The sequence below is a fragment of the Urtica dioica genome, chromosome 8 (assembly GCF_054948205.1).
Source record: "Urtica dioica subsp. dioica isolate 48M chromosome 8, U.dioica_male_clone48M_v1_H2, whole genome shotgun sequence".
NCBI classification, from domain to species: Eukaryota; Viridiplantae; Streptophyta; class Magnoliopsida; order Rosales; family Urticaceae; genus Urtica; species Urtica dioica.
Window position 1 is genome coordinate 4,492,889 of NC_142763.1, and position 143,769 is coordinate 4,636,657.

The 143,769-nt window shown below is 38.9% G+C and overlaps 10 protein-coding genes, 4 long non-coding RNA genes, 1 other non-coding gene and 5 pseudogenes across 20 annotated transcripts in view; 11 read left to right on the plus strand and 9 right to left on the minus strand.

The window, feature by feature from the left end:
* The window catches only part of LOC149387434 (uncharacterized), a 549-nt gene extending 2 nt beyond the window's left edge, over positions 1-547 (plus strand). The window contains exon 1 of the mRNA XM_089622146.1: positions 1-547. This exon is cut by the window's left edge and continues 2 nt beyond it. Coding sequence (XP_089478272.1) covers positions 1-547 — 547 coding nt within the window.
* Positions 548-7,340: 6,793 nt separating this feature from the next.
* On the minus strand, positions 7,341-9,876 carry LOC149387435 (uncharacterized). Its single transcript, XM_089622147.1, has 6 exons — positions 9,633-9,876; positions 9,322-9,532; positions 9,007-9,160; positions 8,262-8,913; positions 7,991-8,194; positions 7,341-7,924 (listed from the first exon to the last, which is right to left on the minus strand). The coding sequence occupies exons 1-6, from the start codon at positions 9,874-9,876 to the stop codon at positions 7,341-7,343; spliced, it is 2,049 nt and encodes a 682-aa protein (XP_089478273.1).
* Positions 9,877-10,940: 1,064 nt separating this feature from the next.
* On the minus strand, positions 10,941-19,077 carry LOC149387436 (uncharacterized). 2 transcript variants are annotated; one of them, XM_089623225.1, is made up of 2 exons: positions 18,872-19,077; positions 10,941-11,542 (listed from the first exon to the last, which is right to left on the minus strand). In XM_089623225.1, the coding sequence occupies exon 2, from the start codon at positions 11,471-11,473 to the stop codon at positions 11,129-11,131; it is 345 nt and encodes a 114-aa protein (XP_089479351.1). In that variant the 5' UTR covers positions 11,474-11,542; positions 18,872-19,077; the 3' UTR covers positions 10,941-11,128. The 2 variants fall into 2 exon arrangements, with proteins under 2 accessions (XP_089479351.1, XP_089479350.1); XM_089623224.1 differs by lacking the exon at positions 18,872-19,077 and adding an exon at positions 11,665-11,805.
* Positions 19,078-25,094: 6,017 nt separating this feature from the next.
* Positions 25,095-26,599, plus strand: LOC149387437 (uncharacterized). Of its 2 annotated transcripts, none has more exons than XR_016301054.1 (3): positions 25,095-25,261; positions 25,753-25,889; positions 26,495-26,599. It is a non-coding gene; the product is annotated as an uncharacterized LOC149387437 (long non-coding RNA). The 2 variants fall into 2 exon arrangements; XR_016301055.1 differs by having other exon boundaries at positions 25,095-25,210.
* Positions 26,600-27,079: 480 nt separating this feature from the next.
* On the plus strand, positions 27,080-27,847 carry LOC149387438 (uncharacterized). Its single transcript, XR_016300900.1, has 3 exons — positions 27,080-27,365; positions 27,524-27,626; positions 27,721-27,847. It is a non-coding gene; the product is annotated as an uncharacterized LOC149387438 (long non-coding RNA).
* Positions 27,848-27,937: 90 nt separating this feature from the next.
* LOC149387439 (uncharacterized) lies at positions 27,938-29,343 on the plus strand. Its single transcript, XR_016300855.1, has 5 exons — positions 27,938-27,986; positions 28,099-28,169; positions 28,503-28,556; positions 28,645-28,683; positions 29,050-29,343. It is a non-coding gene; the product is annotated as an uncharacterized LOC149387439 (long non-coding RNA).
* Positions 29,344-31,359: 2,016 nt separating this feature from the next.
* Positions 31,360-35,625, minus strand: LOC149387440 (uncharacterized). 2 transcript variants are annotated; one of them, XR_016301018.1, is made up of 3 exons: positions 35,566-35,625; positions 35,360-35,477; positions 31,360-31,550 (listed from the first exon to the last, which is right to left on the minus strand). It is a non-coding gene; the product is annotated as an uncharacterized LOC149387440 (long non-coding RNA). The 2 variants fall into 2 exon arrangements; XR_016301019.1 differs by lacking the exon at positions 31,360-31,550 and adding an exon at positions 34,440-34,552.
* Positions 35,626-38,784: 3,159 nt separating this feature from the next.
* On the minus strand, positions 38,785-41,126 carry LOC149387441 (pentatricopeptide repeat-containing protein At5g50390, chloroplastic pseudogene; annotated as a pseudogene).
* An 11,782-nt stretch (positions 41,127-52,908) lies between these two features.
* On the plus strand, positions 52,909-53,951 carry LOC149387442 (transcription termination factor MTEF1, chloroplastic-like). Its single transcript, XM_089623759.1, has one exon. The coding sequence runs from the start codon at positions 53,054-53,056 to the stop codon at positions 53,888-53,890; it is 837 nt and encodes a 278-aa protein (XP_089479885.1). The 5' UTR covers positions 52,909-53,053; the 3' UTR covers positions 53,891-53,951.
* A 27-nt stretch (positions 53,952-53,978) lies between these two features.
* On the minus strand, positions 53,979-63,596 carry LOC149387443 (ubiquitin homeostasis protein lub1-like; annotated as a pseudogene). The gene is made up of 24 exons (XR_016300628.1): positions 63,302-63,596; positions 62,917-63,087; positions 61,113-61,479; positions 60,508-60,611; positions 60,306-60,374; positions 59,914-59,974; positions 59,653-59,792; positions 58,968-59,157; positions 58,658-58,719; positions 58,299-58,387; positions 57,933-58,005; positions 57,780-57,839; positions 57,239-57,386; positions 57,102-57,140; positions 56,966-57,003; positions 56,640-56,726; positions 56,003-56,168; positions 55,709-55,786; positions 55,410-55,546; positions 55,220-55,296; positions 54,894-54,963; positions 54,676-54,741; positions 54,420-54,562; positions 53,979-54,159 (listed from the first exon to the last, which is right to left on the minus strand). The product of XR_016300628.1 is annotated as a ubiquitin homeostasis protein lub1-like (transcript).
* A 6,607-nt stretch (positions 63,597-70,203) lies between these two features.
* On the minus strand, positions 70,204-74,196 carry LOC149387444 (uncharacterized). The gene is made up of 5 exons (XM_089622148.1): positions 73,628-74,196; positions 72,296-72,544; positions 71,824-72,100; positions 71,313-71,427; positions 70,204-70,811 (listed from the first exon to the last, which is right to left on the minus strand). Exons 1-5 carry the CDS (start codon positions 74,194-74,196, stop codon positions 70,204-70,206), a joined length of 1,818 nt encoding a protein of 605 aa, XP_089478274.1.
* Positions 74,197-74,890: 694 nt separating this feature from the next.
* LOC149387445 (small nucleolar RNA R71) lies at positions 74,891-74,994 on the plus strand. Its single transcript, XR_016301110.1, has one exon. It is a non-coding gene; the product is annotated as a small nucleolar RNA R71 (small nucleolar RNA).
* A 2,150-nt stretch (positions 74,995-77,144) lies between these two features.
* On the plus strand, positions 77,145-79,163 carry LOC149387446 (putative 1-acyl-sn-glycerol-3-phosphate acyltransferase 5; annotated as a pseudogene). The gene is made up of 3 exons (XR_016300717.1): positions 77,145-77,809; positions 77,902-78,032; positions 78,459-79,163. The product of XR_016300717.1 is annotated as a putative 1-acyl-sn-glycerol-3-phosphate acyltransferase 5 (transcript).
* Positions 79,164-79,897: 734 nt separating this feature from the next.
* LOC149387447 (UPF0496 protein At4g34320-like) lies at positions 79,898-81,369 on the minus strand. The gene has a single exon (XM_089623788.1). The coding sequence runs from the start codon at positions 81,361-81,363 to the stop codon at positions 80,173-80,175; it is 1,191 nt and encodes a 396-aa protein (XP_089479914.1). The 5' UTR covers positions 81,364-81,369; the 3' UTR covers positions 79,898-80,172.
* A 25,833-nt stretch (positions 81,370-107,202) lies between these two features.
* Positions 107,203-108,516, plus strand: LOC149387448 (uncharacterized). Its single transcript, XM_089622149.1, has one exon. The coding sequence runs from the start codon at positions 107,203-107,205 to the stop codon at positions 108,514-108,516; it is 1,314 nt and encodes a 437-aa protein (XP_089478275.1).
* Positions 108,517-115,438: 6,922 nt separating this feature from the next.
* On the plus strand, positions 115,439-116,186 carry LOC149387449 (uncharacterized). The gene is made up of 3 exons (XM_089622150.1): positions 115,439-115,684; positions 115,776-115,876; positions 115,952-116,186. Exons 1-3 carry the CDS (start codon positions 115,439-115,441, stop codon positions 116,184-116,186), a joined length of 582 nt encoding a protein of 193 aa, XP_089478276.1.
* A 4,826-nt stretch (positions 116,187-121,012) lies between these two features.
* On the minus strand, positions 121,013-128,207 carry LOC149387450 (cytochrome c biogenesis protein CCS1, chloroplastic-like). Its single transcript, XM_089622151.1, has 11 exons — positions 128,150-128,207; positions 125,889-126,089; positions 125,207-125,422; positions 125,008-125,123; positions 124,644-124,916; positions 122,477-122,742; positions 122,230-122,386; positions 122,040-122,123; positions 121,807-121,943; positions 121,568-121,669; positions 121,013-121,230 (listed from the first exon to the last, which is right to left on the minus strand). The coding sequence occupies exons 1-10, from the start codon at positions 128,205-128,207 to the stop codon at positions 121,651-121,653; spliced, it is 1,527 nt and encodes a 508-aa protein (XP_089478277.1). The 3' UTR covers positions 121,013-121,230; positions 121,568-121,650.
* A 4,698-nt stretch (positions 128,208-132,905) lies between these two features.
* Positions 132,906-135,278, plus strand: LOC149387451 (uncharacterized). Its single transcript, XM_089621593.1, has one exon. It carries the CDS (start codon positions 133,092-133,094, stop codon positions 135,276-135,278), a length of 2,187 nt encoding a protein of 728 aa, XP_089477719.1. The 5' UTR covers positions 132,906-133,091.
* Positions 135,279-140,998: 5,720 nt separating this feature from the next.
* On the plus strand, positions 140,999-142,983 carry LOC149387452 (protein RADIALIS-like 5 pseudogene; annotated as a pseudogene).
* LOC149387453 (pentatricopeptide repeat-containing protein At5g50390, chloroplastic pseudogene) overlaps positions 142,852-143,769 on the minus strand; it is a 2,341-nt pseudogene continuing 1,423 nt past the window's right edge.

Consider the following 143,769-nt stretch of genomic DNA (forward strand, 5'->3'; position numbering starts at 1 on the left):
GAATTCTGTGAACAAGGAAATCGCTTCGAGCATTCTTTTTGGAGGAACTGCCAGAGACATTTGGAACGATCTGAAGGATCGATTTCAACAAAGCAACGGACCAAGAATCTTCCAATTAAAGCGTGAATTCATCAACCTATCACAAGATCAACAATCCATCGGTGTTTACTTCACAAGACTCAAGGCTATTCATCAAGATCTTTGTGATTTCAAACCAGACTGTACGTGTCCGTGCACTTGTGGAGGAAAGGCCAAATTGAGTGAATTCGCTGAATCGGAATATGTTATGCAATTCCTCATGGGATTGAATGAGAACTACACTCATGCTCGGGGTCAAGTCCTTCTCATGAAGCCGATTCCACCAATAAGCAAAGTCTACGCCACCAATAAGCCGATTACTCTATCGCCGTCGCAGAACACGTCGGAGGGCTCAGCAGTGAACTCCCAGACTTATGCTCACCTTCCTGTTATTCTCCGGGATAAAGCGAGCCATCGTCTTCTTTGGAGAATCGGAATCCCTCACCTTTATTTTTCTTCCATTAAATAATTTATTAATTGATATATTCGCTTGTAGAATTAATAATATATTATAATCAACTACTTTATTAAATCACATATTTGTCATCAAAAGTGTATATACACAAGTGTAAAATTGCTTAGATCAATTATTTTACAACCCACAACTACAAAAACAAATTTTAAAATGTTTTAATATCACATTTAGTTTTTTTTATATATATATAAAAATATGAATTTCCAGATCCATCTAGATTAATGCATAAATATTTGGAATGAAAATTTTCATCCTATAATTTATGGTTCCACATTTTATAGAATATGGAAGTAAATTTTCATCCCAATGGCTTAGGATTTCATGATTTCTTCATTATTATCAGTACTTTTGTCCATTAATAAAAGATACATAAATTCAATTTTTGACACTTTCACGTGCGTTATTACATATTTAACTAAATTTCTCTTTTCAGGTTTTAAATTTGAACTAATATACAAAAAATAATAAAAGCCATGTTTTAAAAGATCAAGCAATGTTATATCAATAGAATAAAGCAATGCACCTACAAAGAATAGAATAGCTGAAGCAATGAGTCTGAGCATGTATATTCTCAAGAATCTCAACAAACCATAAACTTTATTCTCCATCCTACCCGGTCTTTAGATATAATGTGACCACAAGTGTGTCCCTTAAAAGATTTTTTTTTTATTTTTCTCTTTCTCTCTCTTCAAAAAAAATCTCTAGCCTTTATTCTCCATCCTACAAAGCCTTTAGCATATAATGTGACCATAAGTGTGTCCCTTAAAAGAATTTTATTTTATTTTTCTCTTTCTCTCTCTTTAAAAAAAATAAACAAAATAATAAAATAAATAAACAATAAAGAAAAGATAAGGTTGAATACCATTTTATCTTTTAATTGTTTAACACCGTCAAAAATATTTAACAGAAGGACTACATATTCCCCGATGTCGGATTTTGAGGGCACGGATGCTATTTTTCGAATTTGAGAGGACTATCGTTACATGAGTAAGAGTTGAGGGACAAAATATGTAAGTAGTCCATATATTAATGGAAGATTGGAGATCATTACAAAATATGAATTTACAAGAGAGATTTTGTAAAATGTATGTGTGATAAAGCACAAGATTAAATTTATAAGATGAAGGTCATAAAATTGAGTTTATATATTTTCTGCTATGTGATCACGTGCGTTCTTCGAAATATATTTCTCCAAAAATTAAAAATGCAAATATAAATTAAATTTTTTATATTTCACGTATTTTATTAACATAAAGAAGCATGATAATACTCATGATCTAAATTTTCATAGACGAAACAATGCCCCTAAAAAAATTGAGGAAGCAGGGGGTCTGAGTATATTTTGACTAGTCTACATATATCTGTAAAATGATTTTTATTTATTTCTACTCTTCTTTCTCATATTTTTTATTTTTATTTATTTATTATCTAAGAAAATATTCTCATCCCTACAAAGCTTATAGTATATGGTAGCTAGAAAATAGTCAATCAAATATGAAAAAAGATAGCAAATGGCCTTAAAAAAATATTATGACAAAAGATGCTTAAAGAACTTTATTTCCTATGATGTTCCGTACACAAATAGAAATTTTATGTTTTTAACTAGTTGCTAGTACTAGGTATATCATGTTACAACTTACAACAACAGCAAAAAATACAAAAACATAAATGAAAACAATTATTTTTCCGATAAATGAAATTATATAGACAATGCACAATATTGAATAAATCTCAAAATAGTATAAAAATAATTAAAAAAATTGTTTTAACATCAAGAATAATGATCATCTACAATTTGAAAAAAATTGTTTTTGTGAGAAAACATTTAGACACATTATTTCTATAGTTAGTTTTTTTATTGACTGGAACTACTCGAAACACGGAGAATACAATATCAAAAGTGGCTGCAACATAAGGGAGCCATATGGTGACCAGATGGGACGAATGCACTACTAAACTTTTGAAAATTGCGGGGGCCGTTTGGTTTAGTATTCTAATTTTTTTTTGTTTTTAAATTTTTTTTCTGATTTTAATTTTAAATTTAAAAAACAGATTTAGAATTACGTTTCAGAATATTTTAAAATATTATTTTGTTATGTTTTACATTCAATTGTTTTAGAGTTTAATTTAAAATATAAGAGAGATAAAATAAAAAACACATTTTCATTGTTTTATGTTTTCTAAACAAATTTCAAAGAAAAAGATACATGATTCTAAATTTGTTTTCTAAGTACTATAACCAAACATGTTTTCTAAAAGTGTTTTATAGAATTTAAAAAAAAAAAAAAAAATTGGAATCACAAACCAAACAGCCCCTAGTTTTTCCTTGATATTTTGTTAATTTTTATATTTTTAGCCCAAATTTATATTTTTTTTCTCAAATTTGTTATCCTGACTTCAATTTCTGGCTCCACCACTGACCACATCGCCTTTACCCATACCACATTACCGCCTCTTCTACCTCCGCCTCATCGAGAGATTGGTGGAAACAGTTTAGGAAACTCAAACTCACTTAAAAAATATAAACCATCCTTTGAAAACTTAGTCATGAATATATAGTTCCTTATAAACGGCGTCCTCGCAAAGAGAAAAAATATTTTCCATCTCTGCACCCAAAACGGCCGTCCATGCTCTATTAAGCAGAGACAAAGAGATTGGAGAATCGGAATCCCTCACCTTTATTTTTCTTCCATTAAATAATTTATTAATTGATATATTCGCTCGTAGAATTAATAATATATTAGAATCAACTAATTTATTTCTCTCTCTCTCTCAGCCAGCCCCCGCCGCCGTCCCTCCCCGCTCCGCTGCTGCCGGCCCCTCCCTGGAACGTCCCCCTCTCTCTCTCTCTCTCTCTGTGTCTCACCGGCTGTCTCTCACTCTCTCTCTCTCACCGTCTCACTCTGTCTCTCTCTCTCTCTCTCAGCCAGCCCCCGCCGCCGTTCCTCCCCGTTCCGCCACTGTCGGCCCTCCCTCTCTCTCTCTCTCTCTCTCTCTCTCTCTCTCTCTCTCTCTCTCTCTCTCTCTCTCTCTCTCTTTCTCACCGGCATGCATTTTCTCTTCCTCTCTCTTTAAGAAAAAATCTCTAGCCTTTATTATCCATCCTACAAAGCCTTTAGCATATAATGTGATAGAAAATGACAAATCCAACGTATTTTTTTTTTTTTGAGGTGGCACTATTGGCCAAGATTACATGATATATTAACAGTGCAAAGCGCATGTGACACTATTGGCCAAGATTACTTAATTTAGAATAAATCCTAAAGGAGCGTACATTTTCTCTTTCTCTCTCTTTTACAAAAATCTCTAGCCTTTATTCTCCATCCTACAAAGCCTTTAGCATATAATGTGATAGAAAATGACAAACCCAATGTGACAAAATTTATTTCAAGAACTCTTTTTTTTGGAGAAGTGCACTATTGACCAAGATTACATGATATATTAACAGTGCAAAGCGCAGGTAGCACTATTAGCCAAAATTACTTCATTTAGAATAAATCTTAAGGGGGCATGCATTTTCTGCAGCCCATGGGGCTTGAACACATAACCTCTCCATCGAGGTATGTGTAAGATTACCACTAGACCAAGCTAGCTACCACAAACCTTTTTTTTTAAATTGCTCGTAAAGATATACATTTTAACATTTAAAACTTGTTGCAACTAGTCTTTTTTTTTTAATTATAGGTAAATTTTCATTATATGAAAAAAAAAACTCATCATGACCACAATAAATTAATTAACTAAAAAGTAAATTTAATTTACTCTTTACGTAATTTATTTAGTGTGAGCGTGGTGAACTATTTTTTTTAATAAAATGAAAATTTGGCTATTTTTTAAAATGAGAGTAATCTATTAGACTACTGGCTTAATTGCCCATTTTAACGTAGCCTTTCCTAATATATTATGTAAAAAAAAAAAAAAAAAAAACCCTCTTAATCACTCGTTTTTTTTTACCATGGAAGAGTAATTCACTACATACTGGTAACGAATTAAATAACCGCCTAAACTCTATAAAAAAAAATCATAAAAGTCTAACCATACTTTATAAACTTAACATTGTTTTTTTTGTTTTTTTTTTTTTTTTTTCTGATTTCTAACATTTTTCGACTAATTTTATCTTCTTTTAATTTGAATTGAAAGAGAATCAGATTGGTGGTGATAGAAAAAAAATATTAAAAAAATCGAACTTGAAGTTGAAGATTTGTCACAGATACATTAGGGTTTGAAGTTGAAGATTTGCCACCAAAAAAAAAAGGAAACATTTATCATGTATAACGTTGTTGCACACGCTAATTTTACATGTAGTACCAATGAACTCCTTTTAGGTATATTATGGGTTATTCATATAAAAATTGAGTTATATTTAATAGTATGGAGCAGTGACGGATCTAGAAAAGCTTACCAGGGGGCTAATTTGAAAAAAAAAAAATTCACTTTTAATGTTATTTTTTTTATTTTTTTTTAAATGAGCTGAAAATGTATAAAAAAATAAATAAAAAATAAAAATTGAGGGGGGTCACTGGATTCCAAGTAGATCCGTCATTGGATGGGAGGGTTAGTTATATGGCTACTTTAAATTCCTAATGTTAAAATTTTAGCATAATTATATTATAACCCAAATTTATGTACATGCGCCACATCATAAAATCGACTTTTCATTTATTATCTTTGTTCATTACTTTCTTGAGAAGTATTTGGACAAACACACTATGGTTTAAAAAAAGGTTGAAGATATACTTAAATAACTTACCCTCGAGATTATAGTCTAGTTTCGGCGACACGATTTTGAAGACATGGGTGCGATCCCAACGAATGTAAAAAAAATGTATATTTCTTTATAATTTATGCTTACATTACATGTATATGATACAAAAGTACGTATATATCGTAAGAATAAATAGTAGAAAAAATTATATAACAAATTTCTCACGAGTATCGCGATGGTTAAACATAAGGGAACAAACCATTTTAAAAACATTGTGATTTGTTGTGAATTGCAAACACAAGTAAACACGTCGAAATAGTTGGGTTGGTCTTTTTCTTCGAGATGTTTGGGCTGAAGTCTTACCCGGCTAGCGAATAAAATTAACCAGGCTTAGGGACCTCAGATTAGCCTACAAATTTTGAGATCTTATCCAGGGCTAACAAGGATCTAATTTGGGTCACTAATTGCAAGCTAGATGTGCAATAAAATTACAAATTGAACATTCTATAGATGTAAAAAGAACATTTTTAACAAAAGAATATCATTTTTTTTATTTTAAAAACAGGATTAAATAGGATTCGTTGCTCATTGTTTATTCTTTATACAAGAAAGATGTAAGCGCTTTGATGAGGGTTGTTTTACGTATTTTGGTATAATTAGGTTATTGGTATAATTTATAATAAGGCAAAGGCAACCATTAGTCGTGTATCCACAAATATCTGGATTTCACTTAAGTGCTAGTTTTGTAATTTTGAAAGGGTCAAGGGACTATAACTTATATATCAAGTAACATTTTTGTCAGTCCACTCCAGATTAGAATGAACATCAATCTCTTTATATATATATGCTTTATTTGCATACATTTAAAAATGTTGGAATCTCGCCATTCCGAAATTGAACTTACGTTCTAGTGTTTTTTTTTTTTTTTTTAATTATGGTTTTCGCCTAAACATTTTAGGAAAAAAAAAAGGGCAAAATAGTACTGTCGGAATGGAATTTGTTTTCCGTTATTGTTTCCGATTGAAAATGGAATAAATATGGATTCTTGAATTCGCACAAGCTTAGCTATAAGCATGTCATGAATGATTTCAAAATTAGATTTATTTATTATTAATAGCGTCAATGATTAAAAATTGATAACTAAAACGTCATCAAATAATAGGACACATAAAAACATGTTTAAAATTTATATAAACAACAGGCATGTCACATGTGTCAGAGGAGTATTCGAGAAACATTCACTGTGATGATAACCAAGGTTCGCCGTACCGTTACTGTTACTGTATCGGGACCCCAATTTTGGGGGATACCGCTTACCAAAGAGGAACCCGAGGGGGATTCATGAAAAAAAAAGGAAACCGATACCGGTAGGAACCCGTTTACCGGAGAGGAACCCGACAAAAAATGTAGGAGCCCGAGGGGGATTCAGACAAATATTTTACAATAATAAAAATAGTTTTCATAGTCCATACTTCAAACAAAGGTTCATACCAAACATAAACTGAGTTCTTAAACAAAAAGTACCATAAATAGAGTATAAAATTATTACAACACGTACGATAAAACACACTAATTATAAGTGGAGTGTCTCGGGGGTTGAAATCTGCGTCGCCTAGATTTGCGACGTGGTTGATCATCCACCATCATGTTATACTGGTACCACGTCATGGAACTAAAATATGTGTTGAACCACGTACGAAAGTGATAATCGTAGGTCTCCTGACTAAGACTAATAGGACGTGAGTACGGAGGACAACCGTCCTCCCAACGTGTGTCTTCCACTGCGATCACGGGTATTACGGGGACGGGGACAGGGACGGGGACGGGGACATAAGTGTAGGATGAGTAAGATTGATTCTCGTAAGGGTCGTATGACGCCGGGAACTGTGGATAACCAATCTCGGAGCCGTCAGGTGTAATAGAGAACCCTCCAAATTCTGAAGTCAATATATCTATTTCATTACTACCCGACATTGAGATCGCATCGTTCATACCTCTTTGGTTTCCGCCTTGATTTCCTCCACTTTCCGGAGCAAAAAAGAACGGATTGAATGGCTCATCCCCGTGTTGAGACCCGCCGCCCTAGTATTGAGACCCGCCGCCCTGGTATTGAGATCCTCTGGCCCTGGATTGCTCCCCGCCCGTGTATTGAAACTCGTCGCCCCCGTGTGATGGTGACCCGCTACCCCCGTGTGACGAGCCGCCACCTGAATCATGACCACGGGTATCAACTCCGACATCATCACGCAAAACTTGTTCGACGTTTATTCCTTCTGTCCGAGCATGAGATTCCGCCAAAGGATCGGGCAAGTTGTCAGCACCATCCATGTGGACCGGATCGATCCAACTGTAAAGCTCATCGTCGTCACCATTATCCGCGCCTGACCTATCGAAAGCCCTTTCAATGATATCAAGAAGATCGAGAGGTTCCATTTCGTCCGCATACCTCGCTCTTTTGTCTCTCAAGCTCAACTTCATGTTGTAGCTTGCAAAGACAAGCTTGTCGAGCGTTGAGTGCGCCAAACTGTTCTTTTGCTTCGTGTGAATCAAAGCAAACGTACTCCAGTTCCTCTCACAAGCAGATGAGGACGCCGTTTGCGATAGGATTTGCCTTGCCAACTTCTGCAGCGTAGGTGTATGATTCCCATATAGTTCCCACCACGTAGCTGCACTCAATACGAATGTAGTTAAGAAGTGAACAAAACTTTAATAACATCTTCATGAGATTGTACCTGCATTCACGGTGCCCCTCGTAGTCATTGCACTTTTCTGGGCGAAGTCACCTCGCATGTCTCGAAATGACAACAACTCACTTGCCAACATCGATGAATATTCGTCGGGGTGTAGAGCGTCGAACACTTTGGTCACCGAGGCCATATGAGTACTCTCCTTATGGATTTCCCTGTTGTACTGCAAGTTTGGATTAAGGAAAAAAGCTGCACATAATTTAAAATAATGTTAGGGTCATAATAGACTTAATATAATTTTAAAAAAATAGAGTACCTGCTTCATGTAACGGGTGGCCTAATTGGTTGTTCCACCTATTGTCGATGATGTCTACGACCCAATGACGCCCATGAAGTGATTCCAATCGCTTTCGCATCTCAGTGAAAACATAGTACAACAACCCCATGGTGGGATGCACCTTTGATTCCACTAGTCGTAAACACATGTACATGGGCTCGAATATGGCGCACACGTCGTCGACACCTTGCCAAAAACGGGCTTGTAAAACGTTTTCGGCAACCCATTTCCCTTCTCGTGAGGACGACAACTTCAAATCATCCCACCATTGAGACGTGAAGAGGTTCTTGAGAGGTGATCTTTTGGCTCGGAGACTTCTGAGAGCCAAGTAGTTGGTCGCAAATCTTGTCGCCCCGGGTCTCACAATTTCACCCGTACTAGTCTCTCGTAGCTTGGACAAAACGGAGCCGTGGTTGTAGATGAATTTGGTCGTCTGTCGAGCAGCTTTCACCACGTTATCGATACTTGGCCTCTTCCCAATATCTTCGAACATAAGGTCTAGGCACTGTGCGGCACAAGGGGTCCAGTACAAGTTGTACTTCCTCATCAGCTTCTTCCCCGCAGACTTGTAGTTGGACCCGTTATCAGTGATGACCTGTACGACGTTCTGTGGTCCTACTTGATCAATCACCTAGGAGAGTATCCCGAATAGGTACTCCGCACTCTTGATCTTGTCGGACGCGTCAATTGACTTCAAGAAGACGGCGGACCCACCACAATAAACCATAATGTTTATTATGCTTAATCTCGTGGGTCCCGTCCATCCATCAGCCATGATAGTGCATCCGTACGTCTGCCACTTGACCTTTTGTTCTTCGACATACGCTCGCATGTCTCGTACCTCTTCGTCGAGTATCCACCCGTGAATGTCTTTCGGGCTGGGCACCGGGACATTCGGTCATACAGGTAAATAAGATCAATATATCAACATCAAATACAAAAGATTGCAATTTATATTTGTAAAATCGATATAAAAACTTTTTTACTTACCGACTTCACCGGAAACATGAATCATGTTCAGGAAGTGATGGTCACTCGCCTTGTGTGCGGCAACTTGCGAGTGAATGAAAAATTGGCCAATGGCTTTGGCCAATCTCTTCTTGATGCCGGGTTGCGCTTCATCAACCCTCCTTTGTCGCGCACTATCGCTCCGGTACAATGACGGTGCGGTCGTTGGAGGAGTTCCTGAGGATCCGCCGGGACCTTCACGTTCCTTCCGCCATTGTTCGGCAGCTTGTGCCTCTCGTGACCTATTCATTACACGACGAAGTTCCTGCTCTTCGTCTACGTCTTCGTCAGAGTCTCGACTCCCCCCTAGACTTTTTCGGAGGTCTGCTCGTATCGACTCACCCAGACTCTGACGTTGCTTTTTCTTTTGAAAGTTCGCGTGGAGTAAATTTTGCATTTCCAATTTTACTTCAAGAGGAACTTTGTCGCAAAACTTAACGCTTCTTGTCTTGTCCACGTTCGCCAAGTGGTTCTTCACACGTGTGATTCCACCACCTCCAATGATGTGCCCACAAAACTTGCATTTGTATGCACGTGCTCGTCCTTCGATGGGGTCGCAATACTTGTATGTCGGGTCGGACGCCATACCTCGTAATAATAATCAATTCAATTCAACATTTTAATCTTGGAATTAATTAAAATTCTATAATAATCATCAATTCATATGACAACTAACAACAATCAACGTAACCACCATCAAATTAACTCTACACTAATCATCAATTCATAATCATATAACAAAAATCAACAAAATAACAACCACAATAATCATCCACATAAACCATAACAATAATCATCAAATTAATTGTAATCACCCCTATTATTTCAACTTCATCATGACAATAATCACTAATTTCAACTTCATCATGACAATAATCAACAATTCATAACTAAATTTTGAAAAAAAAATCCCAAAAATTGAAGAACTCGGCTGGTACCTCTCGGGTTCCCCGGGATCTGGACAAAATCGGCGTCTCCAAGACGGGATCCGGCGGGACGAAGGACAGACTCAAAGGGTTTCGCGGGATTTGACCGGGATTTGAGCAAAACAGGAAGAGAGTCGAAGGGACCCGATCGGGACGGGACGCGCAAATTCGTTCCTCGGGACATAAGGGTTTCACGAATTTAGAGACAACTTATTTATACCCAAAACGGGACTCGGTCTGAGGGGATCCGGCCCGGTTCGACCGGGATTCGACCGGGTTTGGTTCACGGGACCGGTTTATGCAGGTTCCGTCCCGGTCCCCTCCGGTTCAGGGGATCCCGACCGGAACCCGCGGGATGTCAATCCTTGATGATAACTAATCATACATTTTTATTTCTCATGAGATTTTATTTTCTCATGAGATTTTATTTTCTCATATTTACGCTAGCTATTGATGCATATTGGCTACAAACTCTCAGGCGCATGCTAATCTACATTGGAAGTGTTCAGAAGACTGGCCAATCATTTTTCCCAAAATTCAGTGATTAAAAAACACTCGGAAGTTATGAACTTAAATTGTCGAATCATGTCAAAGAGTCCAACATGGACTCTAGACTCTCATCCGGTGAGAGTTATAGCGCAGTTATGTTGATCATCCGAAACGAAAAAGAAAGGTACACACAGAAACTTGTAATAACAAAACCTTGTTATTAATAATTTAGAAAAACTAAAAAAAGATAAATCTATTTTCATCGCCACTCGCCAGTAACACACAGGAGAACCATCGATCAAAAATAGAGACCACACAAATCACATCATCAGAACCACAGAAACAGTAACTTCAAAGGAACAAACTTCAGAAAACAGCATACGAAACCCGGGGTTATTTCACCAATACCGGGAAATTAAAACCCTAGTTTCTCCAGTTCCCTTCCGGAGCACCGCCGGAACGACTCGAGTAGCGACCGCCTTCGCCGTCGCCTCCACCGCCGTATCCTCCGCTGCGTTCCCGGCCACCGCCGTATCCACCGCCACCGCCGCTTCCGTATCCACCGCCACCGCCTCCACGGCCGTAACCTCCACCGCCTCCCTCACGGCGACCACCACCGCCGCCGTATCCTCCGCCTCCACCTCCGTTACCGCGGTATCCTCCGCCGCCACCGCCGCCGCCTCCGCTGCCGCGTGACTGAGCCTCGTTGACGGTGATGTTACGGCCGTCAAGGTTCTGTCCGTTCATCCCTTCGATCGCGTCCTTCATCGCCTACTCGTTGGCGAAAGTCACGAATCCGAATCCTCTGGATCTGCCGGTCTCGCGATCGTTGATGATCTGAAAAAATTCACAGCCATTTCTGGTCAGATCTGAGCAACAAACGAACGAAGGACGAGGAAATTAAATCAATTAAACCGATCGGATCTTCGTCTTTATGAAAAGATGAAAATAAGACGTACCGATTAGTAGAAGTAAAGCAAGTATCATTTATAGAGTAACAGAGAATCATAGTAACACAATAGTAACAGTAACAGATAGATCACAAGATTTCAGATGCATCGATCGGGGTTTTTGACCGGACCAGATCCGATCTCTTGCGTCATACGTGTTGGAATGTGGATAATAAATTTTATTTATTATCATGGGAATGGCTGATTTGTGGCAACAAGTTGAGTGGGTTCCACTCATCGGAATTGAATAATTCCAAATGATACGGATTCCTCGTAACGAGGGCTATAAAATCGAATATTTATTTGCCAAAATCGGACCTAAGATGAATGAGAAATTGATGCTCAAAGTAGGCTAAAGAAACACAATTGTTGTTGTGTTGTTGTGTTGTGGAAGTGAAAACCAAGAGTCCCACATTGGTTGGGGATGTGTGTTGTGGTAGTGTTTATATACTATCCTCTCTCTTTAGTGGTCAAGCAAGTGCAAGAGAGGAGAGTGTGGGTGGGTTATCTCTTAACCCCTCGCGCGCGCACACACACACACGTGCGCGGCCGCCGCCGAGCCGAGCCGGGCTCGGGCTCGGGCTCGGGTTTCGGGAATTGTCTCGGGCTTTCTTTTTACTACAAATTTCACTTCTTATTGATTTAATTCCTCATGATGCGCGTTATGGTTGGGAATTAAAACCGTGCATCAATGCTGTTGGAAGATTAACGTCGTGCGTTAATGGCCTCATTAGGAGCGAACGTTGGTGGATTAACGTTGGCTTGTAACCGAGCGTTAATGGCCTCATTAGGAGCATTAAACCTGGGCGTTTTGATGGGTGATTCAAATTCGCTGCCTTGGCCTATATAAGAGGTCCTAAGCTCTCATTCAGTCGCACTTGATTCCAGATTTTCCCCACTGTTCCCGATTCTCTCTTGCTCCCAGAAAATTTTCTTTGTCTCGGTGATAGTATTCTCGCAGGTTCTAGTTCACCGAGAGAGTCAAGTGGTTGGTGCTCACCTTGCCTCTGACGTCGTTGTATCCTGGGAGGCTTTCGCTCACGATTTCCAGCACCTGTGGGAGAGCGATAAAAAGCTTCAAGGAAACCGTCCAACGGGCCTCGACTTTTCCGACCTGTTTTTGGTTTTCCGGTTCTTAATATAAAGGTGTAACCGGGTTTTGTAATCTATTTACGTGTACTTTTTCATGCATGCAATTTGTCTTTTATTTACGTCAATATTACTATAATATTGCTAACAATCTTGAAGCTTTTTTATCCGAGAAGACAGGTTGCGTGGAGAAAGGGAAATTTTTTTTTTTTTAATATTCTGGGTTTTCTCCAGACTTGTTTCCGATTTGTTTTTCGGATTTGTTTTGAATTTACTGACTTGTGAATTTTCTTTTGTAGAAAATATGTCTAACGTGAACGACAACGACTCGATGAATGTTGGAGGGAATGTTGGAGACAACCCCTCCGTGGTGAACACCCCGCCAACCCTTATCAACATCGGCCAAATCCCTGTGACCTTGGGACAAAGCTCGATGGCGGCTACGGCCGGGAACGGACCCGCGGGTCTTGTTCAACCTATGGCGGGTTTGGGCCTTGATGGTTCAAACGTGGGCGTGGCTCGAGGGCCTCCCACGGTGATGCCGGCCGAGATGCCTGGGAAGTTTGACGGACTCAACTTCAAAAGGTGGCAACAAAAGATGGTTTTCTTTTTGACAACCATCAGACTTGCACGGTTTTTAACCGAAGATCCTCCGGCCACTCCTCGAGAGGGTGAAGCCGACCCACAAGTGCTTCGGGCCTATGTGGGGTGGAACGAATCCGACTATCTTTGTCGAAACCACGTGTTGAATTGTCTCGCCGACTCTTTATACAACGTGTATAGCTCTAAAGTATCTTCTAAAGAGCTATGGGATTCGTTGGATCGCAAGTACAAAACCGAGGATGCGGGCTCAAAGAAGTATATTGTGGGTCGTTTCCTTGAGTACAAGATGGTGGACACAAAGACCGTTGTGAGTCAAGTCCAAGAGCTTCAACTCATTTTCCATGAGATTCAAGCCGAGGGAATGACCATTAGCGAGTCTTTCCAAGTTGCCTCCGTGATAGAGAAGTTACCACCTGGGTGGAAGGAGTTCAAGAACTACCTTAAGCACAAGCGAAAGGAGATGAGTCTTGAGGACTTGGTTGTTCGCCTCCGAATCGAAGAAGACAACCGAGGATCCGATAGGAGACTTAGAACCGTGTCCGAGCGAGCTAACGTCGTCGAACATGGCGAGAACTCGAAGGGGAAGAAGCCCGCCCACAAGCTTGGAGTCAAGAGTGGGACGTTCAAGAAGAAGGGCTAACAAAAGATTGTTGGTAAATGCTACAATTGCAACAAGGTCGGTCACCGAGCTGTCGATTGTAGAAAGCCGAAGAAGAACAAGGAGGCCAATGTTGTGGAGGATGATAATGACCTCCTCGTTGCTGTGGTCTCCGAGGTCAACATGGTTGACTCTAACCCGAAGGAGTGGTGGCTGGACACTGGAGCAACCCGCCACATCTGCACTGATAAGAATTCCTTCTCCACCCTCGAGCTACCTGGAGATGGAGAGAGGTTGTTTATGGGCAACTCTGCCACCTCTGAAGTCAAGGGGGAAGGTGAAGTCTTCTTGAAGATGACCTCTGGGAAGGAACTGAAGCTCACTAAGGTGCTCTACGTGCCTGATATGAGGAAGAATCTGATTTCTGGGACTGTGCTAGATAACCATGGGTTTAGGATGGTTTTAGAGTCTCAAAAGCTTGTATTGTCTAAGAATGGTATGTATGTGGGCAAGGGCTATGTCAAGAATGGCATGGTCAAAATGAATGTAATGGCCATCAAGGCAAAAGATATTAATAAAGCTTCTTCTTCCTCTTATATGATTGTGTCGTCTAATTTATGGCATGGTAGACTAGGTCATGTGAATTATGACACACTGAGAAAATTGATTAATTTGGAGTGTATTCCAAAGTTTAATATTGACTCAAATCATAAATGTGAAATTTGTGTTGAAGCCAAATTAACAAGAACATCCTTTCATAGTATTGAAAGAAGTAATGAACCTCTCGATTTAATCCATACCGATTTATGTGATTTAAAGTTCATGCCCACGAGAGGTGGTAATAAATATTTTGTGACTTTTATTGACGATTGTACAAAATATTGTTACGTATATTTGCTTAAAAGCAAAGATGAAGCAATTGAGAAATTTGTTGTATACAAATTGGAAGTTGAAAATCAACTTAATAAGAAGATTAAGAAAGTGCGAAGTGACCGAGGAGGTGAATATGTTGAACCATTTGGTGCTTTTTGTGCACAACATGGAATTATTCACGAAGTCACTCCACCCTATTCTCCCCAATCAAACGGCGTGGCCGAACGTAAGAATCGCACTCTCAAGGAGATGATGAATGCGATGTTGTTAAGTTCTGGGTTACCCCAAGAAATGTGGGGGGAAGCGATCTTGTCTGCAAATTATCTTCTGAACAAGATACCCCGAAAGAAGGAGGATAAGTCTCCGTCTGAGCTATTTATAGGAAAGAAACCTTCCTATAAATATTTGCGAATGTGGGGGTGCTTGGCCAAAGTAATGGCTCCCACTCCTAAGAAAATGAAGATAGGACCAAAGACTGTAGATTGTATCTTCATTGGATATGCACAACATAGTAATGCATATAGATTTCTTGTGTATGACTCGAAAAACCCCGATATACACAATGATTCGATTATGGAATCTAAAAATGCTTCGTTCTTTGAACATGTATTTCCTTATAAGTCTAAGGAAAATGAACCAAGTTCATTAAACCATTCTCTTGAGGATATTGAGGAAATAACTCAAGATAATGATGAAGAGTCCGAAGAAGAGATAGAATCTGAGGGACTTAGACGAAGTAAGCGAGCAAGGGTCGAAAAATCATTTGGTTCTGATTATTTCACCTATATGTTGGAGGGTCCACCTCTAAATTATAAAGAGGCCGTGAATTCTGTTGAGGGTCACTTATGGAAAGAAGCCATAAGAAGTGAAATAGACTCGATCATGCAAAACCACACTTGGGAGTTGGTTGATCTTCCTCCTGGAAGTAAAACACTTGGATCTAGGTGGATCTTTACTAGGAAGATGAAAGTCGATGGCTCAATTGATAAATACAAAGCACGACTGGTAATCAAAGGGTATAAACAACAAGAGGGTGTTGATTACTTTGATACTTATTCTCCCGTGACGAGAATAACTTCGATTAGATTGATAATTGCCGTTGCTGCATTACGCAATCTTGAAATTCATCAAATGGATGTAAAAACAGCCTTTCTTAATGGGGATCTCGAAGAAGAGATCTATATGAATCAACCTGAGGGTTGTATTGTACCTGGACAAGAAAAGAAAGTCTGTAAACTTGTCAAGTCGCTTTATGGCCTTAAACAAGCCCCAAAGCAATGGCATGAGAAATTTGACAATGTCATGAGGTCAAATGGATTTAAGATCAACGAGTGTGACAAATGTGTGTACATTAAAACCACTGAACATGGGTATGTGATTCTGTGTTTATATGTAGATGACATGCTCATAGTGGGGAGTAATGATCGTATGGTACAATCCACAAAAGATATATTGAACTCAAGGTTCGATATGAAAGATCTGGGAATTGCTGATGTAATTCTGGGGATCAAAATTACCCGAACACCCAATGGGATTGTACTGGATCAAACACACTACGTTGATAAAATTCTAGACAAGTTTGGGAATAACGATTCTGGAGTCTCGAGAACTCCCATAGACATTAGTCAACACTTGTCTAAGAATAAAGGTGAAAGCATCTCTCAAATTGAATATGCTAGAGTGATAGGCAGTCTCATGTACTTGATGAGTTGCACGAGACCGGATTTAGCCTACACCGTGAGTAGACTAGCTCGTTATACGAGTAATCCAAGTGCTGAACACTGGAAAGCAATCGTAAGAGTATTGAGATATCTACGATTCACTCGTGATTATGGTCTACATTATACAAGATATCCCGAGGTAATTGAAGGTTACACTGATGCAAGTTGGATATCTGATATTCAAGATTCAAAGGCCACGAGTGGTTATGTATTCACTCTGGGAGGTGCAGCCATATCTTGGAAATCCTCCAAACAAACTGTGATAACGAGATCCACGATGGAATCTGAGTTTGTTGCATTGGATAAATGTGGGGAAGAAGCCGAATGGCTAAGGAACTTTGTGGAGGATATTCCTAATTGGACAAAACCGATGCCTGCAATATGTGTATATTGTGATAACCAATCTGCTATTGGTAGGGCACATAGTGTGATGTATAATGGTAAGTCTAGACATATCCGTCGACGACATAATACCATTAGACAACTTCTCTCATCTGGAATCATTAGTATTGACTATATTAGGTCCAAAGAGAACATTGCGGATCCGCTAACCAAAGGGTTAAATAGGGACCAAGTAGAGAAGACAACCAAAGGAATGGGGCTAAAGTCCATGGCAAATAAAGCCAAGGCAAAGGAAACCCAACCATGATGACTGGAGATCCCAAGATCTTGGTTCAAAGGGACAACCTAATTGTCAATGGCTTTGTGAGGTCACTGTGGGGGAAAACCCCTAATCCTATTCCTAAGTATTAAACAGTGACTCCCGTACGAGGTTAAGCTTAGAGCTTTTAATGATTCTGTGAAATCGGATCGTTGAGATTCCGAATGAGTAATGCGGGATTACTCTTAATAAAAGAATCACCTATGTGAGAGAGAAGTGGGGCCGCTTCAAAGGAGAATTAATTGGGCTTAATTCTTTAGAAACTCTTGCAGAACCAGGCTGATGTTCAGGGCCAAAATGAACATAACCATGAGAACAGGATCTGTGTCAGGGAGATATCAGTGGGGGATATGTTTATCGTTTATGCAAAACGGCTAACAGTTCAAGGACAACGTGTCTACTGAGTAGTCAGTAAAGATGGCATATCTTACCGAGGGAAGGTTCAAAGGCTTTGCCTACCTATCCTATACTGGTATTGACCGTAGAATCTATCACCACATCGAGTCGTGTCTTTATAATTGTCGTCTCAATTTCATTCATGTGGGGGATTGTTGGAATGTGGATAATAAATTTTATTTATTATCATGGGAATGGCTGATTTGTGGCAACAAGTTGAGTGGGTTCCACTCATCGGAATTGAATAATTCCAAATGATACGGATTCCTCGTAACGAGGGCTATAAAATCGAATATTTATTTGCCAAAATCGGACCTAAGATGAATGAGAAATTGATGCTCAAAGTAGGCTAAAGAAACACAATTGTTGTTGTGTTGTTGTTGTGTTGTGGAAGTGAAAACCAAGAGTCCCACATTGGTTGGGGATGTGTGTTGTGGTAGTGTTTATATACTATCATCTCTCTTTAGTGGTCAAGCAAGTGCAAGAGAGGAGAGTGTGGGTGGGTTATCTCTTAACCCCTCGCGCGCGCACACACACACACACACACGCGCGCCGCCGCCGAGCCGAGCCGGGCCGGGCTCGGGCTCGGGCTCGGGCTCGGGTTTCGGGTTTCGGGTTTCGGGAATTGTCTCGGGCTTTCTTTTTACTACAAATTTCACTTCTTATTGATTTAATTCCTCATGATGCGCGTTATGGTTGGGAATTAAAACCGTGCATCAATGCTGTTGGAAGATTAACGTCGTGCGTTAATGGCCTCATTAGGAGCGAACGTTGGTGGATTAACGTTGGCTTGTAACCGAGCGTTAATGGCCTCATTAGGAGCATTAAACCTGGGCGTTTTGATGGGTGATTCAAATTCGCTGCCTTGGCCTATATAAGAGGTCCTAAGCTCTCATTCAGTCGCACTTGATTCCAGATTTTCCCCACTGTTCCCGATTCTCTCTTGCTCCCAGAAAATTTTCTTTGTCTCGGTGATAGTATTCTCGCAGGTTCTAGTTCGCCGAGAGAGTCAAGTGGTTGGTGCTCACCTTGCCTCTGACGTCGTTGTATACTGGGAGGCTTTCGCTCACGATTTCCAGCACCTGTGGGAGAGCGATAAAAAGCTTCAAGGAAACCGTCCAACGGGCCTCGACTTTTCCGACCTGTTTTTGGTTTTCCGGTTCTTAATATAAAGGTGTAACCGGGTTTTGTAATCTATTTACGTGTACTTTTTCATGCATGCAATTTGTCTTTTATTTACGTCAATATTACTATAATATTGCTAACAAAACGGACCTTCGATTCTGTGATGTCTCCGAACGCAGCGAAGGCTCTCTCGAGAGACTGACTGTCGGTGGCCCAGGCGAGCCCTCCGACGAAGCATCTGTACTCAACATCTGCGGATCCCATTGGAGGTTTCCTTTTCTCTCTCGGTGGTTAGGGTTTCTGTTTGGAAGGAGAGCAAATCGGGAACGAGTGAAAGGAAATTAGGCTCCAAGGGAAATGAGATGTGATTTGGGAACGAGAGATTCAACTCGTATTTATACAGCTATCAAGCTAGGGCTGACGAGTGTGCGCATTGCGCACCCTTGCATCTAAACTATGGTTAATTCTAAAGCGGTCCTTTGGTGTCTTTTGTTTGGTTGCTCGTTTTCGTCTATCCTTGTCCGGGTTTATCTTATTAAATTAATATAATAATGTGTACGTATGAAATACGGATTTGATTCTTTTAAAATCAGTGCCTAGATTCAGATTGTGAGTTTTTTTTTCATACTACAATTAAATAAATGTCAGAGAAATAAATAGTTGTAAATAAACTTACTTTATATTTTTTTTTAATGTGTGGCAAGAGCATATTTTAATTTAGTATCTTAATCAAAATATTTTGAACTCCTCGCGTTAACAGATTAGCCAAAATCTTAAGTTGACTAGTTATTATGAGGAATATGATCCTTGATTAGCAAAATAATTGGAACTACGGTTAACGAATTGCAGTGTTGGAATCATGGCTGGGTTAGGTAGGGTCTTCTCTTCACGTGGCACCCAATATAGGACATCAAAGATATTTATAGCCTCAACGATATCTCCTTAAAAATATCTTCTATCGTTAAAGACGGATTTGCCACTGTTTTCCCGCTATATTACATTCGGCATAATTATTTTTTTTTATATATAAATGACGACATAAATACTTAATGCTCATTCTTTCTTCTTTGTTATCTGATTTTCTCATCGTTCTTTTTTATTTATCTGTTTCTCGTAAATGACTGATGAGCAGTGATCTTCATCGTTAGCACGGTGAGTAAGAGGATTTCGTCGTCTCAGAGTAATTGCTTACGTAGCGTTACACTGACAGAGAATACGTAATGGACAATTTTGAATCCGGAAAAACAAAAGTTCGGAAGTTGCTACAAGCAAAATGTGATTTTTTTTTATTTAAGGTTTAGAGGTTCACATATTTATTGTTTTTTTTTCTTTATTTCCAAGTTTTCGATAACAGAGCAATGATAGTTGTGCAAATTTTAGTTGGGTGGACTCGAAAATTTGCAAGTCATTTTCAGACTTTTGCAAAGATTGAACGCTTTGGAATTAGAGATTGACAATGTTCGAATTGCTACATAATTGTTATCTTTCCACAATTCGAAAAATGTCACGTAAGATTTCTGTTCATATAAACATCCGAACTAGTAATTGTGAAACTCAAAATAAACAGAGAGTATTTTTGCAGTAAAAAAAAGATGTGACACAAACTTCCAAGATTAAGTATTTATGTCGTCATTAACTCTATGTAAATTAAATTTGTTATTAATTTGCCTATACATATTTCATAGTTCATATAATTAGACTAATGTGATTTGCGTGATAATCTCATTGTGCTCTTGAGTTAGAAATGAAATAGGCCTTAAACTTAGTGGAGTGATATTAAAAACAAACAAAAATAAAACTAAGTGGAGTGACTTTTCCTACAAAGAACAAGTTAGAGTATGAGCTTTGTTAATCGATGGGTGTGACTCATCATGAAATGTTAAACTATACCCAAATTCTTAAAATGCTCATCAATGGATGCATGTCGATTAAATGTGGACAGTTAAATCAAAACATTTTCATGATTATGTTTGGAATTTTGCTCCGTCCGTCTCAAGATCGGTGTTATAATTTTACTTCGATATTGTTTAGAGCACAAAATTTATAATACCGTTTCGGTACTCATCATTAATTTTTATTTTCAAAAGATACTAAAGTATATTTAAGATTTTAATTTTATTTAAAATGTAAATGTTGTCGGAATAAACATGAACGATATATTCCGTTCCAATTTAGTTAGAATTTCGGTTCGGTTGGGGAATATGTTTTGCTCCGACCGAATCTCATGCTTAATGTCTCATTTTTCACATCTTTCACGATGACTTATAATATCATCATCACATATCTTTTCATCATGTGTGCACAAGGTTTGTCCTCTAAGATCACTGCACATAGTGGCAATGGCACACTACATGGCATTAGCAAGAACAAGTATGCCACATCTCATCTCTTTGTTGTCGATGATTATCTGATCTTTGGCAAAGCCACAATTTAATATTACTCTCACCTACTAAACTACGTACCTAAACCGATACTTGATGACATCAATCCATTAAATTGACTACGATAAATCCACTTTCATAGTCTCGACTAGCACTTCATAAAATAGGGCTTCATGCATCTCCTACATCACGAGCAACCTCGACGTTTACTTGGGCCTACCCAACATTTCGCTTTGTTTTATTTAGAAAAAATTGCTTAGCTTTTTGCGAACTATTTATAAGATTGGACAAATGAGAACATATATTTCTCTTTACGAGGAGGAATCTCATATGAAATATATAATTCAATTTATTCATACATACGCCATTTTTTGGTTAGCTATCTCGGTGATCAGACAGACACTCATTGAGAGGCACATTAAGTATGCATATGTTTCTAGCTGAAATCTTACAATAATGAGCGCATATGAATTAATTTGAATAAATTATGAAAATATTTCCCGCGCACATCTTCTACCTTCTTCTCATTGGACTATTTCATACATTTTTATAATAATATAATATAAAAAAATATTATTTTCATATAAACGTAAAGAGTAAACAATAAAAGAAAAGTATAAATAAAAATAGTTTTTGGGTTTTTTTTTAAAGCAATTTTTGGATTGTTTGGATGTCAAACTTACTAATTTAATATTATAATTAGTTACTCTGTTACGAGTTATAAGAAAATCCATATTCATCTCCTGATAGAATAGAGTCTGTCATGCGCATTTGGACCATATACTATGGACGGTCTAACGACAAAGTTATTTTTATTGGAATTTGGAATGTCCAAATTTCATATTATTTAATATTGAAAAATTGGATGGTATCCGTATAAATTTTTTTCCACACCATTTTCCACCACCTGACCACCATTTATCACATGAAAAGCCACATTCATCAAATGACACGCCAATTCAAAGATCCCCAAATTTTTCAAGATGAAGACGAAGACGATGATGACACAACTCAATCTCCATCCAACGAAGAAGAGGTGGCCGAAGAGGAGGAGGACTTGGATGAAGAAGAGCAACCTCCCATCAATTTTCAAATGTCAATATCAATTTCAATGAGTGAATTTGAAAAGCTTTTTGTAGTTTGTACTTTTCAAGTGTGTAATTTTCAATAGAACTTTGTAGTTTGTACTTTTCATAAGAAAATTTGTAATTGTCATTTAATTTTTTTATTTTATCTTTATTTAACGAAACTTAAGATGTTATTCATATTATTTCTAAGTTTTTGATCATTTTCATATATTTTTTATAGGGAAATTGACATCAATAATACTCAATTGCTTGTTACTTATCAAAAATCAATTAAAATTCAAATATTGACACATCTAGTACCAAATGTGTCACGAGATCAACCAATTCATGACCGATTTAGTACTAAATATGTCAATATTTGGGTTTTGGTTATTTTTTGTAAATTGTCAAGCAAATAATATTATTGCTGTCAATTTTTGTCATCTTTTTCAAAGTGGCCCATAATTACAAAAACTTTTCAAATAAATCCCTTAATATAACATTTAAAATAATTGTTTTAAAAAAATTATGGAATATGGGATATTCATATTCCAAACAAATATGGTAAATTGAACACTTGAAAAGTTTCCACGATAATTGGCAGTCCGACACCTTTTATGCTCTTTGTGGCCCATGAATTTTAGAAACATGGTAAGAGGCTTGGAAAGCCCAATAGCTTATGTAAGCGGAATTCGTTAGTTATTACTTTCTGTAAACAAATATCAGCAATCTTTACGCTGTTTAGGGAAATACTTCCTAAACTTTAAAAATAAGAAAATAATCATTATATATTTTTCTTTTACAAGTATAATATGATTTCATGTGTAAATACTTATAATTCATGGTATTCACATTTTGAAAACGGATATATATATATTTTAAACCTAAATTACAATTGGATTACACCCAATATTTCAGCAAACACTATAAGGTCAACTATTAAATGATACCTTCACATTTTTTTGGGTAAAAAAATACTTATAATTTTTTTAATTAAATTTAACCTTAATACTTTTTTTTTTGCAAAGAATACCCAACCCAACCTTTTATATAGAATTTACTACATGACAAATATGCAATTTTGCTCGTCTAAGCGCCTTATCCTTCGAATGGAACAAAATTCAAATGAGTCATAGTGAGAATTGAATGTGTGTAATAACAACGAGGCACCAATAGAGTCGCAACCGTTGGTGCGGCGGATTTCGTCATCTCAAGTAGTGTGACAGGCAACCTCAGAACCTATGGCATGACGATGAGAAGTGTCGAGAGCAGACGGTGTTATGGATGTTATCGTTTTTAGTTTTGTTGTGTGAGGCGTCGAGGTCTAGAGCTATGGTACGACAAAATGGTTGACACAACATGTATCATACGTCAACTATAGTGGCCAATGCGACAATCACAAGACGTCAAACCAGCTAATTTTATATTTTATATTTATTCTAAATGCAAATCGAGGGCAAAATTCATTATCATGAGATGTTTTCTAGATTTTTGTTTACACATATTACGATTATTATTGATTGATAGTTCGATCGATTGCTTCAATTTATCCACAAATTTGTATAGAGATTGTTCAAGAGTTAGGGAGCTCATCCGACTCGATATTGTATTGTTTCGAAGATATATACAAGATAATCAGAATTTGTGGATTAAAATGAACTAACTAATTGACTATAAGATAGATCAAGTCAATACAAGGAACTGCACATTATTATAACATCTTCAACATAAGTGTCATAATCTGTATAATTTTTCGTACCCTAATATATATATATATATATATATATATATATATATATATATATATAAATAAAAGTCAAGGCATGATTGCTATGTATCTACAAATGTCCGTCTAATTAATTTCAAGCAAAAGAATACCCTATGATTTAACTATATTAATGTATAGCCTCTCTCTATGTATAGCCTTATTTGTACATTATTGAAAGCATATGCCAACTATATTCTTCCTCTTTCAACTCGCGAGTCTCAAATTTAGTATGGTATTTGAGCACAGGTTTTTCTATTTATTCTCTAATAAAAAAATCGAGTTCATTAGTTTTTTGTATGTACTATGTGTACGTGTGTGGGTGACGTGTATCACGATATACGGTATACCTTGTGTATTAATTACCATACCATATATTAAAGTTATAGGATTCGAAAGATAAATATATATCAAAATAGTGTTCTATAAATAATATGAATTTTATTATTAAAATGAGCTTATACTAGTGAGAAGGTGTCTTCCGTTAAAAAAAATATATATCCATGTGTTTCTCTGTTAATAATAATAAAAAAAAAAAAAAAAAAAAACTCTAAATTTTGTGTCCCCGCATCAAAACCATGCTTTGTTCAAAAGGTAATGCTAACTTGGGATCAATTGCTCAATTGGAAGATGTGGGAGGTATAAGATCAAAGCCCAAACAATTACTGTGTAAAAAAAAAACTAGAAAAAGTTCTACTGTTGTCCAATGCAATCCCTGGAGTCCTGGACCATGCTTATACAGCATGAATAGCTTATGTTGTCATAATTATATATAGGATATATCTATTATCTATTAAAATATAATAAGTGTAAATCCGAAATCACTGTTCATAAGGTTTTACCCAATTAAAACATGCCACGTCAGCCAACTCTTTATACAAACCGGTTTTTTTTTTTAAAGTCGCAACCGCTGGTTTGTGAGTTTGTTGTTAACGCGTCTCTTCTCTTTCTTCCGGTGATGTTCATCGTCTCCGCTACTTTTCACGGTACGCTCTCTTTGTTTCATCATCTCGAGTCCCCGTTTATGTCTCGTCGTCGTCTTCTTCTATCTTGATTAGGGCTTTCATTCTGTACGGTTTTAAATTGGGGCTTTCATTCTTGCTCTTCAAATATGAAATTAATTATTGTGTTCGTTTCTCTTATTTATGTTTTATATAGGTTTTGCTCAAATTTGCTTTTAATTTGGGGTATCATTCGTTCTTCTTCCCTCGCCGCCAGCGAAACACTCTGCCTAGCGCGACATCACCCGTGTTCATCGTCTCCGCTACTCTTCACGGTACGCTCTCTTTGTTTCATCATCTCGAGTCCCCGTTTATGTCTCGTCGTCGTAATACAATTCCGAAATTACTGTTACACCTCACTTTGAATACAAACCGTTTTTTTTTCTTACTTTGTAACCGTTCGTTTGGGTTGTACGGCTTCGTTAAAATACCAGTTGAGAAGTGCGGGTTCAGTGTAATACTTATCCAGCGAATTTAATGTTGAGACATGGCTTTGTAATTTCACTTTTTTTCTTCTTATTTCGCTTTCGGTTTCTAATGATCCATAGAAAACAAAGTTGAGTTTTAGTGAGTTGAATGATCTTTTAAGCAATTTTCGAAGTCTATATTTCAAAATATTATTCTATTTTAATTTTTTTTTTCTGGGTATTGTATTGCCCCTTGCTTTTATGAATGATTGGAAGCTTATGCATGTAGGAAAAAAGGGACTTCGATCTAATATTCTTTTTGAGGATTTGTATGGTTTGAAATTTGAATTTCTAATTTTTTTTTAATTGAAATTCATACATCAGAAGGTGATTTGTTTATCGACATGTAGGTTTCTTGCTTTCGGAAAGGAATGTGCTGGTTGGAACTATGAAAAGACTGGAAACCCTGTTTACTTGCACATAAGACAATCAAAGAAGTTGGCTCCTGAGGACAGGCCTCTGAAAAAACCTACTTTGTTGGCTATAGGTATGTTATCGAGGGCACTTTATATGGCCATGTTTGAGTTCTTAAGCTTTTGTTATAAAAAAAAATGGTTCGAGTTCTCAGGCTTTTTAGACATCAGATCCGTTCTATTTTGGAGTGTGGTTTATGGAGTTACATCATTATTTTGAATTACTGGCACGATAGGCTGTTGGTGTTTTTTCTTCTAAAAAATTGTAAAATTGCCATTGCTTTATATTTGCTGATATCTAAAGACTCTGATTCTAACATTGATAAATTGAGAAAGGGTTCAAGGTTTATTCCTTAAAAGTGCAAGTGTGCAACTTAACTTATTAATTATGAATTTTTTGGTGAAAACTGGTAATGAATGGTCATATGAACATCTATTATGACTGTTTTAAGCTAATGTATCATGGATAATGAGTTTTTTCGAATCAGCAAACTTTGATGCCTATGGTTTATGTGCAGTTTGTCAGTAAGCCATAAATATATGATTTACGGGCCAAGTATTTAAAAGATATAGATGCAGATTTTTTATGCGGATTTAGGCTGAATATTGTCTTTTGTGTGCTGGTTAATATCTCTTATAATTGGATAGAATGCTACGATACTTACATTACGATCTGTAGGCTTGGACGGTGGGTTCGACAACAATGAAATTGAGTATGAAGATGCGTACAATATAGTCATATTGCCCGATTATGTTAGCCTTCCATTTCCTTCGGTGGAGTTACCAGAGAAGATACTTATTTTCTCTCAGTATCTGAGATTTTGAAATAATTTATGGAGGCCTTCAAATTAATAAATTCATAAACTCTCTTATCAGCATGACCTTTTTCTCGGTGCCTTTTGATTACTTGCGTGGTTGCTATTATAAACCATCGAAAAATCCATAGTTTGATTCATGTGATCTTCCCTTCTTAGAGACCGACCAAGGGGCTCGATAAGTAATATACCCCTTTTTATGAATCTTTAAAAATATCCAGACCTAGACTCATCTCCTCCTTTTAAATACCATCTAATATGATTCGGGTATCATTATGATAAGACCCTGAACTTTCCATTTCCCACAAAATAGAAAAATGCAAGGTATTACAAGCTTTCGAGAAGCTTGGTCTCTCTCAAGGGAAACATCCCAATTTTCACTCAATATTTGCCTCTCAAGGTATTACAAGCAATTGCTAAAGCACCTATTAATCTCTAATTACGATACTACCCCTAAGGTCCTAACACGATACTGTAGGTAAGGCTGGCAGTTGATGCGATCCTACTGGCCAAGGGTGCCGAAAGGTGTTATAGTTCCTCCATCAAGGTGGAAGTGCACCAAGTGCGAAAAAACAGAGAATCTCTGGCTAAATCTCACCGACGGAATGATACTTTGCGGACGGAAAAATTGGGACGGAACTGGTAGCAACAACCATGTTGTCGAACATTACAAAGAAACAAGATATTCTCTTGCTGTAAAGTTGGGAACGATCACTGCTGAATTAAAAGGAGCAGGTAATATATTGTAGTGATTAACTTATAATATCAATAATTTTTGTGGGAACTCGCCTTAGCAGCTTAATAGGCAAGTATATGGTTGAGTATTTTAAGTATTAGTCAATTTTTGAAGGTTTGTACTTGTAGATTTAATGATGGGTAACATACTCTGGCAGGTGAACTGTTAACTCGTACCCAGAGGATGATAGCGTCATAGATCCATTCCTGCTTTTACCCGATTTTATTTCAACATGCCTTGAGTTTGTAAATGTTATCTTGGTAAAAAAAAAAATAATGAGTCCTTTTGCTATTCTCAGCCTCTTATTACTCTTAATACTTAAAAAAGTTTTGCTATTCACATTCTTGTTTCCAGACAGAAATGACTACCGCTGAAAGAGAGCTCGACAAGAACACCAATTTTGATGGGGACCGAATTCAAGAAAGAGGGGAGATGTGGAACTAATCTGCGGACCGGGTTACACTGGACTTGTCAATCTTGGAAATAGGTAATGTTGCTTAATCAGACTTGTTTTGGTCTATTTTGTTTGTTCGCTATCATTATATGTATTCAAATTTTTTATTTTCTCTGCAGTTGCTATCTAGCAGCAACTATGCAAGTTGTGTTCTCAACTACACACGGTTAGTTTTCGACTTCTACCTTGGGTCCAACTTGACAAAAATCACGCATCACTTTGTGAACTCTGTAATGCTAGATGACTAAATATTTTTTGCTTCTTTTTCACATTGTCAGATACTACAAGATTTGAAAAGGGCTTTTGAGATTGCTCCGACTGATCCAACTGCAGACCTGAATATGCAGCTGTAAGCCGCTAGCATATTTTATTTTATTTTGAACTCTAAATTAATTTTAATAAGAATAACTCGAAAAAACCAGCAGAGATAGAAACAAGCCTTAAAATGTGCTAACACCAATCTGGAGTGAGACCTGACAAAGAAAAGGAATAAAATCTTAACATAAAGCTGAACGCCAAATGGTGATAGAACGATTAAGCCTCTCCCATAACGCCTCTTGAAAGAAAACAACCCCCTAGAAATTCTCTTAGTTGTTGGAGTAGTACCAGAACTGTCTAAGTAGTTAGACTTGTGCTTTCCTGATATGCAATGTACATAATGTGGCTTTATATTTTCTGACAGAACAAAGTTGGGTCATAGTTTGCTGTCTGGTAAATACTCTATCCCATCTCAAAGGTAAGAAAACTAACCACACAGCTTTATGTGTAGATATGCATGTCGGTATGCCTATTCAAGTTTTACATTATCTTTATTTTTTATCCAGGAAAACGATGTCAATGCTGCTACCCCAACCGCGCCTACTGTGAGTATTATATAGTTCTTTAAATTTATTTTGTGGTCTTCAAGTCACCTGTCCTAGCGTGGACTTGCTATCCAACCATTAGTCTAATGTGTTTTACGGTTCATTTTTTACTTACTCACTTATTTATTTATTTATTTATTTATTTTATTATACGAATATCATAAACATGTGCAAAGCTATTATTGCTGCCAATCATCCTGAATTTTCGACCATGAAACAAATTCTGGACACAAATTTTGTTTTAAGTATATTAGACATGTCACAATTACATTACAAGAGGCCCAATTTAATTTGTACGTGAAAATAATCATTTAATTATCTCGAAAATGGGCTATTTTTAACTAAATTTAAATCGTTGTTTTGCAGCTATGTTCATTTGAGAAATCAACAGACTCGAGTGTCATAAAGTTTGTAAGAGAAGCATAAGACTCGACTGTCTACAATCTCGGTTCGGCCTTTGTCCTAGATGAATTTGGATGCTTATAGATGTTAATTCGGTTCAATTAGTCTATGTTCGTTTTTGTTGAATTGTATGAGATTTGTTTGCTCGTTTGTGTTCATATTCGATATTTAGAACTCATATTTTTTTTATACCTTAAAATAAAATTCAAATGTTTTATGTGAACTTTTGAGTTGAGTAACTCATATGTGTGTTGAAGCATTGAAGTCTACTCTTTGTGTTATTAATTATTTTTTAGGTTTCTTTTTATTGTAAAGAAGTTAAACAACTTGTAATGACGTTGAGCATGTTCTAGCTTTGCATATCCAACAAGATTTGAACTCAACAGAGGCAAGTTTTTTTTTTCACAAAATATTTATTCATTTTGATGTTCACAAATCAATCACTCTACTATTTGTAAGTATACTATGTTTTCCGTATAATGACGAAGTGGTTAATCTCATCAAAATTCAAGTGTAAGGCAATGAAGCAAATAATTAAAAGTTCATAATTATTTAGAAGATCATGGTACTAATGCTTTTTCCACATTACAATGATGCTTGTAGATTGCGTTAAGAAACAAGTAGCTCTTGCACCATATTGGGCCGCCAAACTCATTGTGTATGGCTTTGCGGAAGTGGAGGTTGATCAAGATCGAAAATTCTAGAGACGAGGAATCAAAATCTATTATCTCTTATTAAATTTGATTTTACTTTACTCCCACGGTCTATTATGGAGTATTATCTATTACAATTTCATATTATTTTTCAATTGAATTTTACTTTGATAAATATTGGTAAAACTCTTTAACAACATGTATTAAAGCCATAACACTACTCAAAAATAAATTTACCAATTTATATCTATAATCACCACGTGCGAAGGCTACATGCATAATTTACTTGCTTGAAGTGTGAAGCTTTTCCAACCAACATCTTTAACTCTTAGGAAATGAAAATAAATAAATAATAAAACAGTGGTCCGTGGCTCTTCTTTCGACCGTGTCACTATGTCCTCGTCCAGCGGGTGAAACTCGAATAAATTGAGTTTCTTTGAGACGACATATAATCATCGACCGTGTCACTATTTGAGAGTGTTGACTGTATATTCAAGCCAGTGTTGATTGAATATTCAAGCCTGAATTTTTTTTTTTTTTTAAAGAAACATCGGGACTTTATTCATTCACCACGGCAGAGCCGAAATACAAAAAGGGATCGAGTAAAACCTGAATGTTCCAGTTGTTGTTCCACCAAAAAAAATAAAATAAAGGTTTTACAGCACAAGAATGTGGTCCGTTGCTAAAGAACTCGATTTTGTTCCAGTTTGGAATTTTAAAACATAAATAAGAGAATCGAACACAATAATTAATTTCAGATTTGAAACCGGAACCGTAACAACAATGAGTTTGGAATTATAAAACATAAATAAGAGAACCGAACACAATAATTAATTTCAGATTTGAAACCGGAACCGTAACAACAATGAGTTTGGAATTATAAAACCTAAATAAGAGAATCGAACACAATAATTAATTTCAGATTTGAAAACGGAACCGTAACAACAAAGAGCAAGAATGAAAGCCCCAATTTAAAAGCGTAACAAGAATGAGCCAGAATGAAAGCCCCAATTAAGATAGAAGAAGACGACGACGAGACATAAACGGGGACTCGAGATGAAGAAACAAAGAGAGCATACCGTGAAGAGTAGCGGAGACGATGAACACCGGTGATGTCGCGCTAGGCAGAGTGTTTCGCTAGCGGCGTGGGAAGAAAAACGAATGACAGAAGAAAGAAGAAGAAAGAGAAGAGAAAGAAAGAGACGCGTTTAACAACAAACCCACACAAACCAAACCAGCGGTTACGAATTAAAAAAAAAAAAAAAAAAGTTTGTATAAAGAGTTGGCTTACGTGGCATGTTTTGATTGGGTAACACCTTATGAACAGTGATTTCGGATTTACACTTATTATATTTTAATAGATATATATATATATATATATATATATATATATATATATATACTAGATAGTTTATAGTTTTATTTGAAAAGGAAGAACTTAAAATTAATCAGTTTTTCTAAACTAACATACATTAAAGACATAATAAGAATTATAAAGCAAGTATCGTATTCACAAACAAATAAATAAAACTAATATTTCCCATAGTTTTTCAATCAACACACGCAATCGTAAAACGCAAAGATGTGGAAGAAAAAAAAGAAAAGTAATGAAAATGCATGATGTTCTTTTAAAATAAAATAAAAAATAGTTCAATCAAATTCTAGGTTTTTTGTTGGAGCTAGAAGTTCCGGGGGAGAGATCATCATCTTTGTTCTCCAATTCTTGGTCGATACAATTAAGCTCGGAGAGCTTGTAAACTTGGCTAACGGTGAGTTGGTGTTGCATTCCTCTTGAATTTTCAAATCTCGTGTCTTTAACATAGAACGCTTTAGTGATAGCATCTTTGGCCTTGAATATTAGTTTCAAAGAATCTTTTTGCGTACCCTGTTTTAGCAAATGTGATTTAGTTTTGTAAATTATTCAAAAAAATTTAGATAAGCAACATACATATCCATTTATTGATTAACCTGCTCCAAAATTTTGGATATTTGTGAAGCCTTGCATGAAAAGATATTTTCAGCAGTGTAACCAAAGCACGTAGCTTCAAATTTCTCTGAGCCATCCGTCAAAATGAACTGAATACGTAACCTACAAAGTACTTACACGCATGTGAGAGAAATTGATTCATTTTTTGAGTTCAACGATTAAAAAATTCTATGTGTAGCACATACCACGGCACGACTTTGCTTTTTTTTTTTCAGTTTTACAATTCTGGCATGTGAAACGTTTATTGATCGGGAAGTTGGTTCCTTTCTTGCAATTCGAACATGCATTGTAGTAGAAACGCTGTTCATAATTTACGACCAACGCCGTCGCTTTGACCCAATAATTTCCAGATTTATTCTCCTACTCAAGTTTGAACTTTTAGACAATGAAAATTTTAATTTAAGAAATAGAACGTAATAATAGTTTTCTTTCATACCTTCATCTTGGTATTTATGAATTCAGCAAGCAGCAGTAAATCTTGTTCTTTGGGTGGTGGTATAGGTTGCGTCGTTGGGTTCTTCTTTTGTTCTTTTGCCAACTTTTTTAGAGTTGATGCATTTTCCATATTCCTAGATTTAGGGAAAAAAAAAAGGTTAGTGTTAGCAAAAAAATTAAAGATTCACAATTTGAAGTCACATGAAACAACATGCATGTATATACCACAGAGAAAGAGATTTGGCAATGGAGAATTTAGGGTCGATATAAATTGTGCTCGATCCTTTTGTCGACAATACGATGCCACCTAGGAAAAAAAATATATTGAGCGATAATTCGTCATATGATATTAGAAATAGTTCCAAACAATTATTGAGTAACCATTATTAACAATCTTCAACAAATAGTATAGATTTCTAGAAATTCAACCTAATCGTAATTATTACTTGTGTAAAATGTGTGTATACATACATATAGATCAGTTTTGTGTGGAAATAGCAATTAGCACTAAGAAGTATTTTTAGTAGCTAGCATATTTTTATTATAATTATTTTTTATAATTATAGCTGTTGAAACTTGTTTTGAATCTTTTTCATGCCTTAATCCAATCTGTTGTGGCACATATTCAACAATTATTTGTATTTCGTAAATCACTAATCTACGTAAGGTATATTATAATATTTTTATGTAATACACATATGGATCTGCGTGCTATTCAAAATAGAAGTAATGGAATTAATTTAAATTTTTTAAAACCAAGAAGTTATAATGGAGTAAAGTTTATCTTTCCAGTCAATCTCAAAATAGATACTACGGATTACAGCTTTGTGTACCATATACAAGTGCCTATTTTATGTGGCTATGTAAAATATATATATATATATATTATATATATATATATATTTATATGTATCATAAATTATATATCTTAAATAAAATAATTAATTATGAACATTTTTATCCAACAGTATAGTTAAAATAAAATTAAAAAGGGCCTGGTTATACTACTGAAAAGCAAGCTGGAGAAATATTATCTATCAAAATCCAGAATCTCGAGGTTAAGGGAAAATTACAAGATGGGTGTATACTTATATAGACAAAAAAAAAAAAAAAAAAACACTCACTTTTCCACTCATATATTGCTAAAATGACGTTCCCAAAAACAAAACATAAGGTTACCAAAAACGCAGGAAAAAAGCTAGTTTTCAAAACATAAATTTAGTTGTAAATCTACATATTTTTACGTACAAAACATAAGGTTACCAAATTCTATGTGTGTTGTTGGTGAAAATCTACATATTTTTTCGTACAACAAGGAAAGCCTGCGAAATTTAGTCTCATTATTCTGTAAGGTTTAATTAAAAAGCCAAAGAAATTTAAGTATTTTATAAATGATAAAATATAATTTTAGTATGGCTAAAAATTTGAGTAATTAAAGCATAAGGAAAAAAAAATATTTACCTTGATAGTTTTTGGCTTTCAAATTTATTCCTACAATAACCGGCCTTGTTTTCTTCATAGCCGAAATTAGGTTCGCTTCGTTTGTTGCAAAATTATCCCACAACGCTAATTTGATTACTTCAAAGCTGAGAGGAAAAATTAAAAGTGTTAAAAAAATTTAATGAGTAAGGAGTACCAATGAGAATTGCAAAGAAAGACGAACCTTTGATCGCGAAAAAACCAAACGGCCCATCAGAACCATCATGTTATATTTGCATTTTACAGATTTGCTTTTGGCTTTAAGGAAATAGGGAATATGCCAAACATGAGAGCAAGAAGTTGAAATCTTATTTGTTTTGGCTGTTAGTGATGCTCCTAGTGCAATTGAAATCCCAAATCCTAACTCATATTTGCATGCCAAAGCTGGAAAAGCCATCAAGAATTTAAGGTATTATACACGTACCCATGTAATAGAAAGAACAAGATCTCCAAGTTCAAATAATGTTGCAAAGAGAGTAGAAATGCTTACAACAACAGACTTTAGAGCCGATATTTGAGGCCCCTTGGATGTCTCTCTATACTAACAGACGGCAGCGACACCGCAAGGCTTCCCAGGTTCACACAGTACGAATCCCAACAGCCCATTAGTTTTTCAAATAAACAAGTGTCATTGAACCATGATTTTTTTTTTTTGCTGTGTCACCCAAATATTCCAAACAGCTGATCAAAGAGTATTTCAAAGCCTTGTAACTCATAAATAATATACGTTGTAAAAATTGTATTATAAAAATATAGGAGTTCCTAAATACGAACCTGCATCGGGCAATCCGACTTTCGAAGCATCAGATATCCCTCCTTCTCGTGGTCAATGATCGCGATCTTCGTGAACCTCATTATACGAACCAGGTTGTCAAAGTAATCAAGCGTTTCCAAGCCCTCGACACGCACATCACTGTAATCAAGTGATTCAGAGAACGGAAAACCATTAGAGTAAAAGAAGAGAGTCAGAAAAAAAAAAGAAATAAAAAAGTGTTTGTATCGAACCTGATATCCAATACGGGCACGCGAACGTGGTCGAGCTGATGGGGTATTGTGCCGAGCATGGTCAAAGGCTTCTCGTCTACGAATATTGCAGCAATGGTTCGATTCAAGATGCTTTGCACTCCGATGATGACTTCAAACGCAAGCTTTCTTGGAACGCTCGCACCAGAATGGCTCTTGGAGCCGCAAGAGCTTTGGAGTTAGTAATCACTCTGATAGGATGCTCGCTCGTATTATTATTACTGATAAACTAAACTTATCTCTCTGATTACACTTCTCTACCAACTAAAAAAATAACTTAATCGACTAAACAGTTCACTTGTAAACCTTGATGATCCTCTAATGACTTATTTATAATAAAACGAGACTGAACCCTGAGATTACTTCTTGACTTACTTTTGATTCTTAACACATTACGATTCTATTATTTGTTTCTGGTATTATTAATGCGATCGAACAGTACTTTCACAATCAACGTTTTCACAATTTGAAATTGAAAGAAATCCCCAGATTAAAAGCAAATTTGAGCAAAACCTATATAAAACATAAATAAGGGAAACGAACACAATAATTAATTTCAGATTTGAAGAGCAAGAATGAAAGCCCCAATTTAAAAACGTACAGAATGAAAGCCCTAATCAAGATAGAAATCAAGATAGAAGAAGACGACGACGAGACATAAACGGGGACTCGAGATGATGAAACAAAGAGAGCGTACCGTGAAGAGTAGCGGAGACGATGAACACCGGTGATGTCGCGCTAGGCAGAGTGTTTCGCTGGCGGCGAGGGAAGAAGAACGAACGATACCCCAAATTAAAAGCAAATTTGAGCAAAACCTATATAAAACATAAATAGGAGAAACGAACACAATAATTAATTTCAGATTTGAAGAGCAAGAATGAAAGCCCCAAATTAAAACCGTACAGAATGAAAGCCCCAATCAAGATAGAAGAAGACGACGACGAGACATAAACGGAGACTCGACAAAGAGAGCGTACCGTGAAGAGTAGCGGAGACGATGAACACCGGTGATGTCGCGCTAGGCAGAGTGTTTCGCTGGCGGCGAGGGAAGAAGAACGAATGACAGAAGAAAGAGAAGAGAAAGAAAGAGACGCGTTAACAACAAACTCAGAAACCAGCGGTCACGACTTAAAAAAAAAATCGGAAACCAGCGGTTACGACTTTAAACAAAAAAAAATCGGTTTGTATAAAGAGTGGGCTGACGTGCATGTTTTAATTGGGTAAACCCTTATGAACAGTGTTTTCGGATTTACACTTATTATATTTTAATAGATATAGAGAGAGAGAGAGAGAGAAACGTGGGATTGGAAAGAAAGAAAGAAAAAAAAAGAGAGAGAAGAGAAGATGACGCAAGAAAGAGAAGAAAAGAAAAAAAAAAAAAAAAACCAAAATCTACCACGTGTCTCCATATGGCGAAACCACGTGGCGACCTATGGTTAAAGTTGGAATTGGCATTCCCTCTTATTATCTATGTTATGGGTAAGAGAGAGTGAGCGTACTAATCCAATCAATCCACCAATATTAGGAGAATAGTCCAAGTTTAAATAAATTAAGTGAATAGCCCAACTAATATTTCACTATCTAAATTACCCTCATATATAAGAGCAAAACTCAATTTTCCCAAAACCTAAACCTAAACTCGTTCTCATCTTCGTCCATTTCACACTACTGATCCACTTCACGCCGCCGATCCATTTCACGCAGCCACATCGTCGACAATCGTCGTCCATCCTCGTTGCTGATCCCTAACGCCGTCGATGAGATCCGCCATAGACACTGTCAAGATCCGCCATAGACGCCGTCAAGATCCGTCATAGACGCCGTCGATTGCGTCGAGCTCCGGCGGCAGCGATGCTCGGAGAATCGACGGCTCAGATTGACTCGAAAATCGGTAGGGGGAGAGGAACCGACGGCGAAGAGGAAATCGGCGGCGATGGAGGAGATTGAGTAGATGCACTTTGTAAATTCGCGAATCGGTTAATTTAATAAGCCTACTGGAGTGAGTTGGATTAATTAATTAACTGATTCGTGAATGATTTGAAATTCACAAAAACTTTACAAAAATCATAACTTAAGTAAATTGATATTCAAATCATTCAATTAATTAACCTAATTCCGAATTCAACCATTTAGTAAATTAACTTTACTCACAAAAAAATCAGAACCTAAACTAATATTCAACCAATAAGTTAATTAATTAACCTAACTCACTCCAGTAGGTTAATTAAATTAACCTATTCGCGAATTTACCAAGGACGTTATGGTCTGAGCCGAAAATATAGGCTATTTGCTTAACAAAATGAAACTTGGGCTATTCCCTTAATAAGAATGACAAATTTGACTAGTTACAATAAATTTCACTTAATAAATTAAGTCTATGTATGTAAAACTAGACCCGTTAATAAATCAATTATAGACTAATCTAAATAAGTTAATAAATATAAAGGCGTCCTAAAATGAAAGGTCCTAAATCCTGAAGTGATCATGGACACTGGGTTATGTTACTGAGCTCTTTGACTCATTCGCTAAAAGGCTATTCATGCTAATCACAGCTTATGTCTTGGGAGTTTTCTCAGAGCATAACTCGAGTGGGAAACAGATACGGAATCCAGCCTTCCTGAAAGAAGGTTAATGTTCTGTCACCTAAGGGTTGATTCCAGAACCGATAGATTGCGCGCACTTTCGAAGTAAGTAACGTTCGAAAGAATCTTTCACTAGGGAAGCAACAATGCTTAGGGCTGATATGTATCAATGGAAGTATAACGGAATAAATCTACTTCTCTCGATACGGGTTGAACCCGGAGGATCTTGATCACGAACTGACTATATCAGTGGACACTCGTCACGATGAGTAAATAGCTAAAATGAAAGGTCCTAAAAAAAATTATAGCCGGTCCTGCTTGAGAGAATAGCCAGCTAGCTCTCCAATAATGTCAAGGCAAGGCAAGATTATCATGAAAAATCCCAGATATCAAATCCACAAATTTGTCATAATGGAGTCCTCTAAAATTTGACATAAATATCTTGATTATGAGGATTGTGTCCTCTTGCATCGCTACTATCATGAGATTACAGCAGATTGTATAAAAAGGAAACTAACATGTAACAATGAGGCAACATACGCCCGCTCTTTTTTTTTTTTTTTTTTTTTAATTGTTTCTATGTCACCACTCAAACTTGAACCAAAATAAAATTCTAAGACTGTCTAAAATTTGTGAAGTTTGCTGAAATCAAAATTCGATATTCATGTCTATATCGATTAAATTTGGGCATCAAAGATAATCAACATGAATATAGCCGTTGAGACCAAATTGTACGGACGTACATTCAATTTCAATTCTCTTACTCAAGCTTACTAACGCTTCCAAAAATACCATATATAAATAATAATTAGAATTGAACTTTTTGTGTCCTAGGAAACATGATTATGTAAAGGAAAAATGATATGAAATAGCCAATTCAAAGTATGACTTTTGCAATATAGTCATAGTTTCATTAGGTATAGCAAAATAGCCAATTGAGAGTACCACGACTTTTAATCCTACCTCGATTAATTTTAATCCAGCCTTCATAAAGCTTACATTTTGTCTTTATAGTTCTTTGGGATTAAATTTATACAGCCTAGATTAATCTTACTTTAGCTAGTTTGCTTATAGTTGGCAAACTATGGCTATTTTGCAAAAGCTTAAGTTCTATTTGGCTATATAGCCGCTTGACCCTTATTTATTTTACAGGACGGTGGAGACAACCATAACAATAATAACAGTAATCAGCAATGGCAGCCCAATGTTCACGCTTTCTCTGTTGGAGGAAGTGGTAATTGGATTTCCTAATCGATATCAGAAATAAATATATAGACATTCAATTAATTGCGTTGCTGTGATTGGAATGTGTAGTTGCTGGTAAGGAATTTGAGGGAGAGAGAGAAGGTTATGGCAATGAGTCCAATGAGGAATGGAAAGACAGAGTGGAAAAGTGGAAAGCGAGGCAAGAAAAGAGAGGAAATGTGCTCAGCAAAGACGATGTAAACAACGTTGAAGCCAATGAGGATGATTACATGCAAGTCTCAAATCACCTCTCAATAAAAGAATAAATAAAAATTACTCACAACTGAATAACAAGAGTAGGCCAATTTTTATTTACTATTGAGCTATGATTAAATGGACAATCTTAACATTAAAGTTGTGTACTTGAAAAAGAAAGACAAGAAAGTCACCAATAATCTCCACAAGAGCAATTCCCATCTTTATGATACTAACCGAAGAATAGAAGTAAAATGAAACAAGGTGTAGTATAATTGTTGAAAGAAATTACCAATAATCTCCACAAGAACAACCTCCATCTTTGAAATGGTGAAACCTAATAGCGCCCCTGAGAACGATTTCTCTCCCGGCGACCAAAGCGATCAACTTGATCGCGGAGTGGCAATCGCCGCTGACCCGATGGCCCTGCACGATCTGCAGCGGCGTCCCGTCGGAAGTACTGATGATCCCGAACGAGATCGCGAGTTTCTCGCTCTGATGCGACGACCGTTCTTCGCGTTCGTCGAGCACAGAGCCTCGCTCGGGGACGTACCCGAGCTCTGTGATCTCGGCCGTCAGTTCCTCGAGTTTCCGGTAGATTTTTTCGGTTTCCGCATGGGTCTTGTCTCCAGACCGAAACACGTGAGCCTGTTTCTTCACCTCTATCCAAGTGCACGCCGGGAAAATCCTCAGACCCTTCCTTTTCAGGGTCCGAATCACGGAAGAAGCTTCCTTTGCCTTTCCTGTGGCCTTGTATATGTTCAAGAGGACTAGATAGCCGTTGAGCAATTCCGGCTCCATTCCGTAGATCTTCTCGGCGGCGATTCTCCCGAGCTCCAAATCCCCGTGGACCCGGCAAGCGGTGAGAAGCGCTTCCCACATGTTGATCTTGGGCTCGAACGGGGCTTTCAGTATCATCTCGTGGGCTTCTTCCAACCAGCCTTCTCTCCCGAGCAGCTCGATCATGCACGCGTAGTGCATCGCCCGAGGCTTGACCTTGTGGTCTCTGCTCATCGACTCGAAGATCGCCCAGCCTTGATCGGAGAGGCCCAAGTAGGAACAAGCCGAGAGGACCGCGAGGAACGTGACGTGGTCGGGGATGATATTCCGGTTGTTCTCCCTCGTCATCCTCTCGAAGAGGTCGATGGCCTCGCTCCCGAGCCCGTGGTTGCCGTACGCGGCGATCATCGCGTTCCACGTGATCACGTCCTTGAACGGCATTTTGTCGAACACGTTGCGGGCGTCCTCGGCGCTGCCCCACTTTCCATAGAAGTCGATGAGCGCGGTGTTGGCGACGAGGTCGAATCCGTAGCCGTGGCTCACGAGGTCGGCGTGGACTTGCTTGGCGTGCGCCAGCGAGGCGAGCCTCGAGCAGATCTTGATAACTATGGAGAACGTGAATTGGTTGATTTTAACGCCCGAGTCTCTCATCTCGTAGTACAAACTCAGGGCTTCCTCGGTGTGTTCGTGGCGCGCGTTCGCTGCGATGATCGAGGTCCAAGCCACCGTTGTCTTCTCCGCCAGCCTGGAGAACACGAGCCGAGCTTCTTTAATGGAGTTGCACTTGCTGTACATGTTGATCAGAGCGCAGGCCACGAAGGCGTTGGCCACCACGTTGGACTTGACCGCGCAGGAGTGAATCTGCCGTCCGATCGTCACGATTCCGAGGCCCGAGCAGGCTCGGATCACGGGGGTGAATGTGTGGGCTCCGATCTCGGAGAATTTCTCGTGGATCACGAGGAACAGACTGATCGCCTCGGCAAAGTGCCTCGAATCCACGAGGCCCGCGATCATCATGTTGGATGAGACCAAGTCCCACTCGGGCAATTCGTGGAACAGTTTGCGTGCGTCGATCATCATCCCGCACCTCACGTGCATATAAAGAAACCTCTTCCTCATGTGCAAATCCAATTCAAGGCCAGTCCTGGAAACGAATTCAGAGAGATTTTTCACTCCTCTAACGGAGTTCAATCCGATGCAAGCCCTTACCAGTGAATCGAGAGTACTGGTCCGGATTCCATTACAGCCAGCGATCTCCAAAACCCCGAAAAGCTCGAGTGCTTCTTCGTATCTCTTCCCCGAAACAAGCTTCTCTATCTCGTCGCAAATCCCACTCATCGACCTCGTAGCCACCTTCGGCTCCTCCATCGATGCCGTTTTCTTCCTCTCTCCCATGTCCACCGCGAAACGTTTCGCCTCCGGGCGTGGCTGGAGAGAGCACTTTGCGCGGGGAGCCACAGCCTTCGGCGGCGATATCAGAGATCTCCGGCGCTCGAAGGACGAAGAAAAACCGAAGACGCAAGAAATTGTGGCGGTTCGAGATCCGAGCGAGATTTCCATGGCTATAGAGATGAGATCGTAGCTTTGGAAACACACGCAGAGAAGAAAGATCAGAGCGAGCGAGTTTCGTTCGGAGAGTACGAAGTCTGAGACCAACTCCATTCACCCGATTACACCATTTCAACTCTTATCTATACCAAATTGAAATATTATTTTTATATATATTTTTTTTTTTTTACTTTCTCTTTTTATTTCCAGACTCTTATATTTATTTCATATCTTCCAATTATATCACTTATTCATTATTTAATAATAAAATATTACTCCATAAAATAATTCAAAATACAAATTAACATAAACTAAACTTAATATTTATTAATGTCATTTTAGTTTTTCTCAAACTCTAAATATCAATGTTGTATTTGAAAATAAATTTAAAATATAAAATATGAATAATTTAAGGATAAATATGATATAATTTTATATATAAGTGCAAATGTATAAATTATAAACTTTACAAGGGCTAAAAAAAAATTAGTGTAGTGAATAGTGTTGCGCCATATTTGGCGCAACACTAAAATCAATTAAACACCCACGCCCTTTTGGCGTGGGATATAGGGTATGGTCGGACTCCACCCTGACGCCATTCAGTGAGAATGACGTTCGGGTGGAGTTGGTCTAAAGCTTGAAAGAAACGGTTTCTTGCATTGTTGTTTTGACTGTTTGTCTGAAGACAGAACATAAAATACTTTTTAAATCACTGACATAAAATACAAAAAAGAAAAAAGTAGTTGACTGCGTGACCCAAGAAACCACATTTGTAGATAGCGAGATCCGACCTTTGTTAAAATTAATAATAGTTCATTGAAAATTAGTAGTTCTAGGCAAGGAAAAAAATGTCATTTTCGTTACCGTTCCGAGCTTCTTGATTCACGGAAAATCGACAAGTCGATGGAAAATCGAACGGAAAAAATGTGGAAAAGGGTATTCGGTTTGCAGTTTGCAAATGCCGTTTTCCATGGAAAAACGACAACCCGATGAAAAACCGAACGGAAAAAATGTGGCAAAATATATTTAAAATATATACATGTAATATATACATATATTTTTCAATTTTTAAACATATATAAATAAAATACATTATGTATATAATCTTTTTTAATAGAAAATTGTATATATATATAATATTTTATGAATTTGTGCTATTAATGTATAATATTTTATAAATTTGAGCTATTTTGTATGTAATATTTTGTATGTAATATTTTCAAATGAAATAGAATCTTTACAAAATATTTGAAGACTAAAATATGTAATAATATTTTGTTGTAATACTTGATACATTGTATATATGGTTGTAATTGTTACTTTGAAGAAGGAAGTAATATTTTGATATATGGTTCAAAAGATTTTTTGGTGTTGTTTGTTTCCATTTCATTGGATATATGGTTGTAATTGTAAATACAAACTGAATGTTAAATGTTGAGCGTTGACTGGGTGCCAACCTAGTTGGGATGTGCTCAACCTCTCATATATCATTCATTTCTTGATCAATATCAATGAAGTATTATTTTTATTCCATTTTTACATTCATGTTTTTACTACCTGATTATTTATCATTTTAAATTTTAATTTTTTTGTTTGCATCAACAGATAATCATATACAATAAATATGCCAAAACGTAGTTTTGTTTCTTTAGATAGAAATAAACTGGTATAGTTCAATAAAACGTGAACATGCTTATACTATTTCCGATTTTATTTTGCAAGTATGGAAAAATGATCAAGACAACGCTTCGTAGTCCTTAACTATTCGTACGTGCTTCCATGCTAATAAAAAAAATAAAATAAAGAGATAAAATATCCCATTTCCCCCTTTCAACTCATAAACACCCAAGTGAAATGTGGTTCCTAAGGAGACAAATAACTAATAATAGTGGCAAAAATATTAAATGTTTTGACAAAACACTACTTATATACTCATATTTTTTTTTTGTAAAAATACCAAATGTTACTATTTAGTAACGCCGTAACTACTTGCACCGTTAAGTTCAAACATAAATTTTAACTGTGAAAGTATTAATACGTAACTAAATTTGTAACATGAGATATTTTTGCCCAAAAAAAAAATTAGTATAAATATCGATTAGAGTAAATTTGAGCAATTTTGCAGCCATTTTATTTTTCAAATGTCATAAAAATTTAACAAGGCACATCCGTGACAACTAGCCACATCCCACCTCACCCCTCACTCTTTTCCCCTTATAAAAAGCAAGCCTTGCATTCTTTTATTTTTCATTCAAACCATCACTCACACTTAGACAAAGTTCTAATATCCTCTTTGAAGCTCTTTTTTCAATTACACTATTCCCGTTCTTATATATATATGTATATATATATGTATATATATATATATATATATATATATATATCTTCCCATCTCTGTATCAAGCTCAAAACACAAATGGCTTCCTCCACAATGCCGTCATGGACCGACAAGCAAAACAAGGCCTTCGAGCGTGCTCTTGCCTTGTTCGACAAGAAAACCCCTGACCATTGGGTCAAGGTTGCAAGATCCGTTGGCGGGAAAACTGCCGATGAGGTTAAGATGCACCGTGAGCTCCTCGTCGAAGATATTAAGTTTATCGAGTCCAACCAAATTCCGCTCCCAAAGTACAAGACCACCGGTGGGTGGTAAAAAGAGGTATACCATGCATGGTTGTCAAATATAAGAGTTCTCTTTTTTTTTTTTTTTTTTTTTTTTTTTTCTAGTCAAACGATTTACAACTACTTTTTCCCATCTAAATAACAAGCCCAGATTTTTGTCCCACGATAGTGCTTCCCAAATCCAAAGCTTACTAATGGCTCAATCAGCACTAACTCCTATAGTTGATTGATGCTATAACTTATATATCATAATATGCCCATTCATTTAATGATATTTATTAACCGTTTGGATTTTCCGATGTTATTTAATTATGTTACAAGCATCGTATAGAATTTATCCAAACATGCTCATCCTTTGAATATTCTATTTAAAAATAATAATTACCGATGCATTTATTTACTTGTTCAATTATTAAAGAAATTTCGCTTATTAATCTTTATTTATATTTATTTTTATAGGAAATAGCTTCGTCAAAATTTGTGGTTCCTAATAAGGAGACCAATAACTAATAATAGCGGCAAAAATATTAAATGTTTTGATCAAACACTACTTATATACTAATTTTTTTTTTTTTTTTACAAAAATACCACATGTTACTATTTAGTAGCGCCGTAACTACTTCACTAGTACAAAACATGTCATCAGGTGCGACTTTTTTCGCACCTGAAAGTGCAAAAGTCGCACCTGAAAGTACTTTCAGGTGCGACTTTAGGTGCGACAAAGTCGCACCCGAAAGTCCGCACCTGATGACTTTAGGTGCGAAAAGTCGCACCTGAAAGTCTTGATTATCAGGTGCGACACATTTAGGTGCGACTTTTCGCACCTAAAGTCGCACCCAAATTGTCTCCAAAACGCTCTATAAAAGCAGGGAAAAAGGCATCAGATGCGACTAGTCGCATCTGATACTTTAGTGCCAAAAGCATCAGATGCGACTAGTCGCATCTGATGCTCTTTATTTTTATTTTTAAAAAAAATTCATAATAAATATTATGGAACGACATGATGTACATTGTAATACCAATCTGATGCAGTACAGTCCCACATCGAACACGCTTTGACATTTCTGGAACGATTTGAGAAACGGTCCAAGATTTGAGAAACGGTCCAAGCACGCGCGACTTTGAGGGGGCGCACCGGTTGACTCGAGCATCAGTTTTTCTATTGGTGCCATTCGTTTCGAAGCTACGGACGTTATCTACATGGAACGCTTTTCGAGTCTATAAACTAATCAAAATTAAATTAAACAACCTAAACATATTATTCCTATCTAATTAACATTTACAATTATTAATATATATTAACCTACATATTTCACATTAACTAACCTACATATTAACTAACCTAACATATTAACTAACAGATTATATAAAACTAACCTAACTAATATATACACTAACCTGCAGACAAAGGACGCGCGGCCGGGGACTCGGCTCAGAGGCTGGGACTCGGGGACAGCGGCTCAGAGGCTGGGACTCGGGGATAGGAACTCGGCAGCGGGGCCGGGATTGAGCGCATGGCGAGGTTCGGAGGCTCGGACGACGAGGCTGTGAGCGAGGCAGAGAGAGGGAGAGGCAGTGAGTGAGAGAGAGGAAGAGGCAGTGAGTGAGAGAGAGAGAGAGAATACCGGTGGAGAGGCGGAGAAGATGGCAGAGCGCGGCGGAGGCTGTGGTGGCAGCGAGAGAGAGAGAGAGAGAGAGAGAGAGAGAGAGAGAGAGAGAGAGAGAGAGAGAGAGAGAGAGAGAGAGAGAGAGAGAGAGAGAGAGAGAGAGAGAGAGAGAGAGAGAGAGAGAGAGAGAGCTGTCGGAGAGGCTTTAATGGTTGTGGAGAGACGTTGGTGGTTGTGGAAGTCGTTGTAATGGTTTGTGGTGGTGGAGAGGGCGGAGCAGAGTTGCAGAGCGAGAGAGAACGTTTTTTTTGGGTGAATTCGGCGGACTCAAATGAAGAAGACGAAGTGCAGAAGATTTGGTTTTATAGAAAAACCTAAATTTCAGGAGAGACTTAGTCGCACCTGAAACCTCTATTAGATGCGATTAGTCGCACCTGATGCATTATCAGGTGCGATTAGTCGCATCGGATAATATCTAAAAAAAATTAAACCAGAATGCCACGTCAATACTGAATGAAAAAATGAGGGGGAGAATTGGCCCGCTTAAAATTTTAAACTATCAGGTGCGACTAGTCGCACTTGATACTCAAAAGAAAAAACAATTTTAGCGAAATTTTTTGGACTTCGGGTTGACAATCTGGTGCGACTAGTCGCACCCGAAAGTCATTTAGATGCGACTTTTAGGTGCGACTAGTCGCACCTGATAGTCATGCGCATCAGAAAACCAAATTTGTAGTAGTGCTTGCACCGTTAAGTTCAAACATAAATTTTAATGGCAAAAATATTTATACGTAACTAAATTAACATCGGGTATTTTTGCCCAAGAAAAAAAATGAGTATAAATATCGATTATAGCAAACTTTGAGCATTTTTTCCGTCATTTTTTTTTTCAAATGTCATAAAAATTTAACAAGGCACATCCGTGACAACTAGCCACATCCCACCTCACCCCTCACTCTTTTCCCCTTATAAAAAGCAAGCCTTGCATTCTTTTATTTTTCATTCAAACCATCACTCACACTTAGACAAAGTTCTAATATCCTCTTTGAAACTCTTTTTTCCTTTTCACTATTCCCGTTCTTATAATCTTCTTCCCATTTCTCACAAGCTCAAAAAACATATGGCTTCCTCCACAATGCCGTCATGGACCGACAAGCAAAACAAGGCCTTCGAGCGTGCTCTTGCCTTGTTCGACAAGGAAACCCCTGACCGTTGGGTCAAGGTTGCAAGAGCCGTTGGCGGGAAAACTGCCGATGAGGTTAAGGTGCACCGTGAGCTCCTCTTCGAAGATATTAAGTTTACCTAGTCCAACCAAATTCCGCTCCCAAAGTACAAGACCACCGGTGGTAAAAAGAGGTATATCATGCATGGTTGTCAAATAGAAGAGTTCTCTTTTTTTTTTTTTTTTTCCTAGTCAAACGATTTACAACTACTTTTTCCCATCTAAATAACAAGCCCATATTTTTGTCCCACGATAGTGCTTCCCAAATCCAAAGCTTATTAATGGCTCAATCAGCACTAACTCCTATAGTTGGTTGATGCCATAACTTATTTATCATAATATGCCCATTAATTTAATGATATTTATTAACCGTTTGGATTTTCCGATGTTATTTAATTATGTTACAAGCATCGTATAGAATTTATCCAAAAATACTCATCCTTTGAATATTCTATTTAAAAATAATAATTACCGATGCATTTATTTACTTGTTCAATTATGAAAGAAATTTCTCTTATTAATCTTTATTTATATATATATTTTTATAGGAAATAGCTTCGTCAAAATTTGTGGTTCCTAATAAGGAGACAAATAACTGATAATAGCGGCAAAAATATTAAATGTTTTGACCAACCTTATATACTAATTCTTTTTTTTTTTTTACAAAAATACCACATGTTACTATTTAGTAGCGCCGTAACTACTTGGACTGTTAAGTTCAAACATAAATTTTAATGGCAAAAGTATTTACACGTAACTAAATTTGTAACATCGGGTATTTTTGCCCAAGAAAAAAAATGAGTATAAATATCGATTATAGCAAACTTTGAGCATTTTTGCCTTACATTTTTTTTTTTCGAAAGTCATAAAAATTTAACAAGGCACATCCGTGACAACTAGTCACATCTCACCTCACCCCTCGCTCTTTTCCCCTTATAAAAAGCAAGCCTTGCATTCTTTTATTTTTCATTCAAACCATCACTCACACTTCTAATATCCTCTTTGAAACTCTTTTTTCCTTTTCACTATTCCCGTTCTTATTATCTTCTTCCCATCTCTCACAAGCTCAAAACACATATGGCTTCCTCTACAATGCTGTCATGGACCGACAAGCAAAACAAGGCCTTCGAGCGTGCTCTTCCCTTGTTCGACAAGGAAACCCCTGACCGTTGGGTCAAGGTTGCAAGAGCCGTTGGCGGGAAAACTGCCGATGAGGTTAAGGTGCACTATGAGCTCGTCGTCGAAGATATTAAGCTTATCGAGTCCAACCAAATTCCGCTCAAAGTACAAGACCACCGGTGGGTGGTAAAAAGAGGTATACCATGCATGGTAGTCAAATATAAGAGTTCTCTTTTTTTTTTTTCCTAGTCAAACCATTTACAACTACTTTTTCCATTCTACATAACAAGCCCAGATTTTTGTCCCACGATAGTGTTTCCCAAATCTAAAGTTTACTAATGGCTAAATCAACACTGGCTTCTCACTTATATACCGATAAGAATCTGTTAACAAAAACAAAAAGCCTTCCTAAAAATAAATTTAAAAATCTATTCAAAAACACATTTGTGTTTACTCTTATTAGTTCCTGGAAAACACATCCTTATTTGATATATACAATAACTAACTGAAGCGAGCGTTTTTATTTTATTTTTTATATTTTTTTCGTTTCATGTATTTAATTAATTACTGGAATCTATTTACAAACCACTAATTTTGTGGCTTCACGTACTTATTATTTTATTGTTTTCCATTGCAGGAGTAGAAACCTCAAGCTCAACCACGTATCGGATTAAATATGATCGAAGAATAATCTAATTTTTCGTTTTATTTCGTAATTTCTAGCTATGCATGTTTAGTTTGTTTCGTAATTGCTGTTTCTATTTCTTTCTTGATTATCTCTGTCTCCCTAGCTTTTTGTTCTGCAATCTCGTATTTTCCAATGTAATATTTCATTATGAGATCATTCTGTTATAATCAGTAGTCTCTCGCCTTCTCTCTCTCTCTCTCTCTCTCTCTCATATCAGCGTGTCACATTTCTGATCCAAATACTGAATCAGCAATGTAAAATCTTCGAAAAATATATCATACGAAACAGTCAAACAGAAACCGCAGCTCAAAAAGCAGAAGAAGAAAAAAGATATATGAAGCGAAACCGAGAGATCTCTGACTTAACCGAAAGGATGTATTTGAGTTACTAAATAACTATTTCTAGGGAGACTTAAGTAATAAACAGTATGCTCAAAAGACACACAAATAGATGCACAACTTAGAGGATAAATAGGATTTTTTCCCCTAAACATAAAGTAATAATGTTCTTTTAATAGAAAGGTCCTATAAATTTTACATTCGATGTCCCTGAACCTCATATTTTGCAATCTGCATTCACCTTAGAAAAACAATTTACTATGTATAAGCCAATTTTAAAAAGTTATCCATATACATATTACTCAAATCATTAGGATTCGTTCCCCCTCAAAATTCCACCATTTATATAAATCTTCAATAAGTCAAAAATATTTATTACAGAATGTGTAATTTTTTTTTTCATATATCCAATTTTAGATTAGATTTTATACGCACTCCCCAAATATCGACATTAATATTAATTAGGTCACTCTTCAAATATCCAAAAAGAGTTGTACCATTAGTGATAATTTATTAGTTTTATTTTTTGTTTTACATAGCACACTGTTTTTTTTTATAAGGTCAATGATCAATCTATTTTGTTTAACATGGTAAAAAAGTTCTCATAAATAGCACAAAACGAAAAAAATAAAATAAAATAAAATTGAACTACCAACTTGTTCAAAGCATCTCTTGGTACAATGAAAGGATACAAGGCATATCTGTAAATGCAATTCCCTTTTTTTGGGTTGGTACGAGAACTAAGTACTAATTCTTCAAGTCAATTAGTATTTGAGAAAAAAATTATATTTTTCCATATATGCTAGTTGATAAATTTTGTGACATGTCAATATGGCAACGTAGTAGAATAATGCTTTATTAAAATCCTTTAGTTGGTTGATGCCATAACTTATTTATCATAATATGCCCATTCATTCAATGATATCTATTAACCGTTTGGATTTTCCGATGTTATTTAATTATATTATAAGCATCGTATAGAATTAATCTAAAAATGCTCATCCATTGAATATTCTAATTTAGAAATAATAATTACCGATGCATTTATTTACTTGTTCAATTATGAAAGAAATTTATCTTATTAATCTTTATTTATATTTATTTTTATAGGAAATAGCTTCGTCAAAATTAGTTTGAGCAATTTCAATAAGATATTCTCCGCAGAAGAACCAGCCGTGTCAATGCTTCTCACTAATTAATAGTTTCCGCCTCAACCAGATAGAATTAGAAATCTCGTGTCACCAAACCTTGTTGGAATCAACCAGCTAACCAACTTTAATAAGATTGTGGATAGCTTCTTTAATAGTACTAGAGCCATGAGAAATTTAGACTATGCATAAGTTATTACAAGCAACAAAATATCATTAAAAATCAACTCTATTGGAGTCGTATTATACCCATCGTTGAAGTTTGTATATCATATATCTTTGAGAATCAGACTCCGAAAATGGCGTCTAACAAACCTTGTGACATGTATGAATGTCATGGAGAATCGCACGAGTTTCTAATATTTTATCATATATATTTAGCATTTTTATTGTTAGATTATTAGTAATGTAATTTTATTTTTTAAATTCAAGTAAGTTGTATTGAAGCATTATAGAATTTGTATTATATGCGACATTATTTAGTACCCTTATTTGGATTATTCATGTTCTAATATTTAAATTTAACGTGCCATATAGATAATTAAAGAAATATATAACGAATTTTTCTAATATTTATTCCTAATTTTTTTTAAAAAAATATTCTTATAATATCTTAATAAAATGACGAAGAATTTATTACAATTAGCTAATTATCTAGTTTAATTTAAAATTCTAGCCAAAATTTCATTTTATTAAAAAAAATTATTAACTTTATTCTATAATGTATAAGTATAGACCTAAAGTAAATTAATCACCCAAGACATACTGAGGCTTCTTAATAAATGTATAATTTATATTCCATTAATAGGACGGTTAATTTTATCGTATTGTCTTATTATGTATTTGGTTCAAAATATTATTATATTATCATATCATGTATTGTTACTTTGAAGAAGGAAATAATATTTTGATATCATATATACGCGTACATATACCACGTGGCGAGAAATGAGCAACGAGAAGTTGTATTCGGAGCTGCGTATATTACATTAATTACACTTTGCCACCGACTTAACTTACCTGATTTACTCTCATATAACAAATCACAAGCTGAAACCCTACTAGTGATTTCTTGAAGGGAATCAAGCAAACTGAGCAACGAAAGTCGATCATTCAGCGGCGAAGAGACAGACTCGATCAATCAACGTACGTAAGCAATTCCTTAATTAATTTACCCACATTTACTGTGATACATGATTGTAATCAACCCGAATACAAAACCCTAAATATTGCCGCATTAGTCTTTAACTTGTAAGCTAGCAGCTTAAACCCTAATTCTCGATTAATTTTGGAGAAAATCGATTGCAGATTGATCCTAGTTCGTTAATAGCTATGGTGCGATGGATGATTTGTGGAGTGATTATCCAGAGTTGGACGAGGAGTTCCTCTTCAGTGACGAGTTCAAGAAGAGCGTTCGGGACGAACACGACCTGTTGTTGAGCGAAGAGTTTTCTTCAATTTCAGCGGAGTATTCTTGCGTTACAAGCAACCACGACGAGGATGAGAAGTCAACGCAAGGACGAGTAGGACCCGGGAAGTGTATGAATGAAGAAGCTGTTGCTGTGGAAAGAGCGTTGCGATGCAGAGGATGAGGCGAAGAACAAGTCAACGGCGATGAGAGGGCAAGAATGACCCGGGAAGAGCATGAAGGTGCTCTTGGAAAAGCTTCGCGAAGCCAAGAAGACAACAAAGACAAAGACAAAGACAAAGTCAAAGACAGGCACGACTGTGAAGGAAAGGATCGCAAAGGTTCTCAAGAACAAGAAAGCCGAGAACACCAAGGCCCACCGGCTCTTTTTCACTCATTAGTTAGCTAATTATTTTTTGATATTGTTTGTTTCCATTCCATTGGATATATGGTTGTAATTGTAAATACAAACTGAATGTTAAATGCTGAGAGTTGAGTGGGTGCCAACCTAGTTGGGATGTGCTCAACCTCTCATATATCATTCCTTTCTTGATCAATATCAATGAAGTATTCTTTTTATTTCATTTTAATAAGCTGAAGTATTAAAAAATTAAAGTATATGATGATTAAATAAATACCACCACGTAATTGTTCATAAGCTGAAGAAGGCCGCACGCACAGACAGCGTTTTTTTCTATAACTCCGCCACCAAGTCCAACATGATGAATATACACGGCCCCCACTATTCATCCACGACCCGGTTAGATTTGTTTCGACTCAATGAATATTGAACTAACGCAGCCAAAGATCGGCTGTGTTTGTGTTTGTTAATTGTAGTTGACCAATCTTCTCTTTGCTCATTTTGTTGATATAGAACGTTAGTAGTAGTAGTAGTACCATTAGTGTAACCTTGTCTTGAACAAAGTTGAACTGTTAAAATTTCAAGAATGTAGATACAGCGAATGACTCAATGAATGAACTAACGCAGCCAAAGATCGGTTGTGTTTGTGTTTGTTAATTGTAGTTGTATATGAGTCATTTGGGGGATTGATCTGTGTGAGAGACCAATCTTCTCTTCGCTCATTTTGTTGATATAGAACGTTAGTAGTAGTAGTACCATTAGTGTAACCTTGTCTTGAACAAAGTTGAACTGTTAAAATTTCAAGAATGTAGATACAACGAATGACTCAATGAATGAACTAACGCAGCCAAAGATCGGTTGTGTTTGACTTTATTTTTTATTATTTGCACGTTTTCGATTTCATAGGAGAAATTCTATTGAATTATATTCATTTCTTCTATCAACCCGATGATCACCGCTTAAGGTTCACAGCCCCTGTACACTACATGCTTCTATGCAGCAACAACAACAACAAGAAAAATATCAATCCTCCATCTTCTCTTGAAAACACCCGAGAGAAGTGTAAGGCCCGGAAATAGGGGACTACAGAGAAATTAATATATGCCTCCATTATTACTCTCCCAATCCCATCATTTTTACCATCTTATCATATACAATGCCAATACGTACTTTTCCTATATTTGTTTTATTTTAATATAAATAAATTCATACAGGTCGCAACGAAAGATAAATTACGCGAGTATAAATAAAAATAAAATATATATATTAATGGAAAGGCATGCAAAACGTACTTATCTAGTCTTCCCTTCTTGACCTTTGGACTATTTAGCAAATATGCTAATAGAAGTTATAGAACTAGACAGCCTATATCTTCCCCGGACTAAATGCTTCCATGCGAAAAAAAGAGAGAGAGAGAGAGAGAGAGAGAGAGAGGGAGAGAAATATCCCTTATCCACTCTCAAAGACCCACGCGAAAAACCACCACCTTTCAACTAAGACCACATATCCATAGTGAATTTTTTTGAAAAAAATGATGGTCTCATCTTCTTCATCGCTTGACCACTTCTCTTCCCCGGCGTTTCACAACCCGATTTCCTCTCCGTCTCACTTCATCAAGTTCCGGACCTCCCACCGCGAAAACATCCGGTACCTCAAAACCGTCGGCATTATCCGCCCCGACATCGACCCCAGAAACCTCCCCACCTCCGACGCTGTCGCCGGAATCCTCGCCGCCGTCGAGTCCCTCAAGTCGAGCGGCTTCTCCGACCGCGACATCCCCCGCCTCGCTGCCCACGCCCCCGACCTCTTCCGTCCATCCGGCGGGCCCACTGTGGACGCCATCCTCGCCTTCCTGGCGGACGAGGTCGCCACTGCCTCGCCGGAGGATTCACGGCAGATGATTCTGCGGTGCCCGGCAACAAAGTCAGTGTTTCTCTATTCAAGCCTGGAGTACTGCCTCCGGCCGAGCCTGGAGTTGCTCCGGCGGGTCGGGGTGGCGGGGCTCGGGTCGCCCACGAGCCTGAACGCACACCTTCTCAACACGCGGGTCAACAAGCTCGAGAGGAAGCTCCGGTTCCTGAGGGACGAGGCGGGGCTCTCGGGGGAGGAGGCCGAGCGGGCCTGCGCTAGGGTTCCGGCGATATTCGGGTACAGCGTCGAGGGAGTCTTGCGGCCCAAGTATGACTACTTGGTGTGGGAGATGGCGAGAGGGTCGGAGGAGCTGCTCAAGTTTCCACAGCACTTTGGGTTCAGCTTGGGCAAGAGAATAGCGCCCAGGCACGAGCATCTCAAGAAGAGGAATGTCAAGATTCCTCTCAATCGAATGCTGATATGGGGTGACCAAAAGTTCTATGCCCAATGGAAATAACCAATAATTACCGTAACCTATTTTTTTTTTTTTTTTTTTTAATTGAATATGGATAGTGTATTACAAAATAAAAACATCACTTTGTTACCGTCTGTTCCGAGAAAAAGTATACAACAAGATAAACTGCCTTTTCATAAAATTCATGGCAGGCTCTTAAACTGAGCATCGGTGAATTTGGGAATTTAAAAACAAGTGTCTATGCTTGGGGCAGGTTTGTCTTTCATCGCCTTGCTCGATTCCCTTCGATCTCTTGTGTTTTGCACAAAAATCTGTAAGAGAACAAGATTACAAAAACTACATAAAAAAGCTATCTCCAAACAGTCACAAATTTATCTCAGAACATCTAATGGTAGTTTTCTAACTGGAAAACAGGGTCATGGGGGTAATTAGAGTGTAATTAAACTGAATGCTTCACTCAACGTACGGTTGATTTGGGGGTTTAGATTCAATCTGTCTCACTACACAAAAAGCTTAGCCAATTGGGAAATAACATACTGTAAAAAAAGAAATGAGAAGGAAAATAAGTTACCCCAACATTCCGTTTGTTTTGATTACGAGCTCGATATCAGTTCCGACTTCAGCGACTTTGGTGTCTTTGGAAGCTTTTGCTGCTTTAGCTATGCTTTGCACATCAAAGTCCAAAGCTAGTCTTTTGACTAGACCGTTCAGCATCTGTTTCAAAAGCAAATATACAAATAAATAAGATAAGAGAAAACAAACGCGCCGAGCTTGTTTGGCACCGATTGACTAACATGTGATAATTATACATGTGGTGAGAAACATACCAGTGATCCGATTGCAACCAAAGCACGGAATTTTGAATCAACTTCTAGATTTTCCTGCTCGGCAAGCTGCAGAAACGATATATTATCAAGTTATAATATTTAACCCAAGTCCATAAAAACTGTAATAGCAAACGTAGCACAAATAAATCCAAGCTCAACATTATGGAAATATGAAGTTCCGTTTTCAACACAAAATATTTTGAAAGAGTGAATCATACCTCGATAGCAGCAGAAAGAACCTGAGACTGACCTTCTTCATCCTTCTTTTCAATCAACAGCACCGCATAGCTGGCACATTACGAAACATGGCTCCAATCATAAAAAGAGGAAGAACAAAATGCATAAAACCCTTTCGTTTCATCAGAAATAACCGACTCAGAAAATAAATAAATCAATAAATCAAAGAGATGGCTAGAGAAAAGTGCACCCAAATAAATAAATGAATAAAATCATTCAAAAAAAGGCACGTGTAAAGATTATGGAATAAAACCCCTATCTGATCCTTGTGGTTTTATGCAATGGTGTAGTCAAATTTTATACTTACTTCAATAGACAGGTTGAACCAGCTAACTGTACATGCTTATTTGTAGACGAAAGACAACTAGAGAAAGCATTAAGAACCTGCAATATCAAAAGTTGAAGAATTCCTTATACAGGGATATTGGGTAATCGTGGGAATGTAGATAACTGGAAATCTTCCTGTAAGAAAGTTTAGCAAACTCTCATTTTTTTACCTCGCCACAATGTCTTTGCAACCAGTGAAGATAGCAAGAACTCTTGAACAAATTTGTAACAAGACGAATGCTTGTCAGGAGGATCGCTGGTACTGAAATGTTTTCGGCCACCTTTCTTACGATATCGAGTAACACATCTAAACAAAAGACGCAGAAAGTCAACGATAGCAAACTACAGATATCAATTTTTATTTTTTTTGTTATATATTTGTAGAACGGAGTAAAGCGTCGGAGAAAATTTACCACGGAAAAAACTTTCAATGGAAAAATTAAGGCATGGGTATTTCTATTAGCAGTACCATTTGTATCCTTAGTGTGCTGAAGAAGTAGAGTATCTCCTTCCGGATGAAGGACAGCAATCTTGAGAGTATCGATTACTGCAAATAGAAGACCACACAAGCCATAAAGTTAACTTCTTGAATGGTCGAGTTAGAAATACTGGATAATTTGCTTTTAATTTTTTCTCGAGCTTTCTACTACATTTGAACTCAGATTTTTCAACAGATGTTAAAAATTAGTTTCAACATAAAAAAAAAAAAATTAAAAAAAAAAACACATAAAAAAAAAAAAAAATCCTGAGGTCTAGCTCCAACCTGGAAATATCATTGCAAGTGGCCATGACTTTATCAGTCTCACCAACATAGCAACATCAGTATCTGCTAATTTGCTAGAATGATAATGTGACGTGTCCTTCAAAACTTTTACTAAAGAGGCCAATCTGGAAAGCTCAAGCTCTGATAGAGCCAAGTGCTTGTTTTCCTGCAAAAAAAAATCCAATCTTTTATCAGAACCTATGGATTGATATAAAGAACAATAGATTTGAAAGAAGAAAAAATTACAATATTTCTATGAGCATCTTGAGGTCTAGTTAAATCCCCATCTTACTTTTAAAGAAATCCACTGGCCTAGATACCATTTTTTTCCTATGCAAAATATAAGGTGAAGGATAGTCTACATAGCTAACCCGTTGCAGATAAAAACAAGGGATAAATATAAAACAGAGAACACCTCTAAATTTAAAAGGAAAAAAAATAATAATAATAAAATCTCCAGGGGGAAGAAAAAAAAAAAAAAAAAAAAGGTCTGTGCAAAGCATGGGGCCAAAAAAATCCCTTCTATACGAAATACTTCGGAAAAAGAGAGAGACGCATAAACACCCAATCATGCTGGTAAACTGTAACTAACCACCTAAAATAATTGACCGCATATTCAGTTACATTAAGAACCTGCCTGATCAGAGTGCAGAGCAAAATTAAATTCTGTAATCTTCTTGAGAATTCCATCAAATGGAGCCACGTCGAAAACAAGCATTCCTTTCTGGAAAGATGTAGAATAAAAACGTTAGATGAATATAATTTTCTAGATAAGTTATTGTCTGTTACAACTAATAAATAATAACAGCAGAGAAACAAATCAGTCTACACAGGTTTGCATTTTGGTCTGAACTAGATAGAACTAGGCTAATTTTTTTTTTACGGTGGTAACTGTAAATAACAATATTAATTTCAATTATTCAAATTAGTAAAGGATTAATACAGAAAATGCATTGAACATACCTTGGGAATATGCTTGAAAGTTGGTACAGAAGCACTGGCTGCTAGATGTAAAAGAGTTAGACAGAGTGATTACATGCTTGCAATTCATACATGACAGATTAAGCAAATCAGCTAGCGAAAAAAGACCTAACAGTACCGGACTCGTTGGAGTGGTCTCCAGGAACATAAGCGCCGGCTGAAAAATGAAAAACACAACCACATTAACCAACCAAAGACAAAAAGAGAAGTATCTTCAAGTTGTTCACGCAATTGACCAGATGACACAATACTCACAGCCAGTGAAGGGATCACTGAAAGATGGCAAAAGTGAACTCTTGTTGTTGTCCAGAATTTTGGAGGATGAACTCCACAATTTGTTGTCGGTAGGCAAGAGGTAAATTCTCCTTCAGTAGCCATTTATCAGCGGTGTCGTACGGAGTGTCTGTTCAGTGAATTTGATTATTGCTCATTGTCTCAAAAACTGATTTTGCGGCCAATGTAACCGCACCGTACTAAAATATAAATCAAGATTTTTTTATTATATAATTAATGCGAATTGTAGACAAACTCAGCACCTTTAAACAACTTGTGATTATAAACCTATATCTCGATAAAGCTAAATGAGAGATCACATGCTACAGCCCACAAAATGTTCATATGAATTTATTATTCAGTGCACTTTAGACCACAGAATCCTAACATCCCATTGGTAGCTTAAGAATTGAGATTCTCCAATATATAGACGTAAATGGATACTAAACTAAAAATGAAGAGTTACAGAGGTTTAAAATTAGAGGGCTAAAATATGGAAGAAGAGAAGAGAACAAGTAGTAACCTGATCTATTGTAAGGCAACTTGCGTATGGGCTCACCATCTCCAATATCAACATCAAAAACTGAAAGAAAAAGAGAAGATGAAGTTCTTTTTTGAAATCGATTTATAATTGATAATGTGTCTGATTTGAAATTTCAGAAATAAAGATGCTTACCGTAATCATATTCAATTCCATCAAGAACAGGACGTTTTGTGCTGTTGTCCGGTCCATCAACAATCTCTCCAATCTAGTTAACACAAAATCAATGACACGGATATAACACAAAGTAAATAAATGAAACTTGTTTGAAGAACTTGAAGCAGAAAAGTGATATGTTCATTTTCTAAAATGTTTCCAGTCAAACCGAAATAAAGCAGCATATAGTTTTTGTGGATTACAAGTACAAGAAAATATGCTAACAGTTGCAACCAGCAAATGAAAACTTGCAAAATACAGAAATGGATGATTTCAGAGCCACATGAAAACAAGAGCAAAACAAAACGCTTGATATAGACAATGCAAAATATAAAAGATAATTACTTTATCCCACTTTTGTTCTCTCAAATTTCAAGCATATGCCACACCGTTGTCCCCTTCTCTAACAACTTTTGTCTGACCATCACTGGAGCCTGTATATCATAATGTTTGAACACGTGAATAATAATCAACGAGTTCAAGAACAAGGAAGTTAATACGACTCCACGAACACACGAGGCTACATTAAGTTATGGTAGCCTGAATTGCTTTTGGAAGTTATATGAACATAAATTGTTATTCGTAACCTCATCTATAATCTTAAGACTATCACTAAAAAAATTACAATGAGTAACCTTTTGATCAGTACAGCATTCTAAGCTCAATGTTGCCAGAAAATGAAAAATTAAAACTATCAGTATTACCTGGAATTTGCAAAGCATCGAGCCCGGGTAGATCTTCCAGTTTTAGTCCTCCAACTTTCTTTCTGAAAAAAAGCCACAAAGTGAAAACCAGACAGCTAAAAAAGAGGAAGTAAAGGCTCAAGAGAAGTCTTATTTGAGGGGGTAGTTGATATTTTATGAAAGGCAACGAAAAAATTATGAAGGTGGATTTTGTTTGAGAGAGAATGCAGGCAAGCCATGACAGTAGATTGATATGACAAAACCAAAATCTCAGACAATATTAGGCTAGTAGATTAATAACTCAAACTGGTAGATAAGCTTTGAATCGTACCGGCTCAATTTGTATTGAGAAAGCAGCGATGCATATGACTCGAGATCTACTGGATCAGCAATCTTATCATGATTCGTTGTCCAAACACGTGCAACTCCATCTGAACACGCAGTCACAATATCCCCATTTTCCAAGAATTTGGCATCCCAAACACAGCCGGGGTGTTCTATGCTCTGAACGCATACCCCATCTGAACAATTTGATTAAAACTCCAGGTTATAAACTAAAATGAAATTCATGTTGCAAGCATTAAAAAATTTGGACAAAAACTAATGCCCTGTGAAGTAAAACTGATACCGGAGCACCCAAATGCACAAAAGTTATACTAATGATTAATAAATATCTCGGGCGCTTTAAAAGTTATACTCTGCCTATTTTAAATTGATGAGACTAGAAAAGATTAAAAACCAAACAGTTTTTTATTTTTTTTCTATTAGCACAATGCTTTACGCCTCAGCTTCATCCAAACAAAACTAAATAAAATCCATCAGATCCAAACTTATAGGTCTTCATAAGCTTTCTAATGACAACCAAAGAATTGTAAGTCTTGGCGTAAAATAAATAGCATACGTTTGATAAATCATATAACTGTGAGAAATAAGCACATAAACTGGAAGCAGGAGAGAAATTTAGAAACTATCCCTTCAGTGCAAAATGACTACGAGGTTGAGATAGAAAGCTTTACCTTTCCATATCTTTGCAAAACGATCTTCACTACCACTGACTATAAGGCCAGACTCGTGTGAATCAACTGAATAGACAATGGACGTATGACCAACCATCTCCAATAATACTTCACCCGTCAAAGCCCATAACCTAACGGAACTGCATCATTGTCACCATATAAAGCTTGAGTTGTTATAAAAACATTGTATTAACATCATTAGGGATGCATTTCGCACCAAAAGAAAAAGTTCGAAAGCTGAGAAAAGTAAGAAATTCTAACCCATCATGTGATGCTGAAAGAATTCCAATATCAGACATCACTGCCAATCCTCGGACAGTGTCTGCAACCACATACATGTATACTTTCAGATGACAATTTATTTCAGACAACAGAGTAAAATATGGTTTACACTTATTGAGGGAGCCAAAAAAGTGTAATCTAATCAATGCACTTCCATAAAATGAGTCAAACATCAGTGATGAGCTCGGTGTCTTTCACTAAAATGCAAGCGGAAACAGAATTCAATTCCTACCATCGCCCAAATCCAAATGTCGCCTTTCTATATTAACTTTTTCATTGGTTATTTGGATTCGAGCAAGCAATAAAATTTTGTTTAAACCTAATATATGTACTACGCGGAAATGTTCGAAACTAAAATTTAACAACCGAACCTGAATGCCCCGCCAAGGTACGTGTGCATGCCTTGCCTTTCCAAATGTTAATAGTTGTATCGCTTGAACCTAAAATTGAACATAAGAATGACGAGGATGTATAGCTTCAACAACTCCAATGGATGTTCTTATAGCTTATACCCTTAAAGAAATTAGCAATACATTGTTGAAAGTTTAAAAGTACTAATTATATGAAAATTACCTGAGGCAAGCTCGCCTGAAGGTAACTTAATAACTGCTTGGATAGGTGATTTGTGACCTTCCCAGGATTCAACAACTTGACCTTTTCTCCACCGTTTTAGAGTACTATTTCAAATACAATAAAGAGATTACAGGTTTGTAATTTCCAATCAAACGAAACACCCAAAAAAAAATCAAAAACAGATTCGTCCATTTATATACAAATGAGGCAATGCCATTCTCTAGTCTTAAAAAAGTGAGAACGTTGAGAAGACAGACTAGCAGTATGCTTGCAATGACTCCAACAAAAAACTCACAAGCATAAGATACTATTGTTATATTTACTAATAAAATAATCTAAGCCTACAACGAGTTTTCCTTCATCTACCAAAGCTCGTAACAACTTGAAGCCAAGATTCTCATGCCCAAATCAAATCTTTAACACAATGCATCACTGCAGCGTATCATCAGAATATATCACTATGTTACAAAAACACTACTGTTTCTTCTTCCCAATCCACTCCCCTTTCAGTCCTCCAAATGTCAAATTTGCATCAAATGAACCTCAACCAATACAAGGTAATAAAAAATATTTCATAAACGCCGGGAATCAAACAGAAAACTCACCAATCAACAGACGAGGACACAATGTCGCCGCCGTCCACAGCAAAGCCGGTGACCTGAAGCTGGTGCCCCTTCAGCGTCTGCACCGGGTCGCCGGTCCTGAGGTCCCAAACAATGACCAGCGTGTCCATTCCGCCGGAGATGATCCCGCCGGCCGGCATATCCTCTGTGGGCGAAATCCAAGCCACCGGACCAACGAAACTCGTGTGGCCAAGCAGGATCTTGGCGGCGGAGTAGCGCCGCGCGTCGGAGGCGTCCGGCGTCCAAAGCCGCACCGTCCGATCTCGCGACGATGTCGCGATTCCGACATCGCCACAGACGCAGATTCGTCTAACCTGGAGACTTCTCGAAATATGGGTTTTTTCAGGGACTGATATGTAAATGGAAGAAAGAAAAAAGGAAACCCAAAAGAAGAAAAGGTTTGCTTGGTCCACAAGTTTTCTATTAATAAAGCCCAATATAATGACAAATTTGGTTATTTTCTTTTAAATTTACCTCCTACAATAATTTCTCTCATGGCACAATCCCAAAGAATCTTCTAAAAAAAAAAATCCCATAATCAATCAAAATCATAATTTGGACAACTATTAATAAATTTCAAAAGAGATAATATATTGTGTACAATTTTACCATCTTCTTCTTTTTTCTCTATTTGTTTTCTATGAATCTCGTATATGTCAACAAATTTAGACTTGTTTGACGATTTGTTGACATATATATGTCAACAATGTCAACAAATGATACGATTTATTGACATAATTTTCATGTTTTATCATATTCACTTATTATGTTTCACGTAGCCCGAGTAGCAAGCTTTCACCGGACTTGTATTGTATAAGATATTTTTAACTCATGTAATTTTAAAAAAAAGTAATTTTGAGAGATACAATTTGTGAATGATTTAAAAAATGACACACTTTGTTGACATATATGTCAATAAACGACACGATCTGTTTATATATATATATCTATATATATATATATATATGACATATGTCCATAAACGACACGATCTGTTTATATATATATATATATATATATATATATATATATATCAGTAAATTTGGATTTATTTGATGATTTATTGACATTATTTCAACAAATGACACGATTTATTGACATATATCTTATCAAATGACATAATATGGTGACATTGGTTTGGTGAGATTCGCACCTTTAAAGTATTTTCATCAAAGCGTGATACTAGTAATTATAGTATAATAACACAAACATATATCTAAGAATTCATATTTCAATAGCTAATTACATTCACAGCTACATGTTTGAAAAAGAATTCTAACTTGCTTTATTCCAAAAGTATTCCAAAACAAATTCTAAACATGCTTTTTTCTTGATACACGCCAATGTTTCCCCAATTTGAATACAGAAGTTAGATGCAAACTTGGTTAGATGAAAGGGGATCAGCTATGTAAAAAACGTACTGGAGTCTAAAGCATAAATTAGTGGTGAAAATTATGAAGACTGAAGTAATATCTGTCTACATACTCTTACAAATTTAATACCAAGTCAATTCACTAGTTTCATATTTCAATTGTTTGTAGATGCTTTAAATTATCTGATATTCACATACATTGCCAAACTATTTTTACAAGTAATTTGCAGTCCATTAGAAATTTAATTCAATAAAGCAACAAAAAAAAATTATTCACCAATTTGTGAATGAACCAAAACCAATTGAGTTAAAGATCCAAAATGCTGACAAAGTAAGAAAAATAAAAATAGAGCGAAGGTGAGTACTTGATCAAACCCCAACCCTCGAGAAAATCGGAAGCCCTCCGAATCGAACCTACATCGCCGATGAAGTTCCTATGGACCTCCGTGAACGCTACTCTCCTCGAGAAATCGGATTTGTATCGCTCAACAATGGAGTTTATGTAGTACATGTAAATCATAGGGCACTTCCCCGGAGACCTTGAGTCTAAAAACTCCGGCAAGAATCGGACCTCCCATATGTGCTCTTTGCCGAACGAGAACCATCGTATGGATAGAAAATTAAAGAATGCGGAATAAGGGCTTATGAACTATTTGAGGGAAACGAATATGATGACCTACGAGCGTAACTTGGTACGTGGATGATGGGGACAGAGGGTTCGGAGCTCGGCGATGGTTTCGGCAGGCAGGGAGATGTGGTATCACGGCGGCCAGACCAGAGTTTCAAGTGGTAGTTTTGCCTTCGTCCCCCCGGAGACAATCAGAAGCCCACTCCCAGTGAGCCATACTGCCACGTAGCGCCGTCGTCGAGAGAGACATCACCACCACTTTAAGAATTACTGACCCTCTGCCACCAAGAGTACGGGGGATAATCTGGATGCGGCTGGACTCTGGCGACGGTGCTGAGAGGTTGTGGTGAACAGTACTCGTCGTTGTAAGAAGAAGATCCTTCGTAATATGTAAATAAAGAGTACTCCGGGTCTTGAGGAGCAAGTCCTTCCGATCTAAAGTTGTTGGACAACTCATCAACGTCATTGCTAGACGTAAATGACATGACATCATTCATACTTATGTGATGCGCCCGTAACCTGAATTGAGGCTGTTGGTTTACATTGTGAATATGAAATTGTCTATTCAATTGAAGTCAAATATAAAGACTAAGACTACATCCAAAATTTAGAGAAATACTTTTTATTTCAAACAAATTTTAAGTCTTGTCTGGTGCATCTAACTCTAAGTTTATGTCTATTGTCTAGTAATAAACTTGTTAACTAAATGTTAGGGGTGACTAATATGGCTTCTTATGAATTAATAATGTGTGTTCTTTCTCTAAAGTTGTTTAGTAACTTTAGTTAGAACTTAGAAGAGTTCATCTCAAGATAGAATCACGGTTGTGTTTGGTTTTCATTCCAAAAAGTGTTTTTGACTTTTTGAGATAAAAAAATTGAAAACAAAAAGTGAAAGTTGCGTTTGGTTTAATTTTTCGGAAAAAATTTTCAAAATTTTTTGAAGTTGTTTTGTCAAAGAGTAAAGAAAACTGAAAACAAATAAAATGTGTTTTGTAAAAAAAAATTATTCTTTTCTCTCCTCCTTCTCCTTCAAAAACAAAAATGAAAACTGTACCAAACAGTTTTTTCAATTTCTCAAAAACAAAAATGAAAACTGTACCAAACAACTTCTTGAAAACAACTGCAAAATAATTTTCAGTACAACTACAAAAATTAAAAAATAGAAAACAAAAACTTTTTGAGTTAACTACCAAACAGGTATATATTTTTAACTAAACAGTCATTATTTCATAATACCCTTTATGTTTCTAAAAAAAATATTATTTGTTTTATATTTTAAGATCATGGGAGTCTCCTTAAATATTCTCAAATATTCTTCCTAAAACTCGTTCATTAGATTCGTGGCATATTTCGTAATTTTAGGCGGATATGATCCTTAGATAGCCTTGTTCAGCAGGTACTACCGTCCAACAGTGGTAACCGACTGCTCAAGCGTTCAAACTTCAAACTTCAAACAAACATCAAATTTTTCGACATAGTTTCCGATTTTCAAGGTAATTCCTTTTTTTTTTTTTTTCTTCCCTTTTTCTTATGTCGATACTTTTCCGTGCCCTTAAAAACATGGCCTCAACTCAAGCTATTTGATCTTCATTCACTCACTACATTCTCAGCAACAATACAACACTCGAGTTAATTACTCTCTTTTTTTTTTTGTTTGGCTAAAATACCCTTTTTATTTCTTCCCGGTATTGTTTGGCATTGATATTTCAGATGTGCTTTGTGGAGGAAAAAAAAAGTAATGAAAAAAAATGAGTCGGATCTATATATTGTAAAAATGTTACCCTTCTTGCTAATCAATCAGAATCAAGTAATTGACTACGAACCCAATCTAAAAGCTCATTTCTTTTACGATTTTACGAATGAGCCGATGGGTTTTGTAGTAGATTGATTTAAAAGAATTTGGTAGATGATAATCAAGATAAAGTGGGAGATTTCTTTCCATTTTTATCCCTTATTGTTGGAATCGGGATTCATACTTGTCCACATTTTGCAATATTGGTCTTTTCACTGTAAAATTGGAGATAGAAAATAGAGAATCCAAGTAGTTCTCCAGTTTTATATTAATAAATCAAATACAAACAGCATGGATGTTGCGATATTTTTATGACTAGCACGCAAGTGGACGTATCGAACAAGTAATAGAGTTACGTAAGTAACGGATATCGATCCCACAGAGACCAGTTACTATAGCGACGTTAAACAACCTAAAGCAAATTGATTTCACAAAGTTGTTGATGGATGTGATTATGAAAATGGCAAATGAATTAACGTAAAAATAAACGAGAAACAAACACGAGATAACAAGCAAAGAAAACTACGGGGTCACGATTTCACCAGGTAACACAACATCGGGGTTTCGGGAACGAACAATCACAACTATTCCTATGTAAGCTAATCTCATTCTCTCAATAATATTCCCTAGCCTCTCTCGAGTGAACTAGCGAACCTACGCAATTGTCGGATTATTTATCCTCTCGGCCTCTAATCCTATTAAAACAACCACATGCAATAAACGCGAGAATTCTAACGATTACACAATCGTCTAAGCCGTCAAGCAACCTAAACAATGTGATGAGTGAAAAAGGGCACGAGTTTTTACTCTCTCTCAAGCAGCTAAAAACTCCAATGAAACAATTCTAAAGATGATCAAGCTAAAGAATGCATTAAGAACACTTCCACACAAGCAAACATATTCATGAAACAGTTAATAACTAATCAAACCCTAACGAAACCCCTAAGCTACATCTAACCCCGACTACATCGTAACCCCGCTAGAGACTTAGCCTCTAACGGTGTTCATGACCATGATCAAAACAATGAGAGTGATTAAAAGCAATAAAACTAGCATAGAATGAAGAAGAGAGCTCATGATTATAACGAGAAAGGAATTCAAAAACACAATGCAAAATTAAGAGCAGAAAATAAATAGAAGGAAGAAGAAAAACTATTAATGGAGTTCCGGCTGATCGGATTTTGTCAATTCCGTTGATAAGCTTTCTCTCCGTTGCAAAAGCTCTCCAAAACAATAATAAAATAAAGCGTAACCTAAAAAAAAGAGGCTGAGTTGTGTTTTATAGTGGTTTAGGTCGAAGTACAATTTTGGACTGATCTGGGCCTTAAAAAACGATCCAACGGCTAGGATTAAGTCAAAATTCGACTTTGTTTTCGTCAGGATTCGTCGTCTCGCGGCGCGCCATCCATCCTCGCGGCGCGAGGCTTCCTTCTTCGTATCGTCGCGGCGCGAGATCACCGCGAGGCGCACCGCGAGAAGCTCCTGGAACTTTTTGTGTTCGTGAAAATCTGTGGGTCGCGGCGCGAGATCTTTAGGTCGCGGCGCGAGGTCTGCTGATTGCTGAGGTCGCGCCGCGAGGCCTTGCGCCAAAGCCTTCAAATCTTCATTTTCTTCATTTTGACTCCAAATTCACCGCTTTTACTTCCGTTCCATCGATATGTGACCCGACAGTTACTTTTCATCCATGTTGACCTGAAATTCACTATAACCACACTAAAATCATAAAAAACACTTGAGAACGCGCTAAATCCAAGTCAAATGAGAGCGGATTCGTACGTAAAATACGCACTCATCAAACCCCCCCAAACTTGAGCATTGCTTGTCCTCAAGCAAAACAAAAACGAACACACACCCAACAAGAGAAATAGACCTAACAACCCTTCTAAGAACTTCTGGTGTTTGAAATACGTCAATCAACATGTGCTCATCTCCACTATCGTCCATCGCCTATCATTGACTAGGATATTCACGATTTTAACATTCACGCTGACTACTAAATACAAAAGAAATCATACAAGTAGCATTACCGTGACCATTATACAATGCTTACCCATCTCGTGTACTTTCGGCTCCAAATTCTTTACCCGCCCTCTTGCTTTCAAAGTCACCCAAAATTCGAGGATATAACAGTTTGGCTCGATCAACGCAATCATATGCTCATTCCTACCTTTGGTCTCCACTAATGTATAATCCTCATCTCGAGTCGATCTGTAGGGCTTTAAGGCTTGTATCATCACGGGTAGGGTCAAAGGTGAGTTATGGATACACAATTTTGTGACTAAACATCAACCTTCGCGACTCTTTACCTCGCCACAAAAAATTATGAGCACACAACCCTCAAATATTCTTCTCACTCACTACCCACGTTCTTGACATAGGATTTCATCTTTTTAGAACGTTTTACTCTCTCTCAAGTATTTATCTCCCGTGTTTCACCCCCCAACACTTGTAAGTATGCACACTCAAGCTTATCTGATTTGATTAGTCTTTCCCTTTCACTTTTTTTTTTTTTTTTTTTTTTTTTTTTTTCACTGCACCGCGCCGTCAAAAGAAAACACAGCTACCACAAATCTCTCTTTTTTTTTTTTTTTTTTTTTTTCTTTTTTTTAACACAAAGTAAAGCAAATAAATGGAAACTGGCGCGGTGAGAAGTTAATTAACCGAACAAAAAGGGACTAACCAACCCAAATATACAAATCTGAAGCTCAAATATACACTCGAGAGTCGCAAAGATCGATGGGGTTTTTTTTTTAATGAAACATCGGCTAGGCTTTTTCTGACTTTCATGAGAATGGAATAGTGTTTGGCCTTTAGTGAACGGGTTCTAAAAGGATAAGGATGTTCCGGGTTGGCTTTTTGGCTCGAATGGCTTATCCTAATGCCTACGTCATCTCGACAGGATCGGATTATAGTCAATTTCGCTTCGATCAAAGATTGGAGTGAGTTCTAGTGCGTTGTCGGGTTCCTTTTCAAACAATTGGTCGGGTCTTTCCTAAGGGCTCCTAAGTTCCGAGACATGCAAAATTCGGGTCGAACATGGTATTGCAAACTCAAGCTTTCTTTCACACATAGTAGTTCGTGGTTACTCTTAGTCTAACGCTTAAGACAACGATTTCATAAACAAGCACATATCAATGTTGATGTACGCAGTCAAACACACCAAGTTCTACCTAAAACAACCCTAATATGTACAAGTGATACCCCCTCGCAAAGCAAGAAAACACCCCCCCCCCCCCCACACTTAAAAGCAGACATGGTCCCCAATGTCGATCGTCATATATAAGGGAGAATAGAAACTTACCTCGCGGGGGTGGCCGAACGCCCCTACTCGTCTCCGCCTTCCGGCGGTGGTTGTGGATAATTGTACGGGTACCACGGCGGAATTTGAGCGTACGGAGTCATGAAGTCCGGAGGGAACGCCGGATACATCGGCATGTCGGGGCTGGACTCGGCTGGCGTATCGGGTGGTGGTCTGTAGGCTTGGCGAGCTGTCCACGTGTCGTACACGTCGCGTTGAAACCCGGCGTAGTTGACGCTACGTTGGCCAAACTCGTTGAGGAACCCTCCGATTGCATTGTGCCCGGCTCCGACGGCTTGCACATCGTGGTGGAGACTTTGGACCTCATGTCGGAGACTTTCGTAGTTTTGGTCAAGACTTTGGTAGTCTCGACGAAGGCCCTCGTAATTGTGGTCGAGGTTGTGATAGTCGCGCCTGAGGTCCGATACATGAGTGTCGAGGCGTGTCATCATCGTTATCATCTCCTCATATGACCCTTGGCGACCATGAGACCTCTTTCTCCGTATGCGTTGCCTTGCCCCTCTTGGTCTTGATGCGGAGGTTCCTCATCATGATCACAATCCGTGTCGTAATCGGATCCCAACTCCACTATGCGCTCGGGAATATTGATGAACCCACTTCCGCTCGGGTGAGCTTCGCCGTGATGCCATTGGTCGAGACCGAGGATGTAGTCGGCCACGATCGCCTTCCCGAGAGGTTGTAAATCCTCGGTGGCTGTGAGTTTGGCCCCCGCTTTCATGCACATGGCGGTGATGAGGCCACCGTGACCAAGGAGTACGCTCGTGGTTTGGCTCGCACAAAACACCAAGCGGTCATGGATGACCTTGCCGATGTTGATTGGTCGGTTATGTGCGATGCAATCGAGCAGGGCCAAGCGCTCAATATTCACTTGGTGCGGCCGTGCATTCGGTAGGATGGTCGCGCTAATAAAGTATTGCCACGCCTTGGCATATCGGTTGAGCGCGGTGATCGAGAGGTACTCCGGCTCCCATTGAAGTCGAATGGACTTCTTGCGAGCTTATTTCGCATCCGGCCGCGCAAGTGTGTTTTTCCACGCGTCCCACCTTGGCTCCAAAAGCATCGGGGAGAAATCGTCTTCCGCTGGTATGAGCGCTCCGAGGAATTTGTTGATCGCGGCCGGCGATATGTCCACATTCTTGCCTCGGACCTTCACGATGTTATTGGTTGTCATCGAGAGGTTAGCGTAAAATTCTCGAACGAGCCGCGTTGCCGCTCGAGTCTCGATATTCGCCAACTTCTCCCATTTTCGGCTCTGGATTTGCCGGAGCATGTTTCCACATCGTCCATCCACTTCGAGTCGCTTTTCGGGTATGAAACCCACATTGGCAATCAAGTCCCACGTCTTGGGAGTGCCTTCGATGAGTCCGGTCGGTCGAGGAAGCGCGGGGGGAACTTCGCGGGTGCGCTTCGAAGTTTTCCGGGAGGAGTACACCGCCTTGTTCATGTTGAGATAATGATGAAGAACACTTAAAACTCAACCAAATTCTTCACACAATTAAGAGATTGCACACGATTATAGTGGATTTTGTGAAGAAAAGGATGTTAGGGTGGTGAAATTTTCGGAGAGAAAGAGAGAAATGAGAGAGAATGACGTTTTAGGGTTAGAGTGGTCGAAATTGGGGTTTTAAAAAAAACTTACCTGCGCGGGTCGACCCGTTCTCGCGGCGCGACCCGGATCCTCGCGCCGCGAGGTGCCCAAATGCGTGCAACCCGAATTTTCACAGGTTCTCCTCGCGGTCTATGTCGCGGTGTCCTCGCGGCGCGAGGATTTGATTTTTTTTTTTTTTTTTTTTTTTTTTCAAAGTCTGAGAAATCAAAATCATAAAACACGTGAAAACAACCTAAACAAAATTAACTACGAGAAAAAAAATCAATCAAAACAAAATGCAACGAAAGAAAACACGGGTTGCCTCCCGAGAAGCGCTTTAGTTTACGTCAATAGCTTGACGGGATATCGTATGGTCATGGAATGGTTGTGATGAAGGTGACTGCCTTCTCGCTTTCGAACACACCTCCAAAGTATGGTTTCACCCTGTGGCCGGTGACTTTGAATTGTTCGCCTTTCTGATTCTTTAACTCCACCCACCCGTGTGGGTATACGCTGACGATCTCGAACGGTCCTGACCACCTCGACTTCAGTTTTCCCGGAAAGAGCTTCAGTCTCGAGTTGTAAAGGAGGACTTGTTGACCTGGACTTAGCTCTTTACGGACGATGTGCTTGTCGTGCCACGCCTTAGTCTTCTCCTTGTAGATCTTGGCGTTTTCGTATGCTTCACGGCGGAGCTCGTCGAGTGCGTTCAGTTGGAGCAATCTTTGCTGTCTCGAGGCCTTGTAGTCGAAATTAAGCTTCTTCATTGCCCATAATGCCTTGTGCTCGAGTTCGACCGGCAAGTGGCACGCTTTCCCATAGATGAGGTGGTACGGAGACATACCAATGGGTGTCTTGAAGGCCGTGCGATAGGCCCAAAGAGCGTCTTCGAGCTTGGCCGACCAATCCTTGAGTGAGGCTCCCACCGTCTTCTCCAAGATTTGCTTGATTTCTCGATTAGAGACCTCCGCTTGATCGTTGGCTTGGGGATGATACGCCAACGTTCTCCGGTGGTGGACGCTATATTTGGCAAGGAGTGCGTCGAATTGCCGGTTGCAGAAGTGTGCACTTCCGTCGCTAATGATGGCTCGTGGTGTGCCGAATCGGGTGAAAATGGTCTTTAAGAATTTCAAGACCACCTTCCCGTCGCTTGTCGGAGTAGCCTTGGCCTCGACCCACTTGGATACGTAATCCACCGCCAGGAGAATGTACTTGTTTCCGTAGGAAGACGGAAATGGGCCCATGAAATCTATTCCCCAAACGTCGAACGGTTCTATTTCCAGAATGTTAGTGAGTGGCATCTCATTTCGGTTAGAAATATTACCCGTTCGTTGGCACCGGTCACAGGCAATAATGAAGTCTCGGCTGTCTTTGAAGAGCGTTGGCCAATAGAATCCGCTTTGAAGGACTTTCACTGCCGTACGGTTCGGACCGAAGTGACCTCCGCATTCGAGACCATGGCAATGTCGCAGAACTGACTCCATCTCATCCTCGGGAACACACCTCCTCACAATCAGGTCTGCACACTGCCGATAGAGAATCGGCTCCTCCCAGTAATACCTCCGGACCTCCGAAAGAAATTTCCGCTTCTGGTACGTCTTGAGGTCGGTAGGCACCACCTTGCCTACGAGGTAATTCACGATGTCGGCATACCATGGGAGGACGGCTTGATGGACGGCCAAAAGCTTTTCATCGGGGAAGTCGTCATTGATGAGTGCCGTCTTGTCTGGAACGTGCTCGAGTGTCTCCAGTCTCGATAGGTGATCAGCTACGAGGTTCTCTGTGCCCTTCTTGTCTTTGACCTCGATGTCGAACTCTTGGAGGAGAAGGATCCAACGGATTAGGCGGGGTTTGGCGTCCTTCTTCTCCATGAGGTATCTGATGGCCGCGTGGTCGGTGTAGATGATCACCTTGTTGCCGATGATGTAGGGTCTGAACTTGTCGACTGCGAACACCACTGCCAGAAGCTCCTTCTCCGTCGTCGTGTAGTTCACTTGGGCTTCGTTAAGAGTCCGGCTCGCATAGTAAATCGCGTGGAAAGCCTTGTCTTTACGCTGCCCAAGGACTGCACCCACCGCATGGTCGCTAGCATCGCTCATGATCTCGAACGGGAGACTCCAGTCTGGGGCGGTGATGATCGGGGCGGTGCTGAGTCTCTGCTTGAGGGCGTTGAAGGCCTCTAAGCACTCGGTGGAGAAGGAGAACTTAGTGTCTTTCTCGAGTAGTCCGCATAATGGCTTCGTTATTTTGGAGAAGTCTTTGATGAAGCGCCTATAGAAGCCGGCATGCCCCAGGAAACTTCTCACCCCCTTGACCGACGTTGGCGGTGGTAGCTTCTCGATTGTGGATATTTTCGCCCGGTCCACCTCTAACCCGTCCTTCGAGACTCTATGGCCCAGCACGATGCCTTCTTGTACCATGAAATGGCACTTTTCCCAGTTAAGCACAAGGTTAGTTTCTTCACACCTGTTAAGCACCTGAGACAAATTCTCCAAACATTGATCAAATGTAGGGCCAAATACGGAAAAATCGTCCATAAACACCTCAATTGTTTTCTCCACGATGTCGGAGAAGATGACCATCATGCATCTTTGAAACGTGGCTGGTGCGTTACATAGCCCAAACGGCATTCGCTTGAAGGCGAAAGTGCCATAAGGGCATGTAAATGTGGTCTTCTCCTGATCCTCTGGTGCAATCGTGATCTGGTTATAACCTGAATAGCCATCAAGAAAACAATAATACCTGTGCCCTGCGAGACGGTCGAGCATCTGGTCGATGAAGGGGAGTGGAAAGTGGTCTTTGCGCGTGGCGTTGTTGAGCTTGCGGTAGTCCATGCAGATTCTGTACCCGGTCACCGTCCGAGTGGAAATGAGCTCGTTGTTGTCGTTTCTCACCACCGTCATTCCGCCTTTCTTCGGAACGCATTGCACTGGACTTACCCATGCGCTATCGGAGATCGGGTAAATGACTCCGACGTCGAGCCATTTCAAGATCTCTTTCTTGACGACCTCTTTCATCGCCGGATTGAGGCGTCTTTGGTGCTCCACCGAGGGTCGATGCCCGTCCTCCAAGAGTATGCGGTGCACGCAATAGGAGGGGCCGATCCCTTTTATGTCCGAGAGTGTCCACCCGATCGCTCCCTTGTGCTTGCGTAGCGCCACGAGCAGCTTTTCTTCTTCTCCCTTGGTGAGGTGATTCGAGATGATCACTGGAAGGGTTGAGCCTGCGCCTAAGTATGCGTAGCGGAGATGTGCCGGTAATTCTTTTAGCTCGAGCTTTGGGGGCTGTTGAATGGACGGAGGCACTCGAGGTTGGCTCTCCCCCAAACTCTCGATCGAGTTACGTCGGTATGGCATGGCTGCGTTCATGTACTCCACGTGCTCTAAAGCTTCACATTCATCGAACTCGTTAGTGAAATCAATAGAGTTTAGCAAACTTACCTCGAGAAGGTCCTCGGATCGGTGAGAGAAGTCGGCGATGATGGAATTACATACGTCGATCCGGAAGACATCGTCGCTTGCCCTCGGGTATTTTATGGCGTTGAACACCACCTCTTCGTCTTGCACCCTCAATTTTAGCTCTCCTTTTTGAATGTCGATGAGAGCCCCTCCGGTGGCGAGGAATGGCCGCCCTAGGATGATTGGGACGTCGCGGTCTTCCTCCATGTTGAGCACCACGAAGTCGGCGGGGAAGATGAACTTGTCGACTTTGACTAGGAGATCCTCGATCACTCCTCGCGGGTATACGATGGACCTGTCCGCCATTTGGAGCGTGATTCGGGTCGGTCTCACCTCTCCGATGCCGAGCTTCTTGAAGATAGAGTACGACATCAAGTTGATGCTCGCTCCCAGGTCGCATAGCGCTCGCTCGAAGAAGGTGTTCCCGATGGCACACGGGACGGTGAAACTCCCTGGATCCTTCATCTTCACCGGCAACTTCCTCTGAATGATGGCGGAGCATTCTTTGGTGTGGGTGATCGTGCTGCAGTCCTCTATTTTCCTCTTTTTCGAGAGGATGTCCTTCAGAAACTTGGCGTACGTCGGCATCTGCTCAAGAGCGTCAGCAAACGGGATATTTATCTGAAGCTGCTTGAATACCTCGAGGAACTTGCTGAATTGGTGGTCGAGTTTCCCTTCTTTCTGCCGCTGAGGAAACGGCAGCTTAGGCGTGGCCGGAGGTGGTGTGGCTTGGGGCCTCGATACGGGGGACTCGTCTTTCTCCACCTTCTCTTTCTTCTTGCCGGAGTTGTCAATCACCTGTCCGCTTCTGAGTGTAATGGCATTGACTTGTGACCTGGGGTTGATGTCGGTGTTGCTCGGAAGCGTTCCCTGAGGTCGTGAGTTAACCGCGGTCGACAGTTGCCCCATCTGCGTTTCAAGATTTCGGATTTGCGCCGATTGGTTCGAGAGAGACGTCTTCGTTTCGTGCATGAACTCGGTGGTGGAGTTTATGAAGGCGGTTGTTGACGTGGCTAAGTTGGCGATGAGCTCCTCTAGGTTGGTCTCACCCTTGTACGCCCGGAATGGAGGAGGCTGGTATGGCGGTGGTCGGGGCTGATTCTGTGGTGGACGAGGCTAGGCTTGAGGCGCGGGTTGCATCGGCATGTTGTTTTGGGGACCCCTCCATCCCCCATTCTGGTAGTTGTTCCTTGGGACTTGATTGTAGTTGTTCTGGGGCGGCCTGTTGTTGATGAAGTTGGCCTGTTGGCCGTTGTCCCCATACACGCACTCGTCGCTATTGTGCTGCCCGTTGCACCAGAAACAGACTTCAGGGGTGTGCACGGCTTGAACGGAGGCTTTCTGTCCCTGGACTGACTTTGTAAGATCCGCCACCTGTGCTGCCAGTGCCTTCATCAGCTCCATCTCGGGAGTGACTGGCATATTCTTCAGGATGCGCCGCTCGGACGGGCACTGATCGTTGTTGTAGGCCAGCTCCTCGAGAATGCTGTGAGCTTCCTCCTCTGTCTTATGAAAGAACGACCCTCCAGCGGCCGTGTTGACTAGGGTGCGAGACGATGGTGAGAGACCGCCATAGAAAATCTGCACCATCATCCACCCTTGGATGCCATGATTGGGACACCTCCTCTCTAACTCTTTGAAGCGCCCCCATGCTTCAAATAATGACTCCCCGTCGTACTGGGCAAATGAGTGGATCTCGTTGCGTCTCTTGTGCATCTTCTCGAACGGGAAGAATTTTGAGATGAATTTGATGCGCAAGTCGGCCCACGAGGTGATGGAACCCGACGGGAGGGAGTTGAGCCACGTCTTGGCTCGGTCCCGTAGTGAAAACGGGAAGAGGCGGAGGCGGATGGCTTCGTCGGACACGTTGTGGAGCTTGAACGTGTTTGCAATCTCGACGAAGTTCGTCAGATGGTCTTGCGGGTCTTCGGCAGGTGATCCAGCGAATTGATTGGCTTGGACCATGTGAATTATGCCGGTCTTGATCTCGAAATTCTGGTTACCCGCAATAGCCGGGAGAGTGATTGCCGATTGCGCAGCGTTGGCTGGTGGTAGCCCATATTGGAATAGGGTCATTGGCTTTTCGTTCGCTGCGTCGTTCGCTCTATCTCCCATTGCTCGTTCCTTTGATTGTTTTCTGTTTGTCTTGCAGAATTTTTCGATCTCAAGATTTAGTGGAACGAGGTTTGATGTTCCCTCACTCCGCATGCACCTTCAAAACAGAGAAAATGACACGCCAAGTTAGGAAACGTGTAACGAAATCAAATGGCAAGGCAGATTATTTTTCGACGCTATCGTAAAAAGTCCCCGGCAACGGCGCCAAAAACTTGTTGCGATATTTTTATGACTAGCACGCAAGTGGACGTATCGAACAAGTAATAGAGTTACGTAAGTAACGGATATCGATCCCACAGAGACCAGTTACTATAGCGACGTTAAACAACCTAAAGCAAATTGATTTTACAAAGTTGTTGATGGATGTGATTATGAAAATGGCAAATGAATTAACGTAAAAATAAACGAGAAACAAACACGAGATAACAAGCAAAGAAAACTACGGGGTCACGATTTCACCAGGTAACACAACATCGGGGTTTCGGGAACGAACAATCACAACTATTCCTATGTAAGCTAATCTCATTCTCTCAATAATATTCCCTATCCTCTCTCGAGTGAACTAGCGAACCTACGCAATTGTCGGATTATTTATCCTCTCGGCCTCTAATCCTATTAAAACAACCACATGCAATAAACGCGAGAATTCTAACGATTACACAATCGTCTAAGCCGTCAAGCAACCTAAACAATGTGATGAGTGAAAAAGGGCACGAGTTTTTACTCTCTCTCTCAAGCAGCTAAAAACTCCAATGAAACAATTCTAAAGATGATCAAGCTAAAGAATGCATTAAGAACACTTCCACACAAGCAAACATATTCATGAAACAGTTAATAACTAATCAAACCCTAACGAAACCCCTAAGCTACATCTAACCCCGACTACATCGTAACCCCGCTAGAGACTTAGCCTCTAACGATGTTCATGACCATGATCAAAACAATGAGAGTGATTAAAAGCAATAAAACTAGCATAGAATGAAGAAGAGAGCTCATGATTATAACGAGAAAGGAATTCAAAAACACAATGCAAAATTAAGAGCAGAAAATAAATAGAAGGAAGAAGAAAAATTATTAATGGAGTTCCGGCTGATCGGATTTTGTCAATTCCGTTGATAAGCTTTCTCTCCGTTGCAAAAGCTCTCCAAAACAATAATAAAATAAAGCGTAACCTAAAAAAAAGAGGCTGAGTTGTGTTTTATAGTGGTTTAGGTCGAAGTACAATTTTGGACTGATCTGGGCCTTAAAAAACGATCCAACGGCTAGGATTAAGTCAAAATTCGACTTTGTTTTCGTCAGGATTCGTCGTCTCGCGGCGCGCCATCCATCCTCGCGGCGCGAGGCTTCCTTCTTCGTATCGTCGCGGCGCGAGATCATCGCGAGGCGCACCGCGAGAAGCTCCTGGAACTTTTTGTGTTCGTGAAAATCTGTGGGTCGCGGCGCGAGATCTTTAGGTCGCGGCGCGAGGTCTGCTGATTGCTGAGGTCGCGCCGCGAGGCCTTGCGCCAAAGCCTTCAAATCTTCATTTTCTTCATTTTGACTCCAAATTCATCGCTTTTACTTCCGTTCCATCGATATGTGACCCGACAGTTACTTTTCATCCATGTTGACCTGAAATTCACTATAACCACACTAAAATCATCAAAAACACTTGAGAACGCGCTAAATCCTAGTCAAATGAGAGCGGATTCGTACGTAAAATACGCACTCATCAATGGAGTCTCTCTCTAATGCCCTTTTCCAGGTGTATACATATATATGTAGAGAGAGAAAGAGATAGAGAACCCGTGCCAATAGAAATGCTGCGAGGTTCTTGATCATTCGAACAATGGAAGAAAAAAACCCTTCTCAAACGACCGACAAAACCGACCGCGCCGCTCTGACTCCGCTCAGGATAATCCGGGGCATCCTGTGCTTGGTCGTCCTCATCTCCACGGCTTTCATGATGTTGGTCTACATCGGGTTCGCAACCGCAGTCATAACCCGATTCCTCAGCACCCGACAGAGCCGGAGAGCGACCTCGTTCTTCTTCGGGTCGTGGATCGCTCTATGGCCGTTCCTCTTCGAGAAGATCAACGGAACCCGAGTCGTGTTCTCCGGCGAAGCCCTCGGGAACGGGGACGATGATGAGCGGGTTTTACTGATAGCGAATCACGGGAGTGAGGTGGATTGGATGTACCTGTGGGACTTGGCGCTGCGAAAAGGGATGGTGGGTTATATCAAGTACGTCTTGAAGAGCAGCCTCATGAAGCTTCCGTTGTTCGGTTGGTCGTTTCAGGTCATGGAGTTCGTTCCCGTCGCGAGGAAGTGGGAGATCGACGAGCCTGTGATGAAAGCGATGGTTTCGTCTTTTCGGGACCCGAGGGACCCGCTCTGGCTCTCCTTTCCCCGAAGGCACCGACTTCACGTAAATATGAAATCTTTTTTACATCACTCTCTCTCACTCAAATAGTAGTTTTTTACACTCTTAACCTCTATGATTGTGAATAAAAAGTTGAATTTGTTATACTTTATTCGTAGCCAGAAATATGCGGAGCAAAACGGCCTTCCTGTCTTAAACCATGTCTTGCTCCCGAAAACAAAGGGCTTCTTTCTCTGTTTGGATAGCCTCAGAGCAACTCTCGATTCAGGTTTCTTATGCCTATCTTTTATTTACATTGTAATGACATATATCAATCAGAGTATGATACTCTAGATAAGTAAATAGTTTGTTGCTTGTTTATAGTCTGAAATACATCTTTAATCTTATCAGTGAGAGTAGTTAGTTTACAGATAGAGTTTGAGAATGATTATTTAGGGGAAATGAATTATTACCGGGTCTCTTGAATGCATAACGGTGCACCTTTCAACCTTTTAAGGTGCATCTTTATTTTTTTAATATTTTTTTTGGTATATTAGACTGTTTTTTCAATCCCTACGTCTCATTAATCTTGCATCTTCCATCGATGTATCAAAGAATTTCGAGGGTTCTTATTGTCAATAACTCGGGATAATATTTAATCGAATCAAATCTCTTCTTTGATATGTGAACTTGGTTTGTGTGTGTGTGTGTGTAGTTTACGACATAACTATCGCATACAAGCATTGCTTGCCGACTTTCATGGACAATGTCTACGGCGTAGCTCCTTCAGAAGTCCACATTCACGTCCGGCGCGTTTCGCTCGACTCGATCCCGGTCTCCGAGGAAGAAGTCAACGCCTGGCTGGTCAACGCTTTCCGTCTCAAGGACCAAATGCTCTCCGATTTCCGCTCCCGGGGTCGGTTCCCCGACCAAGGAACCGAGGATCATCTCTCCACTGCCAAGTGCCTCATGAATTTCGCGGCGGTGATTCTCATGACCGGTATTTTCACATACCTAACTTTTTTCTCCTCGGTATGGTTTAAGATTTACGTGCCTTTGGTTTGCGTGTATTTCTCGCTAGCCGCGTGTTTCAACATAAGACCTGTTCCAATCGTCGATCTAGTCAAAGCTCGGCTCAAACGAAAATCTTCCTAAGGTCATTATTTATTTAATTTATTTAATTTTTATATGCTAGTGACACTGATCATGTACTCGACTCTGGATATTTATGTCCGCAATAAAATGGTTATTGAATCGATTAAAAAGTTCATGCTTTCTGCTAGCTAGGTGACTATTGAGGAATTATGTTACTTGAATGCCAAGGCAATGATATATTTGTGGAACGACGTGTCGTTTCTCTTGCCAGAGAACTCATATAAACGACTCACTTTTACAACCTATGTATTTATATTTTTTTGTTTTAAGAAGTGTTGTGATCGCTAGAATGGAATTGCTTAACCAAATTTGTTGTGTATGGAATCCAATAACCAAATTCCTAATGTGTTCCAAATTCCAACTACTTCTTGTTATCTGTATCTTTATTTATTTTTATTTTTTTTCGTTTTGCTTCAACAAATTGTGTTTGAAAGAGTTTGATGATTAAAAATTAAACAAAGAATCCAAATGATTGCGAAAGCAAAATGTGATGACATCAAGCAGTTTGCGTAATTCCCCTTAAGTGGTCAATAAGTTGTGAAGAAGTCACATCAAAATGAATTGGTACCACAAAATAGGCTAATCACTTTTTTTTTTTTTTTTTTTTTTTTTTTTTCTTGCTGTTGCTTTCTTCTATCGTATTTCGCTCAGCAAATCCTCTCCGACCACCACACAGAAAGCTTGACCATTTCAAGAAATCACTTGACGTAAAAGACTCAGTCTAGTTCTACACTTTAATTTGTTCTCTTATTGTTCTTGCTTTGGTCATAACTCATGATAAACTCTTCTTAGCCAAGCCAATCATGAGGAGACTAATTCCTCTATATTCAACTATTCCATGCGCGCTCTTGGGCCGAATTATTGGCCAGATTGTCCCTCTCTCTCTCCAGACCTGAATTTGATTCCTTCCAATTTCCACCTAAAAATTGGGCTTGTGTTGAACTAACACGTGCAATATTAAGTGATTATTTTACCTAAGAATTGATTGACAATTGACAGTGAAACCAAACCTTAATAGAAATAATTTTAGAGGAAACGTCAAAATCAGCTCGTCATTGCAACGCCTTTCAGATTTTCCCAATCGATTACTCAGTAATTCACCAACAAACCATTGCAATTTGCATGTAAAAATAATATTTAAAAAAAAATCCTAAATTTTAAAATTGTACATTGAATTAAGTATTAAACTACAAAGTCTATCACAGTTTACAACAACACGAATTACTATACTTGTAAATAATTATCATAATTTACCAAAGAAATTGAATGGATCATCAATGGCCGTTAGGGTTTTTGATGATCCTCTGCAGAACGACGGTCCTGGCTCGCCGGATGTCCCTGCTACAGACATCGGTCTGAGCTCCGAGCTCGTCCACGACCTTCATGAACACTCCGAGATGCTTCCTTACCTCTTCGATCCCAACCCTCACGGCCTCCTCTCCCGCCTCATCGGAGCCGTCGATTGCGAACTCGGCGCTCTTCACCAGCCGTTCGATCTCCGTCTCGAGTCGATCAATCAGGACTCGAATCCCGTCCAGATCCTTGATCGCCACGTAAGTCCCGACCTGCATCGATCCGAACACCTCTCTCTGACCTTTCAGCGCGTCGTCGTACTTCCTCCACAACGAGTCCACCCACTTTCCGACGGAGCCAACCGGAACCGCCGCCGCCGCCGCCAACGCCGCGGCGACCGGAGGAGCCGCCACGGCGGCGGCGACCACGGAGCAGATCAGAACCGCGGCGAAAGTGGCGACGAAGATCATGCTCGAAACCTTTCTCCAAGCTCGGATCCGCCGGAGCTTCCGGTCGAGGCGGCTCTTCCGGCCGCTGAGCCGCTCCAGCATTGCGACCTGGTGGCCGTACACGTCGCGGAAGAGATCGAAGAACTCGGCGGTGAACGGATCTCCGGCGTCGCGGAATCGCCGGAGCTCCTCCAGAGTCCTGGCGGATCGGCTCGCCGGAGACGACGACGACGACGACGATCCTCCGCCGTCGAACTCGCGGAGCGCGACGAGGACGAGGAGCTGGGAGTCTCTGGCGCGCTTGAGGCAGCGGTCCAGAGCGGCGCAGAAATCTAGGGTTCGGAGGCTGTTCTCGAAGTAGTCCTCGACGAGCTCGAAGAGCTCTTGGCTTTTCCAGATGTCTTTCTTGCACTGCAAGATAACTTTCACGACCTCCTGGTTCATCTCTAGGAGGCACTCGGTGACCTCCTTGAGAGACTCGAACGAGAGAGCTCGAACCTCCACGCCCACGGCCAGGGTGTTGATCACCTGGTGAGTCCGAGCTTGGAGCGCTGTGTCGAACAATTGGAGGTCCGAGTCCAGCTTCAGAGCCGCCTCGTATGAGCTCAGCTCCGCTGAGTATTGCTGTACGTTGATTGTCGTCGTCGTCGTTGTCATCGTTGTGGTCGCCGAAGAAGAAGTACCGGCATTGTGATGCGATTTCTTGCTCATATGGCTTCCCATGGTTTAGCCTTCGAAATGCAATGCACCATTTATATTTAAAAGTTTGTGTAGTTCACTAGCGGTTTTCATTTATATTTTTTAATTAGTGTAAATAAATTTTATGTCAACTCCATAAAATTTCATCAAATCAAAATGATTTCATAAAAAAAAATGGTTAGCTTAATAAAATTAATAAAAATGTCATAACTCATTGAATATAAAAATAAGAAAAGATAATCACTAACTTTTAGTTATGATTATATTATGAACCTTTGGTATTATAATAAAAAAAATGTTTATATTTTAAACAAATAAATTAAAAAAATTCCCAATTATATATATAATAATTATTGATGTAATTTAATCTCAACTAACCCTTTTTTATTATTTCTATAATCAGATAATGATATTACCTAGAATACAAGGCATACTTTTTTTTTGTCATGTTTATCATTTTGTATGATCTATGAGAGGATTAAATACATCATGATTTTATTTACACAAGATTTATAAATTATGTATATTTTCTGCAGCAACGCGCAGGTACAAAAGCTTATATATATATATATATATATATATATATATATATAATGTATATAATACTCGAATTATAATAATCATATGGAAACAAAGCTGTCTACATGAGATATCAGGCTACCACACATTTCAAGAATGTAGACAGCAATCATGGGATCAACGTTAGACTCTAACGAGTTGCTCGAGTTTCTGTAGATAAGCCTATACTTGTCGTCGACTACATTGTAAGAGACCAAGTTGCGATGAAACCGATCACTCATAAGTATTTCATCGTCGTTCTTCCAAAGCCCCTTGGGCTCCATCGCCAAACCCAGCTCGTCCACTACGATCGGGATCGACAAGCACTTGGTCCAGCGCTTCTCCTCCTCCGATGACATAACCCAAACCCCAATGCTCGACCCATCCTCCGATCGTCGAGTTCCTCCACGGAACCAGCCCTTCGCTGCGACCCAACCCGAGCCTGCTCGGCAAAGACACCGTCTCGAATCTCTCTCCGTGCATGTCGAAGGACATGAGCGCGCTTTCGTGGATCAGGACAGACCTCGGGTGCCCGAGCCAGTAGAGAAACCCTTTGCTGAACATATATGCGAGAAACTTGCCGCCTTCCATCTCTACCCTCCTCATTTCTTCCACCACACGCTTCAGATTCGGGTCCTCCCCGGATTCCCTCATCTTTTCAAGAAACTCCATGTCCACTTTCCTTATCTCCTCCCTTATCCTCTTCGCGACTTCTCCGCCGTCGGCGACGACGCTGCCGCGGATGATCGTGAATGCATCGCGGTGGATGTTTCCGAAGGAGCTCATCGGGAGCGGCGGGTCGAGCTTCTGTCGGATGTTCACCGGGTGGGCCAACATGATCACCCTCTCTCTCTCTTCCTCGCCCCGTCCTCGCTCGCCGAGAGAAGGCGAGAGAGTATGAAAACTGACAATGCCTCGACCCGGGAGACCCATCTTCCGTACTTTATTCAACGTGAAGAACTTTAATCGCCTCGATCGCCGGAGCGTCGAATGAGAACATCTGCAACGTGACCTGGGTCGTGATCGATAAGGTGGGGTCCAGAACCAGCTCGGCGAGCGGGTAATACAAGGCTAGGGCGTCAGAGAGAGCCTTCTTTATTCGGTTCGATATCTCGCTGATCCCAGGCTCGTCGGCTCGGTCGTTTTTCAACTCGTAGATATTTGGTCGAGATAAGAGAGTGTGTAGTGGAGAAGATGGTCAGGTGTTTCCGACGACGGTTTGATGATCTCTTCCGAGGTTACTTCCACTTCAATCTTCATTTCTATCGAAACTCTAATATTTGTACTCCGTAACTTCGAGGTGGTATGTATATTGTTGGAAATTAAATAAATAAAGAGTATTTATTTACATGTGTATGGCTGATTTGTGGCAACAATTTGAGTGGGTTCCACTCATCGGAATTGAATAATTCTGAGTGATACGGATTCCTCGTAACGAGGACTATAAAAATTGAATATTTGTTTGCCAAAATCGGACCTAAGCTGAATGAGAAATTGATGCTCAAAGTAGGCTAAAGAAACACAATTGTTGTGTTGTCAAAGTGAAAACCAAGAGTCCTACATTGGTTGGGGATGTGTGTTGTGGTAGTGTTTAAATACTATCCTCTTTCTTTAGTGGTCAAGCAAGTGCAAGAGAGAAGAGTGTGGGTGGGTTATCTCTTAACCCCTCGCACGCGCACACACACACACACGCGCGCGCCGCCGCCGAGCCGAGCCGTGCTCGAGTTTCGGGAATTGTCTCGGGCTTTCTTTTTATTGAAAAGTTCTCTTCCGAATAAACCTTTAGTCATGAGAGGTTAATGTGCCATCTTTACTCGGTGGGGTTAATGCCATTAAGGGTGAAAACGTTGCACGGTTCGCATGGCTTTGAATACAAAAACGTATGTTAAATGGCTGGTTGTTATTAATTGCCTTTAAGGCTAGACGTTTTTTATATTCAAACCGTAGCCTTGGCCTAGGCTTCAGCTCTCATTCAGAGTACACATACGAAATCCATTTTATTCCCCACTGTTCCCGAGTATCCCTCCTTCCCCACAAATTTGTCTTTTGTTTTGTCGTGGTGATAGTTTTCGCACAAGTTCCAGTTCGCTGAGAGTCAAGCCTATTGGTGCTAAGCTTGCCTCTGTAGTCGTTGTATCCTGGGAGGCTTTCGCTAAATAGTCCAGCATCCGTGGGAGGGCGATAAAAAGCTTCAAGGAGACCGTCCAACGGGCCTCGACTAGTTTTCCGTTTTGTTTTTCCGGTTCTAAGGTTTACCCGGTTTATTTGTAATTGTTTTACGTGTACTTCTCTTTCCATGCAAATTGTCTTATATTTCCGTCAATATTAATATAATATTGCTAACAATCTTGAAGCTTTTTTATTTCTATAAGACATGTTGCGAGGAAGGAAAAATAATTTGTTTTTTTCCATTATTTTTCGGATTTGTTCTGAAGATTACTAATTTGTGGATTTCTTTTGTAGAAATATGACTAAACGTCAACGACTCGATGAACATGAATATTGAAGGGAACGTCAATGACAATCCCTCCTTGGTGAACACCCCGACGAACGTGATCAACGTTGGCCAAATCCCCGTGGCTTTGGGACAAGGCTCGATGGCGGCTACGGCCGGGAACGGACCCGAGGGTCTCGTTCAACCGATGGCGGGTTTGGGCCTAGATGCTCCAAACATGAGTGTGGCTCGAGGGCCTCCCACGGTGATGCCGGCCGAGAGGCCGGGGAAGTTTGACGGGCTCAACTTCAAACGTTGGCAACAAAAGATGGTTTTCTTCCTGACGACCATAGGACTTGCTCGGTTTTTGACCGAAGATCCTCCGGCCACTCCTCGTGAGGGTGAAGCCGACCCACAAGTGCTTCGGGCCTATGTGGGGTGGAACGAATCCGACTACCTATGTCGAAACCACTTGTTAAATTATCTCGCCGACTCTTTATACAACGTGTATAGCTCAAAAGCCTCGTCTAAAGAGCTTTGGGATTCGTTGGATCGAAAGTACAAAACCGAGGATGCGGGCTCTAAGAAGTACATTGTGGGTCGCCTCCTCAAGTACAAAATGGTGGACACGAAGACCGTTGTGTGTCAAGTGCAAGAGCTTCAACTCATTTTCCATGAGGTTCAAGCCGAGGGAATGACCATTAGCGAGTCTTTCCAATTTGTCTCCGTAATAGAGAAATTGCCACCGGGGTGGAAGGAGTTCAAGAACTACCTCAAGCACAAACGAAAGAAGATGAGTCTTGAAGACTTGGTTGTTCGCCTCCGAATCGAGGAAGACAACCGTGGCTCCGATAAAAGACTGGGAACCGTCTCCGAGCGAGCCAATGTCGTCGAACATGGCGAGAACTCGAAGGGGAAGAAGCACGCCCACAAGCTTGGAGTCAAGGGAGGGACGTCAAGAAGAAGTACCAACAAAAGATTGTTGGTAAATGCTACAATTGTGACAAAGTTGGTCACCGAGCTGCCGATTGTAGAAAGCCAAAGAAGAAGAAGGAGGCCAATGTCGTGGAGGATGATAATGACCTCCTCGTCGCTGTGGTCTCCGAGGTCAACATGATTGACTCGAACCCGAAGGAGTGGTGGCTGGACACTGGAGCAACCCGCCACATCTGCGCTGACAAGAACTCCTTCTCCACCCTTGAGCTGCTAGGAGATGGAGAAAAGTTGTTCATTGGCAACTCTGCTACCTCTGAAGTCAAGGGGGAAGGTGAAGTCTTTTTGAAGATGACATCTGGGAAGGAGATGAAGCTCACCAAAGTTCTCTACGTGCCTGATATGCGGAAGAATCTTATCTCTGGGACTGTGCTGGATAACCATGGATTTAGGATGGTTTTAGAGTCTCAAAAACTTGTATTGTCTAAAAATGGAATGTATGTGGGCAAGGGCTATGTCAAGAATGACATGGTCAAAATGAATGTAATGGCCATCAAGGCAAAATAAATGAATAAAACTTCTTCTTCCGCTTATATGATTGAGTCGTCTAATTTATGGCATGGTAGACTAGGTCATGTAAATTATGACACACTGAGAAAATTGATTAATTTGGAGTGTATTCCAAAGTTTAATATGGATTCAAATCATAAATGTGAAATTTGTGTTGAAGCAAAACTAACGAGAACATCCTTTCATAGTGTTGAAAGAAGTAATGAATCTCTCGACTTAATCCATACCGATTTATGTGATTTAAAGTTCATGCCCACGAGAGGTGGTAATAAATATTTTGTGACTTTTATTGACGATTGTACAAAATATTGTTATGTATATTTGCTTAAAAGCAAAGATGAAGCAATTGAGAAATTTACCATATACAAATTAGAAGTTGAGAATCAACTTAATAAGAAGATTAAGAAAGTGCGAAGTGATCGAGGAGGTGAATATGTTGAACCATTTGGTGCCTTTTGTGCACAACATGGAATCATTCACGAAGTCACTCCACCTTATTCTCCTCAATCAAACGGCGTTGCCGAACGTAAGAATCGCACTCTCAAGGAGATGATGAATGCGATGTTGTTAAGTTCTGGGTTACCCCAAGAAATGTGGGGGGAAACGATCTTGTCTGCTAATTACCTTCTGAACAAGATACCTCGGAAAAAGGAGGATAAGTCTTCGTCTGAGCTATTTATAGGAAAAAGACCTTCCTATAAATACTTGCGTATGTGGGGGTGCTTGGCCAAAGTGATGGCTCCCACTCCAAAGAAAATGAAGATAGGACCAAAAACTGTAGATTGTATCTTCATTGGGTACTCACACCATAGTAATGCATATAGATTCCTTGTGTATGACTCGAAAAACCCCGATATACACAACGATTCGATTATGGAATCTAAAAATGCTTCGTTCTTTGAACATGTATTTCCTTATAAGTCTAAGGAAGTTGAACCGAGTTCATCAAACCAATTTCTTGAGGAAATTGAGGAAATAACTCAAGATAATGATGAAGAGTCCGAAGAAGAGATAGAGTCTGAGGGACTTAGACGAAGCAAGCGAGCGATGGTAGAAAAATCTTTTGGTTATGATTTTTTCACCTATATGTTGGAGGCTCCACCTCTAAATTATAAAGAGGCAGTGAACTCTGTTGATGGTCACTTATGGAAAGAAGCCATAAGAAGTGAAATAGACTCTATCATGCAAAACCACACTTGGGAGTTGGTTGATCTTCCTCCTGGAAGTAAAACGCTTGGATCTAAGTGGATCTTTACGAGGAAGATGAAAGTCGATGACTCAATTGATAAATATAAGGCACGACTGGTAATCAAAGGGTATAAACAACAATAGGGTGTTGATTACTTTGATACATATTCTCCTGTAACGAGAATAACTTCTATTAGATTGATAATTGCAGTTGCTGCATTACGCAATCTTGAAATTCATCAAATGGATGTAAAAACTGCATTTCTTAATGGAGATCTCGAAGAAGAGATCTATATGAATCAACCTGAGGGTTGTATTGCACCTGGACAAGAAAAGAAAGTCTGTAAACTAGTCAAGTCGCTTTATGGCCTTAAACAAGCCCCAAAGCAATGGCATGAGAAATTCTACAACGTCACGATGTCAAATGGATTTAAGATCAACGAGTGTGACAAATGTGTGTACATTAAAATAACTGAACATGGATATGTGATTCTGTGTTTATATGTAGATGACATGCTTATAGTGGGGAGTAATGATCGTATGGTCCAATCCACAAAAGATATATTGAACTCAATGTTCGATATGAAAGATCTGGGAATTGCTGATGTAATTCTGGGAATCAAGATTACCCGAACACCCAATGGGATTGTACTGGATCAAACACACTATGTTGATAAAATTCTAGACAAGTTTGGAAAGGACGATTCTGGAATTTCGAGAACTCCCATAGACATTAGTCAACACTTGTCTAAGAATAAGGGTGAAAGCATCTCTCAAATTGAATATGCGAGGGTGATAGGCAGTCTCATGTACTTGATGAGTTGTAGAGACCGGATCTAGCCTACACTGTGAGTAGACTAGCTCGATATACGAGTAATCCAAGTGCTGAACACTGGAAAGCAATCATAAGAGTAATGAGATACCTACGATTCACTCGTGATTATGGTCTACACTACACTAGATATCCTAAAGTAATTGAAGGTTTCACTGATGCGAGTTGGATATCTGATATTCAAGATTCAAAAGCAACGAGTGGATATGTATTCACTCTGGGAGGTGCGGCCATATCTTGGAAATCCTCCAAACAAACTGTGATAACGAGATCCACGATGGAATCTGAGTTTGTTGCATTGGATAAATGTGAGGAAGAAGCCGAATGGCTAAGGAACTTTGTGGAGGATATTCCTAATTGGACAAAACTTATGCCTGCAATATGTGTATATTGTGATAACCAATCTGCTATTGGTAGGGCACATAATGTGATGTATAATGGTAAGTCTAGACATATCCGTCGACGACATAATACCATTAGACAACTTCTCTCATCTGGAGTCATTAGTATTGACTATGTTAGGTCCAAAGAGAATATTACGGATCCTCTAACCAAATGGTTAAATAGGGACCAAGTAGAGAAGACATCTAAAGGAATGAGACTAAAGCCCATGGCAAATAAAGCCAAGGCAAAGGAAACCCAACCATGATGACTGGAGATTCCAATATCTTGGTTCAAAGGGACAACCTAATTTTCAAAGGCTATGTGAGGTCACTGTGGGGGAAAACCCATAGTCCTATTCTTATATTAAAACAGTGACTCCCGTACGAGTTTAAGCTTAGAGCTTTTAATGATTCTGTGAAATCGGATTGTTGAGATTCCGAATGAGTAATGCGGGATTACTCTTGATAAAAGAATCACCTATGTGAGAGAGAAGTGGGGTCGCTTCGAAAGAGAATTAATTGGGCTTAATTCTTTAGAAACTCTTGCAGAACCAGGCGAATGTTCAGGGCCAAAATGAACATAACCATGAGAATTGAACCTGTGTCAGGGAGATATCAGTGGGGGATATGTTTATCGTTTATACAAAACGACTAACAGTTCAAGGACAACGTGTCTACTGAGTAGTCAGTAAAGATGGCATATCTTTCCGAGGGAAGGTTCAAAGGCTCTGCCTACCTATCCTATACTGGTATTGACCGTAGATTCTATCACCACATCGAGTCGTATCTTTATAATTGTCGTCTCAATTTCATTCATGTGGGGGATTGTTGGAAATTAAATAAATAAAGAGTATTTATTTACATGTGTATGGCTGATTTGTGGCAATAATTTGAGTGGGTTCCACTCATCGGAATTGAATAATTCCGAGTGATACGGATTCCTCGTAACGAGGGCTATAAAATTGAATATTTGTTTGCCGAAATCGGACCTAAGATGAATGAGAAATTGATGCTCAAAGTAGGCTAAAGAAACACTTTTGTTGTTGTGTTGTCGAAGTGAAAACCAAGAGTCCCACATTGGTTGGGGATGTGTGTTGTGGTAGTGTTTAAATACTATCCTCTTTCTTTAGTGGTCAAGCAAGTGCAAGAGAGAAGAGTGTGGGTGGGTTATCTCTTAACCCCTCGCACGCGCACACACACACACACGCGCGCGCCGCCGCCGAGCCGAGCCGTGCTCGAGTTTCGGGAATTGTCTCGGTCTCGGGCTTTCTTTTTATTGCAAAGTTCTCTTCCGAATAAACCTTTAGTCATGAGAGGTTAATGTGCCATCTTTACTCGGTGGGGTTAATGCCATTAAGGGTGAAAATGTTGCACGGTTCGCATGGCTTTGAATACAAAAACGTATGTTAAATGGCTGGTTGTTATAGCCTGCGTTAATTTCCTTTAAGGCTGGACGTTTTTGAAATTCAAACCGTAGCCTTGGCCTATATAAAGAGGCTTCAGCTGATCTCCCTCCTTCCCCATAAATTTGTCTTTTGTTTTGTCGTGGTTATAGTTTTCGCACAAGTTCCAGTTCGCCGAGAGTCAAGCCTATTGGTGCTAAGCTTGCCTCTGTAGTCGTTGTATCCTGGGAGGCTTTCGCTAAATAGTCCAGCATCCGTGGGAGGGCGATAAAAAGCTTCAAGGAGACCGTCCAACGGGCCTCGACTAGTTTTCCGTTTTGTTTTTCCGGTTCTAAGGTTATCCCGGTTTATTTGTAATTGTTTTACGTGTACTTCTCTTTCCATGCAAATTGTCTTATATTTCCGTCAATATTAATATAATATTGCTAACATATATCTTCTGAATTACTTTGGTTTTTCTATAAATATTACGCTACCATGCCCACATATAGATTTGATTGAAGACGGATATTATAATAAATGAAGCTTTGAAGTTTTCTAAAAGGAATTATTTAGCAACTTTGTAGAGCAACTCTTTTTTTTTTTTTTTTTTCGTCTTAAAGTTTGAAATAAGTATTTGTCCTTGTTTTCTGATTAAGATATCTAACTTTCACTTGGTATTTATTTCTTGGTGTCACTAGAAACTGTCTTTTAATTACTAAATATATGTGTGGGCGGGTGGGTTTTGGAAAGATTTGTAGGTATGTGGATAGGATTGATTAATACTCTGTGAGTGTGCTCATATGACTGTAAGCAAGCCATCAATTTGAGATAAGGTATCGATTGCCAATGTTATCTTTAACACCCCTCTTCGTCGGTTCATTTAATTAATATTGGATTTTGGGTTTAATTTGGTCTTTTAGCTGATTATTAATAGTAATTATTGACTGATACATGATTTTCTCAACACTTTCGTATAACAAAATTGGTATTTCAATATATAAATAAAAACCGTAGATTTGCTCATCCATATATCTACATTCTCCACTTAACGGAATACTTAAAAGCTATAAAAATAAAATATGTAAGTTAAGGTATTTACTTAGAAATGCTAAACATTAGTGTATAAGTCTATAATGCCAAAAAAATAGATATGTTTCCTCGAGTCCAGGCCGGGCACACTTGCAAGGAAACTAAAGCAAAAGCTTTAAGCCCAGTTTCTAAAGAGTGTGCACTTTGAAATGTTTATGGAAAATTGCTAAAAGTAGGACTTACATAACTAACACATGACTAATGTTTAAAAAATAAAGAGCAATCGTTCATCTTCTATTTTGTACCAGTGTTTAAATACAATGTTTGAATATAGTGTTTTAATAAGAAAATAGAGAGAGAGAGAGAGAGAGAGAGAGAGAGAGAGAGAGAGAGAGAGAGAGAGTGCTTATATTCATTTTTTTCATATTTAAATTTTGGGTTTTTAGTTAATAATTTTTTTTCTTCCTTTCTTTTATGTATACTTCTTGCTTTTGCTTTCTAGATTTTAATTTTTATGTGTGTATATATGTTTTTTTTTAATTGTTGTGCATTATCAATATAGCTTTATTATTTGTCAATATAATCAAAGAATAATTATGTCTAATTCTTGAAGAATTAAGGGAAACAAGGAAAATTTTGATTCAATAAAAAAAGTTCTCGAAAAAATTCGCGAAGTTACCAATTCTCTTTATATGTGTTAAGAAAATGCCTTTTTTTGCGCTTTTTCTTTAGGCTTTGAGGTATGTTAAGCCGGTCCTGCTTTAGTCCTTAAAACATATATAATAAATTTTGAAGAAAATGAAGATTAACCAAATAGTACTGGAGATCAGTAGAGTAACTGATCCATGCATGCATATTCTTATTTTTTTTCCCATGTAATCCTATAAATAAAAAAAAAAGAATATTATGATTTATATGGTACCATTTAGTTATGGTGCAAATTTTTTTTTAATGAAAATCTTATTTGACATTTCTACATGTACAATAGAAAATAGGATATAACGTTCATGAATATGACTAGCGATCTAGTCGACGTGGACTTTCTTGCATGTTAATCTTGAGACGTGATGTATTCCTTAATATATGTACGAAAAGTAGTCGTTTCACCTTATATCCTCTAGCTCGTAGATTTTATTTTTCTGGCAAAAATAGAAGATAAAAATTAGAAAGGAATAAAACCTGAAAAATTACAAAAGTGTACTCTACGAATGTGTAATGTGTTTGAAGGAGAGAGAAATTAACAAAATTGGAAGGGAAAAAACAAAACACTGATAGCAGGTGCGACTCATTTGTTATGGTGGAGACTACGATAAATTTCATAATAAATTACGTGATTTGATATATCAAATATGTAGTAAATCATTAAAACATTTCTTGAAAAACTAACTCTGAGCGAATTGCAGTGACGACCTTGTGGTATATCGTTGGAGAAATCATTGATTTCTTGTCACATATTATCCAATAAAGCTGAGTAGTCTCTAAAATTAGAAAGTGCAGAGAAAAAAAAAGTGCAATTTCTAAGATTTTAGTGGAATATCTAAATAATTTAATCAAACAAAAAAAGGAAAATTAAATGTTCATTTTGTTTTTTTTTTGTTTTTTTTATTATTCGTCTATCTTTTCATTTGAGTTATTAGGTTCATAGTTACTGAGTATGATTAGAGAGGGATCTTTTTAGTAAAAGATCAAGTGCTTTAAAATACGTAAATTATTAGAGTCAAAATGAGAATAATATGTATGCACTAGTACAATTTTGGGCCAGTTTAAAGTTGTCTTGCACAACAATTATTTTGTGTCGTGTAAGCACATATCAAAACTGTCGTACAATGTGTTTACTCGACAGTTTAAACATGTCGTTCAAGCAGTGTTAGGTTTTTGAACGACAGTTTTGAAATTGTCGTGCAAAGCTCTTGAAAACCATATAAAAATTAATATTAATCATTCTTTATAATTATTCTGCTATAAAAATAATAAAATCATAAAAAATATGAAATTAATTTGAAACCCAATATCATCAAACTAATACACAAACTAAAGAATATTGACCAACATCGAATGTTCATAATCGGTAAGATAATGACCAACATATCAAACAATGTATGTATATGCATGGCTCTGATAAGATTTTGAAGATACTCTATAACTAGATGAGATCATACAATGTTTCAATTTCGAAAAATGAATTTTGACAAAAATATTTATGAATGATTAAATAGCAATCACTTAAATTAAAAAGGGCTTGAGAGCGCACTTGTGATCCCATTTACGAAAAGCACTACAACAAATACGACAATTATCGACGATTTTTTTCGTCGGTAATAACCCTATAATCGTCGCTAAATCTATTTAGCGACGATTTTAGCGACGATTATTATCGTCGCTAAATGTCCGTGCCTAAATATATTTAGCGACGATTTATTCGTCGCTAAATATTTACCGACGATATTAGCGACGATAATGTCGTCCCTAAATGTCGTGACGAGAGGTTTTTTTCCATTTTGAAACAGGTAATTAGCGACGACTTTATCGTCGCTAATTCACGCGCGAAAATTTCCCGCGTGAATTAGCGACGACAAAGTCGTCGCTAATTACTTCTGTGTAATAATATTTAGCGACGACTTTGTCGTCGCTAATTATTATTATTTTTTTTTCGTCGTTAATTATTTATTTTTTATGGTTTTTTGTTTATGAAATTCTAAAATGAAATTCTAAAATGAAAAATCAAATAAAAAATAAATTATATTATACCAAATCGACGCAATTTCGCCTTTGCTTCATAGTGTGACTCTGGAATCGTGTTGCCGATCGGATGAGACTTTTTCAGTACTTTCAGTAGCTGATCAAACGACTTATTCGTCCACTTGTTCATCACTTTCAAATGCATCAACGTGACAACAAATGAGAGTGACGAATACTCCGTACAACCCGGCCATAATTCTGTGTTCAGGTCGCTAAAAATGAAAACATATCAATTTCGAGTGAATGGGTTATTCTGAAATAGAACGAGAAAAATGTAATTTGATTAATTCAACCTAAAAAACTTTGGAACAATTAGAAAATTATAAGAATGAATGGCGTTTACCATTGGGTCTGATGATGAACGTCAAAAGATAGTGTAATAATAAGATTTGAATTCGTGTTGTATTTAAATTTTGGTGGATAAGATATTTTAAAATAGTAATATCTACAAGTTTTATTCAATAAATATATCTTTTATTTAAATACAAAATAGATAGAAGAATGTATTATAATAATCAATATATTTAGATCTGATTAGTTGGTCTTAATATACCCGTTGTTATTGTGGGTGTGACGACCCGACTTTTCGGACCGTCTTACTTCTACTTATTTTCTAAACTTTAATAAATTCTTATAGAAAAATTGGAGGATTTTTTTTTTTTTTTAAACACATCATACAAAGGTGAACCAAAATTTTAAAGATTTTAAAAAGAAACAAAAGCATTAAAGAAACATATAGATTGCATTTCAAAATATCTTGAGAAGTACTTAACGAAAACAGAAAATATGAGATACCGATTTTAAACCAAAGATAGTAGCAAAGTAAAACGTAATCCATAAAATAACTTTCAACAAACTAGAAAACCATAACTTGTAGAGGAAAACATATTTCTTAATAAAGAAAACAAAACCATCAAATTTATTTCTTAATAACTTATAGCGGAAGACTTATTTCGTGAATGGAAACCATGACCCGCCCTCTCGCTATCGACGCCGCTAGTCCACCCTACTCAGTTCTTTGCGAGTTGTTTACCTACAACACAGACGCATATTTTTTCGAAAAGATGAGCTTACGCTCAGCGAGAATAATATAAAGCTCACAAAAAAAAGAGTAATGCAATGCATGAATCGATTATTAGTATTTTAACACTAATTGATGACTCGATCTTTCTTTTCTTGATTCTATCAACTTTTAGTTCAGGGTGCCCCTAGGGTAGTCGTACCAATTTCAGTGTACACTTTAGATACGAAGAGATGAGGGTTATAAAGTCCCACACTTCGCTCTATCTTTTAAACTTATTAGGGCCTCGGCCCGAGAAATTTGTCCATTAGAGCCTCGGCCCGGGAAACTTCTCCTTAATACCTCTCGAGGCAATACGACTCCCTTGCTTATCTCTATCTTTTCACTTTTAAGATAATATTCCATACTGATATGACATGTACATAAAAAAAAGCTTTCAAACATATGCTCATACAATACATGACTAAAAAAAATATAAACCATGTACATTCTCAAAAACCTACTTTAACTTAACGCTTCATAGTTGACCAAACATAAATCCAACTACTACAATCAATCACACAATCAAAAAGAAAAACATACTCCAACATATAAAGCTTTAAACAAACTATAACATGAATTATAAAATAATCATATTTAATTTTGAACTAATCTGTGTTGTAGTGAGATTATTCTCACCTGGATATCTTACGATCGTAGATCGTCGAAGGAAAATGACGCTCAAAATGACTCGGAACCTAATTGGGATAAAAAGATACCGGGGATCAGCTAAGGAAAGGATTCAAGACATACCGTAGGTTCTGGATGTTAGTCTGAGATAATCTTGGCACTATTGCTTTAGGCTTGCCTACGTGTACGACTGATGAGTCAGCTAGTCTGATCTCAGTCATTTCATAACATTCGCTATAAATTCTCTTGTTGTACGGATATCAATCATTGCGAGAATATTCAGAATAAAATTCTCTCTCTCTCTATCAGTTTTCTCTCTGAGTTTATTCTTTTCATGGTATCAGAGCTTAGGTCTCAATACTAGTCAGAGCTTCAATGGCGGCTCAGCCATTAGTCCAGGGCGAGGAAATGTTTCAAGTAGCGCCGAACTTCGCTCCTCACCTCAATCCACTGCCGATGCGGCTAGATCGGAACAATTATGTTCTGTGGCGCTCACAAGTACTTCCAACAGTCAGAGCTCATGGATTCGACACGATTCTTGAAGGCACAGCGCCGATTCCGGCTCCGTTCATCGAAAATCAACCAGATCCGACTCAACCTATAGTTCGACGACCAAATCCAGCTTTTCACAATTGGATGAGGTACGATCAGTTTCTCATCTCCTGGTTGTTCGCTTCGATATCGGAGTCAATGTTAGGTCATGTGAATCGTTGTCGAAGCTCCTCAGAAGTCTGGTTCACGTTAGCAAGGTTGAATGCTACACAGTCGAAAGCTAGGTCACTGCAGTTAAAGTTTCTTTTACAGACTACAAAGAAAGGAAATCAGTCAATTGAGGATTATATACTCAAGATGAAAAACCTTGCGGACAATCACAATCAATCAGGTCAAACTGTCTCTGATGATGAGTTGATTCTCTACATCCTTGGAGGAGTAGGACAAGAGTACGAGTCCGTAGTGTGAATCTCACATCGCGACAAGATGATCTTAACCTTCAGGAAGTGCAATTCATGCTTCAATCTCAAGAGATGCGAGTTGAAGCAATGAATGCACTCTCTCTTCCTGATAATTTAGATCTCCTGTCTGCACATTATGCTGCTTATGGATCGACTCGTAGTGGCTTCAACAGAGGAGGACGCACTGGATTTTCTCCAAACAGAGGAAATTTTGGTCGTGGAGGTCACAACAGAGGAGGATTTGTCTTCCGAGGACGTGGACGTGGTCCTAGTCCAGGACGTGGACGTGTGCTGTGTCAAATTTGTGGAAGAACATGTCACCTAGCCATAAGGTGCTTCCACAGGTTTGATGTTCACTTTGAAGCACCAGAACAAGCCTCTCAGCCTCAGATGCAGGGCTTTCAACATCAGCAGCAAGGCTTTCAAGCTCATCAGACACAGCTGTATGAGAATGACTACTACAATGTGCAGTCTGACATAGGCTACATAGATGAGACTGAGCAGATGAACTTTGAAGAAAGCTTTTGTGCTCCTTCAGAAGGTATGACTGGTGGCTACAACCTCAACTATGCTCAGCAAGCTTATGCACCAAGCTTTGATGGTCAAAGTCAGTCATACGCTCAGTCCTATGGCTATGGCTCAGCTCCACAAGCTCAGCTCGCCTCAGTGTCTCAGCAGTCGCATCAAGCTCATGTTGCAAGTACCAGTGACACGTCGTGGTGCTTGGACAGTGGTGCCACAAACCACGTCACTGCTCAGCTTGAGAATCTTGCAGTACAGGCTGACTACAAAGGCAAGCAAAAACTCGTAGTAGGTAATGGATCCTTGCTCTCTATTTCTCATATTGGTGACTCAATCATTCATATTCCTGCTATACATAGTAAGTTGAAGCTCAAAAACATCCTTCATGTTCCACAAATTACTAAAAACCTCTTGAGCATATCTCAGTTTACTCATGACAACAATGTAGTGATTGAGTTTCATTCTGATGCTTGTTATATTAAGGATAGGGAGTCAAGGAGAGTCTTAGTTCAAGGAAGCCTTAAGGATGGTCTGTACCAGCTCTCAATGTCAAAGTCAAGTCCTCACCAAACACCTGTGAATAATACAAAAGTCGCCACCAAGGAGATAGTTCCTGCTTGTAATAGGAATGTCAATGTGTGTAATTCTGTTTCTGTTGTAGATCAAAATAACTGTTGTACCAAACACACACCTTTAGCTGTACATGTATGTGATAAAAAGACTATACCTGTATCAGCTCAGACTTCTTGTTCTACAAATGTGTCAAGCAATAAAACAGAAATTGAAAAGTGGCATAGACGTCTTGGCCATCCATCTCCATTTGTCTTAAGTCGTGTGAGTCCTTTTTCTGTTCATGATATAAAACAAACAGGGTTGTGCTCTTCATGTACACTAGGAAAAATGCACCAGACTCCATTTCCAAAATCAACCACAAAGTCCAAAAATGTTCTTGAGCTAATTCACTCTGATCTGTGGGGGCCATCTCCACATGTATCAAGAGATGGATACAAGTATTATGTGATCTTCGTGGATGATCTAACCCGGTTCACTTGGATATTTCCATTAAAACAGAAATCTGACACTCTAAACACATTTCTCAAGTTTAATGCCTTTGTAGAGCGTCAGTTTTCCAGGAAAATCAAAACGTTTCACTCTGACTGGTGTGGTGAGTTCAGGAGTTTTTCATCTATTCTGCAACAACTAGGTATTAAACACATTGTATCATGTCCACACATACACCAGCAAAATGGCATTTCTGAGCGCAAACACCAACATGTTGTAGAAACAGGACTAGCACTTATGGCTCAAGCTCATTTACCTTTTCATTTTTGGTGGGATGCCTTCTTTACCGCTGTCTCACTCATCAATGTGTTACCTTCTCCAGTCTTACAAAACAAGTCACCCTCACAACTCTTGTATAAACACAATCCTGATCTGTCTAAACTTAGAGTCTTTGGTTGTGCTTGTTTTCCATTTCTTAGACCATACAACTCTCATAAACTTCAATTCAGGTCAACAAAGTGTGTTTATCTTGGACCTAGTGGACACCACAAAGGCCATAGATGTCTAGATCCCTTAGGCAGGTTGTATGTTGTCAAGGATGTCAAGTTTGTTGAAACATAATTTCCATATCCTACCTTGTTCAACAAGCAAGTGTTACCAGCAGATGCCTTTGTTCCAACTCAGTGGCTGTTCCCTTTCTCATCCTTGTCCATGCCAACCACACCAGATCAATCAACTTCAAACAATGTACTTGTTTCCTCAAATCACTCTCCTCCTGAGTCTTGTCAGAATCTTGAGTCTAGTCATTCTGTTCAACGTCATGTGTCACCTGAACCTGAGTCACAATCCACTCCTGAGTCTCTATCTGGGGGTCATATACCTGAGTCTGGTCCCATACCTATCTCTGAAATATTCATCTCTCTCCCTCCACCACTCCCCAATCAAAACACTCACTCTATGACCACCCGTTCCAAGCTAGGTATTTACAAACCAAGAGCCCTGTTAGCAGATTTTATGTCTAACCAGCTACCCATTGAACCACAAAATGTCCAAGATGCCTTAGGTAACCCTGATTGGCTCAACTCTATGAAGCAGGAATATGAGGCACTTATGAGAAATAAGACTTGGGTTCTAATACCTCGAGCTGAGGACATGCATGTGATCACTAACAAGTGGGTTTTCAGAACTAAGTTTAAAGCAGATGGTTCCCTGGACAAGTACAAGTCTAGACTAGTTGCCAGGGGATTTCAGCAACATGAGGGGGTTGACTTCTTTGACACGTTTAGTCCTGTGGCCAAGCATTCCACGATTCGAGTTTTGTTCACCATTGCATCTCAGTTTGGCTGGAAAATACATCAAGCGGATGTGAACAATGCATTTTTGAATGGTGTTCTCAATGAAACTGTGCATATGGAACAGCCTCAAGGTTTTGTTGATCCCACAAGACCAAATCATGTGTGCTTACTGAAAAAGGCTCTCTATGGTCTTCGTCAAGCTCCTAGAGCCTGGTTTGATCAGCTAAAGGGTGCACTTGAGAGTTTACATTTCCACAGCTCCACCTCAGACTCTTCCTTGTTCTACAAAGGGCAGGGTGAAGATCTCATTCTCATCTTGGTGTATGTTGATGATATACTGATCACTGGGGGTGACCAGGCCAAGCTCAATGCCTTAGTGGCCTCATTGAATGCTCAGTTCTCGCTGAAAGACCTTGGTCAAGTCAACTTCTTTCTTGGTTTTGAGGCAGTCAAGTGTACAGGGGGATATTACCTGACTCAGAGGAAATATACACTCGATCTGCTAGCCAAAACCAACATGGACACTGCTCACGCCAGTCCAACTCCGATGTGTCAAAATAAGAAGCTTGGAGCTGAAGGAATTGAGCTTGAAGATCCCCAAGTGTACAGGAGCACCATAGGAGCACTGCAGTACTTGACCTTGACAAGGCCAGATATTGCATTTCCTGTGAATAAGTTGAGTCAATTTCTCAAAGCGCCTACAGTTGAGCATTGGAGTGCCTGCAAACGCATACTCAGATACCTGAAGGGTACACTGGACAAGGGTATTGAGTTCACTGCTGCCAAAGCCAGAGGTAGATTGACATAGTGGGATATGCAGATGCTGATTATGCTGGGTCAGTAGATGATAGAAGGTCAACCACAGGGTTCTGCGTGTTTCTGAGTGGATGTCTTGTAAATTGGTGTTCAAGAAAGCAGAAGGTAGTGTCAAGATCAAGCTGTGAGTCAGAGTATAGAGCTTTGGCTGATGCTACTGCTGAGATAGTATGGTTGCAAAGTCTGATGAATGAGCTTGGCTTGCAGAGCAAAGAAAGTGCTGTTATATGGTGTGACAATGTTGGCGCTGCTTCACTAGCCTCAAATCCTGTATTTCATGCTAGAACAAAACACATTGAGGTAGATGTGCATTTTGTGCGTGAAAAGGTGCTGCAGAAAGTACTTGACATTCGCTATGTGCCTACTGAGAGTCAACTGGCAGACGTGTTCACTAAGGCATTGGCAATTCCAAGGTTTCAAGATCTATGCACCAAGCTAACCTCTACAGTGGCGAGAGTTTAGCTTGAGGGGGACTGTTAGTCTGAGATAATCTTGGCACTATTGCTTTAGGCTTGCCTACGTGTACGACTGATGAGTCAGCTAGTCTGATCTCAGTCATTTCATAACATTCGCTATAAATTCTCTTGTTGTACGGATATCAATCATTGCGAGAATATTCAGAATAAAATTATCTCTCTCTCTATCAGTTTTCTCTCTGAGTTTATTCTTTTCACTGGAAATTTTCAGAAACGATATTCAACGTGAAATTACGAAAATACCCTTGGCTATTAGGGTTTCGGTGAAAAACTAAAACTCCGAGAAAAATTCTGTAAAAATTCTAGTACGTATAATACATAATTTGGATAACTTTTTGTAAAGGCATCACGGCCAAAATAATTTTTTTTTAACTATTTATTAAAAATAAAAGAAGTGCTAAAATCTAACTTTAAAATATTTGTCAAAAACTGTCTGCGCACCGTTTTGAGAATAATCAGAAAATATTCTGTATATGATAAAAATATTTTTCGATTAAAGGGTTAGATAGAAGACATTTAAACCTAACTTTTCCAAAAAGAATCAACGTAAAACCAAATTTGTTGAATCCACAGGAAGCGTTTAAAGTCTGAAAATCGGGAATAGGTCTCAGGTCTGTGCACTGATTTAAAAATAATCGGAAAATATTCTGTATTTCATAAAAATATTTTTTTTATTAAAGATTTAGATTGAAGAAATAAAAACCTAACTTTTCCAAAAAGAATCAACGCATGCAAAAACATTTTTTTTAAACCAGGGCAAGCGTTTTAAGAAACCGCTTTCAAAGAATCCGAACCAGAGAGAAAAGAGAGCATACCTAATAGGAGCTACGAATTTTCAAACCAAGAGAGAGATGAGGGAGGGAGAGCAGAGAAGAAGCGTTAAAAGAAGATGATGGGATGTTTAAATATGAATTATTTAAACCCTAAAAGCCCAAACCCTAATCCTACTTTTATTTATAAAAAATTAATTATTATTATTATTATATATAAGTATATACGTATATGTATATCCTAATCCACGCTGACTATTATACTAACTTAACTTATAACTTTTATATTATATTATATTATATAATCATATATAATAACTTATGTAAGTGTATAAAATATATATAATCATATAATATATATATATATATATATATTATATACATAACTTAATTATAATATATAACTTATATACAATATATATTCATAATTTGTATGCCAAAAATTATATTAATCTCAAAAACATTCTAAAGCACAAATAAAAAAAATAAAACTTCATAAACTACCACATAAATAAAAAAAATCATTCAATACTTCTTTACTAAGCTTGAAAAATATTTTAACACAGCAAGTTTGAAAATTAACACAGCAAGTTTGAAAACTACCACATAAATAAAAAAAAATCATTCAATACTTCTTTACTAATCATTCAACACAAATATTTTAGCCTTTTAATTAAGCTTGAAAATTTGGGATTTCACAATCTCCCCTACTTATTAGAATTTTCGTCCCGAAAATTAACAAAGAACGACAAGAAGAACTGTAAGAACTATTACTCGGACATAGCAAGTCCCTCTAGAAAGAGCTCGGGATATTGCGTTCTCTTGTCTTATTCTCATTCTCAAGATAGCATCGAAAATTTTCATCTATAAGACGATGAAATCGATTCTTAGCTTCTGACCACTAATTATTATCGATACTTTTTTTAAGCAGTACTATGATAATAATAAAGCTTTACCGGACGGTAAGACCGTGCATAAAACTTTTCTAGTTTTCTCTAGACTATAGCCTAATTTTATTTTCCAACTCCAACAAAAAAAAAGTGAGTAGCACCAGAGTCAAACAATACAAAGACGTCATAACGGACCTGCTACTATATCCGAGGTGCTGGCTCGGGCATCGACATTGGTGTAGGCATAGATGCGACCTTGAGTGGTTGTGATGTCTGAGTGTTTGGTGGTGCTTCTAGTCGACCTTAGAAAATCGGTGGCCCTTCGAGTGTAGCTTGCATGAAGTTGAGTCGCCCATCACGATCATTTTGCTTGTTCTGGACAATGTTTTGCTTAGGACAATCTTTGAGGAAGTGTCCTAGCTGACCACATTTAAAACACGACATATTGCCCATCTTACATTCTCCTGGGTGCATCCTCCCACATGTGTTGCACTTCGGAAAGGATATGTTCTCCGTCTTGACTTTGTAATTTGCATTATTACCATTTTCAGGATGGTTCCTCTTCTTCCCGTTTTCATTCTCGAAATATTGTGCCTTGTCGACTTGATTGTTGAAGAGACGCTCGTTGAACTTCTTATTATTGCATATTCCCCTACTTTGAGTATTCTCTTCCTTCCGTGCCTTGATGTACCGGTCTTGCTCCTCCTTCACTTGAACCAAATGGTATTCAGCACACATTGCACGTTCGAGACAGTCTGCAACAATGGATGGTGGATGACTTCCACTATCAATAGCTAGAGCCAGTTCCGGTCGGAACATTCCCATCATCCTTCGAACTCTTTCTGACTCGGTCGGAACCAGGTGAGGGCATAGTCTTGCCAGCTGGTTGAACTTTCTCACAGCTTCAGTCACAGTCATCGTGCCTTGCTTTAACTCCGTAAACTCCTTTTGTTGAGTGTTCATCGCGCGCATGTTGAAATACTTACTGTTGAACTCCTCGATGAAGTCGTCCCAAGACATAGCGCGTGTGTCTCTTCTAGCTGCTACTGTCTCCCACCAGTATCGTGCATCCTTCTTCAGAACAAAAGACGCGCATATGACCTTTTCAATTTCCGAGATATTCATGAAGTTGAAGATCTTCTTCATCTCTGACATCCACTCATCGGCCACTAACGGATCAGCCGATCCTTCAAAATCTGGAGCTCTCATCCTCTTGAACCTTTCGAAAAGATCATCAGCCACAACAACTTGGCCCATCTGAGGTACGCCTTGAGGAGGTGCTGGTGGTGCTTGTTGATCCTCTCCCATATTTCCATTCACTTAAGGGAGGTGGTTCCTCAACTCTTGTATCTCTGCTTCTTGAGCTTCGATACGTTGCAGCAATGCAGTAACGAGCACCGCAAGATCTGGTTGGGCCGCTGGTTGAGGTCCCGGGGCTGGACCGTTGGGATTATCTGTTGCTCCCTGTTGTGCGGGTAACGGAGAGGCATGATGAGCATCTTGCATTGGGACATCAGCGGCAACTCTGCCTCTTCCTCTACCTCGGCCTCATGGCCTACCTCTACCTTGTGCACGAGCAGCTTGAACGTTTTCCATCTAAGTAAAAAAAACGACTAAGAGAAAAAAAAACAATATACTAACTTACTTGAGTAGGGGTAGCCGTGCGATCGAATAACGAAGGGGGTCATAGGTTCGTTTCTCTGATACCAACTGTGACGATCCGACTTTTCGGACCGTCTTACTTCTACTTTTTTCTAAACTTTAATAAATTCTTATAGAAAAATTGGAGGAATTTTTTTTTTAAACACATCATACAAAGGTGAACCAAAATTTTAAAGATTTTAAAAAGAAACAAAAGCATTAAAGAAACATATAGATTGCATTTCAAAATATCTTGAGAAGTACTTAACGAAAACAGAAAATATGAGATACCAATTTTAAACCAAAAATAGTAGCAAAGTAAAACGTAATCCATAAAATAACTTTCAACAAACTAGAAAACCATAACTTGTAGAGGAAAACATATTTCTTAATAAAGACAACAAAACCATCAAATTTATTTCTTAATAACTTATAGCGGAAGACTTATTTCGTGAATGGAAACCATGACCCGCCCTCTCGCTATCGACGCCGCTAGTCCACCCTACTCAGTTCTTTACGAGTTGTTTACCTACAACACAGACGCATATTTTTTCGAAAAGATGAGCTTACGCTCAGCGAGAATAATATAAAGCTCACAAAAAAAGAGTAATGCAATGCATGAATCGATTATTAGTATTTTAACACTAATTGATGACTCGATCTTTCTTTTCTTGATTCTATCAACTTTTAGTTCGGGGTGCCCCTAGGGTAGTCGTACCAATTTCAGTGTACACTTTAGATACGAAGAGATGGGGGTTATAAAGTCCCACACTTCGCTCTATCTTTTAAACTTATTAGGGCCTCGGCCCGAGAAATTTTCCCATTAGAGCCTCGGCCCGGGAAACTTCTCCTTAATACCTCTCGAGGCGATACGACTCCCTTGCTTATCTCTATCTTTTCACTTTTAAGATAACATTCCATATTGATATGACATGTACATAAAAAAAAAAGCTTTCAAACATATGCTCATACAATACATGACTAAAAAAAATATAAACCATGTACATTCTCAAAAACCTACTTTAACTTAACGCTTCATAGTTGACCAAACATAAATCCAACTACTACAATCAATCACACAATCAAAAAGAAAAACATACTCCAACATATAAAGCTTTAAACAAACTATAACATGAATTATAAAATAATCATATTTAATTTTGAACTAATCTGTGTTGTAGTGAGATTATTCTCACCTGGATATCTTACGATCGTAGATCGTCGAAGGAAAATGACGCTCAAAATGACTCGGAACCTAATTGGGATAAAAAGATACCGGGGATCAGCTAAGGAAAGGATTCAAGACATACCGTAGGTTCTGGAAATTTTCAGAAACGATATTCAACGTGAAATTACGAAAATACCCTTGGCTATTAGGGTTTCGGTGAAAAACTAAAACTCCGAGAAAAATTCTGTAAAAATTCTAGTACATATAAAACATAATTTGGATCACTTTTTGTAAAGGCATCACGGCCAAAATAATTTTTTTTTAACTATTTATTAAAAATAAAAGAAGTGCTAAAATCTAACTTTAAAATATTTGTCAAAAACTGTCTGCGCACCGTTTTGAGAATAATCTGAAAATATTCTGTATATGATAAAATTATTTTTCGATTAAAGGGTTAGATAGAAGACATTTAAACCTAACTTTTCCAAAAAGAATCAACGCAAAACCAAATTTGTTGAATCCACAGGAAGCGTTTAAAGTCTGAAAATCGGGAATAGGTCTCAGGTTTGTGCACTGATTTAAAAATAATCGGAAAATATTCTGTATTTCATAAAAATATTTTTCGATTAAAGATTTAAATAGAAGAAACATAAACCTAACTTTTCCAAAAAGAATCAACGCAAAAACATTTTTTTTAAACCAGGGCAAGCGTTTTAAGAAACCGTTTTCAAAGAATCCGAACCAGAGAGAAAAGAGAGCAGGAGCTACGAATTTTCAAACCAAGAGAGGGATGAGGGAGGGAGAGCAGAGAAGAAGCGTTAAAAGAAGATGAGGGGATGTTTAAATATGACTTAATTAAACCCTAAAATCCAAAATCCTAAAAGCCCGAACCCTAATCCTACTTTTATTTATAAAAAAATAATTATTATTATTATATATAAGTATATATGTATATGTATATCCTAATCCACGCTGACTATTATACTAACTTAACTTATAACTTTTATATTATATTATATTATATAATCATATATAATAACTTACGTAAGTGTATAAAATATATATAATCATATAATATATATATATATATATATATATATTATATACATAACTTAGTTATAATATATAACTTATATACAATATATATTCATAATTTGTATGCCAAAAATTATATTAATCTAAAAAACATTCTAAAGCACACATAAAAAAAATAAAACTTCATAAACTACCACATAAATAAAAAAATCATTCAATACTTCTTTACTAAAAAAAACGTCACTCGAACACAAATATTTTAGCCTTTTAATTAAGCTTGAAAATTTGGGATTTCACAGTGGGAGTAGATTTCGCCCTTCCCGGCTAGGTGGGCTAGTTCGGCCCAAGGCCCAGTTCGGCCCAAAAATCCCAGGCGCGAGCGAGGTCGGCCCAAGACGATAGCAAGGAATTCCTTGCCGAAGATCGAAGCCCAGTTCGACCCTGGCCCATAGACGTTCCTGGATGATCCGACTAAACGGTTCGCGCCACCCACCTTCTCTATGAAATGGTCAAATCGCCTAGAGGCAAGGACGAAGACGAGATTAGTGGACTAAAGACCGATCCTGCCCGTACACGTGTGACGATCTGAAGAAGAAGGAAGGACTACGAGCTAGTTATAAAAGCCCGCTCAATCTTCATTTGGCGACTACTGATTTTCCTGCTGAAAAGCGCATATAATTGTATTTTGATCTGCTAATATTGTTTGGATCTTCTACTCATTCCATTTTATTCAACATTGCCTGTATTCGAATTTTAATAAAGAAATCTTCTTTCGCCTATATTTTTAATATCTTATATCGTTCATTAGTTTCCTTCGGATCCTGATCTAGTCTTTATAATCGGATTCTGAGACCCTTCTCTCTCAAAAATAAATATACGAATTACCATCTTGATAATCTTCGTATAGATTGCTGGAACGAGAAATCGGTTCAACAATTTGGCGCCGTCTGTGGGAATACTATCAGAAACCTAACGCCGAAGAACAAAGATCGTCAGATCTGAAAAATGTCATCCAACAGCGAATACGAGTTCCCGACCTCTGGAGCTGATCCAGAGATGCGAGCTCTATTGCTGAAACTCTTTGAAACAACATCCGAATTCCAAAGGTCAACCCGATCTCAGCTCGAAAGCTTGACGGCTGGACAATTTTCTCTTCAGGAGCAGCTCGACGTCGAGCGAACTGCCTTGCTGAGCTCGATTGGGCCCGCCACTACAAACGGGCGCAGGGCCCCCCCGCCCGGAAGGCGTTTGAGTTTCTCCGGAATTCAGATGTCCCCCAGTACAGCCGGTCCTAGTAACATGGCCGGGACAGGGCAGTTCGAAGGATAGGTTGGGGCCAACGCTCGGCGAGCTCAACCGAACCAGGCCGCCCCCTCCCCAAGGAGGTCCACCTCCTGGATATGTTCCTTGGGTTATCGACCTCCCTCAAGAGAAAGAGAGCCAGGAGGAGCCGAATTATTTCGTACCGATGTAGAGCCCCTAGGAGATAACCATCCCGCCCTCAATGCTTTCCGCCAAGCGGTGGAAGCAAAATTCCGAGCTGTGGATTCCAGGATGCATTATGCCACGAGCTCCCCTGAGATCGATCGACAGGTGGCAGACACTCGGCGAACTCCTTTTGCCCAGAACATAACCCGGGTTAGAATCGGGGACGACGGGAAGTTCAGACTCCCGAAATACTCCGGAAATTCTAATCCAAAAACTTATGTAACGACCTTTCGCATTGCAATGGCCCGAGCATGTTTGAGAGATAACGAGTTAGAGGCTGGGTATTGCCAATTGTTTGCCGAAAACCTCTCTGAAAATGCCCTTGATTGGTTCTCACGTCTCAAGGAAGGCTCGATAAGTTCTTTCCAACAGTTATCAGCCGCGTTCATTAAGCATTACTTAATGTTGGTCGAGGAAGAGGCAACCCTGGAAGACCTGTGGAACACCCAGCAAACTCGAGACGAAACCCTAAAGAATTTCATGACGCGGTTCAAGACTGTTATGTCAAAAATCCCCTGCATCGAGGGGGAATCTTCCCTGAACGCCCTGAAAAATGGACTCTGGCACGAATCCAGGTTTCGGGAAGAAATGACCGTGAATAGGCCGCCCACCATCGAAGATGCGATCCATCGCGCCTCAAACTTCTCAAAGGCCGAGGAAGAAAGGGTTCTCGTGGCCAAAAAACATAATCCAAGAAAAGTCTCATCCATGACACCCATCCCAGCCATGGTAAGGACGCCTGGCATAAAACCTCATCGAAACAATGAATGGAGGAAGCCCCTCGGTCCTCCAGAATACGCTTACAACGTAAACAATGAAGGAGCCTCCGAGAATGGTCCATCGAAATGGCCTCGGGATAAGAAAAAATATTGCGACTTCCACAAGAGTTATGGGCACGATACTCTAGATTGCGTCGTAGCCCGAAAAGTCCTCATCGAAAAATACAAGAACGGTGAACTAAAGAACGTCGACCTGGGCCCCCCGCCCCAGAAAAAAGAGCACAACAACGCCAGACCACGAGGAAACCCCTCTCCAAAGCGTAGGAGGGCGAGGGAAGAAGACAACGACGTGCCCCAAGAGAAACCCCGAATCGACTACATAATGGGAGGTTCCAAGTTTTGTAGAGACAGCGTGCATTCCATCAAAGTGCATCACCGCCAACTTAAGGGTGCACCAAGATCCGCAGGGCCTGAGGAAAGGACCGACACCGTGATCTCGTTTAACGATGACGATGTCAAAAGACTGCACGGGCCCCACGACGACGCCCTAATCATCGAGCTTGAAGTAGGAAACTGTATTGTAGCTCGAATCCTGGTCGACAGAGGGAGTTCCGTGGACGTCATATTCAAGGCAACCTTGGATAGGATGAACATCAAATAAGCAGAGATTGCGCATAAGCCCAACCAGCTCTCAGGGTTCAACGGCGAGACGACCCCGTCCATGGGGGTCATCGAGCTTCCTGTACGAGCGGGAGATGTGAATCGTATGGTAGAGTTTACTGTGTTGGACTGCCCGTCCCCATTCAACATAATCCTCGGGAGGCCATGGATACATGGGATGAGGGCATTGCCTTCAACATATCACCTTTGCGTGCGATTCCCAACTCCCAACGAGATACATGAAATTAGGGGAAGCCAAGAGGCCTCCCGGATTTGCTACTTGAGCAATCACAAAAGAATCGCCGAGAAGCACAAATCAAAGGAGAGCGATTCGAAAGGTCCATCCGACGAAGAAACCAACGAGGTTCAATAGCAATTAATGACCATCGGAAATGAGAACGCCGATCCGCCTCCGACGGAAGATTTGGAGGAGAAGGATGAGCCTAATATAGAGTCAATAGTACAAATTCAGATCGACGGGACTGACCCCGAGAGATGCGTGGGCATCGGGGCCAAGTTGAAAGGAAGCATACGCCGAGAGATGATAGAATTCTTGAAGAAAAACAAGACGACGTTTGCATGGACGACAGAAGACATGCCAGGTATAGACACCGAAATCGTTGCACATCAACTCAACGTAGACCCTAGTTACAAGCCCGTAAAATAGAAACGTAGAAAACTCGGCTCCGAAAGGGTTAAGGTGGTCAACGAAGAGGTGGAACGGCTACTAAGATCCGGGCTAATATGTGAAGTAAAATACCCCGATTGGCTCACCAATACCGTCGTCGTTAAGAAAAAGAATATTGGTAAGTGGCGAGTATGCGTCGACTACACCGATCTTAACAAAGCTTGTCCCAAAGATAGCTTTCCGCTACCACACATCGAACGTCTGGTGGAAGCCACAGCCGGCCATAAAATCTTGTCATTCATGGACGCATTCTCTGGGTACAACCAAATCCTTATGCATCCAAATGACCAAGAAAAGACTGCTTTCACAACCGACAAAGGCATCTATTGCTATAAGGTGATGCTGTTCGGGCTCAAGAACGCATGAGCCACGTATCAACGATTGGTGAACAAGATGTTCGCCGATAAAATAGGGACAACGATTAAAGTTTATATCGACGACATGTTGGTAAAGTCGTTACAAGAGATAGACCACGTGACACATTTGGAAGAATGTTTTAAAATCCTGAACAAATACCAAATGAAGTTGAACCCATCCAAATGCACATTCGGAGTATCATCCGGGAAATTCCTCGGATACATGGTAACTCAAAGAGGGATCGAGGCAAACCCAAACCAAATACGAGCACTCCAGAGTCTGCCCTCCCCCAGGAACAAAAGAGAAATTCAGAGACTAACAGGACGCGTGGCAGCCCTTAGCAGATTCATTTCTCGATCCACCGACAAATGTTTGCCTGTCTACAAGCTCTTGAGAGGAAACAAGAAGTTCGAATGGACCGAAAAGTGCGAGGAGGCATTTGAGCAACTAAAACAATACCTGACCGAGCCTCCTGTCTTAGCCAAGCCCGAAATGGGAGAACCCCTCTACTTGTATGTCGCCGTATCGCACACCGCGGTTAGCGGAGTACTGGTCAAAGAATAGTGCGGAGACCAGAAACCAGTGTTCTACGTCAGTAGATCACTCGTTGACGCCGAGACAAGATAACCAGCAATGGAAAAATTAGCTCTGGCCATCGTCACAGCAGCTTGAAAGCTGCGATCGTACTTTCAATCCCACTCGATAGTGGTGATGACCACTAAAACTTTACGCTCTTTTCTCCACAGCCCAAACCAATCTGGAAGATTAACCAAATGGGCTATCGAGTTGAGTGAATATGATATCGAATACCGCATTAGGACCTGTGCAAAATCACAAGTCCTAGCCGATTTCCTTATCGAGCTCCCTGCAAGCGAAAGTGAGACCGCGACAGACGTCGGAATTTGGACCCTCAAAGTCGTTGGTTCTTCCACAAAACAAGGGGGCTGGAGTGGGGATACACCTGGCATCACCGCACGGGGAAGTGATTGAACAATCATTCCGCTTGGACTTCACTGCCTCGAACAACGAAGCCGAATACGAGGCGCTAATTGCATGATTACGCCTAGCAAGGGTTGTAGGAGCAAAGTCGATATCCGCCTTCTGCGACTCGCAGCTTGTTGCGAACCAATTTAGCGGAGAATTCGAAACAAGAGACGAACGTATGGAGGCATACATGCAGTTAGTAAAAGAAATGGCAGGCCAATTCGATAAATTCGAATTAACCCGCATCCCTAGAGGAGAGAACACTATAGCCGACGCCCTCGCCGCTTTAGCCTCAACGTCAGACCCAACAATAAGCCGAATCATACCAGTCGAAGCAATAAAACAGCCTTCTATCACTACCAAAAGCACAAGCGTAATTGTCACAACCCGCGAGCTCTAGCTCGCACGCGAGCCGCGACGTACTCACATCTCTTATTCCGGAATACTTAAATAACATAGCATTTGTACATAGTAAGCGAAAATAAAATAGATAGCTATAAGACATATATAATAAGTAACATAATTTTCGGGGAAATTTTTCGTTTTTATTTCACATACAAGTCTTATAGCGACTATATACAGAACAAAACAAACTCGTTTGTTTCTAACATATCTTACATATAACTTATACACAAACATGGACACAAAACGAGTAACTAGAATATAAGTTTACTAGCTACATAACAGAACACCATTTTCCCCGTTTAAAACAAAACTCTCATTGCCACAGGTCGAGCGACGCAAGCCTGGACTAGATCTCCTCCTTCTACCCGAGTAGAGCCTTTCTTTTGCCTACATTACCAAGGGTCATAATCTATGAGTCGAAAGACTCACCAAGTGGGAGTCTATCTAGTAATAAAAGCGACTAGATGACATGTGACGTGCACATAACACATAAAATATGCATGAAAGACATGATTCCTATCATATGATATGCAAGCATGTGCATACTTACTACATGTGAACTTGTCCTCCTAATCTTCAGGTCATCCAACCACCCACTGCAACAACCCTCAGAAGGACAAGTAGTCAGCCCTCAGACCCGAGCAATTTAATCATGAGGGTGACTCCAAGTTTTAAACTTCGTCTAGGATCCTCTAATGGTACCATCTCCAATCATAGGGGCGCTCAGGAGCTCCCTAAAAGCTCAGACGTGCCCGGCACGCCGGCTAGTTACCAATTACAACATTGCGCCCGTCAGGTATCCCTGACAAAAACACAAGTCTTCAGACTTGCTGGTACCACCGACATCTGTTCTTTTTAAATGTTTGGTACCTAATGGAATCAGAGTACAGCCCTAAACTACAACGGGAAGAGCATCGTTTCAAGTAGAACTCGATTAAATATTGTTTAATATGCTCGTCATAGTATTTTGAAAGAGAAATCAAGGTGTGACCCTTGTAGTCCCTAGAACAGATATCTCAGCTGGAATATGAGAAACGTCTGTCCCTGCTTTTCCCGTAAACCCGTCTATCGGGTGAATCTAAAATTAGTAAGTCAAAGGAAGATTAACTAATCAAATAAGAAACGGCTTGGGTTGTTAGCGTGTTACGCTTGAACTTAACGGGACAAACCCGAAGCTACATTTTCAATACTAGTAGCCGAAGCCTTAATCTTGATTAGTTTGTCAAATTCATGGGCTTTCAACTACTCTTGCTTACTAACACAGTAAAATGCACATAAACATGTGATTCCCTTGGTAAGTAGTTGACTTAATTCCCACTTACATGGACTCCTGATTCGCTAGCTCCTTCCCCCTCTAACGCCTAATCGTTACGGCGATAGCTGAAAATATCTGAGGAATAAAATGGAGCGTTGAATACTATTAGTTATGCACTCGCATAAATACTAATCTACAAATTCTCATATCCGTCATACGCAAAACATACGTTCTCACTTAAGAGAATCAGAGAAAACAAGAACACGATTCCCACATGAAACAGTGATCAAGAGAGAGAACAAGTCCTACAAGAAGCGACTAAACATGAACTCAAGATTAGCTATGCTAAGGAAGCATTTACTAACCCAAATCCCTTAGGCCGAGCCCAAAACTAGAACCGAAGCTCAACGTTAAGAACCCGAGAGGAAGAAAAACTTGTTTCTTTCCACAACAATCCACAAGAACCAAAATCACTACTCTTAGACTTGTAAAGAAAGTCTTACCTCTAAGATTGAAAAAAAATTAGAATAACCCGTCGGTTAGACTATAAGCGTAGTTAGTAAAGTAACCCGTTTAAAAACTATAAATATAGGTTTTGATAATAATACTAATCTTAATTAAGGAAGTACATTATAATTAAGTAAAATAATTAATTAAAAATAATTAAAATACTTGGTTTAAATAATAATCAAGAAATAATAATTAGTAAGGTTGTACAAACCTTTATTTTTAAAACCACTTCCTTTATTATTTTTTTCAAAACTTAATACTTGTAATAAGAAACATAAAATATGGTTTAGCTTAATTATAAGCTGTAACAAAAATAATTTAAACTTAATCATAAGCTTATAGGTTATAAAATTATTTTTGAAAAGTATTACGATACGGAAACGTTTCGGATTCAATCTCACACGTTTGATACTCGTAACTCACGGAAACCGACACTCGGTTTATCTCGAATCCACGAACCAAAGCTCACTCGAAGCACTCGATTTGAATCCCGAAACAATTCACTAACTCACGTGATTAGTACCATAACCTTACATAATTATTTGCAAATAATATTGCACATATAGTTAGGATTTTATAAGTGAAACAACTCAATTAATAATTAGAGTCGGGAGTCGGTGCGTTCTCGACTCTTCGTCGCCGCCGTCGCTGCGTAACTCCGCCTTGACTCGCCGAGGCTTCGCAGCTTGCATTTGTGCCATCGATGCGCACTCTCGCAGCCTCAAAACAACTCGCCGAGCCGTCGACTTGTCGCTGGAACTGAACAGCCCCTCTTTGCCTCGTCGCCGAACCCGAACAGCCCTCGTGGCTCGCCCGCGACTCGCCGGAACCGTCCTCGCTGCGTCCTCGTACCTGCGGTACGAGCTCGGTGAGACACGCAGCACCAACAAGAGAGCATGGTTAGATTAAAAATTGAACCGAGAATACCCAAATTTCTCGATTCGAAATCAATTCCCAAACAAGGCATTCAGAAATCGAACACTCACCCGATCCTAACCCATCCCACACTCAGCAACAACAACAAACAACAACTAGCACAAGCAACAAGTAAATTTTCTAAAAAAAACCTATGTTATTCACATCCTAGCGAGTCTCCGACTCGTCTAAAAACACCACAAATTCAAATCCGATCATACGCATATCAGTACCACACCACAGACAGAACAAAAATCCATTCAACACACTTCAAAGCCAAGCACATACTCTGAAATCCGAAACCCCCAAAATCAGCCCAAAACTGAACCAAAACACAACTTACGTGAAATCTGAAATTGAACAAGTAAAACTCCAATTTTCAACACTTAAAGTCAGAGTCCTAATCAACAATTAGCTGATTCAAGCACCACACATGAAAACCCCCAATTTTTCTCTTCCAAACTTTCGGCCAAAACATCTATAAAAATCTGACAACCCTAACTCAAATAATTTCAGCTCACTACAAGCACAAACCGAGCCCAAACACAAGCAACCCACGAAATCAACCAAATGAACTCAAAAACCCCTAATTGGAAAACCTAGAAATCGGACTAGAAGCAAAGAAAACGAGTTGGATTTCCTACCTTGATGTAGAAGACGAACCCACAAACTCTCGGCTTCTCCTACTCCACGAAAATCCCGCTCAACCTTGTGGAGAGAACAAAATCGGAGCCAACGATTTTCAGCATGATTGAAGAAGATGAACGAAGAAAAAGAAAAAGAAATGGAGATGAAGAAGATGAACGACGGGAAGGAGAAGAAAAAAAAGAACTCACCCACAACTCCGGCGTCTCTCACAGTCGTCGCTCTCTCACTCAGTCTCTCGGACTCTCTCGCTCTTTCTCTCCCTCGTGAAATCGCTCAAAATGAGCTCTGTTTCTTTTTTTTCCTTCTTCCTTCTTCCTGCGTGTTTTGGGTTGTCTCAATGTGTTCCCATTTTGTTCCCACGACGTTGATAAGGTTAAATGAAAGCTTAAAATATAACTACTTCCTACTACATCCTTACTTTATTTTGTTTTTCTAGTATTCTACCACAACAACTTTTTTTTGTTGCAATTTGGTCCATTTTTCCTCAATGCTCACCACTTCGTCCATAATTAAATGAAAACGATTTAGAAAATAAACCGAGATAATTTCTCGTTGATTCTAATTTATTTTGAATATATTTAAGGTGTTTCGGAAATTATTTTCACTCTCGAGACTCTTCTTAGTACTCGAGGACTCACCGAAAATATTATTCGGGAAATTAAAATCATTCGAGTCTAACTAGAAATTCTCAACTCATTCCGAAATCTTTAATTGACCTTAAATATTTATTTTCTAAATCTAGGACCATTTCACGCTCTAGTGAAATTATAATTGGCAACAATACTTGATTCAAGAAAAAAAAAACTCGTTCATTGATTCCAACGTTCACAAGACGAGTTACACAAAAAACCTTACTTTACAGTAATGGTAATAATAGAAGACGGGGACTGGAGAAGGGATATAATCATATATATATCTCCGAAGGCCGCACCCCAACAGACAAGCAATCGCGCCGAAAGCTAATTAGCCAAAGCGCAAGATTCTACATAATTGACGGAATACTCTTCAAAAGAAGTTTCTCTGGAATATACTTACGATGCGTAGGAAAAGAGGAGTCCAGACGCATCCTCTCCGTAATACACGAAGGATAGCATGGAAACCACGCGGCCGGACGAGCTCTAGCCATTAAAATAAAAAAACCAAGGGTACTTTTGGCCAACCATGGTCGCCGACTGTGAGCAACACTCACGGAAATGCGACCAATGTCAAAAGCACGCCCCGAATATCAAGCAACCAGCTGAGGAGCTATCCTCCATATCCGCTCCATATCCATTTATGAAATGGTCCATGGATATCGTTGGTCCCCTGGCCAACGCATCAGGAGGACTAAAATTCATCCTAATCACAACGGATTACTTTTCCAAATGGGTTGAAGCCGAAGCATTCGTCTCGGTGAGGGATGTGGACGTAAAAAACTTTATTTGGAAAAATATAATTTGTCGACATGGAATGCCGCAAGAGATAGTCACGGATAACGGGGCACAGTTCATATGAAAAGAGTTCCGACGCTTTTGTGCAGCAGAAGGAATCACTTTACGATTCTCAACACCCCGATACCCGCAAGGGAACGGACACACAGATGCTACCAACAAAACAATCGTTAGTAACCTGAAAAAGAAACTCAAAGCTAAAAAAAGATCATGGGCCTGATGTTCTATGGGCTTACCGATCAAGTCCAAGAAGGCCCACCGGAGAAACCCCATATTCCCTGGTATATGGGGTAGAATCAATCTTACCCATCGAACACGAAATAAGGACAATTCGCACCATATATGCGAATGATAACGGAGAAACTAACGATAAAATGCTTCGCGACTCTCTCGATTTGATAGGCGAGAAAAGGGACCAAGCATCGATGCGCATGGGTTTGTACCAACGATCCATCGCCCGATACTACAGAGATCTCTGATGTCAACTCCCGAGAATTTGACATCAGAGATCTCGTGTTGAGAAAGGTCTATCAGAACAGAGCTGAGGAGAACGCTGGAAAATTAGGAGCTAATTGGGAGGGGCCGTACCGAGTTACGGGAATCCCACGAATTGGTGTCTACAAGCTCGAGACACTCGATGGCATCCCAGTACTCAGGTACTGGAACATCATGAACTTGAAAAAATATTATTATTGAAAGTAATACCACAATAATCGAACTACGTAACGGCTTGATCCCAAACATGGGTACGTAGGCAGCCTTGCGACAAGGCCCAGCCCCCGCCTCGACTAAACGAGAAAAACTTGGAACAAACAAGTTCGACCCAAACCAACCTGCCAAACATAGTCGAATAGCTGAGGCATGGTTCGTACGCTATGTACGATAGACCGCTCTAAACCCGATTCATGGACAAGGAAGGCTTTAGAGATTCGATTCGAAAAATGCATTCAGTATGGAGCATCTGACAAAGACACCATACACGTAATCTCAATGCAACTAGGGGTTCGATTGACGATGACCGAAAAATGTCGTACGAACAAAATTACGATAATAAACGCCTTAATCAAAAGCGCGTTCGATCAAACACACAAAACACCGAGACACTAACTAGAAATGATTGGTTGTTGCTTCACATCAAGCACAAATGAATATAGAAATAATATTAATAAGAGAAAATTTAAAGGAAATGCGTCCGAACAGAATGAAAATCAAATTAAACAAAGTTCGACAAACCAAGCCAACAGAGGGGCCCAAAACAAAGTCGGCCCACGCAGGGTCTCAAAAATTTATTAAGTAAATTTTGAAAAAGAGCGAGGCGAGCTTGAGGCGAACTTAGGATGACGTCTTCTTGGCGGACTCCTCCCCCTCGGAATTCTCCCCGGCTTCATCGATCGAAGCAAGCACGTCGGCCAAGCTCCCTAGCATCAAACTGAACTGATTCGGGACCCCGGCGACCTCTGGCAGCACGGCCTCGGGAGGCGAACGATCGTCACACGGGGTGAATTCGAGGTCTTCGGCCCCGGCCAGCGAAGGCAAAGAAACGCTGTTCAGCTCGGCCTGATACTTGGCAAGCTCACTCTCGGCGTCCTTCAGCTCGGCATCAGGGTCGGCGATCCGCTTGTCCATCATCTCCTTGAAGATTGAAGTCGCGGACTTGACCTGGTCGAGGTGACGCATAATAGTCGTCCTTTTCTTCCCAGCCTCGACAAATTTGCAGTAGGTCGTCAGAGCCCTCTTATATTTCGACCCCGCCGCCTTCCTGCCCGCGCGAATGCCATCGTCCTTGGCAGCTCGGAACATCGTGTAGGTGTTCCGGTGTGCCGCTTTCTCCTTCTCCAGCTCGGCCTTCGTTCGTTTCAGATCGGCCTCCAAGTTGCTGAAGGATGCCCCCGCCAAGTCAAGCTCCTTCTTGAGCTCGACCCTCGTCCTCTTGGAGTCCTGCAGACGATCTTCAAGGTCCTTCTGGCGACGGATATGCTCGGACGCTTCAGCCATCAATAGGTCCATCTGACCTAGGGAACCCTGACACTTCTTGAGCTCGTCCTCCGATGACTTCATTCTGCCCCTCAGATCTCGGTTCGCGGAATTGAGGCGGTCATACATTACCTCATAACCGAGGAATCCCTTGTTCATCTCAGCCATGAACTGATAAAAAAAAGAGGGGGAGCATTTGGTTAGAACTAGACAACGAACATTGGCTCTAAGAAAGCTTACCCTTGAGCTCGCCGAGCTGACGGAGCGGTAGTAGCTCGACCCATGCATCCTGGAGACAGCAGGAAGCCGGAACTTCGGATAGCCGAACTGGCGCATGAGACACGCCGCCGCTGCCGGATCCTCATGGACTGGCTTGGGCTCCTTCCAGTTGAAGGATAGGGTACAAGTCTCCGGGGAAGATGCCGGCGGCTGGTCAGATTTTGGGCTCGGTAATTGGACTCCTTTTCCGCGATCCTCGGGGCGACCCCTCTTTGGATCATTCGGCTGCGGAGGGGTGCCCTCGGCAGCCTTCCTCTTGGACGAGAAGTCGGGACCGTCGCGACCTTCGCGGGAGCGGTCGAGACCTTGGCGGCCCCCGTGCTAGAAGCCTTGGCGCCCTCGGCATCAGAGGCCTTGGCGACCTCGACATCAGAGGCCTTGGCGACCTCAGCAGCTAGGAGCTCGGCGGGCAAAGTCTCGTTGTCGAGCTCAATCAGGAGAGTTCCCGGGGGAACAGTGACTGTCGTCTCCTGGAAACCGGAAGATGGATTCGACGCAACCGGGGCAGAAGTCTTGGCCAAAGCCGAGGCAATTTCGGCATCTTCGGCCTCCCTGGCGGCTCTTCTCTTGGTGCGCCAATCGACCTCCTCGTTGTTCATGTTGGGCGAGGGAGGGAGCGAAGATGGGACGCCTTCTGAAAAATCATCTATAAAAAAACAAACGAAATTAGAAAACGAACTAAAAGATAGTAGCTCGACCATACCAGGTTACTTGAAAGGGGCGGGCCAGAGACCGACTCGGATGAAGCGGTCCGAAGAGACGGACTTCCAAGAAACCTCGCCGGTGCGGAGTTTTTGGACCTTGTTGTTAAACGAGTATGACGGGTAGAGGAGAAATTTTTCTGCAAAAGACATGGCAAAACATTAGTCCAAGCTCGACCGCAGATCGCCATTGAAAGGGCTCCACCCCAGGCTCAGTACCGCAGTCCGTCTTCCAAGGGAAAAACAGGCATCCCTTCAACACCTCGACGGTGTGTTCGTTGATTTGAAAATAAAAATATTTCGACCCCCAATTTTTATCTTTGCCAGGGAAGTCGGTGATGACTCCCTGACGAGGTCGATTCGACAGATAAAAGCACACCGGGTGATGCTTTGAATTTCGCTTGGCCACCAATAGGCGGCCAAGATCCTTGACCTCCAGCTCGACCCCGACTTCTCGGGATAATAACAAGAGCGCCATCACCTGGCGCACGAAGTTCGGACACATCTGGGCAAACTGGAGGCCCAGACGATCGCATAACTCGATTAGGAGCCTGGGAATCGGGAAGCGCAGTACGCATTCCTCGAAAAACACTTGGTATGCGCAAACAAAACCAGGTATTACTCGATCGGCGGACTGGCCTCCTCGTTTCATATGAAGACCGTCGGGAAAATTATACCGTTCCCCCATAACAGCAAGGTCTTTCTTCGTCAAAACCGAAGGGGAAGACAATTCTTTGTTGGGATCATCACGGTTCATGTCCGAGGTCGACATGGTTTTCCAGAAATTCAGGAAATGGATAAAAAAAAAAGAGAAGAGAGAACCAAGAAGAAGAAAGAACGAGCAAAGAAAGCGAAGGGAGAGAGTTACCTCGAAGACGCGAATGAAGATAATAAAGAAAATCCCAAAGATTGAGACTTTATGTAGGGTCAAATCATGTCAAACGGTTGGGATTCTCGAGAAATTCGCCATAATGGGAAACGTTTGGGCTCCCGAAGCAGTAGCATGACGACACGTGTCCAGATACTCGCCTGGTGCATTAAATACTCGAGTATTTCGTAGGATTTCAACCAAACTAAAAAATCTCGGTTCGATCTTAAAGTATTTTTTTATATATATATCACCATTCAATATAAAATATACTAGGGGACTGGTTGTGGGAGTAGATTTCGCACTTCCCGGCTAGGTGGGCTAGTTCGGCCCAAAGCCCAGTTCGGCCCAAAGCCCAGTTCGGCCCAGAAATCTTAGGCGCGGGCGAGGTCGGCCCAAGACGATAGCAATGAATTCCTTGCCGAAGACCGAAGCCCAGTTCGACCCAGGCCCATAGACGTTCCTAGATGATCCGGCTAAACAGTTCGCGCCACCCACCTTCTCTATGAAACGGTCAAATCGCCTAGAGGCAAGGACGAAGACGAGATTAGTGGATAAAGACCGATTCTACCCGTACACGTGTGACGATCTGAAGAAGAAGGAAGGACGGCGAGCTAGTTATAAAAGCCCGCTCAATCTTCATTTTGCGACTACTGATTTTCCTGCTGAAAAACGCATATAATTGTATTTTGATCTGCTAATATTGTTTGGATCTTCTACTCATTCCCTTTTATTCAACATTGCCTGTATTCGAATTTTAATAAAGAAATCTTCTTTCGCCTATATTTTTAATATCTTATATCGTTCATTAGTTTACTTCGGATCCTGATCTAGTCTTTATAATCAGATTCTGAGACCCTTCTCTCTAAAAAAATAAATATACTAATTCCCATCTTGATAATCTTCATATAGATTGCTGGAATGAGAAATCGGTTCAACAGTTATTATGTTTGATTCTATATCTATATTTTGTTACAAATTTTGGATATTTGACTTTAAAGGCACATGTTTTAATATATATATATATATATATATATATATATATATATTAATTATATATATATATATATATATAGGTAGCTAACTAACAATCATATCATTCTCCATCTCTCTCTAAAGACCAATGGGTTTTTAAATAATGGTACATTCTACATGAAGCGTTGAAGTTTAGGAAATTCCACAGCGATGGTGTATCCTTTGTATTTTTTTTAAATCATTCATTTTTCACATTATCAACTAGTTTTGAGTTGAAACTCATGACACTATTAACATAAAACTTTGGTGCCGTTATCATGATATTTTTTTTATGTAACGTAACAGTTAGTGCGTTACCTAATAGCGTTATCTTTGAGTTTTTATGTTCATATTATCTCTCTGTATATATAATGTAGACAATTTTAATGTTCATTCTAAAGTAACCGAACGAATAAACCCTTTCGAAGTTTTGTAATTACATGTATGCCACCCTAAATGAATACGAAAATAACCCTGAAAGCTTAATAAATTACAAAAGAACCGTAAACATTAATAAAATTACATTTAAAGCCATTTGCTGTCTGGAATTCTCTAAATGTCTGCTGAAATCATCAGATATTTTAGGAAAGTTTTTTCTCTTTCGAGTCCAGATTCGAGACTGTCTATATATTCTATGCACCACCAAAGAAATCAGCCCCACCTTACCTTCTGCTCTTCGTCTCCAAACTGCGATCAAAATTAGGACCAACATGTAATTATATGACCACACCTTTTTTATTCTATTTTGCTGTGTTGAATTTTGTCTACTTTTGAACATCCACGCATAAGATTATTTATCACGTACTACTACATAAACAACTTAATTTCAATAAGTTCAAGTTCAGCTCATCAGATTATTTTCAAGTTATTACTATGTAAGTACTAACTTGCACAATATAAAAAATTTCAAGTTAGCAACAAATTTCGTGTACCAATCCATACGATAGTTCAAAAAAGGATCAGTATCTTAGAAAAATAAAATAAAACAAGGCTCTGGAAAATCGGAAAAAATAATTTATGATACCTGATGTTGCTGTTTACATCATTTTCGCCTCCATGATCTATTTCCTATGACTTAAGCCTTAGCCTTCGCGCTTCAAATATTCTTTATTCCTTTCTATACATCCTGAGAAGAAGCATATGGCAAATCTGGATTATATACCAAACTCAAACTGTCCATTGCCGTTAGCAATATTATCTCTTAATAAATTATAAAATAAAATAAAAAGCTATGATATCCGCAGATCAGAATCGAACCTCTACCGAGTCACTTGGGAAGGCGTATCAACCAACTCAGGCAACATATCAAGCGAGTGATCCATCTCATTTGGAAATTCGCCTTTCGCTCGATTAGTCTTTCCTCCTATAACCACCGATGTTCCATCTTGTAAAGCCCATAACTTTTTTTTTTGTTCACCCAAAAAGAAAAGAAAAAAAAAAGTCGGTGAAAAACCACTATTTCCCCCCAAAAGCTCATACAGAGACAGAAAATTCACCTGTGAGTGAGACAAATAGCTGATGCAAGTGGTAAGCATCAGAGCACCAAAGCCAGCATATACAACCGGGACACCCGGGTCAGTCTAAAAAACAGAAGAAAGAAAGAAAACCATGTTTAAGTTTCAAGTGAACACAATATGTCATGTAACATCACATTAATTATAACGATTTTTTTTTTTTTTTTTTTACCTTTAAGTCCAGGCCGGTACTCCCTATAGCATCTTCGATAACAATCTTAGTTTCATTAATCTCGATGGGAAGATTGGACTTTGGTCTACGAATCCCGGCGAAATTTCCGTCCTGGTCGTACAACACCACGGATTGTAGATCGCGTAAAAGCATTGATCTGAGTGGCACAAAACAAGTAGATTACTTAAGAAAAACTTGGTATTATTCTTAACTTTTTTTTAGCAGCGAGAGAAACATGTAAACTTACATTCCCTTGACATCAGGAGCGTTGAGATCACCGATGGGTAAAATGGTCCCATAGAGCTTCTTGTCTCCGTTTATCTTTAGCGGTGCTACGGCCAAGTTGAACGGTCCTTGATCATCCTTAACTATCTGTAGCGCCGAAATACTCCAATCGGTCTGGTATATGGTGATCCCAGCGTACCTTAGAGGGTCGTTCACGCTGATAGTTTTCCTTAGCACCTCCTTACCGTTGAGATCAAACAGAGAAAGGTCGGTGTGAAACTGCGAAACCTGGTACATGAATGAAAAAGAAAAAGGGTACACAGATCAAAGTCAATTATTTATTTATTTATATATATATATATATTTATTTATTTATTGACAAAGAGAATCTATGATTAAGCTGTTGGATGATAGCAGTAATTAGCTTATCAGTCAAGTTATCTCATGTGTACTGATGTTATAAATAGCGTACGCAAGCATAAGTCTCGCATTCTGTTGCGAAAATAACTCGTGCACGCAAGCGTACGTGTGTCGCTCAAGTAATATAAAATGTAAATTCGAGTATCGTACCCACAGAGACTAGTCAAATAGCGATTTTCTAAAACTTGATGCTAATTAACTCCAAGTAAAATTAAGAAGATGTTTGTAACAAGAGTAACAATAAAACTAAAGCAGAGAATTAAATACGAGTTTTGCAAGAAGAGAAAGTAGGGGTCACGATTTCACCGGAACTAACTAGGTTGGGGGTTTCGGGTTTGAACAACAAAATCTACTCCTATGGATGTTAATCTCACTCTATCAAAATTATTCACTAGCCTCTCTCGAGTGTTTTAGCAAACCTATGTAATTGACGGATTATTATCCTCTCGGCATCTAATCCTATTAAAACAATCACACGCAATGAAACAAGAGTTCAAACGATTACATAAATTGCCTAGATTTTCTAACCTAGGATCAACTATGAAGACATGAACAAAAGCACGATTATTTAATCTCTCTCGAGCAACTAAACAATCCTAGATAACAACTCTAATGGTGATCAAACATTAGAAAGCATAAGGAACAATTCATAGCAAGCAGTCCATAATAATGAAGCAAACAACAATTATCTAACCCTAACGAGCCCCCCAACCATTATCAATCCCGGCTACATCGCAACCCCATAAGAAACTTAGCCTCTAATGGTGTTCATAATCAACGCTAAACATAACAGAATAATTAAAAGCAATAAAATAAATATTGAAACCGAAATAGAATTCATATTAAATAAAATTGATGTTCAACAATAATTTAGAGCAATAAAATAAATAAAAGAAGAGAAGAAAGAAGAACGAATGAATTCGGAGAAGGAGAACTCGTCGGGTTGTCAATTCCGTTGAAGAACACATTTTTCCTCTTTCAAAAGCTCTCAAGAACAACCAAACAATAAAAGAGAAACTTAAACAAAAGGGAAGATGTGTTTTTGAGAGCTTAAAGTCGAATATATAGGTCAAGGGTTGATTTTCGGAGCATATTGGGCCTTTGAAATAGTTCAAATAGCCCAAAAACATCAAAAATGGAAAAAAAAGTCCGTCAAAACCCGAAGGAACGCGTGGCACGCGTGTCGAATGCTTGTGGCGCGCACTGGTAGTCTGGAGATCCTCGCGTCGCGCACTTTTTCCTCGCGGCGCGAGGATGCTTCCGGACGCGCACACTGTTTTTGTTTTGGCCATATCTTCTTGCTCCGATGTCCGATTTTCGTAAATAAATATGCGTTGGAAAGCTAAGAGATAGCTCTATCCAATGGTAGAAAGAATTTATCCAGAATCATCACTTCAGAATCTCAAATCATGCAGAAGAAGACGCCATGTTTCTTAATTAGATCTAACTCGTCCGAAAAATCTTCAAATCATCCCAAAATTGCTCAATTGCCCTCAAAACACTTTTAGATCATGAAAACCTATAATAACAAATAAAAAACAAAAAATATATCAAAAACACTTAAGGATTCGCTTCGTTTCAAGTCGGGGAACAAGCGATTTGTACGTAAAAAATGCACTCATCACATTCCATTGTTTATCTTCTTCCTTCAAACTCTCGTTGAACTAAGTGTGATCCGTATTTCTTTGCTTGGGTTTCAAGAAATCTCTGTTTTCTTTTCTTAACCCTATTGAAGCAATTTTCCCATACAACATAAATCTATTACCAACCTCTCCAGTGGGGAAGTAATCCATGTAGAATATGTTGACGTGGACTTCGGTGTTGAAAGCGTCGTTAGGACTGGAGAGAAATCCGGTCGGGTCCAACACGTCTCCCATGACGAAATTGAGTCCCTGAGGCACGTTCACCGAGCCTTTGAAGCTCCCAGAGGCGGTCAGAGTACCGCCCGCCATTATGAGCAACATCGCTAAGTGCACTCCGATTGGAGCAAGCCGACCCGAAAGTCCTTTGAATGCGTACAAACACGGCCCCTTCACAAATACCTGTATAGTTTAATAGACTTTCTATTTTTATCATCCAGGTTGATTAATGGGATTGGTAAATGAAAAAGGCGAGAATCTATTTGAATAAAACCTCGTATCCGGATCCCATGAGAATGACGCCTAAATCTCGTATGGAGGCTCTCGGCAAAGTCTCGGAAAATTCCTTCTTACGGATAACCTCGGAAGAATGCTGAAAGTTCCATCTGATTATATATATAAAGGACCGTCGATTATATATCTACCGTTATGGATTGCTAGAGTATTTCAAAGGAGAGAGAGAGAGAGAGAGAGAGCGACTTTGATGAGGGGTATTTGGGTGGTGTAAGTGCAGGCCATGAGAGAAGCGCCGAAGAGGACGAGAGTGGTGAGGAAAATGGGGGACGAGAACATGTGGTCGAACCCGAACGGAAGAATCCATCTCCACGTGAAGAATCCGAAAGCCGGATTGTCTTCCGAGTACTTTTCGAAGTAGAAATTCGGCGCCTCTCCTTGTTCAACAACAGTTCCTGTTTCAAGATAAAGTTTTGATTTGAGCCCACATTCTCTAATAAGATTTAATGAAAAAAAAAAAACCCGAAAGGTTAAGCTTTTAAATGAGCAATAAAAGAAGTAAATTGGTAATTTTTCTCAACTCAAGTCCTTCAAATTCCCAAATTGAAGAAGAGAATCAGTACATTCTCTCGCCTCAAATTCTTGAATTTCCCATATTGAAGAAGAGAATTGGTACATTTTCTCAGCAGACCAAATCCTTAAAATTCCGAAATTGAAGCGTTCAAACGAGCTCCAAAAGAAGAGCATTATAAAATTTCCCAATAATGTTTTATCTAATTTGAACAGATTAAGAAATAAAAGAAAAAGCTCGAAAAATCAGTACCAAGCAAGAAATACGTACGTGCTCTTTCTTAACCTAATCTTAGCTAAGAACTTCCAAAACCCAAATTGAAATGTTGAGTGAGAGGATAAACGACAAACCGAGAGCCATGAGAGCAGCGCCGAAGAACAACTCTCCCATTGCCAGAGGAAGATTAGAAAGAAGAGATAAAATCTTCCTTGGAAGTCTCTTCGCAGCTCTCAAAACTCCGTCTTCGTTCGCGCTCTTCTTTCCCTCGCCCGGAGCTTCCCCGTCTCCGTCCAATCCCTCCTCCGACAATGGCGGCGGAGATTTCAATTTAGCTAGTTACATATTAGTATTTATTACATTTAAGATTTAACTGTGACTATAAAGGGTTTGCAATTTATACCGAGTAGCCGCATGTTTCTTTATTTAAATATTACCTCTTTTCTTTATTGTACTTTTAGCCAAAGTTTCAAATGCCCTTTTTTATGTCGTTCTGAACTTCTTGATTTATGAAAAAATCGACATCTTGACAGAAAATTGAATAGAAAAATATGAAAATGGGCAAATATTTACCCTTTTTAAATGTCGTTTTTCATGGAAAACTGAAATATCGATTAGATATCGAACAAAAATATTGTTGTTGAATATGTTAAATATATATACACAATACATGTATTTTTAAATTTTAAATTTAAGATTTATACTAATAAATGAAACGTTTTTAGTATAGAATAGCAATGTTTGAAATGCTGGTTGCCGATGGTCCAAAAAAACGAAAACTGATGTGGCCGATGAAAATTGCGATGAAAATAATGTGGAAATTTGAAAAAATATGTTGACGTAAATTGCGGTAAAACACGAAAATTGCGACGGAAATAATACAATTTCAAATATAAAAAATAAGTTCCATGCACATATAAGAAGTTCTAAACATACATTATAAGTTTCAATTACAAATACACATAATACACAACCATAATAAGTTCAAACTTCAAAGTCAAATACATATAATAAGCACACATAATAAGTTAAAAAAATATCAAAATCAAGCAGAATATAAAAAACACACATAATAAGTTTAAGCATATCATAATATCACGTACTACCCCAAAAATGAAATTCACTATCATGTTATCATTTTTCATATTTCGAAATACTTGTTTACAAATATATATATATATATATATATATATATATATATATATATATATACATATATATGTATATATATAACTACGATTTCCTAACAATTAATTTCCAATTAACATCAATTTAAAATTTGTAACTTCTCAAAAAATATTAAAACAATAATATGTTCACCATGAAACAAGTACAAACAACATCTAATAAAAAAAAATTTAAAAACATTAAAATTATAATATATATGCTGAAAAACACAAATAAACACAATTTTCATGCAGTTTGCACACAATTTTCCGAAATATTGTTGAATTTGCACTAGCTTGATTGGATTTTGGGCGACGGGATCGAAATTGCGGAGTGGAATGTGACGGAAATGACACAATTTTTTTGTGTTTTATACCATAGGTTAAACGACATTAATGGATCCAACGACATGAAAATTTCGACGCAATATCTTTGACACAAATGGCAAAACGCACAAGTGGTCGTAAACTTGCCGGACTTCTCAAGTTACTGCAATTTCTATGCAATTTTCATTCAATTTCTCAAAATTTTAAACCTTTCAAAATAGAGCATCTGGAACCTAAAACTTTACGAAGGGAAAAGGTTAGGTATAAAAAAATAAAAAATCAAAAATCAAAACATCAAAACAATACTCTAAAATATTTTCATTGTGCTACTCTTCATCGTTAGTACTTTGCTGCTGTCATCGCCATGAAAGATCAACAATCGCAACAAATAGTTTGAGTGTCATCTTCATCATGGAGCTCAAAGCCTCAATTGACAACGAGCACTTTGGAAAATAAATTTTGAATCTTAGTAGTGTATTAGATCAAAAAAGAATTTTATAAGAATGTTTATTGACTAAGATTTGAGTGGTCACGAACGACACTCGAACAAGCTTTGTCGTCGAGAAGTGCGAAATTATCTGGTTTAAGTCATTAAAGCTTCAAACCTGTGCCTTTGAAGAATAAGTACGATGTCATCACAACTTTATAAGGTATATGTATCATAGGTTTATGATGAGCCCAACAATCTATAATTGGCAACTACTTTCTTATGCATAAACTCTTTCAAACTGAATGATAACAAACAAGGTTTTATAAGGGTTATGATTTACTGCTTGGTAGGATTCTGCATTGAAACTTAATGATAACTAACAAGATGTTATAAAAGTCACTGGTTATTCTGTAAATTAGTTTTAAGATGGTTATTCCTACTACTTTGTCGAATGGGAACCGTTTACTATTACCTATATCCAAATATAACGAAGCAACTTTGCCGCATTTTTCTAGTATCGTATCATACATTATTCAGTACCCTTATTTGGATTATTCGTATTCTAATATTTAAATTCAACGTGTAATAGATAATAATAAAAGAAATATATAACGAATTTTTGTAATATTTATTCCTAATATATTTTCAAAAAAATTCTTATAATATCTTAATGAAATGACGAATAATTTATTGTAACTAGTCAATTCTCTAATTTCGTTTAAGATTTTAGCAAAAATGTCATTTTATGAAGAAAATAGTCCACCAGGTCGAAGTAAATTAATTAACTGGTTAGGTCAATTTAATTTACTTTGATTTGGTGGACTATTTTCCTAATTAAATTAAATTAACGTACTTAGTTAATGAATTAATTTCGACCTGGTGAACTATTTTTTTAATAAAATAAAATTTTGATTATTTTCTAAAATATAATTGACTATTGGGTTACTGAACTGATTCTCCTATGAAATGATTGTTTCGGTGCGAATTTCAAATACATTATTCACTTCAGTATCTCATATAGCAATATGTGATTAAGCTGGTTATCAATAATTATCTATTATAGAGTTCGCCATATTATTTTTAAATTTGATAAATATAAAGATAAGTAAGATTTAAATTTATTCTATAATGTATAGGTATAGGCTAAAGTAAATTAATCACCCAAGACATATTGAGGCTTCTTAATAAATGTATAATTTATAAACTATTCCATTAATAGGACGTTTAATATTTATATCGTATTGTCTTATTATGTATTTGGTTAAAATATTATTTTATTATCATATCATGTATTGTTACTTTGAAGAAAGAAGTAATACTTTGATTTTCATATATACGCGTACATACCATGTGGCGAGAAATGAGCAACGAGAAGTTGGATTAGGAGCTGCGTATTAATTATACTCTGCCACCGACTTAACTTACTTGATTTGCTCTCATATATAGTCTTGACTAATCAGCCCTAATAGTGATTTCTTGAAGGTAATCAAGGAAAGTGAGCAACGAAAGTCGATCATTCAGCGGCGAAGAGACAGACTCGATCATTCAACGTACGTAAGCAATTCTTTAATTAATTTGCCCGCATTTACTGCGATACATGATTGTAATCAACCCGAATACAAAACCCTAAATATTGCCGCATTAGTGTTTAACTCGTAAGCTAGCAAGTTAAACCGTAATTCTCGATTAATTTTGGAGAATATCGATTGCAGATTGATCCTAGTTCGTTAATAGTTGCGGTGCGATGGATGATTTGTGGAGTGATTTTCCAGCGTTGGACGAGGAGTTCCTCTTCAGTGACGAGTTCAAGAAGAGCGTTCGGGACGAACACGACCTGTTGTTGAGCGAAGAGTTTTCGTCGATTTCAGCCGAGTATTCTTGTGTTACAAGCAACCCCGACGAGGATGAGAAGTCAACGCCAAGACGAGTGGGAGGCGGGAAGTGTATGAAGAAGCTGTTGCTGTGGAAAAAGCATTGCGATGCAGAGGATGAGGCGAAGAACAAGTCAACGGCGATGAGAGGGCAAGAACGACCCGGGAAGAGAATGAAGGTGCTATTGAAAAAGCTTCGCGGAGCCAAAAAGACGACAAAGACAGGCACGACTGTGAAGGAAAGGATCGCAAAGGTTCTCAAGAACAAGAAAGCCGAGAATGCCAAGGTCCACCGGCTCTTTTTCCCTCATTAGTTAGCTAATTATTTTTTGGTGTTGTTTGTTTCCATTCCATTGGATATATGGTTGTAATTGTAAATACAAACTGAATGTTAAATGCTGATAGTTGAGTGGGTGTCAACCTAGTTGGGATGTGCTCAACCTCTCATATATCATTCCTTTCTTGATCAATATCAATTAATGAAGTATTATTATTATTCCATTTTTACATTCATGTTTTTACTACCTGATTATTTATCATTTTAATTTTAATTTTAATTTTTTTGTTTGCATCAACAGATAATCATATACAATTAATATGCCAAAACGTAGTTTTGTTTCTTTAGATAGAAATAAACTGGTATAGTTCACAATGAAAGAAGAGTCCAAATAACAGTAAAAAAAATAGAAAGAAAAAAAAAATGGAAGCATGCTAAAACGTGAACATGCTTATATTATTTCCTATTTTATTTTGCAAGTATGGAAAAATGATCAAGACAGTGTTTCTTAGTCCTTAACTATACGTATGTGCTTTCATGCTAATAATAAAAAATAAAATAAAGAGATAAAATATCCCTCTTCCACCTTTCAACTCATAAACACCCAAGGGAAATGTGGTTCCTAAGGAGACAAATAACTAATAATAGTGGCAAAAATATTAAATTTTTAGATAAAACACTACTTATATACTCATTTTTTTTTGCAAAAATACCACATGTTACTATTTAGTAACGCCGTAACTATTTGCACAGTTAAGTTCAAACATAAATTTTAACGGCGAAAGTATTAATACATAACTAAATTTGTAACATGAGATATTTTTGCCCAAGAAAAAAAAATGAGTATAAATATCGATTAGAGTAAATTTGAGCAGTTTTGCCGCCATTTTATTTTTCAAATGTCATAAAAATTTAACAAGGCACATCCGTGACAACTAGCCGCATCCCACCTCACTCTTTTCCCCTTATAAAAAGCAAGCATTGCATTCTTTTATTTTCATTCAAACCATCACTCACACTTCGACAAAGTTCTAATATCCTCTTTGAAGCTCTTTTTTCAATTACACTATTCCCGTTATTATATATATATATATATATATATATCTTCCCATCTCTCTCAAGCTCAAAAACACAAATGGCTTCCTCCACAATGCCGTCATGGACCGACAAGCAAAACAAGGCCTTCGAGCGTGCTCTTGTCTGGTTCGACAAGGAAACCCCTGACCGTTGGTTCAAGGTTGCAAGCGCCGTTTGCGGGAAAACTGCCGATGAGGTTAAGGTGCACTGTGAGCTCCTCGTCGAAGATATTAAGTTTATCGAGTCCAACAAAATTCCGCTCCCAAAGTACAAGACCACCGGTGGGTGGTAAAAAGAGGTATACCATGCATGGTTGTCAAATATAAGAGTTCTCTTTTTTTTTCTTTTTTTTTTCTAGTCAAACCATTTACAACAACTTTTTCCCATCTAAATAACAAGCTCAGATTTTTGACCCACGATAGTGCTTCCCAAATCCAAAGCTTACTAATGGCTCAGTCAGCACTAACTCCTATAGTTGGTTGATGCAATAACTTATTTATCATAATATGCCCATTCATTTAATGATATTTATTAACCGTTTGGATTTTCCGATGTTATTTAATTATGTTACAAACATCGTATAGAATTTATCAAAAAATGCTCATCCTTTGAATATTCTATCTAAAAATAATAATTACCGATGCATTTATTTACTTGTTCAATTATTAAAGAAATTTCGCTTATCAATCTTTATTTATATTTATTTTTATAGGAAATAGCTTCGTCAAAATTTGTGGTTCACTACTACAAAATACCTATTAGAAGTCGTTATATTTGCGTCGGGTACATTTTTGAGCGACGCATAACATAATTTTTTGGAGCTCGATTGACGTGGAAATGATTAAAATTAAGCCATTTTAATTTGATTGGGCCACGTGGCCTGGCGTCGCTCAAAAAACGAGCGACGCCCCCCTTTTAAAAAAAAATGCATAAGTACATTTCGCACACAGTTATTTCTCACTTCTTCTTCCTCATTCGACATTTTCTCTCCAAAACCCCCAAATACCTCCATTGAAACCCACCTCCACCACCATTACACATCTCCACCGACCACCTCCACCACCATTACACATTTCTAGCACTCTACTCCGGCCGGCGTCGTGATTTTGGTGAACGTTTTCGGTCGTGACGCACGGGTAAGAGGTTAGTTTTAGGGTTTTTTTTTAGGTTTTTTTTGTTTTTTTTTTTTTTTTTTTTTTTTTTTATTTCATGATATTAAGATTCTTAGGTTATTTTTTATTGATTTCGGTGTGAAGGATGTGCATTTGTTGTTATTTACCGCCGTCCCCGCGCCCATAGTCGCCGCCGGTCCCTCCGCCCCTCTTTCGTCTGGTCGCCGTCGTCGGGTCGAGCTTAGGTAGAGTTTTTTTGTTTTTTTTAATAAACATTTTATTAAACTTGTTTTACATATTTTCAGCCTCTCATTAGTTTGTGGACGCCTTTAATCCGGTTTTCACTCGCCGTCGCCGCCGCCGCCCGTATTAGCATCCAAGTAAGTTTTTTATTTTATTTTATAAAATGTCAATTTTTTTTTGTACATATTATATTGGGCGTCGCTTGAAAATTGTGTGTCACTAGATAATATAAAATGATTATTTTTTGTGATTTTGATATATGTATCGATATGTTATGTTTACTAGTAGTTTATAGACTTTAGACGTCGCTTTTTCTTTGTTGGACATGAATTGTGTGTGAATTGTGTGCGAATTTTGTTGTTTTGTAATGATTAAATAAGTTATGTTTCCTAGTAGGTTAGACTTTAGATGTCGCTTTTTTTTTTGCACGTGAATTGTGTGTGATTTTGTTGTGTTGAGATGATCATATATGTTATGTAGTTTAGATGTCTTTTTTTTTAATTGGGTTTAATTTTTGTGTGTAGCTTTATTATGGATAAGTTATGGATGTCGGCTCGTAGAGATTCAAACCAATATGTGGATGGTGTGAGAAAGTTCTTGGACCATTGTCTTAGTGTATGTGAAAACATAGAGAGAATTCCATGTCCGTGTGTCAAATGTGGGAATTTAAGCTTTGGTAACATTACTACCCTAAAAGAACATTTGATATGTAAGGGTATCGATCAAAGCTATAAGATATGGATACACCATGGGGAAAATTATGTGGCAGAACATAATGTTGTCGTTCAAGATAATTCTGATGAAGAAGACGTTGATGCCCCTTACATTGCTGAGATGGTTAATGATTTGCAAGGTGAACTTCAAGACAATCCCGACGAGCTTTATTCTCTTTTAAGTGACGCCGAAACTCCTCTATATCCTGGTTGTGTCAAGTTCACCAAACTTTCAACCTTAATAAGGTTATTCAACTTAAAAGCCAAATACGGATCGAGCGATGTTATGTTCTCAGAATTTCTTGGCTTGCTAAGAGATATATTGCCAGGAAATAATCAGATACCCTCGTCTGTATATGTGGCAAAAAAAACTCTAGCGGCTATTGGTTTGGGATATAAGAAAATTCATGCATGTCCAAATGATTGCATCCTTTACCGTAATGAGTATGAAACTCTTGAGCAGTGTCCCATGTGTGAAGCTTCTAGGTGGAAGCAGAAAAAGGATACAGAAAAGCAATCTAAAATCCCTGTAAAACTATTGTGGCACCTACCAATCATTCCGCGTTTTCGTCGATTATTACGAAATCCTAAGCACGCTCAAAGTTTGACTTGGCATGCTAACCAAAGGATCGATGATGGAAAGCTTCGACACCCCGCAGATTCGCCTGCCTGGAAACATGCTGACTCAAAGTGGCCGACGTTCGGCAAAGAGTCTAGAAATCTTCGTCTCGCTCTCTCATCCGATGGTATTAATCCACATAGTCTACAAAGCAGTAGATACAGTTGTTGGCCCGTGGTTCTTGTGACGTATAATCTCCCGCCTTGGTTGTGCATGAAATGCAAATTCATGATGTTATCTCTACTTATCTCTGGTCCCAAACAACCAGGTAATGACATTGATGTGTATTTGGCTCCATTGATAGACGAACTGAAGTTGTTGTGGGAAAATGGTGTCCAAGCTTTTGATGGACATCTTAAAGAGGAATTCACACTTCGGACTGTTCTGTTATGGACCATAAATGATTTCCCGGCTTATGGAAATTTATCTGGTTATTCTGTCAAAGGCTTTAAGGGATGTCCGATTTGTACAGACGATACTGAAGGTGAATACCTGAAATATGGGCAAAAAGTTGTGTATATGAATCATAGACGCTTTTTACCATTAAATCATCGTTTTCGCAGATGTCAAGCGGCGTTTAATGGAAAAAAAGAGTTTCGTACAGTTAAAAAGCCATTGTCAGGAGTTGAAACCTTTAATATGTTGTCGAAGATGAAACTTAGGCCTCTGGGAAAAATTGTGAAAAAGCCGAAGAGTGATACGTCTGTAAAGAGGAAAAGAGGGGAGAAAGTAGTCTACGACGAAGGAAGTTGGAAGAAGAAATCGATATTCTTCGAGTTAGAGTATTGGAAGCATCTACTTGTGCGTCATAATCTTGATGTCATGCATATTGAAAAGAATGTGTGCGATAGTGTCATTTCTACACTGCTTAACATTCCGGGAAAAACAAAAGATGGTATATCGTCACGACGAGACTTGGTTCATATGGGAATTAGAACTGAATTAGCTCCGAAGGAGAATGGAAATCGTACATATCTACCACCATGTTCTTTTACTCTAACGAGAGAGGAGAAAAAGAAGTTTTGTCAAACATTGTTTGATATTAAGGTGCCCGAGGGATATGCAGCTAACATCCGAAGTTATGTTTCTTTGGAGGAGTTGAAAGTCTTTGGACTTCATGATTATCATGTTTTGATGCAACATCTTTTGCCCGTGGCCATTGAGTCGATGCTCCCAGACGGATTGAGAGATGCCGTTATACGACTCTGTGCATTTTTTAACATTCTTTGTTCCAAGGTTGTTGATACATCGATACTTGACGAGCTTCAATCTGACATTGTGACCACGTTGTGTAAATTGGAGCAATATTTTCCGCCATCATTCTTCGACGTAATGATTCATCTTACAGTGCATTTGGTGAGAGAACTGCAATTGTGCGGACCTGTGTATCTTCGATGGATGTATCCTTTTGAGAGATTCATGCAAGTGTTAAAAGGATATGTAAGAAATCGAAATCGGCCTGAAGGATGTATCGTTGAAGGGTACTTGGCTGAAGAATCTGTGGAATGTTGTTCTGAATACTTGCACGATTTGGAAGCTGTTGGACTTCGCACTGATGTTGTTCGAGATAGTGTTACAAGTAAAGGCTTAAACAATGGGGTTGTTTGTTCGGTTTCCTATACACAGCTTTTGCAAGCGCATCATATGATCTTAGAGAACTCCGATTTAGTTCAGCCATTTATCGAGTAAGTTATCATACTTTATATTTTCCTATATTTTTAGTCTTCTATATATATATATTAACTTCTTATCTTAAAATGCAGAGAACACATGAATTTATTGCAACATACGTCGACAAATAAAACTCCGAAATGGATACAAAACGAGCACGTGCGCAGATTTTCAAAATGGTTAGAAGAGAGAGTTTTGACAAAGAACGATGCTATTTGTACACTTCGTTGTTTATCAAAAATACCGAGTACAGAAGTTATCAAGCATTCAGGTTACATCATTAATGGTGTACGGTTCAGCACAGAGGAACGTGATCGTAAGAGAGTCACGCAGAATAGCGGGGTGAGTTTGGTTGCGAAGACTATGCAGATATCGAGTGCAAAAGACACAAATCCCATATATTCAGACATGATATACTACGGAATTATCAAAGAGATATGGGAAATCGATTATGTGTCCTTTCGTCAGCCGGTTTTTTTGTGTGATTGGGTTGAGAGTAATAATGGTGTTAAAGTGAACAAGAATGGATTTACAGTGGTAGATCTAAATAGAATCGGTCATCGTAAAGAACCGTTCGTGATGGCGACACACGTACAACAAGTGTTCTATGTTCGTAGTCAGAGCAAGTAAAGATGGTCATACGTATTCGCTACGCAGAGTAAAGATTACGCAAATGAACTTCAGGATGAAGGGCATGATGATGATATTTTAGCTAAAACGTTAACTCCTATCAAAGGTCTATGTTCTGATATCCTGGTTGACAACAAGGAGTTATTGTATTTACGTGAGAATGGAGATGGCATTTATGTAGATTAAAAATATGATGAAGTAAGTTAATTTGTTTAAGAGAATCGTGAACAGTATGATGTTATTATAGAATTATTATCGATTAATAATTATTTGATTGTTTGTGCAGGTTTAAAATGTTCGACAATGAAGCTTCCGGATCCGATGATGCTACGCCTAATGAGAGAGCAAAAAGAGGTCCAACAAAACTCCCGGCAATAGTACATGCGAGGAGTCAAGGAACTAGACTCGAAGTTGACGTGGATGAGTATGGAGCGCCTATCGGTGATAAGGCAAGAAGCTTTGCAAGCTTTTTGGGTGTTCAAGCTAGAAGAGTGTCCATTCTTTACGATGATTGGCGCGAAGTTCCTCTCCACCTTAAGAACATAATGTGGACCGATATTCATGTAAGTTTTCTTTTAGTATAAAACTATTTGTATGATGTTTACATAATTGTTTAGTATCTAACACTCATTTTTCAGACAACCTTTGAAATCGACGATATTTACCGACATGAGGCAATGAAAAAAATTGGAAAAATGTGGCGTAATTTCAAGAATAGGTTGACACGCGAGATCTACGATAACGTTCAAGAAGACATTAATCCGGAAAGTTTTGCAGAGTCTCACGAAGATGAGTACGGTATTCCAAAAGATGATTGGATCAAATATGTGAAGAAGCGGCTAAGTTCGGAATTTGCGGTAAGTTATTATGTAACCATTTTTCTTAAATACAATCTAGTTCTAAAAATTTACATTTTGACTTAGGAACTTCGAAAAGTGCAACAAGTGAGAAAGAAGACAGACAGTACTCCACATCGACTAGGGCAAACATCATACGCGGAGTTACGAGAGAAAATGGTATCTTATTTCTCATTAATAGTATATGTATCGTCCCATTTTTTTATATATTTACTATTATTCATGCTCTTAACATAGAGGAAGAAGCATCCAGAGGGAACTATACCGGATCGTGCCTTGGTTTGGATAGAGTCACACAGAAATGCCAAAGGAGAGCTTGTAGATGATGCACTAGCCGTTCAAAAAGAAATTGTGAGTAAACTGTGAACTTTGTTCGAATGATTTATTGAAATGATAATATGTGTTAATAATATGCGTTTTGTAGGCTCGGCTAAATGCACTAAAAGAAGGAGGAGGTTTACAAGAAGTTGGAAAGGCTGATATTTTGTCAATGGCTATTAACAAGCCCGAGTACAGCGGACGTGTGCGAGGTGTCGGGGGAACCACAACACCGACTAGCTATTGGGGAAAATCTTCACAAAGTAGAAAGGAAGCAAAACTTCAAAGTCAAAAACATCACATGGCGATTCTAGAGCAAAATAAGCTTCTCGCCGAGCAAGTTCGTCAATACGCAGAAGAAAGAAAGATTTTTGAAGAGAGACTACGAAATTTAGAGCAAGAGAGGCAAGAAGGTTGGTGCAGGGGACCGTCTTTTCAGTTCCCCCCAGATTTTAGTACTCCTTTTCAACAATGGCAACAAGCTCCTTCCTATCATGGAGATTTCAGTTCTCAGTTTCATATGCCTCAACCACACTATACTCCCCAACAACATGATACTCCACATCCTCATCAGGTGCCGCAACAACATGATACTCCACATCCTCATCAGGTAATAAAATCAAGTAGTTTTGGTACATCATATTATTATATATCAAATAATAATATAAATTTTACTATCGTTAAACTAGGAGACGTTTGTGGAAGAACCCGAAGCCTCAGTCGGGCACGGACAAAAGGCAAGCAAAGGATCGAAAAAGAAGGACCAGAGACCACCTCACACACCTCATGTTTCTCATAATCCTCCGTCTTTTAGTTCTCCATTGTTTGCATCACAAACACCACAAACTTCACAACCACGTCAGGTAATAAAATCAAGTAGTTTTGGTATATCCTTCCTATCATGGATCAAATAAAAATATAAATTTTATCTTGTTTAAACTAGGAGACGTGTATGGAAGAACCCGGTCCCTCAGTGATGCGAAAACAAAAGGCGACCAAAGGATCGAAAAAGAAGGTTCCACATCCAGAATCCGAAGAACAAGGATCACCTCGCACACCTTTTGTTTCTCCTAATCCTCCGGATTTCACAGATGAGGAGTTAATAGACTTTATGGTCGCCGAAGGTGTCTCGCCACAACCGCCGCCACGCAAATCTAAGATTAAGAGACCCAAAAAACCCGTTAATCCACATGGAGCCGAGCCGTACGTGCCATCTCCAATTGCTGAAAATGCGACACGTACTCCATCTACTAAGGTTAGTACATTTGTCGTGAGTTGTTCGTAATAGCGGTCAAATAGAATATAATTATTGTTTATTGTCTTTTAGGAAACTACTTGTTTGCTTGCAATTGGGAACATCGATAATATCGTCGCATCGGGAATTTTAATGGTCGATGAGAACCCGAATCCCATGATGCACACGAGGCGTCTAGATGCAGAAAATGTCAGAGTTGCAGTGATGTTTGTAGAAGACAAGCACATGAACGATCCACTTCCCATTCCTGTAGATGACGAGATGGTGATTCTATCCGACGCGATAAAATCTATTGTTGCATGGCCAAAGAGACTAGTTATACCAGATGATGAAGAAGTAAGTATATTTTAGTTTTTGGTTTTTGGTTATATTATATTACTATAGATGTAATTGAAAGTGTATGCAGGTTCTCATGCGAAGCTCGAAGAAGAAAGGCAAATCAACTCCGATCGCGCCTAGAACGCAACCACAATCTCACCCACCTCCTCCTCCGACTGTCCCACTCACTCAAGATGTTGCTAATCCAATTACGACGTTGTTGGATATTGTGGCAAACACTACAGACGATCATTTATACACTATGGACACCGATCCTGTAGTATTTGGCACTCCTGCGGATTTAATGGTTTTAAAAGAAGATATTGAACAGTTCTTAGCATCCGAGGAGATTGGAGCCACAACTATTATGATATACATGAGGTATGTATACTTAAAAAAAAACTATTTATTTTAATTACGAAAAAACGTATATAACTTGTTCATTGATTAGGGACTTGTACGCGAATAATCGACAAACCGAATATCGATTTGTGAACTCGGTGGAAGTTGCAATCGATGTTAGACCTAAGAGCTTCGATGATCGAGTGAATCATATTGCATCTCGGTTGGATGCTTTGAGAGGAACACAAATGTTGCTTATGCCATGGAACTATTCGTAAGTTCGTTAATGAGTTATTATATTTTTTTTCAAATTGTTTATAAATTAAGAATTTTTTTTATTTAGGAGGCATTGGATACTTTTGGTCATGGACGGAGATGGTCATGTGTACCATTTTGATCCTCTTCATCATGCTATTCCGAGTGATCTCAAATCCGTCCTCTCAACGTAAGTAGTAACTTTTTTATCGTATATGACATTTTTCAACTACAATTCTATTGTGCATTTAGACTTATTAGAATTATCTTATGTAGAGCGTTTGGAAGATATTTTAACGTGCCGTGCATAAGGAAAAGGTACTATAAAACATACATAATTTTAATATAAACATGTTCATAAAAATGATGTATTTTATCATAGGGCCCGAAACAACCTTCAAGTACGGAGTGCGGATATTTTGTCTTACTAATGATGAGAGATTTTTTTAGAGGGAGATCATTCCGTGATACCCTTGCACATGTAAGTATCTAATTAATATAGTTTCTTAGTATGTTATGTATGTTTATTAATATGCTTATTTATTCTGATTTCAGTTGCGATCGTTGCAAAGTTACAGTGATACCGACATGGACGAACTTCGACAAGATTATGCTAGAATTATTGTGGATGGTATGTTGATGTCTTTATATTGAACTATGATGCGTTAAGTTACTAGAATTAGTCTAAATGTCTTTATATTGATCTAGAATTATTGTGAAAATGGTATTAACTGTTATTTTGTTATGTTAAAAAACTTGATTTTGAAATTTAGCAAGAGAAATTTGAGCTGCTATATGTTTTTCTGCTTGGTTTGAGTATTGTTTCGTATGTTTTGTTGCAGGAAAATTAGGTAAACGTAGTTTTTAAATATTAAAAAAAAAAATATTCTGGAGTCGCTCAAAAATTGAGCGACTCTAAAAACCTGGAGGTGAGCGACGCCAGGTCTTTAGAGTCGCTCAATTTTTGAGCGACTCCAGGCTGGCGTCGCTCAATTTTTGAGCGACGCCAGCTTGGAGTCGCTCAGAAATTGAGCGACGCCAGGTTATTAAGCGACACAGAAAAAAAGAGCGACGCCCAATTAAAAAAACCCGCCAATCCAACGTGGCGCTTACGTGGAGCGTCGCTCGATCATAAGCGACGCCAAACTTTTGGGCGTCACTAACATATGCGTCGCTCAAAAAGCGACGCCCAAAATATAGCGCGTCGCTTTTTGAGCGACTCTAAAAGGGTATTTTGTAGTAGTGGTTCCTAATAAGGAGACAAATAACTAATAATAGCGGCAAAAATATTAAATGTTTAGACCAAACACTACTTATATACTAATTCTTTTTTTTTTTTTTACAAAAATACCACATGTTACTATTTAGTAGCGCCGTAACTACTTGCACCGTTAAGTTCAAACATTAATTTTAATGGTAAAAGTATTTATACGTAACTAAATTTGTAACATCGGGTATTTTTGCCCAAGAAAAAAATGAGTATAAATATCGATTATGGCAAACTTTGAGCATTTTTGCCGTCATTTTTTTTTCAAATGTCATAAAAATTTAACAAGGCACATCCGTGACAACTAGCCACATCCCACCTCACCCCCTCACTCTTTTCCCCTTATAAAAAGCAAGCCTTGCATTCTTTTATTTTTCATTCAAACCATCACTCACACTTAGACAAAGTTCTAATATCCTCTTTGAAACTCTTTTTTCTTTTACACTATTCCCGTTCTTATTATCTTCTTCCCATCTCTCACAAGCTCAAAACACATATGGATTCCTCCACAATGCTTTCATGGATCGACAAGCAAAACAAGGCCTTCGAGCGTGCTCTTGCCTTGTTCGACAAGGAAACCCCTGACCGTTGGGTCAAGGTTGCAAGAGCCGTTGGCGGGAAAACTGCCGATGAGGTTAAGGTGCACTATGAGCTCGTCGTCGAAGATATTAAGCTTATCGAGTCCAACCAAATTCCGCTCCCAAAGTACAAGACCACCGGTGGGTGGTAAAAAGAGGTATACCATGCCTGGTAGTCAAATATAAGAGTTCTTTTTTTTTTCCTAGTCAAACCATTTACAACTACTTTATCCCATCTACATAACAAGCCCAGATTTTTGTCCCACGGTAGTGCTTCCCAAATCTAAAGCTTACTAATGGCTCAATCAGCTCTAGCTTCTCACTTTTATACCGATAAGAATCTGTTAACAAAAAGAAAGAGCCTTTCTAAAAATAAATTTAAAAAATCTAAGTCAAAAAACACATTCGTGTTTACTCTTATCAGTTCCTAGAAAACACATCCTTCGATATATACAATAACTAACTGAAGCAAGCTTTTTTTTCGTTTCATGTATTTAATTAATTACTGGAATTTATTCACAAACCACTAATTTTGTGGCTTCACGTACTTATTATTTTGTTGTTTTCCATTGCTGGATTAGAAACCTCAAGCTCAACCACGTGTCACATTTCTGATCCAAATACTGAATCAGCAATGTAAAATCTTCGAAAAATATATCATACGAAACAACCAAACAGAAACCGCCGGTCAAAAAGCAGAAGAAGAAAAAAGATATATGAAGTGAAACCGAGAGATCTCTGACCTAACCGAAATGATGTATTTGAGTTACTAAATAACTATTTTTAGGGAGACTTAAGTAATAAACAGTATGCTCAAAAGACACACAAATAGATGCACAACTTAGAGGATAAATAGGATTTTTTCCCCTAAACATAAAGTAATAATGTTCTTTTAATAGAAAGGTCCGATAAATTTTACATTCGATGTCCCTCAACCTCATATTTTGCAATCTGCATTCACCTTAGAAAAACAATTTACTATGTATAAGCCAATTTTAAAAAGTTATCCATATAAATATTACTCAAATTATTAGGATTCGTTCCCCCTCAAAATTCCACCATTTATATAAATCTTCAATAAGTCAAAAATATTTATTACAGAATGTGTAATTTTTTTTATTTTTATATATCCAATTTTAGATTAGATTTTATACGCACTCCCCAAATATCGACATTAATATTAATTAGGTCACTCTTCAAATATCCAAAAAGAGTTGTACCATTAGTGATAATTTATTAGTTTTATTTTTTTGTTTTACATAGCACACTGTTTTTTTTATAAGGTCAATGATCAATCTATTTTGTTTAACATGGTCAAAAAGTTCTCATAAATAGCACAAAATGAAAAAAAAAATAATAATAAAATAAAATTGAACTACCAATTCGATGGCCTAAGTTATTATTATCATGTTCAGCTTGATCACTCAGATCAGAATCCTCTTGCCAACGACTCGGCAAAAAAAATATATATATTATTTTCCAGAAGATCCATTTGAAGACATTCAATTAATTGCGTTGCTGTGATTGGAATGTGTAGTTGCTGGTAAGGAATTTGAGGGAGAGAGAGAAGGTTATGGCAATGAGTCCAATGAGGAATGGAAAGACAGAGTGGAAAAGTGGAAAGCGAGGCAAGAAAAGAGAGGAAATGTGCTCAGCAAAGACGATCTAAACAACGTTGAAGCCGATGAGGATGATTACATGCAAGTCTCAAATCACCTCTCAATAAAAGAATAAATAAAAATTACTCACAACTGAATAACAAGAGTAGGCCAATTTTTATTTACTATTGAGCTATGATTAAATGGACAATCTTAACATTAAAGTTGTGTACTTGAAAAAGAAAGACAAGAAAGTCACCAATAATCTCCACAAGAGCAATTCCCATCTTTATGATACTAACTGAAGAATATAAGTAAAATGAAACAAGGTGTAGTATAATTGTTGAAAGAAATTACCAATAATCTCCACAAGAACAACCTCCATCTTTGAAATGGTGAAACCTAATAGCGCCCCTGAGAACGATTTCTCTCCCGGCGACCAAAGCGATCAACTTGATCGCGGAGTGGCAATCGCCGCTGACCCGATGGCCCTGCACGATCTGCAGCGGCGTCCTGTCGGAAGTACTGATGATCCCGAACGAGATCGCGAGTTTCTCGCTCTGGTGCGACGACCGTTCTTCGCGTTCGTCGAGCACAGAGTCTCGCTCGGGGACGTACCCGAGCTCTGTGATCTCAGCCGTCAGTTCCTCGAGTTTCCGGTAGATTTTTTCGGTTTCCGCATGGGTCTTGTCTCCAGACCGAAACACGTGAGCCTGTTTCTTCACCTCTATCCAAGTGCATGCCGGGAAAATCCTCAGACCCTTCCTTTTCAGGGTCCGAAGCACGGAAGAAGCTTCCTTTGCCTTTCCTGTGGCCTTGTATATGTTCAAGAGGACTAGATAGCTGTTGAGCAATTCCGGCTCCATTCCGTAGATCTTCTCGGCGGCGATTCTCCCGAGCTCCAAATCCCCGTGGACCCGGCAAGCAGTGAGAAGCGCGGCCCACATCTTGACCGTGGGCTTGAAGGGGGCTTTCAGTATCATCTCGTGGGCTTCTTCCAACCAGCCTTCTCTCCCGAGCAGCTCGATCATGCACGCGTAGTGCATCGCCTGAGGCTTGACATTGTGGTCTCTGCTCATCGACTCGAAGAT

Bases quoted from the DNA above. Each gene is read 5' to 3' on its own strand.
- LOC149387435 (XM_089622147.1), bottom strand. From the start codon at position 9,876: ATGGCGTCCGACCCGACATACAAGTATTGCGACCCCATCGAAGGACGA. The intron at 9,533-9,632 runs GTGAGTCGATAC...TGTAATGAATAG, and splicing joins AAAGCAACGTCAGAGTCTGG to GTCACGAGAGGCACAAGCTG. The intron at 8,914-9,006 runs GTTTATTGTGGT...ATACTCTCCTAG, and splicing joins TAAGCATAATAAACATTATG to GTGATTGATCAAGTAGGACC.
- LOC149387436 (XM_089623225.1), bottom strand. From the start codon at position 11,473: ATGAAGGACGCGATCGAAGGGATGAACGGACAGAACCTTGACGGCCGT.
- LOC149387442 (XM_089623759.1), top strand. From the start codon at position 53,054: ATGATGGTCTCATCTTCTTCATCGCTTGACCACTTCTCTTCCCCGGCG.
- LOC149387444 (XM_089622148.1), bottom strand. From the start codon at position 74,196: ATGGGGCAACTGTCGACCGCGGTTAACTCACGACCTCAGGGAACGCTT. The intron at 72,101-72,295 runs GTGTGAAGAAAC...CGGCTTCTATAG, and splicing joins TTGTCTCAGGTGCTTAACAG to GCGCTTCATCAAAGACTTCT. The intron at 70,812-71,312 runs TGGAGTCAGTTC...ATCATCCCCAAG, and splicing joins GTGTGTTCCCGAGGATGAGA to CCAACGATCAAGCGGAGGTC.
- LOC149387447 (XM_089623788.1), bottom strand. From the start codon at position 81,363: ATGGGAAGCCATATGAGCAAGAAATCGCATCACAATGCCGGTACTTCT.
- LOC149387448 (XM_089622149.1), top strand. From the start codon at position 107,203: ATGCATTATGCCACGAGCTCCCCTGAGATCGATCGACAGGTGGCAGAC.
- LOC149387449 (XM_089622150.1), top strand. From the start codon at position 115,439: ATGGTCGCCGACTGTGAGCAACACTCACGGAAATGCGACCAATGTCAA. The intron at 115,685-115,775 runs GTAAAAAACTTT...TCATATGAAAAG, and splicing joins TCTCGGTGAGGGATGTGGAC to AGTTCCGACGCTTTTGTGCA. The intron at 115,877-115,951 runs GTTAGTAACCTG...TTACCGATCAAG, and splicing joins ATGCTACCAACAAAACAATC to TCCAAGAAGGCCCACCGGAG.
- LOC149387450 (XM_089622151.1), bottom strand. From the start codon at position 128,207: ATGTATGATACGATACTAGAAAAATGCGGCAAAGTTGCTTCGTTATAT. The intron at 122,387-122,476 runs GTAAGTTTACAT...TGTGCCACTCAG, and splicing joins GCTCCTGATGTCAAGGGAAT to ATCAATGCTTTTACGCGATC. The intron at 121,944-122,039 runs GTGAATTTTCTG...CAAAAAAAAAAG, and splicing joins GCTATTTGTCTCACTCACAG to TTATGGGCTTTACAAGATGG.
- LOC149387451 (XM_089621593.1), top strand. From the start codon at position 133,092: ATGGTTAATGATTTGCAAGGTGAACTTCAAGACAATCCCGACGAGCTT.